This window comes from Carassius auratus, chromosome 19 (genome assembly GCF_003368295.1).
Source record: "Carassius auratus strain Wakin chromosome 19, ASM336829v1, whole genome shotgun sequence".
Lineage (NCBI taxonomy): Eukaryota > Metazoa > Chordata > Actinopteri > Cypriniformes > Cyprinidae > Carassius > Carassius auratus.
Genome location: NC_039261.1, coordinates 25296862 through 25421026, shown reverse-complemented (window position 1 = coordinate 25421026; position 124165 = coordinate 25296862). Strand labels below are relative to the sequence as shown.

Here is a 124165-nt window from a genome sequence, read left to right as displayed (position 1 = left end):
CTGGGTGATGATGTTTATGTTTATGTTTATTCAGTCATCACCCGGGTGCTGATAGCATGCGTGCACAGGTGAGACCTGAACAGAACACGTTGATTTTTGTGTTTAAACTAAACTCATTTGTGCTTTGTCAGTTTAAACATTTAAGAGCCAAAGGATTGAAGTGGTTCAACCTCAGTTTAATGAAGCTACAAGAATACTTTTTGTGCGTAAAGAAAACTAAAACAACTTTATAAACATTTACAATTTATAAATAGTTTCCACTTTAGATTGCATACTGCAAAAACAAATAATTAATAAATTATTTAAGATGTGCAAGTTGAAGTCTACACAACAACCAAAGACCAAATATATAACATATAAAGACTGTGATTATAATTTAATGGATATATAAACATGAATAGAAAGTGCTTAAAGTTCATAATTAAGCTACATTTTCACAGCATTTGTAAATGTAAAAATAAGCATTAGTTAATATGTGAACTGAAGCTTAATGACACTTGTAAGCATTCAACAGTTCATTAACAAATAAACTTGTAATCATTTTGTAATTTAGGCTACTGAACGTTTAAATATTTTGTACATTTTTTAAAAGCATTGAAAGTTTAATGACATTTGTAAACATTAACTCATGATCAGTTAAGCATTATATAATGTTTGTTAATGATTTATTAACGAAGCTTTTAATCATTGTAAACCATCTGTCAAGATCATTTGAAGTTTTGTTTTCTTTTTAACTTTATGATAATTTGATTTGAATGTTGAATGACATTTGTAAGCATTTAAATTTACATTGATGATCTGTTAGTCACTTGGTAATGTTTAATAAATTAATTAATTAACATTAACAAGCACATTATCTTATATTTTCAGATTTCTGAATCTACAGTATATTAAGTAATGGTTAGTTAAACATTATATAGTGTTCACTAATGTTCATGTTTATTAATGTTTTATTGTTAAAGTTTTATTAACGAAAGTTATAAAGTGTTACCATGATTCCTTTGACAAATTGGTTTAGGCTATTGAGAATTTGGTTCAGAGAATGTGGTTTCATGTCTTAGCAAATGTCAAAAACTGTAAAAATTAGGTTAAACTTTATCAACTGAGAGTTGAGCTTGAAGTAGGGAGTGTGTGTAGGAGTTGACTCTGTTGTTGCACTATTTAACTGAGAGCAGAGAGTCCATTTAGAGAGCTTTCTGCATCCACATCAGCTTTTTTGGTTTGCGAGTCGGACCAGCATAGGTGAAGATGCGTTTTCTTTTTGTGTCTATGCTGCTGGTTTTTGGTTTTTCTTCCATCAAGACTGAACTTGTAGATTCATTCAACAAATGCAGCGATTTCTTTTTAAATGAACAGCCTCCAGTGATTCCTGGCATTCTGGAAAATTCAATTTCAAGGGATAACAATCGCTACAAACGAATCTGTCAGAAATATCAAAACGCTTACAGATTCGCAACTCTCTATGACACACAAACAAAGATCCCCGTTTTCTCAGCTTACAGATATACTGGGAGTTATAAAGGGAGACCACATATTCCATGGATGATTGAGCCACAGGTGATTTTTTGTTACATTTTCTATTTTTTTATTCCTGTTGTGTTTGAGAGAAACCATTAGGTAACACTTTACTTAAAGCTTTTATATATAATGCATTATGAAGGGTTATTAAAGGCTTTAATGCATTATAATTCTTCTTAATGTGCCTTGTATTACATCATATCTTGTCGTAAATAATCATAACTGAATTTAAAATGCATAGTGTAACAATGAATTGATAAGTGTTATAATGTATTAACTGTGGTTATAATTATTCAGTGCATTACAAGGCATTAATAAATGCATTTAAACTGTTTTTATAATGCATTATACAAAAAGCTTTAAGTAAAGTGTTACCAACCATATTATTGTGTCTTAAAAATGTATTTTGTCTGTGCTTTATTTATATGGGTTTACTTTTTACATAGAGAAATATGGATAGAATATGATGAAATCAGGAACTAAATTATTTTTGTGTTTATAGCTTGAAACTTATGATGCTGCAATGCGTCAACCATGTGTCAACCAGGCCTTCCCAGGAGACTACTGGGCACAGAAACCAATGAATCAAGATAATTTGACTCGCGGTCACTTTTTTCCCAATTGTCATGCAGCTGATCGTGTCACTGCTGAATCTACATTCACACTGACCAATACTGCACCACATGAAAGCTTTAATAAGGGTAGCTGGAATAAAACGGAGATAACAGTTAGAAGTACCATGAATTCTCACTGCCGTAACAAATCTGATCATATCTGGGCATTTGTGCTGACAGGAGCTGTGCCAAGCAATAAAAACCTCTTGAACAAAAGAGTAAACATTCCCTCATCAATGTGGACAGTGTTCTGCTGCTATAACTCCAAAACCAGCACATGGGAGTCCCAGGCTCACTGGGCTAATAACAAATATGAAAAAAACACGGAAAACACAATCAAACCAAGATCGGTGGAGGAATTACAGAAATTTATGGAGAAAACATATGGTTCAGTATCACTGTTTCATGGTGTTGACTGTTCAAAAATTTGAAAAAGTAATAATTTATAAAGCAAGAATAATATAGGTCCATTATTAAATACATTGCAGTATCAGTTTAGACCTGATTATCCAGCTAAATGATCGCTGAAGTCATGCACATATAAGCTTAAACACTTGCCAAAATTTGAAGGTCTTATAAAAGAATAACAGTAACAGAATTCTGTTAGTCACCCTGACCCTTTTATTTCTTTGACCATTATGTAATGCAAAACAAATAAATGCTTTTAAATCATGCAGATTAATCCAAGCCTCTGTAGTGATTTGACTTGAATTTGAATTTATGTCCCATCATGATCTGTTTATACTATTTTATATCTGGGACACTACTGTCTGAATGTTTGAATGGCAGAATGATTGAGGTCGTCTTTACAATGAATTGAAGATTTTTTACTGCCATGCTTAAAAAAATCAACCCTTTTTTTAAGTGCCATATAAGTGCCATTTAAGCAAATAAACAAACAATTTATTATTTTGTACAGAACAATTAAAACTGTTGTCACTTTTTTTTTTAAGTTGCACAGTTAAACTGAAAATAAAAGACACCTCAGATCCATAGTCCTAGCCAGGGTTTGTGATGTCTGGGGTGGGGTTAAGAATTTTGTTATAATAACCCATACAAATACAACTCATATACATATAGAGGTGCATCTCAATAAATTAAAATGTGATGGAAAATTTCTTTTATTTCAGTAATTCAACTCAAATTGTGAAACTCTTGTATAAATCATTTCAATGCACACAGACTGAAGCAGTTTATGTCTTTGGTTCTTTTAAATGTGATGAATTGTTGGCTTTCTGGAAAGTATGTTCATTTACTGTACATGTGCTCAATACTTGGTAGGGACTCCTTTTGCTTTAATTACTGCCTCAATTCGGCATGGAATGGAGGTGATCAGTTTGTGGCACTGCTGAGGTGCCAAGAGACAGATGATATTTGTGAACGATGTTTTCTCTGAATGATTGAGCATTATATCATATTGCACCATTACTGTAGGTTAAGGGTTTATATTATCAATGCAACAATACACATTACTGTTATAGTTTTCTTTAATTTGTCTGGTCATCGTGATTTGTGAAGTAAGACATGTAAGACATGTTCCTGTTCCTGGATCAACATGTTTTGATCAACATTACTGTCCAAAAATATTGACTTAACCCAATCCCTACCCCTAAACCTAACTCTACTCCGAATGTGCATTCCTGTCAGCAAAAACATGTCCATGCTTTTGATTACTGTCAGTTTAAATGCCGGCTACTCATTGTTGCCAGATATTGCTATGAAAACAATTAAAAACCTAAAAATTAATTTTAAAAATAAACAAAAATTAGTTAAAATTGCAACTTCCCACATTATTAACATTCTATAGTGTCAAATTAGGTAGAAAGGATAAGTCCTAAAATACTTAGAAAAGCTGGATCTGGCTGCGTCCGCGACCTAACTTACATCACTACTCTCTCAAGACTTGTTCACACCGTCTAAACTTAATTATATATGATGCAGACACTCATATCCTGAGTTTAAACAGCAGATTAGTCATTTAGAGGGAAAAAAAAAATACATACATTTTTGAACATGAAGAATTTACTGGTGACATCTTTTTTATTTTATCCCTTTTCACAATTCTTTTTTTATTATTATTATTTTTTAAAGAAAACTATAAACAGATGGAAGCTATGTAGATTTCAACCTTTTTTCTAAAATGCAAATGCACTAAACATGTTGAAGTGCTTGGTGAGTAGATGATGAAAGGAAACTCACACTCAAGCTCTAATTTTAAGGTCTGTGAGTTCACAGGATCTGTGTACGTGTTTGGGTGCATGTGTGTGTTAAATATTAACATCTCTACTACTAAGCCAGTTTCTAAAATTCAGGAAATCATAACAGCAACAAGTAAGGCTGGAGACATCATATCATTATTGATATAATATAAAACAAGTATATATTAAAAGAAATATTCTATGAGCATTACCATAACTGCAATGCTTGTTTAAGGAAAAATTCCTAGACTTATACTTGAATATCTCTCTTGAGCTGCCAGATGAGACCAAACAAGAAGGTAGAGAGACCTTACCAATAGCATACTGGCTCAGTGATTCAGGTAAGTAGAGCTGGTAAGGAGCAGGGATGTGTATTTCATAACATGAAGGAAATACCAACAACAAGACTGGACAATTAGGGAGTGATGGGCAACTGCTTTTATATGGTAGATGATGAGGTGAATGTACTTTTCTCTCTTTCTGTACAATGAGAATCGAGATTTTAATGATATAGTTCATGCGTCTGGAAATGTTTCTAATAAAAATGAAATAAATAATGCTTAATAATTATTTGTCAATATGCTGTTGTGGCTGCTGTGTGTCTCATGACGACCCCATCCTCCCCCCCACACACACATATGTGCCCCCTCTAAAATAATGAGTGCATGATGCCCCTGGTAGAGATTATCACATTTTATAATCTGATGAAACCTTTTAAAAGTGATTTAATCTGAGTAAATCTCTCAAACTAAATATGGAACTAAAAAAAAAGTAAGAAGTTTTAGATGTGGTCTGTGAGGTTTAGTTTTCAATATATATATTTATACAAAATATTATATAATTTATGTAATTATTTATTTGCTGATGGAATGAGTTACTGTGTTCTACTTGATCTCTTATGTGTATCAGATGTATTTGTTGACTGAGTTCAGGCTTGTTTCCTTTGGGTCATTTTGGACATCCTGTGGTCTTCTGGAGCTGTCCATGGTGCTGCTTAGGGGTGCTCCGATCACGATCGGCCGATCGTTAATACGCATCTCCTCAGTAAAGCCGGTTATTTAATCAGCGGTTAATTCCATCAGGTGCGTGATTTCACATAGAGCAGCTGTTACTACACAGAGCCGTTGTTAATAGAGAAGATGCGCAAATCCACTTCATTTTAAGCGTTTATTGGCGCATCTTCTCTATTAACAACGGCTCTGTGTAGTAACAGCTGCTCTATGTGAAATCACGCACCTGATGGAATTAACCGCTGATTAGAAAACCGGCTTTACTGACGAAATGCGCATTAACGATCGGCCGATCGTGATCGGAGCACTCCTAGTGCTGCTGTTTAACTGATGGACTCAAGATCCTGCTTCTGATGGATGAAGAGCCAAAGCAGTGCTCCATGCTAAAAATACCTTTGTATTAAGTAATATATCTCTAATGCTCACCAAAGCTGCATTTATTTGATGAAAAATACAGCACTACTGTGAAATATTGTTTAAATTGAATTGCTTTGTTGTTTAATAAATGCATTTCTGTGATGGCAAAGCTGAATTTTCAGCATCATTAATCCAGTCATCAGAGTCACATGATCCTTAAGAGATCATTCTAATACGTAAATTATCTGCTCAAGCGGCATTATCGTGTTGAAAACAGTACATTGACAATATAATATATTCATTATTTGCAATACTGTAGCAAGCAGCAATAGGCCATAGATCAAGACTTGGTTGCTTAGCATGTGGTCAATTAGATCTGTAGGTAGATGCAGTAACTACACTATTCTACAGTCAAAATGCATCTTTCCTCATTGACAACCTTTCCCTTTCTCATTATATTTACTTCGTAGGCTACAACAGCAAAAAAGCAGTATAGTTTTATGTTATTCTGAACTCTACTGTTTTCCATCATGATTGGAATGTATGCTGCAATGTCGTTGCATGAATAAACACTACAGCAAGTCAGGGTCAAGGTGATGTTTTTTAGGCTAGATGAGTGCTGACCACAACGGACAAAACATGACATCACTCCAGAAAAGACGATCTGAGATGTAGGTTGTCACTAGAGGGCGACAAACGCAAGCACAAAATGAGTCGTGAGCCATGAGATCTCCACATGCTAAGGTAATAAATTAACTCTTAAACGATAGATAGTGTTTTATACTCGTTTTGAAAGGATGATTTAAAAATAAAGCTGATTCATACTTACGTGAATAAACGCAATATGCCATACAACTAGCTTCCCACATTGACATTGGCTTACATTGTGACCAAAGTATGTTTTCAGCATTATAAGTATTAAGATTAAGGCATTTATATTCATATACCACTACAAATATTTTGCTTGTCAGCTACACATTTGGAAATAGTCTATTAGAGATTTGTTTATTTGTTTATTTATTTGTTTATTTAAAAGGATCCCCATTAGCTGACGCCGAGACGACAGCTAGTCTTCCTGGGGTCCAAACAATAGCCTACATACAAAACCCAATAATTACAATCACAATTACTCCCAAATAAATTGTATGTAAATACACATGAGAGAAAAAAAATACAAAAATACAAAAAGTACTAATTAAAATAATAAAATAATGAAAAACAACTTAGCACATAATACAACCTCACTCAACCAATCCAGACAATATGATGATGTTGACAACAAATACAGTTTTAGTCTTTTTTTAAAACCAGTTTTTCCCATGATCTCACTTTCCCCAACTGGAAGATTGTTCCAAAACACAATTGACCTATAAAACACTGTCCTTTTCATAGAGTCAGATTTAGGTAGGGGTAAAGAGATCTGTCGACTATTCGCCCCTCTTGTGTAATGTGAATGCATATCTGTGTTAATGTGATCAGACCATGACAATGTGGAATCAAGCCAAAGTCCAAGAAGCTTCACCTTTTTTACTTGCTGTATATTTTGACCATTTACTTGTATATTCATTTTAGGATTATCAGATAATCTATACTTAGAACCAAATATTATACTCATAGTTTTTGAAATATTTAGAACAAGTTTATTTGTTTTGATCCTGTTATACAATTTGCTAATCTCACAAGACAGAACCTGATTAAGCTCTGAACATGTAGGGGCTGCATAATAAAGAGTAGTATCATCAGCAAACATAGTCAATGTAGCCTTACTGAGTATATACGGCATATAATTTGTAAAAATTGAAAACAACAAAGGTCCGAGGCAACTTCCTTGAGGAACACCACAATCCAGGGACTTGCTACAAGATAATGCACCATTAAAATAAACTCTTTGCGACCTCTCCGACAAATAGCTCTTAGACCACTTGATTGCGGAAGAAGTAAAACCATAACTAATAAGTTTGAAAATCTAAATTTCATGGTCGATCACATCGAAGGCAGCACTGAAGTCCAGTAGTAGTGTTCCCACTAGCATTGAATTATCAATTGATGTTAGCCAGCTATCCGACATTTGTGTCATTGCAGTGCAGGTGGAATGACCATACCTATAAGCATGCTGAAGCATCGTAGTCAAACCATTGTTAGAAAAATAATCTTGCACTTGCTTGAATAAATTTTTTTCCAATAATTTACTTAAAATAGGCAAAATGCTTATAGGCCTACTATTTGGACCACAGAAAGTTGATTTTGTGTCTTTGGGTAAAGGAATTATCTTACCCTCCTTCCAAAGTTTTGGACACTCACCACTAGTCAAACATCTGTTAAAAATGTGACAGATTGGTTTAGAAATATGTCCAGCTGATAACTTCAACAGCCGACTATCCAAGTTGTCTGTCCCAGCAGACCCACCAACAGTCTAAGATCTCAGCAACATTTCCACCTGCACAACATTAACCTGATGAAATTCAAAACTACACAGTTTATCTTTCATAATACACCTTTCAATTAGCTCATTTGAGTTGGAATCAACAGTGTATTTCATTGTCTCTCTAAAGTTAGAAACCTTATTAACAAAATAATCATTAAAATAATTTGCAATCTGTATTGGCTTAGTCAAATAAACTCCATTCAATTCAACAAAAGAAGTACAAGTAGATTTTTTTCCCATGATTTCATTGAGTACATTCCACATTCTCTTACAAGAGATGCTACTGACTACAGTAAGTTTACACGAGTTCAGTTGAAAAACTTTATTTGTCACCAGGGGGCAATTAAAAGGCATGTTGAGCAGCATGTAAAGAAAAACAACACTTTTATAAATAAATATATAAATGTATAAAATAAAATAAATATTCCTAGAGAATGTAAACATGTAACTGGATAAATAAAATGCATGCATGACATTGAAAACAGGAGTTGTGGATTTACAGAAACTTTGTATTTATAGAATCAATGATAGTGGTAAATAATAATAATAACAATAAATAACAGCGGAGGTAGTTTGGTAACTGTGTTTTGTTGAAGGGAGTCCTAAAGGTGCATAACGAAAATTTAAGGGGAACAGTCCTCAGTTAGTACATTTTTACATCACTTTCACCCTATTCAACCCAATTTGTCTCTTGTTTTGCTGTCCTTCGGTTTGGCATGAAAGTGAGTGTGATTATCAGGTACCTACACAGATTCTGATTTTTATCTCCTGAGTTTCACTAAACAGCATGGCAGGAACAGGAGGGATTCATCAGAGGTCAAAGTCATTAACCTTACTGCTGAAACACACACTAGGAGTGTGAGCCAACATGGCATTTTCTACACCAAACACATCATAGGATCACATACCAAAACACTCTGTCAACACTGCACACACACACACACACACACCTTCCCGCTGCTGCTTCAGTCTCTCAGGATCTTGTATTTGCATTAGTCTAAATTCAATCAAAAATTAAATCAAGAAGTTTTCTCTATAACATTTGTAAACACATACATGTTTGTTTATTTTGTCTGCTTTGCTTTCTGTTTCTGAAATGCATACACACTGTAGCCACTTAAGTGTTTGATTTCAGTCTATTTAGTCAGAAAAGGATGACACTATTATATTCTGTACCTATAGAGGCGTGTGAAATGTGATTGAATTTCAGTCTCCAATAGAGTTTAGGGAGAGATCTCAAACATTTCCTATCAAATTCTTTCAAGCTAAAGTCTTCTGAGCTGCTATCAATTGTATAGATTAATAGTACTATTTTACTATTTTTATTTTTATTATGATTAACTAAAAACCCTAAAAATAATAAAATACAATAAACATTAACTGAAACTACTCTGCAATAACTCTGTCTTCTTAATTAACTTAGCAAATTTCCAGGATGCGGTTTAGTAAGTTATTTGGAAGGGATGTGTTTTTTTATTTACTGTTGGGGTCTTTCAGATCAGTTATGTTAATCCAGCAAAAGCCAGTCAAGGCAGGGTTTGTTTTAAGAAGCTTTGAGGCTTTCCATGTCAGCGAGAAGAAAGTGTGTCGCTCAGAATGTCAAAGCCATGTTTTCTGCTAAAGCTTAGCCACCAGGGTTGACCTTTGACCTTACACCCCTGCCCTTCAGCCTGCGGACCTCTGTCCACGCGTTAGAGAGATTGACTGTCAGGCGGAACCTTCCGGAACGCTCCCTTTCCTCGCTCTGATTGGTCAGGGATGTTGCCAGTTAAGCCTGTGGAACTAGAGGAGGAACAAATGAAAGAGAAACTGAGAGATGGAATAAAAATCAGATTAGTCTGGAGGAAAAGAGTAGAATAACTAGATTTTAGTAGCGTTTGCCTATACAGAAGTTGCCACCATGAGGTTAAGGTGTTGTAGATGGTTGTTGCTACTAAAGCATTTTAGTTCATTTCCATGTAGTTTCCTATTTTAGACAAGACTTGAGGTTAAGTTGCATGCAAAGGCTTACTATGCTTTTTTGCAAATAAATTCCTAACTCTAAGTGTGCAAAATAGTAAATTAATTGTGCAAATCAGCAGAAAGCCACTGAAATGCTCTTCCTTTCCTGTTAATGCTGCTGTTAGTAAAAACGTGCTGATGCTGAATTTATACTCTACTCAAACCTTATATAGTCACTATACTCACTTTTTTTATTTTTTTTATTTGACCTTTCCAAGAAACATATTTTTCCTCTAGAAGAATAAAATCATGCAATTTCCTTGGGTTATTTTTAAACACCATGGAATATGTTGCAATCCAGATTTAGAAAAAGCACAGATAATTCTAAGAAGACATATAGTTCCTATTAATGCTAATAATTGGAAATTGGTTCCAGATTCATTGAAGCTCACATAGTTTTTTAAACACCCATTCAACATACAAACATGATAATGCATTTATGCTCTTCTGATTCACTTCTTTATATATATATATATATATATATATATATATATATATATATATATATATATATATATATATATATATACATATATATATACATATATATATATATATATATATACATATAAATATATATATACATATACATATATATATATATACATATATATATATATATATATATATATATATATATATATATATATATATATATATATATATATATATATATATATACATACATATATATATATATATATATATATATATATATATATATATATATATATATATATATATATATATATATATATAAAGAAGTGAATCAGAAGAGCATATATATATATATATTTGTTTTTACAAATTAAGAAGCACTTGAGCTTTGTAAGAAACATAGAGTTCCTGTCTATAAGCAATTTCAGTGAGTTTCTTGGAAAAATACTGTAATATTTGCTTTTCTAAGCGGTTGGATTTCGACCATAATAAAATGGACGCATCCAGTTGCCAGCATTTGTAATTTTAATTTAGCTTAAGTGTTTATCTAATATTTATAGTTAATTATATTTCAGCTTTATTTCAAGTTCTTTATTACAAATAAAATAAACTTCAAGTAACAATTGTGTTTTTAATAGTTTCAGTTTTAGTTAATGACCTGTCTGTGTTGCATGAAGAAGAAATGCCAGCCAGGCCCAGGCCTCTGCCAGCGTTATGCCATATATGCATGAAAAAACAAGCCATATCTTCAAAAGCTGTCGCCTGGTGACTCACAACACAGCCAGGGACCTCACTGCGTTGCAGACATGCTGCATTCCAGTGCTCATTCCACACAGTACAATAACTTCCTGGAATTCTTCGAAGTCTGGCCGACGGAGCCAGGGCACTTCCTGTTGTCCTTGTTGTAGCACTTCCTGAACGGCCAGCGAGATCTGGTTCTGTTGCTATGGTAAGGAGCAAACACCTCCAACCGGTTTATGCCAGAGCTTTTGGTCTTGAAGCAAACATCCAGTGCATGACAAATGTTAGAGCTGTACCAGGTGAAATTAAACAGATGATAAATCCAGTCGCCACTGTCACTGGATGTTTTCTAGAAGAAGACATCTTGTAAAAAGAGAATAAAAAACTATCATCTATCATACTACTAATTGATTTACAATGTATTTTGATTTCATGAGTGACACACTCCAGATTTATATTTAAAATATATTTTAAAATGTTATTTATTCCTGTGATGCGCAGCTGAATTTTCAGCATCATTACTCGTCTTCAGTGTCACATGATCCTTCAGAACTCATTCTGAAACACTGATTTGCATTTCTTATGATAACAGTTATCGACATCAAGGATAGAATGTTAAAAAAAAAAAAAGAATATATATATATATATATATATATATATATATATATATATATATATATATATATATATATATATATATATATATATATAATTTTTTATTATTTTATATTTTTTTACAAATAGTGTGATAACCTTTGATGAAAGGTGTGGGACACTGAGAACCGCCTCAGACAAAGGGGTGTCAGAACTTAATTAACATACAGACTACAGCTGTTACAATAGAAGCAACTTCATACACATGAAGGGTAGTAAACTGAAAATGTATAAAAGGTTTGAGCTTAGGATGTTCTGGGTTCATTCTGACTCCATTGAACCCAAGGTACCCCATGTACAGTACTTTGTCACTGCTATGCTGTAATAAACATTTTCATCAAGATCTTCAACATCCTCATCTCTTTTTCTTACATTGGCATCTTTTTTTTTCTTCTTTCCATAAATCATAAATTATATAAAGGCACCTGGGTCATTTACTTTTTTTGTACTGAATTTCTGCATGAAAAAACAAAACAAAATGCATGCAATTACTTAACACAACAAAATTAAAATGTAGAGAGGTTTCAAAAGAATCTGCAGTGCAGTATCCTCATTTAGTAGTCAATCTGTTGTTGGTAACTGTCCTGTGTTTATAAGTTCTAGTCTGTGCGCTTCTCCTCTGTCGGGTCTGCTCTTTGTGAACGTCATCCTTGTTCTCTGTGTCTCCCTATTGGATCATTCAAAAGACTCTTGTTTTGTGAAATCTCCAAGTCGTTCCCGTGGTTCGTATTGTGACAGAAGATCAGACTGAATACATTTACCTCCGTGTGTCAACCCTCTTTTTTGTTTCCATTTTTTCTCTCAGCGTTTTAGCTTCGCTTGTGTTTCCCCTTACGGATCCCTTCCCCTGCTGGAGCAGGAGGACAGATCTCTCGAGGACCATACGACACTGTTCCAGTTGTTAGCCACCAGCTACCCAGACAATCAGCACATTCATCCAAAGATGGTCATCGAGAGAATTTCAATGCCTTCGTGGAGTGGACACAATCTCCCGGCGGTGCGGAGCATTAGCCCGAGCCCACCAATGATGGAGAGCCATCATCCTCCTGCTGCACCTACATCTCACCAGCTCCATTGGGCTCCTTCCACCTGCCAGCTTCACCTTGGTCCTCAGTCACTCTGGCCCCTCCACGGATCTCTGCCTCTCGGTCGTCAGAGCCCTCAACTCCACCCTGGCCCCCTGGATCCTTGGCATCCTCCTGTCTCGTGATCTCGTGGCATCTCCTCCTGCTCCAAGTTCTTCCTGTTTCCTCCCTGGCTTACAGTTTTTATGTTTTTAGAGTTTTTATTACATTGTGCTATAATGGACTAAATGATCCTGTTGGAAGAGAACATGTGTTACTATGTACATGTGTAAGTGTATTGTGTTAATGCATTCTTGTATTAAGAAAATTAGTGTTGGAGTTTTGTTTACAATGTGTTATTTTGAGCATGAAATGAACTGTTTTGACAATTGTGTGTTATAGGTGTATTGGTGCATTAAGAGTTTAGGAAAGTTGTTAAAAGTATTGAAAAAATTATAGTAATCGTAAAAAAGCTAAATCAAACGTGACTTAAACATCATAAATGAGATAAAATGGTTTAATATTTAATAATTGTCTCTTAAATGATGTCTAAATGCAACAAAGCATGTAATTATCTTTATAAGCTTATCAACTTTTTAAAAGGAGACTACACTTGCATCCATTCAAACTGCCAGTTCATAAGTCACTTGTAGAAACTCAACAGGTTGCATGAAACAGTGTTAACGGTTTTACTTGTAAACAGTGCTTGATCTGTGCATATTTCTCTCCTGATTCAGACAAAATGACTTACTGTTTAATCATTTAAGTTTAATCATGACAACTGTCTGAAGATTTTATCATGGTGATGGGTACGACAATGTTAATGTATTATGATCTTGGCTGCTGCTGGTTATTGCTGTAGTTGTAGATTATTACTGCTGCTGCAAACAAATACAGGAAGTTGATCCTTAATATGCATACAGCGATAGTATGCATGAACCAGTCAGCTTTTGACATTAATTGATGGACTGCAGGCATGAGGATTACTGGTGGATTACTGTAATGTTTTTATCATCTGTTTGGACTCTCATCCTGACGGCACCCATTCACTGCAGAGGATCCATTGGTGAGCAAGTGATGTAATGCTACATTTCTCAAAATCTGTTTCTGAAGAAACAAGCTCATTTCCATCTTGAATGGCCTGAGGGTGAGCACATTTTCAGCAAATTTTCATTTTTAGGTTAACATTTTTGCTTACTTTATATGATCAACAATTCTGAGACAAATCCAGCTCAAAACTACACACACACACACACACACACACACACACACACACACACACACACACACACATATATATATATATATATATATATATATATATATATATATATATATATATATAGTTTTATATACAGGATCATTTCAAACCCTCCCTCAGGCTACGGTTTAAACCATGCGTCCTGGAACAAATCCAGTCGAGAACCAATGATCTATGCAGTTATAGATACATGATCATTTTTAACTTTCCTTCGGCATAAGGTTTAAACACACACACAAATTGATTGATAGCACCGGCTCGAATCAGACAAATCACTGTTAAGTTTGCCTTGGGCCTACATCCTGTATGCCAAACAAATTCACAGGAATGATTAGGGTAAGTATGCATGTTTGATGTGTCTTTACATGTGGTTTGTTAATGCTTGCAAAAGCTACGTACATATGTGCAAGAGGCCGCTTAAATGCATGAGTGTGCATGGTACTTCAGAATGTGCATGTAGATTTCAGAAGTATTTATACAGGTTGATTTTGCATTCCAGCCAAATTATTACATCAAACTGTGCTAGAACATGTTCAGTGATTTGCATTTTGGAACTCAACTGCTAAACTCTCCTAAAATTCTTCCTTAGAGGAGAGAATCAATTCAAACCTCATAATGCCAGATTATATTTAATGAAACTATGAATCGTTTCCACAGATCTCGCATATCTTCTGGCACATTCCTGCAAATATTATGTAATGCTGGAGCTGAACTCATGCCAGAATTATGGAGAGACCCTCTTTTTATGCTGGACTAAAGCCATCTCTCCAAACCATGCTGATGGCCCAGAAGATAACACACTCACGGTTCTCATTTGAGGTGATTTTTTCATTATATTGCAGTTTGTTTTTTCCCCAGAATGCAAATATATATTTAAAAGCAATCATTCATTCATATAATTTTCTGTTATAAAAGACGATGCACTGTGTGTGTGTGTGTGTGTGTGTGTGTTCTGAGTCTCCCATCACTGTTCACTGCTGGCACATTTAGTGGTGTCTTGCTTTTCATAATTGCATACTTGTGGTTGACCTGCCATCTCAGATCCTTCAACAGCAAGAAAAACAGACACAAAAAAGTGCACTAAATACAAAAAGTGTTTGCATGCTTAAATATATCATTCAAAACCATTTATAAACTTACAATATAAAAACTAATATTTAATGTGATTTTGTATTTTTTTTTTTTTAAGTTTGCATTTTGAGATGTCCAGTCAGAGAAGAAAAAACATTATTAACCCATGTAAATAATGTGCATTGTTTATTTTTTGAGGTAGTAGTTGTAGTAGTATCTTTTTGTTTTGCTAGAATCTGTTGTTTTGTAATGTGCAGTGTATTTTAAAAATATATTAATTGCAACAGGGTTATTTACCTTGACAGATGTCTGGAAGGTAATTCAACAACTACTGAGGAAAATATGATGGTGCAAAAGTTACCATTAGAGTCCCAGGTGTCGTGGGCAAATAGCTTGCTATAAATCATCTGTAATCAATCCGAGGTGATTTGTTGGTTTTAGCTGGTCTAATGGACATTATTATTGATAGTGAACTGTAAATTGATGGCAACAAAGCTCACACACAGTTATGGATGCAACTCCAGTTCTGAGAGCTGCTCATAAGTTTAGAAAGCAGAGGGGAAAGGCTTCAAGCCCTCATGAAAAGAAGAGATGAAAAAGTCCCCTGACATCCATGGTGGAGCTAACGTTATAATGAGAGCACTTTTGTAAAAAAAAAAATTGTTATGGTTTTGCCTAGTGTTAGCTATCTGTTCACCAAAACATAAAACATAATTTACCGCGTTTATATCTGCAAGGTGTTCGTTACCAGTGGTGGACAGTAACGGAGTAGGTTTACTTCGTTACTGTACTTAAGTAAATTTTTCAAGTATCTGTACTTTACTGGAGTAGTTTTATTTTGAGTAACTTTTACTTTTACTTCACTACATTCCAAAGCATAAAATCGTACTTTTAACTTCACTACATTTCATAAAATATATCGTTACTCCCTATAATATATCACGTGCTCCGGCACGCAGAAGCGGTGTCTGATTCATCATGAACGAACTGAGTTCATCGCAAATCGTACCAAACGATTTTCAGTTACAATAATTAATCCAAAATTTCGACTTTTATAACTTACTTTTAGGAACATCAGACGCACGCGCGCTCACAAGATCTCCCGGTTCTTACTTCTCGCACTAAACGCTTCATTTGAATCAATGAGTGGTCGACTCCAAAACAGCTGCAATCGGATCATTCTTCTGAATGGTGATATGACAAAATATGATATAAATAAAAAAGTCTAAAATTTCAACATGCCAAGATTCAAACTTGTTTCTTTCTTCTGTACTTTTGCTCTTTTGCATGAATGTGAATGTGAGCAGCATGGCATGCAAGTATTTTTGATGAGCGCATGTTCACCCTGTCTGATTCATTTGCCCTGTCCGATGTGATATGATGGGCAGCTCTCGTACCGTAATCCCATGTGGGTGTTTGTGACTTCATAGCGTCCCGCATACAGGCAAGAGTCATGCATGAGGCTCTCTGTGCAATAACTGTGAACTCTGCTGCATGCCGTCCTTAAAGCAATCCCTTCTCAGTGGCATGAGTCCAGGAATGAAGCGTGCAAAGAGATTGGCTTCTCTAATCCCCTATGCAACCAGACATGGGCTCAGCAAATATTTATACACCCTCGGGGTCTAAGACGCAAAATGTAACCTTTACCTCAGTTTCTGCCAAAAACGCGAAGTGACGTGCTTGACTACGGTGTCACAGGAGAGTGTAAAGTCTGAAGATGTTTCTCTAGGCATCTGGGCTCCCTTTCAAAACCACATTGCTACCCACTTCCAGTCAGTGCCGTTTATTGTGACTCGGAAATGAAGGGCACGTTATTCACATGGATGTGCTGTCATAGGTCGTCCAGACTGACATGGATCTGGTTTTTGGTACTCTTCTCTGTTCAGTTGGTCTTCTGACTGGCACATGTTCAGCATACCGGGCTTGTTTTTATAGAAGCCATTGCCTCTACATGTCTTTTCACAGAATTGAAGTCTTGGAGAACATTATGCAAGATCTCTCTGACCTCCTATTTCGCTCTGATATTATCTACATTGAATATTTACAAAGAGCGTAATTTCATCATTTAAAATACTAACTGGTGAGTTGTCTGAATGAATAGTATGTTTTAGAGATGTTTTTGTATAATTAGAGAAATTTAGGGGCATGTGCATCACACACAGATGCTGGTTGCATCTTAAAAACTGAAGTAGGGCTATTTAAATCTTTCATTTATGGTTGAAAATTAAATGCACAAACATCATTTTTGTGGCTGGTGCCAAAAGGAAATTTGCTAAAAATGTATACCCCCTCAAGCCATTCAAGATGAGTTTGTTTCTTTATGGGAACAGATTTGGAGAAATGTAGCATTACATCACTCTAGCTCACTAGTGGATCCTCTGCAGTGAATGGGTGCCGTGAGAATGAGCGTCAAAACAGCAAATAAAAACATCACAATAATCCACGAGTAATCCACATGACTCCAGTTCATCGGTTAACATCTAGTGAAACAAAAAGTTGCATGTTTGTAAGAAACAAATCCATCATTAAGAAATTTTCAAGCCCTAATATTTGGCCAAAATACCCATAATTCATAATAAAGCTTCCTACAGTTTAAAGGTCCATTCTCTGTTGTCCTAACAAGTCAAAATTTGGAAAAGATTTGGACTGTTTTCTCTTGTAAACAATGCTTGATCTGTGAATATTTCTCTCATGATTCAGACTTTTTTTTCCCCGGAGAAAGGAATTTTATGGATAGAGCACTCGAGTTTTAGCCAGAAGCAACAGTTTGAGGTTAAAAGACTCTTAATAATGGATTTGTTTTTACAAACTTGCAGTTTTCATTCCACAAGACATGAATTGATGGACTGGACCCATGTTGTGAATTAATGTGATGTTTTTATGAGCCATTTAAATTCTGACGGCACCCATTCACTACAGAGGATCCATTGGTGAGCAAGTGATGTAAAGCTAAATTTCTCCAAATCCTCTGCATCTTAGATGACCACAATGAATACATTTTCAGCAAATTTGCAGGATTTGTTCATTTTTCATTTAATTTTGTGTTTTCTTGAAGATTTGACATTTTGGGCTTGATCTGCTTGTTTTTGGCTTAAATCCATGCCTTATACAATGATGATGATCTCCTCAATTTTCAAAGCAATTAAAACAGAAATGGCAGAAATCATAAGAATGTACTTTAGGTCAGAGTATGCATGCAGGTGTCAGACATGCAGCAATCTCTAGCTGTCATGAATAGACTGTAAATGAGCTGCGGTTTGTCTGGGATCAGTCGAGTAGACAGCTGATCCATTTGAACTTGTATCGACCTGTTTGGAAATATACTTAACATGCACAGAACATCACAATCACATTTTGTTCTTTCTCTTGTTACAGGAAAAACTGTCCTCAGCAACATAACATCCCAAAACTACACCCCAGATGTAGCAAACAGAGCTGTCACAAGTTTCAAAGATGGAGTGAGTTGCTTTCCTGGGCAAATATGGATCACACAAACAGCCAAGAGCAGAGAGGCAAACATGGGCGTCATGCAGGGGCATTGTTATTCTGTCGGAGGAGAACACTTTGTTAGTTTACTCCAACCCTTTGGTTTTCCCGCATTTAGACATAAATTCTGAAAGGCCACTAATTTGAAGGGTGATTTCCTGTTATTTGTCATGCAGTGCTCTAGGAAATTTAGAACAGTTCCATGGCCTTGGTGCTTCAGGCTTGACACTACCACAGATTTTTAACCCTAACCCTAACCCAGACAGACAGATAGATAGATGTATATAGTTTATACAATAGATAGTTAGACCAATATTTAAATTAATATTGTAAAAAAGTAAATAATTAATATATATATAGTTAATATATATATATATATATATATATATATATATATATATATATATATATATATATATATATATATATATAGACAAATAGACAGATATGATATGATTACTCGTTTCCGAAAAGATAATTGTGAAATTCTTTTCCCAGCATTGCCTGATGCAAACTCACAGTTCTGACACAATTTTCTTTTCTCAGAATTGTGACATACAAATTCACAGTTCTGACTTTTTTTTTTCTCAGAACTGTTAAATATAAAATCACAATTGTGAGAAATGAAGTTAGAGTCATGAGATCTAAACTTGCAATTCAGAAAAATGGAGTCAAAATTGTGAGATATAAACTTGCAATTCTGAGAACATGTCTTTTTTTTTTTTTTTCATAACTGGACATTATAACTCACAATTCTGACTTTTTTTCTTGTAATTGTGAGTTTATATGTCGCAATTCTTACTTTATTTCTCACAATTGTGAATTTATATCCTGCAATTCTGACTATATATTTTGCAATTCTTACTTTATTTCTCACAATTGTGATTTATATCATGCAATTCTGAAAAAGTCACAATTGCGAGATGTTAACTTTGCAATTGTGAGAAAATTATTATTTTTTTAATTCACTGGCGGAAATCGGCTTTCACTATGGATTATTAATACATAATATATAATAGATACATTTGTATTGTTTATGTGATAGGTAGATTGATTGATCGATTTATGAAAAGTCTAAAAAGGTCTAAAAAGTCTTATTCCAGCAAAACTATCAGTTCAACCACTCCTTAATGTTGTTCTTTTTGCTAACCTGTGAAAAGAAGGGCGGACAGAGACCATAGATACAGAGGTGGACCAGAATTGCCCAAACTCACACAAACAAGCCCTGCCCCGCACCTACAGGCACTGGCTCTCCATTGACCCTAATACCTGGCTTCTGTGCTGGCACGAGCCCAACGCCTGAAGACAGGACCGTTTCTAGTGTGTCTGTATTTGTGGTGATTAATCTATAGTTGTGATGAGGGCTGCGCACTTGGAGAGGCAGGTCTGGGCAATAATGTGGTTGTGTTTACACCAGGCACATTACAGAAGCCCCATTAGCAGGTTAACATCTTGATGATACAGAGTGAGAAAAAACACTGTTCCACATACTTATGTAAGTATGACTCTTGACCCTCTGCTCTCTTTTCCCATTCAGATAATAATAACTGATATTTTGATTTTGCAAATACAATTTCCATAACATTTATTTTTTGTCCCACTAGCATATAAAAAAAATCAATGCATGTTCTAGGAAAACAAGAAAAAATATTGGATTTGATTTTGGAAAATACTGCTCATCATTATGTATAGGGCCTTGAAAACAGGCACACCTGTTTAAATAGACAGTTCTATACCTTTTATATAACCTTTCACTCTGTTGCTCAGGATTGTGACTGTTGCAGTGGATTTGGTTTTGGTAACAGAAGACTTTTATTTACTTATTTATTTTAGCATTTTTTATTCATTTTTCCCAATAGTGATTTAAAAAACAAGTTGCTTGTTGTAACTTCGATTACTGACATTTTCTGTACAGCATTCATGGTTAAAAAAAAAATGAATAAATTCTGCCGTAAAGCACGATTATTTTAAAAATATCTCCAACAAAAGCAGTGCCACTGATTAAAGGAACAGTTCACCCAAATTTGAAAATTTGCTTACAATTTACTCACCCATAGGCCATCCAAATTTTAAATTAGTTTGTTTGTTCATCATGACAGATTTGAAGAAATGTACTGTAGCATTACATCACTTGCTCACCAATGGATCCTCTACAGTGAATGGGTGCCGTCAGAATGAGAGTCCAGACATCTGATAAAGACATCACAATAATCCACAACTAATCCACACAACTCCAATCTTTCAATTAATGTCTTGTGAAGCAAAGAGTTGCGTGCTTGTAAAATAAACAAATCTATCATTAAGGCATTCAACCTTTAAATCATCAATTCTGGCCATAATACAACTCCATAATCCATAATAATGCTTCTTCAAGTGCAAAAGGTCCATCTCTGTTGTCCTTTCACATCAAAATTCACCAACATATTTGTTTAGAGCAGGTTTAGACTTTTTGCACTTCTAAAAGGTGCTTGATCGGTGCATATTTCTCTCTTGATACTGATGAGATTACTTAAAAAAAAATATAATGTATATTATGTATTCAACAGTTTGAAATGAAAAAACATCTTAATGATGGATTGGTTTATTTCAAACATGCAGATTTTTACTTAATACAGTATTTTGATAGACTGGAGTTGTGTGGATTATAATGACGATTTTATCAGCTATTTGTACTTTCATTCTGATGGCACCCATTCACTGCAGAGGTCACAAAAGGTTTAAAGTTTTATGTTATAGTTAAAACATTTTTTATTTTTTATATTTTTTTTCCGACTGTTGCATTCTATATAACTGATGTGCCTTGTGTTGCATGATGACATAATCAAGTAGCGACTTCACACTGTTTTAAAAACCACTTAAATTCCATAACACAATTAGTTTAACGAGCCAGACTATTAATCAACATGCCAGGCTGTATTGATGATAGTAATGCTATCTGACACATCTTGTGTTGTTTTTTTTAGGAATTATGAGTGTTCACATGGTTGAACAGACATAACAGACTCTGAGTAAACCGTAAAGAGTTTCTCAAATGAGTTTTCCATTACACTTGAAACTACCAGCACTCGCCCGGGCTTTTGTGTGGATTCTGGGCTTGTCAAAAGAAACACTTTTCATCTGACACATCCTTATAGTTAATGGCATTCCAGAGTCAGTTAAAGGTGTGCTGGGATGCCTGTTATGGGCTTGTTTGTATCACTTTCCATCAGTTCTCCACCTTTTATTTGAAGTCAGGCTGTGTTTGTTTTATTACCTGCATCTTTGGCATTCCAATCACTATTCTGTTGTTATCATTACATTAACGGTGCGTTCTGGGCTTCATTCAGCACGGCTCTTATCTGCACCACTGCAGAGGGCGGTTAGTGGTTCCTGTTATTGCGGTTTCATGTCACGGAGGCCGATCCGTGCACCCAGTTTGGCTGTGCAATGATCCACCGGCTTTTTCACCATTGAACAATTCAGATTGTGTGCAGCACCACAGCAAAGAACTCAGATTGTTTGTTATTACAATGCCAGCCAATGGTAGGCCCTGCGTGCGTTGTTTTGACGTTCGAGAACAATCAGCGATTGCAATAAAAGGAGACCCTGTCCTGCCTGTTCACACTGCGCTGGTCTTCCCAAATTGCTGGAAAGCTTGAACCGGGCCCAATGTGTTTTTCCTGTAGCTGGAGAGTTTATATTGTGTTGGAAAGCAAGACAATATGGCCCATATGCTGTTGATATTAATAGACGTGTGTTTTATTAGAAACTAATCTGTGCGGTTTAGAAGAATATGTGACATAACAAGTTAATTGTTTTTAAATGGGTAGTTTCCGATGCTGTTGTGATCGAGGAATTTTGTTTTTAACATAGAACTTCACAACAATGCACATGACTTTTTGTGGAAAGAATTGGGTGAACTGAACGGAATGTGTCCTTTATGCTTCATCCCAAAAGAAATACAATCTTGTGTAATGTTTTAATTATTTCCAAAACTCACATTCTATTGTTATGCCATGAATGAAAAACTAAATTAGTAAAAATCCCATTACAATAATGTAAAAAACAATGCAGATATCATGTTTTTTTATCAACTTTTTATAATTTTTTTCATATAACAACAAATAACCTCATAACATCCATTCAAAATAAAACGCAAGAACAACAAGAGACATAAAATAGATTTACATATTCCAATGAGAGAGAGAGAGAAAAAATGCTGATGTAATATTAATGTTATTATAAATTGCACTATTTATACATCATAGTATGCAAAGTATTTAAACATCATGGTTTTATCTGTTTTGATACCTTTATTTATGCTGATTTAAAAGTAAAACAAATTAAAAAATAATAATAATACAATAAAATAAAAGCGAATTAAAATATACAAGAAAAGCTAAATTAAACAGACATATGCTATAGATTTCAGAGGGAAATTTTGCTTAATTGTTATTAAAACGTGTTAGTTATAATAATAATAACAAGAACAAAACCCTAATTGACATATAATAGGCTGCATTTTCTTTATGTAAAATATAAAATTAATTTTGTTATGAAATGTGAACTGGACATATTTTTGAGTGATGCACCCATTATTAATAATGTTTGCTCCAGGTGCAGATAATGATTTGTGCTCCCTGCTTGTAACTTAACATTATGACATCAATTAAATAATGAGATGATGAATGACCTCACTTTAAGGAACTTGCATTGTTTTACTCAATATATATCTACATATATATTTGTAATCCTATATATGGATCAGAGCTATGGTTGAAAGAACAAAACAGGAAGTTGCCCCCCTTGTTTTAGATGGAGGGTCACAAGTGTTGAGAATTTTTCTTTTGTGAATGTATGTTATACTGTGACTCACAGATTTCGGTATTTGGCATTCCTTCATCGGTCGAGACATGATGAAAACTATGCCGCTGATGTTATTTCTGTCAGAGGGCTGAACAGACTAAATAAGGGTCCCTCGGTCGAGCCTGCAGCCTTTGCTAATGTCACCCACATTACTGGGTCAGGTTTCAGGTCAGCTCGGTAAAGCAGGCTTCTTTCCCTCATTTCAGATGAAGTTAATCTGAACAAATTTATCAGCGTGGTTCTGGATCAGGACGTTTCCTTGTTGACTTAAAAATGAAGTGCATTCTTGAGACAAGGATGCATCTTATCGTCTGCGACACGCAAAAACTAGTGATATGCTCACATTTGTTGAAACTTGTGAAATGTTTTCTTTTAGTTGGTATGGAAAACTTTATCACTTACTTTACTGAGTTTGGTCTTCCTGGTCCCCTTCTTGAAAAAAAATTCTTATATATATTTTTTTTTCTTTTTATTCATTTAATATATTTTTTCATAATTTTTATTTTATAATTTTATTTTATTTTATTTTAAATACATTTCAGTGATTGATTATAGTAACAATTTTAGTATCCTGTTCCCATATTTAAAAAGCTGATTTATGAATTGAGTGGACTATTGAATTTTATTTAATGTTGTATTATATAATTATACTTTAGTTTCCTTTATAAAAACAAAAAAACAAAACAGATCTAGTTAAGATTAACTGATTTAAATAACAGTTCTCATCTGGCCTTTTCATGAGGACTCAGCCCCTATAATTAAACCTCGGCTACTAACATTTAATCAGCCCTTTCTTATTTCTGGCTCTTGAACAAATCTTATTGTTGCAGGAGATGCACGGCATGATATTAAAGCATTTTAATGTTTCCTATCATTGTGTGAGGGACTCCATTTATTGAAGCAACTGCAGTAGTTTCAAGGACACATGAAGGAAACATGGCTCATTTGAGTGAATTCACTGTGAACTCATTTGTCTTTGCCGTATGTTGTGGGTTTCGTGATGTGACTTAAGGTCATGTGACTGGCAGCGTGTGGGGTGGGGTTCTTTTTTTTTTGGGGGGGGGGGTGATAATAAAGAATCATTTAATGGTTCTTAAACATTATGTCATCATTTACTAGAGCTGTATCATTGGGGGTGTTAGGGATCTGTGATTAAAAAAATCTGTGATTAAAAATAAAGTACTAAAATATTATATAATTTATATATTTGTAAATATTTAATTTATTTATTGTAATAACACATATTTTTTGTTAAATAAAAAACATCATGATAACTGTTTGCAACTTTACATAAAAAAAAATCATAATATAAAACTTTCGTGCTGCTATGTTTTAAAGTTTTATTTATTTATTTATTTATTTATTTATTTATTTATTTATTTATTTATTATTATTTTATATAAAATGAAACTCTTGAGAGATAGCTTGGATATTTGTGTTGAATAAACTAAACGGAACATTTAATTTTTAAGTTGAAACTTTGTTTAATTATGTTTATCTTTACAATTTGGCTAAATTTTTTATTATATATAATTATATAATATACTATATATAATAGACCATAAACTAGTGAGTAAATTAATGAATGAATAAATATTATTTTATTTACAGTATAACTATAAAATTACACTAGTTTTTATTTTATTTTATTTATTTAAATATTTTCAAACATTAAACCATCCACCAAGATGTATTTGTATTTATCAGGTAGCTTGTTTATAAACAATTATATTTATACTGTATTTGGTAAGATGATTGGTGCAAGTTGTGTTTCCAAATGCACATTATAAGCAGCTCAAACTTTTTGTGTTTGTTTGTTTGTTTATTTATTTATTTTTTGCATTTGCATTTGCTGTGAACCAAGCTGCTGAAAACAGGAGATCATGAGCTGCTGACATATAAAAAAAAAAAGTCACACATGTTGCAATTTTAGCTTTATTTCAGTTAACTGTGCAGTTATATTAACTGCTCACTCTTTATTCTTCTGTGAAGCACAGAAAGCTTTTCATATGGATTTTTCTTCGGAGCTTGACAGCATTCTTCTTCATTTGCTTTTATTATACGGAAAAGCAGCATGAACTTTCTGTGTTCCACAGAAAAAATAAAGGCATACAGGTCTGGTACAAAAATGAGGGCAGATAAATTATGACAGAACTTTAATTTTTGCTTGAAAGATATCTTAAATTAACATCTTTGAGTTGGTATCTGAACAACAGGCTTGAGGCTAAATCTCAGTGTCTCTCTAATCCACGGACTGATGTCAGTATGTTTGTGTGTAGATGTTGTCACTCATGTTCAATAGATTTGACCTCCGACCTCTGAGAACTACTTCCAGGTGGTGGCTCTCCAGCGTGGCTCTTCCTGTCAGGGCATTGTGGTCAGCCGACACATCTCAATCTATAAATATCACATTACACTCCTCACCCAAATATCCTCTGCCATCCTTCATACATCCCAGATTCCTCAGAGGAGTACACACAAACCCCAGATATGAGTGCTTTGAGTGATGCACGCTATCTGTTACTCCAGAACAGAACAAAATGTGTAATGAGAAGATCTACGCATGCTTTCGTTATGTGTTTGAAAAACTAGCAAATTTGAGTCTCTACATGTAATGCAGTGTTTTATATTCTATTATAAAATGATATATATTTTACTGTAAAAATAATAAAATGCATAATTGATTTAAATCAGCATCAATTTAAGTACAACAAAACTAGCACAAAAAAATACTTTTTCATGTGAAAATATAGTTTTGTATGACTGTCTTAGATTCTCCATTTTCAAATGTTAAAGCATTAAGCTTTTATTTGATTTATACGAGAACCACTAATAGACTTACGTTTTACATTTTCTGAAAACAAACTTAAAAATGATATAATATAATATAATTAAAATCAGCATTATATAAGTGAGTACAACAAATCCTAGCACAAACATTTATTTATTTATTAACTGTGCACAATTTATGCCATAATGTATCAGTTTTTTTCCCCCGTTTCATTTGGTTTTCGTTCGTTTTTCATTTGGTTTTCGTTCGTTTTGTCAATATTTTCAACCTCACTGATTTATGCATTTCCTATGTGAATTCATTGTAGATTGCCGCATTATCTTGTGCCACTATTTACCCAACTACAATCCATTTACTCTATAACCCACAAAATCATATTAGATATTTGCACATTGCACTCATGTGAGATCGCACTGCAGCAGTATGATATCAGAAGCTTCACATGAGGTTCTGGAATGTGCTCTGATTCTCCACCTCAGCGCCTCTGGAATGTTCCTGTGTGAACTGTGAGGTCACTGTGCATGAATGCAAAGTTTCTCGCCTGCAATTCTTTGCAGGTGCCTCTTGGCATCCAGACTGTACTTGTAACGCTCCCTGCGGGCTCTGCACTGTCTCATTTTAGCTTGCGTTTGAAGCATTCTTCACTTTGTACAAACATATGCCATTCCTTTCCCCCAAAATTTCCTGCATGCTTAACTTGGTCACACTTCATTTTAAGGTACAATTCTCACTATTAACAAACCATTAACTATGACGTTTTCCTCAATAAACTTCTAATTTGCTGCTTAGTAACAGTTAGTAAGGTATGTATTCAGTTAAGGTACTGGGTAGGATTAGGGATGTAAAATGTAGAAATCATGTGTGGTCATGCTAAATATGTGCTTTATAAGTAATACAGCCAATATGATAATAATAGGCATGCTAATAAGCAACTAGTTAAAAATGAGAATTGGTCTCTATACTAAAGTGTTAGAGTTTTGAACTTAAACTTTTGAGTTTTTGAGTTTTACTTCTGAGTTAATACTAAGAAATAAAGGGTAAATTAATGCTGAAGGCAAGACTGTACATACATTTTTTTTTTCAGGCATAGATCACCTTTGAGATTTTGGGCTTATTTTCCATCTTCTTTGAGATTTGTGAAAAGCAAAATACACAGTGTTTGTTTTATTGCACTTCACCTATTAGCATCTGTAGATTTCAATGACAAATACAGATCTTTAAAGGCCATTTTCTCCTAATGTGTTTTTACACCTGACTTTACACAGACTGCATTTTACCTTAATTTCACAATGCAATATAGTAAATGTTTAATAAATGTTAATAAATAATTTTGAAGTAAAAATATTTAATACACGTGTCCATGTGTTTTGTGTCTGAAACTAAAGTGTTTCCCAGAAGCACTGAGGAACCTTTCTATTTAAGAGTGTTGCATGTTCTCTCCTCATCTCTCATTACTCATGCTGAGTCTGTCTCATCGCTCCATCTTACTCCATCTTTTCTGTCAATATTTTTCACACATGGCTTCCATTTCATCACTGTACATAGATTCCAAACTTAGAACTTTACATTCCGACTCTGAACTTTACATTCCTAATTTCAGGAGAGTCATTCGTCATTCTGTCTTAACGTCATACCGCACACTTAGCAGAGTAAAAATGTGTTAAAAATGTATTTCCATTGCTGTCAATCACCAAGAGCTTTTTCATGCACTTAAACTAGATGTGTGAAATGCCTGTGAGGTCTTGATTATTAATTACTGACAGCACAGATTCATCTTAGATATTCCAGATGGTCATGTGCAATGTTCTTGTTCTATGACAATGTTTTTAGGTATCACAATCTTGACACAAAGATTGTTCTAAACAGCAAAAAAAAAATAAAAAATAAAAAATAAAAAATAAAATTAAAAGATTTATAAAGGTGGATGTGTGCTGGTTCAGGTTAGGGGTCCATAAGATTTTTTTTTTTTTTTATTATATTTTTATTCAGAAAGGACACATTACTGTAAACTAGATGAAAGTGACACTAAAGATATTTGTAATGTTAAAAACGATAAGAATAATTTTAGCAAATAATAGCAAATCAGCATATTAGAATGATTTCTGAAAGCTCGTGTGACACTGAACAGCTTAGAATCACAGGAATAAATTACATTTTGAAATATATATTTAAAGAGAAAACAGATTTTTTTAAATTATTATATAATATTACTGTTTTAACATCATAGCCCCAAGCTCAAAAGTTATTTGAATTTGGATACATGTCTCTTTCCACAAGAAAGAACCACTCATACTTTCTGCAAAACATGTAAAAGTTAACTTTAGTTTGTACTTCTATCTCATCAGTTATGTTCACAAAAAACCCATTAGAAAAACATTTCTCAAAATGTCAAATCTGAGTTGGTACAGTGAGAACTTTTCCTAGCTGTGCAGACCCAGAGTGAGTCCCGTCCCGTCCCTGCGGTGCTGATGGATGTATTCATTAGAGTTTTGGGGTCGGTCAAGCAGAGTGACATCAGCTCACACCCTCTGAGCCCGGGGGTCCCAGACACCTGCCGTGTCTCTCTCTCATCCTCCCATCAGTCTTGCGGATTAGCCGTCTAAAAGAGCCGCATTTCAGAGCGTGCGCGTGTGTGAGAGCAGTTAAGCATGTTTGGGGTTCCTCCCCCATATGTGTTAGCGTGCTCTCCGTGTGTCACAGGAGCCTAGCGTGAGATGAAGCTTGACGCCCTTGCTCAGAACCAACACTGTTTCATTCCAGCAAAAAGAGCAGTTTATTGACATTTACAGCACATGAGTGCTTTGGGGTTTGGTGTGTGACATAACATGCAGGCTGTGCACTGGATCCCAATACTCTCACTCTATCTGATACAAACGAAAAACTTGCCTCTTTTTTATGAAAATGCATGGATTGTAATGTGAAGTGACATACAGCCAACTATGGTGATTGTTGTCTCAGAATTTGTGCTCTGCATTTAACTCATCCAAAGTGCACGCACACATCATGAACACACACCCGGAGCAGTGGGCAGCCATTTATGCTGAATTACCCAGGGAGCAGTTGGGGTTCAGTGCCTTGCTCAAGGGCACCTAAGTCATGGTATTGTCAGCCCAAGACATGAATCCACAACCTTAGGGTTAGGAGTCAAACTCTCTAATCATTAGGCCATGACTTCCCCGTAATATATACACTACAATTCAAAACTTGAGTTATAGTCTTATATCAACAAAGCTGCATATATATATATATATATATATATATATATATATATACATATATATATATATATATATATATATATATATATATATATAGTAATTTATTCCTGTGATTGCGAGGCTGAATTGTTTGAGTTTGAAAAAATAGTGAATTATATAATTTTTATTTTGGCAAAAGCGAAAATGGGTCCCACAGACCCGAACACCATACAAGGGTTATGTAAAACTGGTTGTGATCAGTGTTTCATATTGACAATTTAAAGGAATAGTTCACCCAAAAACTAAAGTATTCTAAATATTTACTCACTTTCAGGGCATACAAGATGTAGATAAGTTTGTTTTTCCATCAGAACTTGGAGAAATATAGTGTGACAGTACTGGCTCACCAGTGGATCCTCTGCAGTGAATGGGTGCCGTCAGAATTGGAGTTGATAAAAACATCACAGTAATCCACAAATAATCCTCATGTATCCGTTCTATTGATTAAAATATTGTGAAATGATAAGCTGTATGTTTGTAAGAATCAAATCCATCATCAAGGCATTTATAATTTAAACCTTTGCTTCTGGCACCACAACTTTTTCACTGGAGAAAGGAATATTATTGGAGGCAACATTTTAAAGTTTAAAATATCTTGATGAATTTATTTATTACAAAAATATATTTATTTTTCTTCAAAATATGTTAATTGATGGAGTGGAGTCTTGTGGATTACTTGTGGATTATTGTGATGTTTTTATCAGCTGTTTGGACTCTCATTCTGACGGCACCCATTCACATTGGTGAGCAAGAGAGGTGATGATAAATTTCTCCAAATCTGTTCTGATCCAGAAACCAACTCATCTACATCCTGGATGGCCTAGGGTCACGAGGGAAATTATTTTATATTTACCCAAGCATGCATTAGTTCCTTGGAAGTGAGCACTAGGTGTCTGGATGGTTGTGCGTAGGTGTTATCCAGGGTTAAGGAAAAGAAAACACCGCAAATAGTTCAGCATCGTAATGGACAAAGATAAACCAGCATATGATTCAGTTGGAAAATGCAGATAAGGTTGTTTTCGACCATGTGGACTTTCACCCTTATTATTATCCAGCCAATGAGCATCATTGGCACAAGATTATAATGTTATGTACAGCTTTTCTGCATGATTCCACAGAATAAACAATCGCTATACTTGGTGCTAAAGAATGTATGAAGGTTTAGTAATAAACACTTCTGAATATGATAGCAATCTGGGTCGTTTACAGTAAGCACTCCTCTGATAATACGCATGATTCATCAGGTATGAAATTATTGCAGCCAGCAGCGAAAGTTTTCTATGGTATCTACAAACAAAGGGTGTCAACACAGCGGTTGGCAACGCATGCCCACAGATGCTGCTCTCTGAAATGGCAGGTGAATTCAATAAAGCCAAGCCACACCTTTGTGAAAAGAAAGAAACTGAATATGCGAGACTCATATATTCATTGTACAGTAGATACACGCCTGAAAATATTTGCTTTTTGGAGGCGGCTAAGAATACCGCACAAGCTGAGTTCATGTCTGTGAGGAAACTTGGTGCAGAAATTTCAACTGCAAAAGCCTGCAGTGGCAAAACAAGTGAGTCAGTGTTTTGGAAATGTTGAATGTGAGACACTATGGTTTCATTTTATATGTTAAGTGTATCACAATGGATTATTAAAATAATAAATAGCTTTTATCGCGTGCCACGCAGAGTTCACCGAGTTCAGTTCATTTGAATTTTTTTAAAAAAAAGGATGTAATATAATATAGAAGAAATTCATCTAAAAACTTTGACACCAATAGAATGTTCTGTGTAAGCATTATTAATTATATTATATTACATATGCAACCATTCAAAAGTTTGGTGCTTCAAAAGATTCTTCAAGCAATGCCATAGAAGATACCATTGTTGGTTCCACAAAGAACCATTCAGTCAAAGGTTCTTTAAAGAACCATATCTTTCTTACCTTTTTAAAATCTGAAGAACCTTCTTTTGCCACAAAGAACCTTTTGTGAAACAGAAAGGTTCTTCAGAAGTTAAAGGTTCTTTATGGAACCATCTAGACAAAAAAGGTTATTCTGTTTGTTTTTAAGGGTGTATCCTGTTCTTTTGAACTCTCTATTCATCGCAGACTTAATAAAAAAAATCACTGTTTCCATATTCCAAATATTCATAAGCAAATCAGCATATTAGAACGATTTCTGAAGGATCATGTGACACTGAAAACTGGAGTAATGGAGTCATTTTCTTTTCTTTTCTTTTTTTTTATCAGATAAATGCAGAATTGGTCATCAAATAATTTTTTCAAAAACTTCAAAAAAATCTTACTCACCGCAAACTTAAAGTAGTGTGCTATCTATCAAAATTAAAAAAAACATTAATTATTAAAAGTTCAAATTGTTATGACAGTACTGAACATATGTCTAAGAAAAAAAAAAGCAGATATAAGGAAATAAATGTTTTGGTTTGACAACCTGATGTCTACTTTCCTCATCCTGTCATTCCAATTCTAATTCAACTTCATATTTTGAAAGGGAGCCAAAAAAGTTGCACAAAAGCTCTGCACTCGCAGTCATTTCTAACGGAAACATGCTGCTAATGCTTAATGAAAGGGAAAGAAAGAGAAGTGAGTGGTAGGAAGTGAAGAACACGGGGCTGATGAAGTGGAACGGCAGGTATAGAGCTGAAGGCCTTTGAAGCCCAGCCGTAACTCAATCCTGAGGTTTTGACTGGGGCATAATGGCCAGTCTATAGTCTATTCAGCGCATGGAGTGAGTCCAGGCCCACCAGCAGATCCTCTTTAAACCACGGCGCCTCCTAAGAGTAACTTATCACCTTTAGCCTCTCATTGAAAGGACCCTCTCTCTCTCTGCACCCTTAGCCTTTGTTGTCTAGTCTTTCTTTCCTCTCAGAATAACACACTTTTTTAAGGTTCATTGCTTTTCAGGGAAGCCGGGGTGAAAACGGCACAGACATGGTCGAGGGACGATGGAAGGCTTTGTTCAGTCAGGTTATTTTTCTTTTTTCTTTAGGCTCATCACCCGGCTGACCTTTGGCCTCATCATAAACTCAATCAAAGCTGGTGAAGGATTTTTCGCTGGCTTCTGTTGAACTTCAGATCCCAGCTGATGACAGTAATTATGGTGAAATATATTACTGAAGGTGGTGAATGTGGCTTTGATGGCTGTAGCGGTGATTAGCGGAGTAGCAGTGTGCTGACAGACTGTCTAAAACCCTCTTGGAGAAACTATGTCTCTGAATTCAACCCCTTTAAAGCTAAGCTGCTAAAAATATTGTGGAATACTTTATTTTAAGGACCAGTTCTCAGTATTAACTAGCTGCTTATTAACATGCATATTACTAGCATATTGGCTGTTTATTAGTACATAGTAGATGCACATATTAATGCCTTGTTCTGCATAACCATATTCTAGATCCCTTAACCTTGCAACATACCTAAACTTAACAACTACCTTACTGACTAAATGACACAGAAATGTAACTAAATATAAGCTGCAGAAGCTGTTAGAAAACTCTTAGTTAATAGTGAATAATAATCTAAAGTGTAACCAATAACAAAGAAAAGGGATCTAGATACATTTATTTGTTCAGCAGATATTGAATTAATAGACAAATAACTAACTAAGTAACTGACTAACAGTAACTAATGATTTAGTTGAAGACAACTAGTCAAAGAATTTAAAGGTGCAAAAGTACCTTTAAGTACCTTTAATAAAAACAAAGTTTTTATTTGTTTTCGTCACTTTTTTGTCTTACTAAACATTCAACAAATATAATTAAGAGGTTCTACATTTTTTTGCATTTCATTAAATTTTTGCTCCTAATAGATGTTTCCTAGACCCCCAGTAAATTAAGAGGGTTTTATATATATATATATATATATATATATATATATATATATATATATATATATATATATATATATATATATATATATATATATATATATATATATATATATGCATGTTTATTTAATATTTTCTCCAGGTATTTTTTATATTTTTTTTCTCTTGTTTGTCATCCTAAATATCCAATGATGTAGATGAATTAAGTTACTTAATTTTTTGATTTTTTTTATTAGTCTTGTAACAAAAATTTAAAAGACTAAAATTTACAAAACTTTTCATTGCCTTTTTGTTTGTTGTTATTTTTGTTGTTGTTATTCCTTTTAGACTCTATGTTTGATGGTAGGCTGTTTTGGACTCTCCTGTCAGGTGGTTGAGACATTTTGATAAAATGAGAGGAATTGATGGCACAATTCAGAAAATAAAGTCAGTTGTAGAGCAAGTTTATAGATATTTTAATTAAAGATAATGAATTATTCTTCAGAATGACATGCACTACTAAATTGTGCATAAGAACTGACATTTTTATGTTGATGTGAAGCTCCGTAGTGTATCTCTGTGCTGATACCTTTGTGGAAATTGTGATACATTTTCTGAAACAAAAAACATTTTCTCTTTTCTCTTATCTTTTAAACTCTCCTGCAGCTGCAATGATTTTGATCAGATGTGATACTCAGAGCAGTTTGTCTGCATGCGTGTGTGTTTTAGTGTTTCTTCATGTGTGAGAGCTCTGGACATGTTTGTGTACGCAGAAACTTGTATGAATGTATGAGTTGACCCTGAACTAACACCAGCAGCCACCCGCTTCCACACCAGTCACCTCTAATGAGAGCGTCCTTCTGCAGCCCAGAGCCCATCGCTCATGAGCGCACAGCCCTGCTCCTCAAAAGAGCCTCTGAAAGCTGTTTGTTTGGATTCTCGTAGAATCTCTGCTCGTGACAAGAGGACACAAGAATTCCGACATGAAACATAGAGGCTAAAATAACAAACAAAGTGCCAAGATAAACTGAGAGGATGAGGGTAGTGTGTTTCATGCATCTATCTTTTCATTCTTCATTCAATGCAATCCATCGTTATCTCAACAATGTGCAAGATAACGAAGAAAAAAAAGAATAGTGAAAATGAAAATTCTGTCATCATATACTCACCTTCTTGTTATTCCAAAACAATCTTTTTTCTTTGAAATGCAAAAGCAAAATTAAAAAAATAAGATTTAAGGATTTTTCTGAGAATTTTGTTTTGTTTTTGTGAACTATCCCTTTAAGTGCATAAACAGTCTGCTAAAGAATGCAAGTTATCTCATGCCAAACTCAGATATACCTTGCTGTATCCAATGCACTCTTCCTCTGAAAGGGAAATTCTGCACTGTCCTGTAGCGTGCAGATGTCTGAATTTCAGCCAGCGTTTGGCATGTTTGAGGCGGGAGATAAGCGTGCGATACGAGCCAGACTGCAGTCTGCTTCGGATGCAGAGGTCTGAAAACGAGAGCGACACTTTTCAGACAGGATGCAGTTGTCACTTGAGCAAACAGCAGTGGACGGCACGATAAATGTGTTCGTACTGCTATGTCCAGGCGGGACCTTTTGGCCCTGTTAGTTTAGCACTGCATTCCAGTTTAATCTGTAAAGTGCTTCTGGCAGGAAAATATATGGAACAGAGATTATGTGTAATTAATTTCATTGCATTTCATTGCATTGCATTGCTGTTGGTGTTTACCCATGCATGCAAAAGTAATTGCAATCAGCATTTATTTGGTGTGCAAGTTTGGCCTACCTAATTTGTAAAATTATTTTACTCAGTAAGGTGCTAAAATGTGGTTTCACCCCCAGTTATTACGGTAGGAGGCTCAGACAGTAGATTAGTATGAAAAGGTGTATTTATTAATATCAACAGATGCAAAGTGGAGAATGGCACTGGAGTTGGTAGATGAATGGGTAGGTTCCCAGAATGATAGCGGTCAGCAGTAATACTCCGTATACTCTTACAGGAGCTTGTGGAATTGTTGGGAGTTGGAAGGCTGATAGCACACACCTCATCGTTTGATGTGACTTGGATTTCAAGGATTTCAAGGCTGGTGTAACATAAAGAGTCCACTTCGTATAAGTGAGACCGGACACTGTGAGTGATGTGAGGTGTGTGCTCATGAAGCAGTCTTGATGAGGGTGATCATGAGGAGCAGGTGTGTGTTTCCGAAAACTCAGGTGAAGGTGTGCGCTGTGATTGGGTGGTGAGTGAGCCTGGCCAATCTGTGACTACTGAAGGTCCTACAGTACATCTTTTATTATGAGCTCTATTTATGGCTATATTAAACCCCACTATGCAAGATTGTAATGCACTAGAAAATCGTCTTGTGGGTATCACTGTATAGTTTTATTTATGTAAAAAGCTAAATCTGCTTGTCTACAGAAGGTGGAAGGTATCTAGTCCTTTACATATGCATAATATCAATGTTTATAAGATAGGAGGACAAAAAAATCATATGGTAACAAAATTAAAATTACAGTTATTATTTAAAAATATATATTAAACATTACATTTTTTATATCTGCTAGTGAATATTTAATGTGCTAATGTGTGTGTGTGTGTGTGTGTGTTTTAATAGGTTGAAACTATGAGAGGACCTTAAAGATTTTTCTGAAGAACACTGCTCAGTTTAACTGTTCAGAACAAACAAGGGACTCATGCACAACCATCACAAAACAGAAAGACAGTCAAGGATCATCAGGTAACAGAACACAGTATTAAGAACCAAGGGTTCCCAAACTTTTGAGTGGGGTTATTTTAATAATTTCAGCAATTTTTTTGTCTTGTGGACTAAATGTTAATATCTTTTATGTACAATATCTTACTGGCATATATATATATGCCACCAGCAAAATAAATAAATACATTGTATTTTATTTTGTCACTGTTGGCATTTTATCCTTAAATTAAATTTTATTATTTTATTTAAATATTAATTTGAAATAATTAATTAACACATTTAGAATCGTAACTTATTTAGCTGAGAAAAGATAATATTGTCATTTACCCTTTCAGTAAACTATTTATCTTGGTCATTATTTAAGTTTAACTACTTAACTAAATCTTCATTGGAAATCAACTAGATAAATTCTTTCTCAAAAGTGAATTGACATTTTTATTTTATTTTATTTTATTTAAGCAGTGGCATTTTACCCTTGAATTTGATTAAATTTGTTTATATTATTATTAATTATTTAACTAAATTATTATCATATATCACCTAGCTGATGAAACTGTAAATAAACACCTGAATGCTAGCGTGTAGGACATATTACAAAGAAAATCCCTCCCACTGCCATAGCTTGCTAGAAATCTAATATAATTTGGCACAGCAATAAATATTTGGCCTTCTTGAGGTATTTCACATTGTTAGTCGCGTGACTGAACTTTTTTTCCCCATATTGAATTTCTTGCAAGTTGCAACAGGGCACTCACATTTTCTTCAAACCTTATTTGTCTTATTCAAACCTTGAATGCACAGTGTGGTCAATGTCTGTGGAGTGAATCATTGCTGTGTGGTGACCTCTGTGGCTCCAGCCACCCAGATTTCCATGGCAGAGCATGGGCATTGGGAATTCCCTGCTGACTGTCTGCATGAGAGACAAAGACACCCACAGCTGCAGAAACCACAAAAACACTCTGGGCGTCCCCTTCTCAGGCCTGATATCAGAGAGACAGAGGCTGTATGGATAGATGGAATAGGTACACTTGAAAACAACCACATCAATTCTATGCATTCAATGTAAAGACGATATTTCTTTTCAACATTATTGAGCGCAGATGTGCTGTTCTTGCAATATACAATAGTAATATTTAAATAGTGAATCACTCTGTTTGTATTTTGCTGCAAGCGTTACTGCAATAATTACTGTTCATATTCATTATATTATCTGGCACTGTTGACCTTGAATAATAACTACTTGTTATCATTTTACTTGTTACAAAATGTTAACAACTAAGGAAATATTCTTAAATGTCTGGAGTCAGTTTTTTTATTCGGCAAGGATGCATTACATGGATGGAAAGTGGCAGTTACTGTAAAACATTAATAATGTTACAAAAGATTTCTATTTCAAATAAATGTTGCTATTTTTTGCTTTTTTATTTGTCAAAGGCTACTAAGAAATTCAAAATAATAAGAACATAATACTGGTCTGGTGTAATGAAACTGAAAATGCAGCTTTACATCACAGGTATAAATAAAATTTTAAATGATATTCATTTTAAATTGTAATATTATTTCACAATTTTGCTGTTTTTGATCAAATAAATGCAGCTTTGGTGAGTACAAGAAAAGTCTTTCAAGAACATACAGTACAATTGTAACAACCCCAAACATGTGAACAGCAGTGCAATTTATAGACCGTTTATTTCATTCGTTTTTTCCAAAGCACTTGGTTTCCTTATCATCTGAACTCATTATGTTTTACATTGTGCTGTAAATGATCAATTTAATGCAATAACAGTTGGGAATGTGAGCTATTTCGCTCTGAAATCGAACTGACAGACAGGTATTTTGTATGTTTTCCATGCTCGTGGCCCCTGCTTTGACCTGTTTCGTGCCTCGAGACACACGTCTGCTGGAGAGATGGATTCAGGGCAGTGACATCAGTATCTGTGTGAAAACATCCCAGTGTGAGTCCAGACAGCCTGCTTTCCTTCACCGAACACTATCACACACACCTCACAGACTCATTTGTTGTTAACTTTAGCTACATATAACTAAAGTTAAACTTAACCTCTCTACTTTTTTATTTTATTGCAATTTAAATGTCGATATATTTTTTTTTTTTGTGCCAAAAATCTCTAAATTTATTTGTGTCACATTATCAGACAAAACACAGATTCTAACTTGCAGTCACACTGACATTATAAAACTTTTTTCTCTCTCTCTTTTCTTCTATGTCATGTCACTCTCTCTCCATCATTGTTTGGGCAAACTGTGAGTGTTTTGAGTAACACTATTTCTGTAAGACTGAAATTAAGATATGGTATTTTGTGTTTGACAGGGAAGATGAAAATACCAGAAAATACAAGAAAATTATTTTTTTTTTAAAAAATAGTATTTTCCCAATGGGAAATTTGCTAATGGGAATTTTTTTTTTTTTTTTTTTTTTTTTTGTTGTTGTTGTTTTTTTGTTTGTTTTTTTGTTTCTTTTGTTTCGTTTCGTTTTATTTTATTTTATTTATTTATTTATTTATTTATTTGTATATAGTTGGCATTTGTCTCCTAAATTATATTCATTTATTTGATTAAAATAATTAAATTAATTTAACTAAATTTGTATTATTTGAAACCAAAATGTATGTATTTATTTATTTGCTGTTGGTGTTTTACCTTTAGATTGGACTATATTGTTCTATTTAAAAATTAATTAAATTGCTTAACAAATATATAATTTTAAAAGACTAATAAAAGATTCTAAATAAGGAACCGCTGAAGGACTGATAAAGGAACTGTTTAGTAAACACTCTTTTTGCAAACCTGAATAGTGGCAGGTGTGTGCTGGACAAATTACAAAGAAAATCCATCACACTGCCATGGCTTGCTAGAAATCTAATCTTCATTGGCACAGCAATATTTATTTTGCTCATGAGGTCTTCTTGAGGCATTTCGTATTGTGCCAGTATCTAAAGAAGTCACGTTTCTTTTTCAATATTGGATTTCTTGCAAGTTGCAACAGTGTGCTAAAACATTTTACAACTGTATTTTCACTATACCTTGTTTGTCTTATTTAAACTGCATAATTAAGTAGGTCTATATTTAGTATAAACAATTTTTATAGAGAAACCTAAAGGTTTTATTGGATGGAGGTCTATCTGAATGACATTCGAGCAGTTCACACATTAACTACAGACTGGATTTCTCAATAGCAGTTGCAAGGTTTCTTACAGAAGAGGCTTCAAATGAATCGTATTTTCACAAGGGCGCTCTGAATAGCTTGGAAACCCTCTGAATTGCCCCAATAAAAGTTGGTGTTTAGTGTTTTGACATAAATCATGTTGAGTGCATGAGAAGCCGAAGGGGAAGAGGTCAAGTCATTAGGCCTTAATGTAAAAAAAAAAGAGCAGGTGGCTATAAGAGTGTTTCCTCAGCTAATCTCTTCTGAAACACTGTAGAAGCATGCACTGATTGATCACCAGTGACTAAATCATTTCCGGAAACATTATGCATCTGTTTGTGTTTTTATTCTGTAACTTCTGCCAGAACAGTCTGTGGTGTGCTGCTGGTGTTTCAGTGTCATAAGATAATAGAAGTAAGATAATAGCTCTGTTCTTCCTGTCTGTCTTCATATGTTGGAAAGTTGAGGATAATAGAAGCAGAGCCAGAGCACTGGCTGTCCATATTGTGTCTGAAATGACATTTTAATGGGTTACACTGAGACTGAAACCCCATTCACAAAAATTGGCACCTCGGGATCAGAGATTGGCTCAGTGCTATGATTTTAAACCCACATGCTCAAAAGTTTGGGTCATGTTTTTGAAAGACTCTTACGCACACCAAGTCTACATTTGTGTGACATAAAAATACAGGAAAAACTATCAGCATTATTGTGCGATATTATTGCAATTCAGAATAACCATTTTCTAACTGAATATATTTTAAAATGTAATCATTCTAAAATTCTGATTTTCTGCTTGAAAAAAAAACATATCTTACTATTTTTAGTGTTGAAATATTGGTCCTACTTGATATTTTTGAATATTAAGTATCATGATGCTACATGTCAGTGTTGTGCTTGAGTAAATCAGGTTGTGCTAGATAACACCTATGGGTACTCAGACTTAAGTACTCTTACCTTGAGGGGAATTTCCTACAGTATATAGAGGATTCAGTGCAATTTTGTTGAAAATGAGGTCAGTGAATTTCAGCATAGAGGAGGAACCCCTTCCCCAGGATAGTGTTTCCTATCTTATTTGTTTTTGTTCAGCCTGTTAGTGTGGTATGTAAAGTCAAGTGGTCTTCAGTTACAGTACATGAGATTGAGGGGAGTACGAAAAAAAAGCTGTTTTTGAACAAAAATCCATGAAAGAATGTGTGTCCTCAGCTTAACAGAGCCCCATTAGTGCTGTCAGGAGCCTCCAACATAAAACAGTGTCTTGTTTTGTGGCATTAATTCCTGGGGGATATCTTTAGATCTTTTTTTCCAACATAGCTTTGTCTGTCTGGATTGTTTCAAATTGTAAATAAGACGACTTATATTAAACTTGCAGCCGTTACATGACTTTTATATGTCAGTTGTACTTAAACATATAAACAAAGACACATATTGACCTAGATGTAAGGTCAAAGGTCATGTACAATTATATAAAAAAAAATCGGGCATCATTATTTTATTTTTTTTCATTTTTCTGAAAGAAGTAAAAAATAATAATAAAATACAGTTAATATATATATATATATATATATATATATATATACACACACACATATATATATATATATATATATATTATTCTTTGATGAATAGAAAGTTTAAAAGAACAGAATTAATTTAAAAATGTAAATGTTTTTTTAATATTATAAATGTCTTCACTGTCACTTCTGATCAGTTTAATGCATCTTTCTTTTTTTTCTTTCTTTCTTTCTTTCTTTCTTTCTTCCTTTCTTCCTTCCTATAAAAGATATTTCATATTACAGCAGGTTTGAGCTCATTAGCACAGCTCTTAAATTTTTGGTGGCATAAAATTATTCTGCATTTTAACAGGAATTTACCAGAATGGTATCCTCCTAAAGAAAGACAAGATTTGGCATAGGCGTTCCTTCTCAAAACCAGACTTCCTAAACAGAGATGGTTCAGCCAATGGAGACATTTCCACTCACCTGGAAAAAAGGTAGAAGGCGTTGTCTGGCATGTGGCAGCAGGGGACCTTAGAGTACCCAGAGGCCTTTGTGTTTGGTGCCAGGATGCTTTGATGATGCTTTGATGATGCAGCATGCTGGAATGCACTCGGAGCACTTTTCTATTTTCAGTATGTTGTTAGCATGTGGGTTTTGCGTGGAGCATCTATATATGGTGTTTTATCTTTTGGGTGTTTAAATGTCAAGTGCAAGGGAATACAGTATCATCTGAAAGACTAGATGAGTTCATGACCACAGCCCATTCGCACGCACTCTTTTTGTATCACAGAATATTACTCGAAACACTTGTGTGACGTATTCTGTTACGAGATGTTTTTAGTAATGAAGTGCTTGAATAATAACTTATCTTCAGGTTTATTCCGGTTTTTGTGAATTGAAAGCTGTAGGTTTGAACCTGTTTTTCTTTAGAAATCATTTTAAATCTGCTGATTTGGTGTCAAAGAAACATGCTTACACTTTATTTTACAGTACATGTACTTCAAGGTCACTACGTGGGTTAAGGTTACCTAGTTAAATTACCTTGTTATATAATTGCTAGCAGGAAATGACTACCAGAAACATTTATTATTACAATGAATGCTAAACATTTAATATTTTTGTGGAAACTGCTTATTCAGGATTCTTTAATTAATTGTTCTAAAAAGAACAGTATTTGTGTGAAATGTTTTCGTTGTTGTTTTGTTTGTTTGTTTTTTATGCCATTTTTTATGAACTGAAAGCTGTAGGTTTGTAATTGTTTTAGATGGCTCTGCAGGTGAAATATGAAACATACACTGTTTTATTCTGTTAAAATAGGCAGTGTAACTTTCAGTTTCTTCTTCTGGGAACACATGATGTTCTCCTGTCTGGCACTTTCAAAAGATGGGATCTGATCTAAAAATAACTGTTGTTATGCATGTTATATCAAGTCTAACTGGCGTTGAACAATTTTACCTCTGTTAGGGATATACTGTAATATACTTACTAGTTAAGTGAATTAGAGTGATGTAAAAATGGCAACTTTACTATTTAGTAACTTGTATAAAACCCAATATTGTGATTATTCTCTGATATGTCTGATGTGACATTGTGTACAAGGAATCAGTCTCTTCATCTCAGTTCCTTTTAGAGTTTTCCAATAACTTCACATGGACAGCATTATTTCAAAGTTTGCAAACACTAGTATTTAATACTATTAATGCTTTTCAAAAATTTTGATGGAGAAAAAGACATTTTGTAGTGTAAATAGTCAATAGTTCAGATTGTGATACCACATCTAATTTATAGACGACTTGAATGTTCCTGCCATCAATTGTGCTACATTTTGATATTAGACAAGCACAGTAATTAAAGTGCGTACATCTGAGCTCATTAGATATTTGCAAATTGCTTTCTGTCAAAAAAGAATTCTGAGAATGTTTTGGGGATCTTCCATAATAGCTTTCAGAGGTTGTTTTGTTGCTGATGGAGATGGCTGGAGGCGTAGAGGGTGTGTGTGTGTGTGTGTGTGTGTATGTCTGAGTTGTGTGTTTACCACAGAGAAAGATGGATTAAGGTGAAAAGACAGTTTGCTGAATGAAGCCTAATACCGATTTTTGTAAATGACCTTGTGAAATGAAAGCTCTGTTTCAAATTCTAAATGCCAAATTCTGAGGCCAGTTAATATATTAAAATTAACACTGTTCTTTTGACCTTTCTATTAAATTTTCAAAATCAAACTTTTTTGATAATTATATATATATTAAAAAAATGTTCTTGAGTAGAAAATCAGCATATTAAAATGATTTCTTAAGGATCATGTGACACTGAAGACTGGAGTAATGATGCTGAAAATTCAGCTTTGCCATTGCAGAAATATATTACATTTTTAAATACATTCATATAGAAAACAGTTCATTTGAATTGTAATTGTGTTTTTGTAATTGTGTTTTACTGTCTTTTTAATCCACCAAATGCAGCCGTGGTAAGCATAAATACGGATTTTCTATAATGTTGTCTCACAATAGATGATGTTAGCTTGTTGCAAAGCTAATGATGTGGCTTCTAATAACTGTAAAAGTACACAAATATTGTGTATAATTATATTTCTGCTCTCTTGAAATAAAAATGTCCTCACATAGTTTATTGCACTTCATTCTGGATATGTCAAATTAATGCAGAATACATGCAAAGCCGTCTTAAAATTTGGCCCAAGCAGTGTAGCGGGGCACAGTTTTCCAAGACAGTGTGCATATGCTGCCAAGTTTTGCAACAGAGCTAATGTGTCATCACTCTCCACCAGGTGGATGGTGGACCGCAGACATATTAGTGAGACAACACACCTGTGGAATTTTCACTCCCGTGACACATTTATTTATCGGGGAGAATCTCTGGCCCATCTATAGCCAAGTATAACTGGAACTTTTATGAGTGTAAAAGACAGCCTAGATAATTTAAAACACTGATCAGCACCCATTCAACAAGTCCTGATCCCATCAATCATCTCTCATAACACTGTCTCGTTCGTAGATGATGAGTGAAGGGTTTCAGCTGAAACAGCCATCAGCCTCAAAATCACAGTCCCGGGATGCCCTTGGAATCTATGTTTGCGTCAATGTGTTGTTATTATATGGCATGGTTGGTGTGTGTAAGGTGGATGCATTGTTTGTATATGTGTGTGTGTGTGTGTGTGTTTGTGTGTGTGTGTGAAGGTAACTGAGGGCGGTGACCCCGGCAGCACGCGGAGACGTCAGAAGCCCGAGGCGTGTCCGCCCCTCCCTAAGTATCTTCCATTGTTTGCTCAATGCCTGTCGGTTCGAGGAGATTCCTTGTGCCATAATGGGCTGTTATTTGTGCTCAAGCTCTATTCAAGCCATAATGACTTAACGCCAGTTTTCCCGGCCCCTGGAGACCCGCATGCGTATAGTGCACAGTTTAGAAGGAGAGATAGCCTTTGTGCTCGACTTTTACAGGCTGATCCAGTAATATTTCTTTTTTTCTCTTTCTTCTCCCCTCTGCACGTATGGACAAAGACGGGCTAAAATTCACCAATCAAAAGGAGCTATTGGAAATTCCCTGCAGGGTGTATTTTATTATGTGTCTTTTCTACAGCTCTTGTAAAGCAGGAATGCAGTGTAGGTGGAGTTTTATTAATTCTTTGATAAAACATTAGGGATATTGAATTTTTTTAATTTTATGCATTATTTCACAGGCTAATAGTCAGAATTGTTCAGACCAAAATATCCAAGACCCAAACCTGCCAAGACCTCACACCTGGAGCCAGACAGACTTTGTGGTTCAGTGATGATGTTTTGCCATGCATATGTTTTTTTACACAAGTCCTGCTTTTTTTGGAGAACATTTTACTAACTATTTCAGCCCATATATTTAACTGAGAGTGAAAATTGTTTCAAAGTAAATCCTAAACCATTACAAATTTAAAAGTCTAATCTTTTTGCTGGGTGAGTTCTACATACTTGGGGATCCTTTTCCATTTGTTTTAGTAAGACTCACTTTCCTCTAAGATGATACCCGTTGTTTTGGTTTATAACTGTATCATGGATGAAAACTAGTTTGCCATATCCAATTTGCTTCACCTTTCATCTCTCATGGGCCCATTTCAGCTCACACATAAACATCCTGACCTATGTTCATTGAAAGCTTGCTTTCTGCACCTGGTTAAACTCTATTGTAGGTGGTAAGGCTTTCAGTGAAGCACATCTCTCTAGAGCTTTAAGACCACATTAAAACGAATGCACTGTTCTTCAACTGAATAATCCCTGTAATGTCTCTGAATGTTACCTGTTCTTTTTGTTTTCCAGTCATGCATGATTGTTTATGTTTTTGAAAAGACTTGTTTATGCTTATGAAGCTTCCTTGGGCCCTAAAAAAAAAAAAAAAAAAAAAAAACTATTAAAAAACCATATTATTGAAAGTGTTTACTCTTTGTCTTTTATCTGTCACATTTGCTCAAGAATGCACAAAATCAGCTCAGAGACTGCTTACTTTTACACAATATATATATATATATATATATATATATATATATATATATATATATATATGTGTATGTATATATATATATTTACATATACTTTAGTTGGCGCACATGATTTTGTACTATTAAATGTTAATGTTGGAATGAATTAAATTATACATTTCAGTAGGATGTAAATAATATAAATATTATTGTATTATTTGTAATAATACAAATGCACAAGCAAATGAAGTTGTTTAAATAAATCTAAATATTTATTATTACCTAACAATGTTTACCACATTAATGTCATTTAAATGTTATCATTTCATGGAAATAACATTAAGAAAAATCTTATTAACCAATATGGCTAAAGATAAATATTTAACATAAATGCAAAAAATAGCAATTCCATTGATGCATTGATGCATTTTCAGAGCTTCATCGGTTTACAGTGAATAAAGTGAATGAGTCCAGTAACAAGATCCAAGAAAGAGTCTTTGGCATGCAGTGGCTGGATGTTCAGTGTCCTCTGATGGGCGTCTCACATCGCTTTAGGTTCCTGGAATCCCTGATTCCACAGTTTCATGTAGTTACAGCATATTCCTCCTGTGCAACAAGTATCTTCAATGCATAGTCTTTATATGCAATCAGTTTAATTTAAATGTCCCACTTGGTTTGTCCAACTAGTTATCCCATGCACCAAAGGTCTAGTTCAGAAACGTTTAGAGTTGATAGAGGTTAGTATTTATAATTTAGGTTTGTTTTAGTCAGCATCTTCCTTGGTTTTTCATCCCATTGAGCTCCACAACTCCACAGTGATGCCGACACACCTGGGTGGAGACCACATGACAAACACCACGATCCAAGACACTTGCATCTGCAGGTATTCCAGCACACCTGACGGCACCCAATGGCATGAATACACAAGACATGTGTGATGAATGAACAGAGAGGAGCCTTTTATTCAGGTCAATCCTGTGGTGGATCAGCAAAGGGCTAAAGCTGGGCCAGATCTCTACGAGGCAGCGTTTTCAGACGTCCACGCTCGTGCCCTGTGGTGCTGTCTCATTCGCCATTTCTCTAGGAGAAGATGGATCCTCTTGATAGCCCTCACCCTGGAGAGGATGTCACCAATCTGTTCTGTGTTTTTCACTCTATAGAAAAACAAAGCAATGAGGTTAATATCACAGCAAACACAGGTGGAACCCTTGATCAGATTTACCTGTCAAGTGCTAGTTGTATTTATGTGTATACAGGATGAAAAACAACACTGGTGACCCCAAATTTGTATTTAAGACTCTTGTTTAAAATGTATATAGCTAAACACATTGAATGGAAAATTACCTTTTTACTGCAGTCTTAAAAAAACTATTTAATGTAATGTGCTTATATCTGCTATGAACATTAATGACAGGTAATTTCTCACAGCCACAATAGACATCAGTCTTACAGAGGCTTGTAATTAAAGCACCCAATTATTTCTTAAATGTAGGTGAGAATGTGAATGTGCTGCTACATTTATATACATGTTTTTTTTTTTTAGTGGATGCGGTTTGTCTTACCGTTTAATCTTTGTCGGTTTGTCTGCCAGCTTGTGTTTGCAATGCTTCTCGGTACAATCTTGGCCCTGGGCGGCATGGATTGCCTTGTCTGATGCTGCTTTATGCCTAAAAAAGAAAGTTCATATGAGGCATGAGCAGTCGATTCCTGAACAAGTTTGATAAAAGTCCACAAATAGAACTAAAACCTGTTTCTGCAAGTTCGTTAAGTCATGCAATGACAGCTATTATGCCTTAGAGCATTACTGAGGTTCCCACACACAGCTAGTGCACGGGAAAACAAGTGTGTCCCAAATATTTTAAAGTTAAAAAGTTTTGTGACCTTGAAACTGGTCTTCGGATTAAAACTATCTGGCTTTGAACTATGATGACACTCATGTTATTAGCATTCAGCGTGTACTTACGCATTGTTCAGCTGACAGAATGAAGAGCATGTTTTGTCTTGGGTATCTGCACATTTGCAGCGTGACTTGGGCACAACAGGTTCTGTTACTGAGCGCTTCTTACGTGGAGCGTTTCCAAGTCCATATGACACTGTTCGCCTGGGGGAAAGAAAAAAGAATTAGAAAACAATGTTAGTCATGCCATCCTTCAATAATGATTTAAATATTTATTTATTTAAGTCATGAACTATAATGACTTACTCTGGTGTGTTGACCCATATTATGTCCAGGTGGCAAAAGTAGACACACTCTTTATCCATAAAACTCGCGCAGGAACATCTCTTAGTCCTGGAGTGTCGCACAGAGATGGACGTGCCTTGTGCTGTGCCATGACCCAAAGATGCTGGAGCAGCTAAAATCATAGAATTATATTAAATTTATAAGGTTTTGTAACAAAGAATTCTACCTACAAGCACGCATTGTGAATTTTACACTTTGTTTGATCGACTGGAAAAGCTAGAATTTGTCACGCTCAATTAAAAATGACATTCATTCTGAAAATATTATAAATTTATCTTGCATGTGTTTATAGGTTGTTTAAGCAAGGTCTTAAAGCACTACTCTTATACATAATTACACCTGCACTTTTTGGTCTATTTTGACACATTAAAGACTGTTTAATACTTAATGTAAACTTTAAAAAACTTTTAACAGTAATTAAGAAAACTATTTAAAAGCACTCAAATAATCTTTAACATAAATATTGGCTGTAGAGTAAATACGTACCCAGGTCAAAAATTCCAGATGACAGCATGGACAACACTGGGAAAATAATCCTCAGATTCATTTTATTTAATATGACGCAAGTCCCTGATTCGACACAAATTGTGATAATCCAATAAATTCGCAAACTGCTCAAAATGTTCTGTTTTGCACTATTAAGCTGCAGTCTTCTCAATGCACTCATGCATCTTTCTGTAGTCCAGAGAACACTCCTATACAGGAGCGCTTATATACGCGCGCTCTCCGCCTCCCGCCCGCTCGCTCACGCGAACACAATCCTGTTTGTTAATAGTCACCGACAAGCAACGTGTGGAGCGAGATAAGAACTTTGTATTCCTGAGATTCCAGCGGGATGGAGACGCCGGGCGGCCAACTGGTGCCAAGTTTTTTTTTTAATGGTAAGTAAGGTGTCTGAACTGAGTACAGTTTTCATACGGGACAGTAGAGGGCGCGCGAATACAGACCCCTCAGACCTGAGACTCCAAAGGAGGTTTCTCTTCAGGAATACTACTGCGAGTAATACATTTAGTGTCATTTGTATTCTACATTTTCTGCCTATTATATGCAGTGTGTTGGGGAGTAACTAGTTACGTGTAACGGAGGTACGTGATTTAATTAAAAAATAAATGAAACCGTAATCAGTTACACTTACCGAGAAGAAAAGTGTAATAAAATTACACTAGTCAACATTCGAAATGGATCAAAACCTAAAACGCGTTTTTGTCTTAGGACAACTTTCATTCACTTTTTTGATCCACTTCAAATGTTAACTACTATAGTTACTTATGAAAATGTTAATTATTACAAAGGGGGTTACATCTGAATGTCATAGCAATGCAAATATTTGACTTCAAAAACAGTATCACAGCTATTAAACTATTCCTTGTAAATTAAAAAAAAAAGTATTTAACATCTGAATGATCTCAGAGTAGCTCATAGTTAGTTTGTGGTGGCAGTTCTTTAAAAATACATTATTATAATCTTAATTCAAATGATGATGGAACTAGAAAATCTGACAGTAATCAATGTAGAGTACTGTAAAGTTAACCCTGCCTGGTTCAAAGGTTTGAAAATGGTTATCAGTTGAAAACTTTTGTTAGAAATTTAGCCTAATCAAATGTAATCAGTTACATTACTTTGATAAAGTAATTGAAATAGTACTAGTAACATTTAAAATAATTATTTGTAATCTGTAACCTATAACATTTCCGAAGTAGCTTTCCCAACAACACTGATTATATATTTACGGTATATAGTGTAGACTGGGGATAATTAAGTTTCATCGTGTAGGTAAATCGAAATATAATTTTATTATTATCATTATTTTACTTAAAAGTTTTGGTGGCGAAAAAACTATTGAACATATTCGTCCATATTGTCAAGTAAAGGTCAACGGGAGAACTCAAAAAGGGGTAAATTGTCACAGATTAACCTGCTATTAAACAGTATAGGCTTTTTAGCACAATGTAATTTGTTAATCAAATAGTTTGTAATTGTAATTGATTTAGATTCAGAGAGTTATTTCGAATCATTTTGTTGTTTATGAATCATTGCAGATGAAGTATATTAAGCAACAATAGCAGGAGTTTAGCCTCTAGCTCTGTCCCTGCCCAATGGAAAACCCTGATAATCGAAACTCAGGCCAGTTTACGCTCACAAATGGCTACCCTCCACCCGCTCCAAAAATGTATTCGATATTACAGCTCAAAGATTCCATACGTGTAGCCTGTTCATGCCTGTTGAATCGAAGACAGAGAATTAGGACAACAATAAAAGCAATCTATTAAGATCAGCTGAATATGGATGCCGTATTAAGGACAATTACGGAAAAATGCAGTTCTGTTTTTAAGGGTTGTTCTCCTCAGGCAAGGGTGGCATGACTGCATTAATATTTTTCAGATATTCTGACATCATACTCCTAGACAAGGCTAAGCTTCGCCTGTACAAACAGGTCCTAATGATGAAACTTTTTTTCCCCCTCTACAGAATACAACTGATGCAGACATGCATTGACATTTGCCGATGACAGAAAAAGTATTTTTATGTATTAGAATGAGGTGGAAAGTTCAAAATTCAGGAAAAAAATCAGGAATGTCGTTCCCATTGCAGAATCGTTTAGTGTTCACTAGTGAGTTTTAATGTTCTACTCTCACTTTAGCTAAATTCATCAGGTTTGGAAGGACCGAATGTTCAGAGCTGTTTCCAGAGAGTCTCACCCACTCTCATACTCTTCTGTGGGCTGGGTAACTAAGCAACATCCTCCACCACCCCACCTTCCTGCATGATGTGCCCTGCACTCCTCTGTATGCAATAAAACAACCCGTCCAGCAGGTGGCGTTATTGAGTCACAGTTTTGGTGGAGTGCAGCGGCAGGCAACAGCAATACTATCAACTGAATGAGTCATTCTGAGGCTGTAATGAGAGCTTTTGCTCCAAGCCTCTTGAGACAAGGACAGTGTCGTAGTCATTAAAAGCTCATGAAGGAACGGATTGGTGACATCATTTGCTGGCCACTCCAAGCTCCGCGTTAGTGATTTGAACTGCTAAAAAAATTCAAGAGTCTTGAAGAGCCCCGGGAACAACCCTTTCTACAGGGTTGATTAAAGGAAGAAAAAAAGATAAATCAAATAGCTAATTAAAACACTTAAAAAAGGAGACTTCAGAGGCATTTCTGCACTTGTAAACAAGGTTTTACTGATACTGTCGATAGTATAGATACAGCAAATGTAAAGCCACCATTTTACTCATACCTATGGACTTATGGAGTTCAAAATGGGCACCAGGTGGAATATAATAAATACTTGACCACAACATCTGTGCACAAGAATACTGCCCCCCAAAAGCCATATAAATGTTTATATATCAGTACAACATTAATTTCCCCATCAATTTATGAGAGACATAAAACTTTTCAAAAAGAAAACATTTAAAAAATAAAAAACATTTCCTCCATTCTTTAACTTCCATATCAACTTAACTTCCAAATAGATAACTACTAGATTTATAAGATATTATATACAGGTTTCTAAACGAGAAACTCCAAAAGGCACAATTGTCTATACAACATGTACAAAAAGAAAAGAAAAAATGTCTCGTGCTGACAAAAAAAGTATAAAATAAAATAATTGGTCATCATTTATGATTGCACATACAATATGACTGTCAGAAAATGTGCTTTTATAGAAAGCTTGCAGTGCTGCAAACTTCCTGAAGTGTTTCAGTTTTACAAAGTGACAAAGTTATACAAAAAAGAAGGAGAAAGAGGTGGAAAGAGAAAGAAATTCATAGGCAGAAAAGAAAGAGCTTTTATTGGGACTCTCAGGTAGCTATGACAAGTCTATCCTCATCATCACTGGAGGCTTCATTGTAGTCATCAGTCACTGGTTGTCTAAAGACAGGCTGCTGTGGTTTCACTTCACTAGCCCCACCTGCTGTTACCTTGAGTGCAACCTCACAGCCTCTCTCATTAGAGGATGAGGGAGAAGATGGTTGTGGTGGTATTTTCGGTTTGTCCATCATGGCTGTGGTCTTTTCAGCACCCCCTGTGTCCTTAGATCCAGCGCTAGGGCTGTTTTGAGAGACCTGTTTTGGCTCTGTGGATGGCTTTGCATTTGTAGGAACATCTCGTAGATTAGCTGTTGGAGGACTGGCTGAAGAAGTAGGTGCTGGTGGCGATTCTGCAACCTGTGCTGGTGGAGGTACAGATGCTACACCCTCAGGGCTGTGTGGCTTGTCCTGGGCTGCAGGAAGTGGACTGAGAGCTGAGAGGGGGCTGAGGGATGGTATAAGAGCTGGCAGGGCAATGTTGAGGATCTGCAGGCCAGGGATTTGTGCTGGGGAAGCAGTGCTGCACTGAGGGGCAGGGCTAGCTGCCAACACTTGTAAGCCTAGGGTAGCATTTAATGGCAGACTCTGTTGAGGCACCAGCTGGGTGGAGTTGGCTAAACCCAACACGCTCAAGGTCTCCAAACCCACAGGCTGCAGGGCAGTTTGGGGAGCACCTAGTGTCTGAAGCCCTGCCACTTGGCCCAGGGGGAAACAAGGCAGTAAACTGCTGACTGGTTCCTGAACTACCAGCGGATGGGTCGGGGAACCCTCTGGCCGGGGCGAGGTGCTGGGGGCTGGGAGAGGGCTTCCAGTCTGCCTGTGGATCACACTGAGTGCAGGGATGGTAAGCTGGACTGGCCCGGCTTGAATGGGTACAAATGTGGAGTAAGCAGCCAAGCCCGCGGGAACAAGCTGGATGCCACCCACAGGTACCATGCTGTATGGGGAACGAGGGGGCTGTTGGGAGTGCAAGGGCAGGTGGCTGAAGAGATGAGTAGTGGCTTCCACTCTGGGCTTGTGGATCAGATCTGCATTTGGAAAGTGCAAGGTTCCCTGAAGAGGGTCAGAAGAGGTCTGAGTACCACGGTCAACGTTGCCATTGCACTCATTTGCAGGCTGGGAAATGGTGCTTGCCACTCCTTCCTGTTAAATAACAACATTATGAATACTTTTATCAACACTGTCAAACAACACAACAATAGCAGACAGTGAATACATTAAAATTCTATTCACCTTTTCATGCATTCAAAGCAGTTTTGCTGACGTGCCAGGCATGCGAGACTCAAGACATTGGAATGCATATGGGGTCGGGTACTGGTATGGGGTGAGGTGTACATGTAGAGAGGGAGGGATGCATGGTGGGAAAGACAATGACTGCGAGGACACGGGTCTCACCTTGCTGAGCTTGCCACCCTTGCCTGGCACTGGGGGACTAGGGGGATCATCAAAGTCAGGGTAGTCGATAGACATCTGCCTGCAAGGTGACACTGGGCTCATCATGTGTACAGAGTCAGTATCAGAGGTGTGGGATTCTGAGGCAGGGGCAGGGTGGGAAGTGAAAAAGGTGGGACAAGGGCCAGGACTTGAGCAGGATGCAGAAATTGACATCTGTCTGACCAACAAAACTGGACTTGTCATAGCCACAGACTCTCTGTCTGAGGTCTGGGAGTCTGAAGCTTGAGGAGGCTGAGTTTGGGGAGCTGGGATAAGATTTGGGCTGATGGACATCTTCGCCAGCAGAGAGCTAGGAACCATGTCAGCCTGGTTAGCAGGAAAATGTTGTGGGCTTGCAGAAACAGAGGGTGTTGCAGAGAGGCCAGACTCTGCCTGACTGTCCTCCTCGTCTTCCTCTTCCCCATCGTTATCTTCGTCATCTGGGCCATCAGAGTCATCACCATCTGAGTCCTGTCTGTCAGCACTTCCTGGTCTTCCTCGATCACCTTTGGGGAAAAAACAACTTAATTAACAAAAAGAGTAGGAATAATCATGTAATATAGCACAGCCAATCCAAGCGGATACATCTATAAAAGAGCAAATTCTCCCAAGGACTTTTCACAATCCTAGTGTGACCTAAATATGACATATTTAAACTGAATCTTTAAAGTAATGTTTGTTTTTTCAACAGCTTTCACTTTTCAGAGATATAGCTTTCATATCTACCGCATAGCAAAAAAGGGATGATAGGTCTAGAAATACCCATCATATTATATAGGGAAGACATTAGTACCTCAGACCACAAATGCAGCCTGTGCTTGACAGCTTGTGTGGAACTGTGTGAGAGGAAAACAAATATGCTCTCTGTAACTGAAACCAGAGAAAGCTCACAGCCTCTCTCTCTCTCTTTCCTGCTAAAATTAGATGCAGCAATTTCCTCGCAGTAAACGCTGTGTATACCGCCCACATACACCAAGAGTTAACAAGGAAAAAGACTGCGTTTAGAATCTCTAATTGGACCATGGCATTGCCACTGATCATCACTGCAACAGAGCATAGCCAGGGACAATCCACATTTAGCAGATGGTGCTATTATTAGTAAGCCTATTAATGGTCCGGTTGATTCTGTTGTTAAAAATGAATAGCCTATGTAATGGTCTAAACAAATAGTTTCTGCTTTCTCAAGTTAGTTGGTTTGGTGTTGGTCCTTATGAAATAAACTCCCCTATTCAATGGTCTGGTTAAGATTACTGTGACTTTTATTTCCAAAAGCACGTAAGAGACTTCTACCTGAGTCTTCGGTGTCCTGGTCCTCAATAATACCCACAGCAACTCCCATTTCCATGCACTTCTTGCTGTGGGCTTTGGACTTCATGTGCTTGGTTAGGTTCCCTGTGTAGTTAAAGGGAACAAAGAGGTCACTAAAGTGGGAGGCAGATATAGGGCATGGGAGTGGTTTACATAAGCATGTCATGTTCCTAAGCACTAGCTCTATGTAATGGGTGAGTATCTGATAAAGAAGTTCTTTAAGGAACGTGGGCTGGTATGACACTGTGTGCTGTTCTGCAGTGCCATGTGGGAAGTTCAACTGTGATGAATCATACTGGCTTTTTTAAGAGAACAGGCACAGTCTTCAAAAGAGCAGGTAAGAAAAAAAAAGAACAGAACAGAAATAATATCCACCCATCCCTAAAACTTATCTAAATTACCTGACTGTTCTTAAATCCTGACACATTTTATATAAAAAAAGAAACCATTCAAGTTAACATGTTTAGATTTTTCTTTATGAAAGTGTATAAGTTGGCCATTTTTGTTGGAAGACAAGAACCAGAGGTACTTTTATATATATATATATATATATATATATATATATATATATATATATATATATATATATATATATATATATATATATATATTTTTTTTTTTTTTTTTAACAATCTTTTTATCCCATTTATTATTTGAAACAATTTGTATAAGTTCTGTTTATTATTTGTAATAAATTAATATTACCATTTGAGGGAAAAAACTATTTTTATTATAACTTAGCTTTCAAATAAGTGTTTGGGACAGAACTCACCTTTGGTTTTGAAAGAGAAGTTGCAGTGCGTGCAGTGAAATGGACGGATGTCCGAATGAGTACGGATGTGTTTCCGCAGCATGCTAGGTTTCTTGCAACGTATTCCACATTCCTCACAGATGTACTTTCCTCTTCCACGCCCTCTAACGTACACATACTCCTCATTCGACTTGTAACTGAAAACATACCACAGATAGCACACTTCAGAACACAATGTTCTGTTAAATATTGGTGAAGTAGGGTAAAACAAATGAGATTTACAAACCCTCCATCAAAGATCTTCACTCGTTGGGGTTCAGATTTGGAAGAATCTCTGTCTGACTCTGTCTGATTAATTGGTTGAGTCTCTGGTTTTGTTTTTCCACTATTATCAGTTGGCATAGATCTTTGCTGAATCAAAACCTGAAGCAATACAAAATACAAGAATATGTTAATCATGCATGTACCAATGCATTACAAATGCATTCAAATGTAAAATATCAAACTATATGTTCAAAATGTTCTTACTTTTGGCAAGATGTCCTTCAGCTTCCCAGAGTAGGTCAAGATGTCAGATTTCAAAGTTGTTGTTTTTGCTTGGGTGTAGTATATTTTCTTGGATGTCTGTTTGGAGTCAAACAAAGACATGACCACTTTTGTGGGAAGACCCAATGGATTGGGATTGTTGGGGTTTACTACCCATGCAGAGTAGGCAGAAATCCTCTGGTCTGCCTGTTGAATATGGAGGGGTTTCCTTTTCATGAGAAAACACCAGGTGAAGGTTGTAGCTGTTTTCAGACTAGGGAAAGACAGGCGATGACTGTCTCTGGTGTTGACAACAGACACAGAAGAAGCTAACTTCACCTGTCCCTGAAATGTTGGTGGCCTCAGAGGAGATTTGGATGGAGACCAACGGTGCTCCTCAGGTTTTTCTTGTGGCTTCAGAGTGGAATTCTCTTGCATGGTATAGCTTTGAACTGTGGGTGAAGAACATGTTGCAAGTGTTGTGGTAGGTATCCTGCTCTCCATTTGCTGTTCACTGACCTCAGTTGTTGTCTGAGATACTGGTGTCTGGGTGTTCTTGTCAGCTTCTGAAGTCTCTGGCAATTGTTCTGGGGCATCAGTCTCAATTGGGCTATCCACTGGCTCTGTGGTGCAAACCTGTCTAACCAGCATTAACTTCCTCTGCCTGGTCATTTCTGACATCTTTGAGTTCAAATAGTTTAGAGATCTACCATCAGTGAGACATGCAGCTCCATGCTCATCTTTAGCTCGTTTCTGTGTTTTTTCCATAGCAATGTCCAGGCTGTTCGCAGGAGAGAGCATACGCTTACTTGAGGCAGGAGACTCTTGGGGGCATAAATTTGCAGATATCAGTTTTTGTGTACAATGCAGTGAACTGAGGGACAAGATGCTTTGCTCAGTGGTTTTGTTTTGTTCAGTAGATTTAATATTGTTGTTTTTCATCTGTATATCAACAGACCCTGGTTGCCTGTGAGCTTGAATTTCTGGTCTAGTCTTTGAATCACAGTTTGCAACATGGACCGTAGGGAAGTTAACCTTAGAAGCCACAGAAGCAGGTGCTAGGGTGTGCTCATGGGTGATCAGAATCTGTGGTAAAGGCGTAGATACTGGTGTTATATGAGACGCTGTATCCACTTGCAGACCAGCAGGCATTACAATTGGGGGCTTTTTGATTACAGCCTGATAACCTGGTTGTGCTACATAGACATTTTGCATTCCATCATTTGACTGAGGGACTTTAATTTCATTAGCCAATGGTACAGTTATCACTGGCAAAGTGATCTGCGTGCCTTGTACACCTGCTAAAGAATATGTCTGGACTGTTTTTAGAACAGGGCAATTCATTTGGTATTTAGGTACAAAGCTCTTATTTTTTTCATCAGAGCTCTTCTGAACATCTGTCTGACCAGCCACCATCTGGACCAGAGGTTGCACATGGCATGCCACAACCCTTGAGGTCTGATGCCATGGATGTGGAAGACCATGAACTTGGGGTTGTTGGGTTTGGCTTCCAAGGTTGATGCTTTGAACCACTTGCTCATTTTTCGGTAGAGGGGCCTCTCCAGAATGTAGATCAACAGACTGAACAAGTGTAGATGTGTTTATATTTACTGATCTAGGTTGGGACCCAGAGCATTCATTAGTGAAGGGGACTCTTTGAATAGGGGGAGTCTGTTTCACTGGAAACTGAGGTTCTGGTGCAATCTTCAAGGACATCTGACGTACCAGAGGACCCCTTCTTCTTTCAATGAGAGGCACCTGGGTAGTTGGAGGACAATGTGTCATTTTTGGCAGGGCAGTCTGCATTGGTGACAAAGGCCTGCTGGGTGACATGCTGCTGCAGTCAAAGGATTTGCTACGGTAGTCACAAGAAATCTCCAATGATGACTGAGTGCAGCTGATTTGTTCTGAGGTAGCACGTCTCATCATGCCTGGCACTCCAAGAGTGTTGTTTGCTACAGGGATCCCTTGAGCTTCTGGTGGCTTCCCAACACTATCAGCCCTTGATGGACTGTCAGATCTTGGTGGATCATCTCTGTCAAAAGATGCTGAAATACTAGAGCACCTTGACAAGCTACTGTCTCTACTGAGGCTACGAGATAGACTTGACTCAAAGCTAGATTCACCAGAAGAGTGTTCCATTTGCGCAAGTCTTATGCGCTTTTTCTTTGGGGGGAGTTTTTCTGTTGGCAGTTTAGATAAGCTCTCACTCCTCTGAGGCCAGTTGAATGTTTCTGCAGGTTTCTCTGTGGATTCTACAACTGGAGTTTCATGATCTCTGTCTGGTTCCTCTGTTACTAAGATTTCAGGAACCTGAATGTTGTTCTGCCGTACAAGTCGTGATTGCTGTACAGGTGTGCCATCACTAGTAATGGCAAAGCTTTGCTTTCCATGAGATTCCATTCCTTGACTGGCACATTTGGGTGTAGACATTCTGTCATGGTAACTTTGTGAAGATAAATTCACTGCGGTCTCTTTATGACCTTTTACAGAGCTCTTTACTTCCTTTTCCACAGGATCAACTGGAGATGACCTGTCAATGGAGTCAGATGTTTCAAAAGAATTTGGTCGGCTGAGGGAGTTGGTATGTCGAATGACTGAAGTTCCACTTCCTTGTCTCTGGAGGTCTCCTCTTTCTTTATTTGGTGTGCTGATCTGAGCCTCTCTTATTGGAGATAGTCTTGACTCCTGTGATTCTGTAGCTCTGCCAATGATCTGTATTTGTCCTAAAACAGCAGTGTTACCTAAGGACTGCGTATGTTGAGAATAAGGTTGTCCTATCGAACCTGTGGAGGTCTGGCAGGAGTCAAAACTTCTTGAACATGGAGGAGTGGTCTCAGTTGGAGACTGGTCATCATCATCTCCAACACTTTTAATTTTCCTTCTTTTTCTTACCATGAGTGGTTGCTCTACAATGCCGGTAATTACAGCATTTCTGTTTAAAAGGGGCTGCTGAATTCCACGTCTGAAAACTTCTGGCTCAATTTCTCTGGCATGCATAGGCTTGTTTTTTGGACCATGCAGTTCAGAACAATAAAACTTCTTATGATTTTCAAAATTTTCCAGTTTTCTGTAACGGTTACGGCAAGTCTCACATTCGTACATTGTCCCTTTGTTTTGCTGGGGTTTTCGGATTCTCTCTGTTGCATGCTCAAAAGACTTACTTCGCAGTTCATGTGTAATACTTGGTCCATGATGACTCTCATCCATGGAATGAACAGAGATAAGAACATGACCATCATTTGTGGACAAATCCTCAACTGCTATCTGTCTCACTAGTGTACGAGGATGTACAGCAGGGTTTGGAGTAGAAGGAGCTGAAGAGAACACATCATCATTTAGTGAACTAATCTTGTCATCAAATGAATGACAGATCCTTAGTGGGTGAGGCTGAGGTGTTACACTGGGGAAGAGAGCTGACTGACCAGGTGATGTAGGCATCGAATTGCTTCTTGTAATTGGTAAACAGTCCATAGCCGGATACTGAGGTGGTACAGAAAGAAGAAAAACTGGCTTGGATTTGTCTGTGGGAGTGAATGGAGATTTTGGTATGTCGGAGTTGGAACTAGATCTTCTTACCGGTGGTTTTAGATCAAACTGAAAAGAGTCTTTAAATATGTAAGATTTAGGGGAGTCAATGCTACCCCTTCGTGAAAGGGAAGTCCTCCTGGGTTTGACACTGTCTAGTTGTTTGTCATCCACAACAGCCTCATTGTCTGAGATCAGCTTTGAGATACGCTCCTCGAGAGATAGAGCTTTGGTTTCTAATGGAGGACGCATTTGTCCTGAAGGAACCCGAGGCTTCTCAACAGGTGCTACATGCATGACAGTTGCCACAACTGGGGAAGGGTGAATTTGTGGGGCTTTTGTAATGTCAGTTTCTGCTGGCGGAGTTATCTTAACAAAAGGACTTGGGGGACTCATAGCTTGATCTGCACTCTCAGAACGTGAAAAGTAGCCTGAGTCAGTGCTTCCAAGACTCCGAGGACTAAGAAGACACTTGCCTTGTGGTTGTTGTGAGTAATCAGTTGCTTGTTGCCTTTGTAGCTGGGCATGGCTGCCTCCTAGTGGTGATTTACAATGCTGATCTTCATCTTCACTGACTGAATCTTGTAGAGGACATGTGCAATCCACTTCTTTCAGTGAGGACAGAACCATTACATTTGACCTTATGTTTGCTGTCTGGAAATCCCGTTGCCTCTGGGCTGTGGCATGTTCAGGTGCCAAATCTGTAACTCTTGGGCTGTCTGCACGCAAAGGCGAAACATTTACAGGGTGTACAACAACTTTAGGGAGAGCAGCAGTGACCTTTGGCTCACATCCTTTCTGAGAAACCTGTGGTTTCAGAGTTTCAAACACCAGCAAAGGCTCCGATTCTCCTTGGCTTCCTGGTACCATGCCTGCACTCTGCAGACTGCTCTCAGACAATGCCGTCAGGCTGCTTTGTGAAGAGTCTGGGTCTAAGTCTGCTGCACTACCTTCCTCATCACTGTCCCCACTTTCCTCCACATCAGAATGTGTGGCAAGGCCTTTGTCTGACTCTTGAGAGAGGGATCCACTTCCGGAGTCTTTTACCAGACCCAGTTTGATAGCATGCGCATGAGACTTCTTATGCTTGTACAAGTTACTCTTTGTCTTAAATGAAAAACCACATGTCACACATGGGTAAGGTCTCTCTCCTGTGTGGGACCGTATGTGTTTTAGAAGCACACTTGGCTTGGCACAAGCTCTTTTACAATATTCACAGACATACTTCCCTTGCTTTTTTGGTTTTTGATCTTTTGCAGAGATATCATATACTTGGCTTGCACCGAAGTTGACTACAGCTGTCATCTGAACAGGGTTGAAACCTGGTGTTACAGGGACTTGAACTGAGTTTGGTACTGTGGCTGACAAAGACTGGCATGTTTGAACAACAGGAGGCTGGCTCTGAGGGAAGCCACCTGATCCAGATGGAACAGGTGCGTGTGTCAAGGTATGTGAAGGACCCACACTATAGCTTTTCTGGAATCCTGGTTTGTCCTGCTGACGATTTCCTGACATGTTCACATACTGCTGTGTTGTGTGTTGCCCTGTAGATGCCACACTGCTGTAGAACTGTTTGGCTGCATTGAATGCTGGCACAAAGGAGGGTTGTGACTGGACATTGAAATTTACAGGACGCATAGTCATAGCATAGTCTGAATAAGTGACAGGAATGGAAACTGATTTTCCAAGATGCCCTATTGGACTGCTGTTCTTCCTTTCTGTCAGTTTATTGAAATCTGGCTCCATAGCCTTGAGCAGTACCTCAAGGGGAGCACTTGTGTGAGAAGGAGATGCGATTTTGTTGCTGGCGTTGCCACACCAGCTTTCTGTTTGCACAGGCCTTGAAGCACAAGGTTCCTCTGCAGCACTTTTGCAGCTCAGAGCCTGTGGCTCTAAAGTTAATAAATCCTTGTGCTCCACTTTTACTGCTTTTGATCCAGATGCATCCTGTGATGCATCTTCAGTATCTTGAGGTTCAGGCAATCCATGCGATGGACTGCTTGAAAAAGAATAGGAGGGTGTGGCTTCCTCGGAAGATATAGTTGGAGAAATGGGTTTCTTGTTCTGTGATTGCTTTTTGACAGGAGATTTGGGTATTTTCTTAAGCTGGTTTTGTGCCCCAACTTTTTTCCTCTTCAGTCCTTTGATGCTTTCAGAGCTTTTGCCAGTACTTTCATTTATGTCTATAGGAAAAACAAAAAACAAAAATTATAATAAAAATAATCCCCCCAAAAATTCTTCATTATGCCCAATACCTTTTGTGATTTAAAAAAAATAAAAAAACAAAAAAATATTTAAATACATACATTTTTATGAACAACCACAAATGTTACTTAAAAAATACTTATACCTTAAAGAAAAAAATCAATAGGGTTAGACAATTCATCAAAGAGGTTTGTAAAGGTTAAATAATACATATTTTCAAATATATAATTTTTTATTTCTCAAAATAAAATAAATCATGTCCTTTGATTACCTCATCCTTCGAATTTTTATTATAACAAGAATGTTAGCTGAAACAACTGGCATCTACACAATTCATTTTTGATATATTACAATAATATAAAATTATTTTAATAAAAAATTATGTTTTATTTTTGACAGTGCAATTCAGTGTAGTGCACAATAACATAGAATGTGTATCTTATGACTTAGTCACAGAAAAAGACCTAAAAATTATACAAATCTTTGTATTGATTGATATATGATTGTAGACAACATTTATATCATCTTTCAACACACAAATTGCCCATGCATTTTCCTAACAATCTTCAAAACAAACACGTCTGTTATTTTCTGCTTTCATTTCCTCCTCATCTAGCAGAATACCTTTCATCATGCAAAGTACGTAAGCAAAACCAAATCATAGACTGCACTTTCTACAACACTGAAACATCAAGATAAACTCTATATTTAACAGAACAAATTACCCAAAATGAAATACAGACAAGTCAACAACAGCAAAAATCTTGCGATTATCAGACAAACCAAAACATACCTAAGCAACGGGTTTTGATGAATTGTAAGGTGGATGAAGCTCTTCAATTTACAATGAAATAAAGTAATCCTTTTTTTTTTTTTAGCAAACCCAGGTCTCTATAAGCTGCACCAGTGCATCTGACAGCTAGCACATAGACAAGACTGTTTTGGAATCTAGAAGATCTCCTGAGCTGCTACTGAGGCCCACGCACCATTATGTACAAAACCCACTCTCCGTTTCTCAGCCCTCAGTCACCATCCCTCTCTTGCTCTCCCTCTCCCAACCCTCCCTAACTTGCTCTCCTACACCTCATTCAATACTGTAATTGTGTTAGTTAGGATGAGCCTTACCTTGTTCTATTTTTTCTATTCTCTTTCGGTCAATTGGCAGAGAAAGACAATACAAAATAAGTTGCATGTAGGTATTTATGTGGATGAAAAACCTTGTGTAAATTAATTAAATCTGTCCCTGGATTGAACATGATCCAGATACTCTGGGCAGTAAGACCTGAGCACCTAAGTCAACATCTGGCAGAAAACAAATCACTCTTAATTTGGAAATGGAAACATGGCGAAGTACATACACAACTGAATATTGTCCACATTTACTCATTGATGGGCAGAGTTCACCTGTGTTTTGCTGTGTTTTGACTCCCTGTGGTCTTAAAGTTATACTGAAGGCTCTTTGTGTGCATGATGCCAAGTAGTTACAAAACACATAACCAAGCCTGAACATCTGTGGCAACCCTGCACTTATTAGGGTTTCCCTTCTTTACTTTGCTTGGCATGGTCGGTGGAGAGAAGTGGTTAGGTGTTAGAACTACAAAGTCATCATTTCCTGGATGCCCCAGGAAGTCTCCAGAAATTCAAAAGGCCTGTTAGGATTTCACCAATAGTTCAATCTAATTTTATTTTGTTTGTAACCTTAGTAAGTCAGTAATCAACAGACAAACTTCCTTACATGTTTCTAGAGAATGTAGAAAGAGGATGTGAGGACATCCTTGAGCTCTGAGCTAATTAACTGCCTTTAACGGATTCAGGATTAACGTGGAGATGACTTCTGACATCACTGCCTGCTGTATTTTTAAAAGTGGTTTAAACCAGTTGCATTATGATGTAACCTGTCCCAACATGACCAGTAAGAAAAATAGGGCCAGAGTAAACTGAACATACAACGCATACATTGACGCATACATTGCTTTGATTTCCGCGAAGCAGAAAACATGGACGGAATCTCAAAATCCAGTCATGATAATGAACCTTACATTTTAATATGGACAGTCACGGAATTTGTCAAAGTTAACATAAATTAATCAAATCAAATCTCCATATCGACCAGTATCTGTAAATGTTAAGCCGCAAAAGTTGGTTGAAATATGAATCCTGCATGTACTGCAGACATAAAGGTATTCACGTCAACCGGTCAAAATAAAAGTTCATTTTTCTATAAAGGCATTGTGCTAGAAATATTACTATTTTTTTGTAGAATGTATGTGATACTGCTACTACTGTTGAAAAAATTAATAAAACTTTTTTTTTAAAGAAATAAATCGCACAATATTTCTTCCATGTTTTAATTTTAATAGCATATAATAAAATGTGTTAAAATTGTATTAATTAAAAGACAAATTAAATTTGGGTGAAACTGGTTTACTGTTTTTTTATAATTATATTACTTGTAGAAAAACTTTAAACACAATTGTAAATAAGTATAAAAAATGGCATTTGTTTTAGTTTTTCTTTTAATTACCATATTTTTGAGTTTTGCTTTGTTACCGAAATTGGTACCGAGAACCGTGGATTTTCACTGGTATCGGTAACGAATACTGAAATTTCGCTACCGTGATAACACTATTACATTGTGTTAGGTGCTGCTTCATAGTGCCATATTCTCATATAAACAGACTGTAACAGCTTATTCACTTCAGAGTTTTCATTTTTGCTTTTACATAATCCATAACACGTTTCAATTCCAGCTTATTATGTAACATCTATGCTGTTTTTCCATGCATGCTGGTGAAACGTGACTTTTAAATATCTGCTACTACATTTTTCTTATGATCAAGCTAATGATGTACAGTGTGGCAGGTTTATTCACAGAGTGCAAGTGCAGCAGAGTTAAATGCTGTGACCAACAGAGGTCCTGGAACTTCTGGAAACCCCGCAGGACATCCAGTACACATTTGAAAGCAGCATGCTGGCAGACCAGAGAACATGGTCACAGATGCAGTCCAGTACAAGCAAATGGGTGTTTGCTTTGGGAAGCCCAATCAAGGTATGTTTGAAACAATATTCTGGAATTTGCACTGGATTCAACGCAGACAGCCTTGAAACGTGATAGCTGTAATGAACAGATCAATTCAACCGCTGCACAAAGAAACCCAGCCATTCCCCTTTAAACCCAAATGAGCTTGTACATCCTTGATATAAAGGAGGGGAAGAGAGAAGCTTCCTGTTGATGTTGCATTTGAAAGGAATGTTGTTTTATATGATGAACCTACCTTTGTGCACAACTTTGGGGTCTTTGAGCTCCTTCTGTGCCTCCTCTATTTTATCTGAAAAATACAGAGAGTTTTATTTTAGCCAAATCCAATATTGAATAATAATGGCTCAATGATGTGGCATTTCAAAATTCAGCTTTTAAAACCGAACATTAAAGTGTGTCAAATATGGAAGAAGAAATGTATCTCTTTATATATACAGTACACAGTATCATCAATACTAGAAATATTGTATAATAATATAATATAATTACAGACAGTAATGGCCATAAAAAGACACTTGACCTTTCTTCCCTATATTTCACATGTACAGCAGACATTTCAAATTTCTTATCATCTGCTCTGTATGTGTGGGAGGGATATGCATACTAAGAATATACCCAATATTAGAATGCAATTACTGATTATTATATAAGAGCAGCCAGGAGTGTGTGTGTGTGTGTGTGTGTGTGTGTTTGTATCTACTGTATGCATGTACATGTGCTCTAAGATGTGGGGAATGAGAAGCAATCATCTTCTTTCAATACCTTAAGTCACACACTCATACACACCCACCCACTGCATACCCAAATACAAAAAAAGCATTGAAAAGCAGAAGAGATTGGTGTGGTGTGTTTCAACCACAAAACCCTATTACAATGCATGAGCAAACTCTAGTCTGCTTTGAAAACAACGCCTCACTGTGAAGCAAGAACCAAAGCAGTTTCGGAAAATATCCTCACTTGCTGTTTGGAAAAATACCGTGGCCACTAAGAGACTCCCGGACACTGTAATGGGAAAGACTCTCTTCACTGCAAGCAAAACAGGGTGGAGTGGTAAGGGGGTGCCCAGTGACCGAGGTCACGGCATTTTTTGTCACGATGAGTGGCCTAAAGGCACACCCTTGATTAACCCTCCTACCCCTCTCTTTCTTTCTCAGCAACTCAATTTGTTATAAAACCCAATGTATTTATATACATAACCCAATCGTAGCAAATCTTTCCCTTCAACTAATATCCAGCATCACTCACCACACAAACCCTGGTGAAAACAAATTGACTTTTGTCCATGTAATGCACAACAGTTAACTGTTACTGTATGAAAACATGCAAAAAAACCTCTAAATTTCCAAGGTCATCACGATTGGTGTGTCCGTGAGAGCCTGAACTTCCTCCATATCTCCGGAGGTCTCATCTAAACCCTGATTCCCACGCTAGTCTTTTCTATCGCATCGCATCAATCCTTGCTTGTTTGCTTACTACTTAACTACCTCAAGCATCACAACATCTAATTCATCACCAATTATAACAGCATCACATTGTGCACCATCATTTGGGGGATTTCTCGATGCTGAGTCACCACAGCTGTTGAAGGGCTAGAACTGCTTGGTCTAACCACACATCCAGATGTACTGGTCCTACCCTAAATCGTTTAGAGCAATCAATGGCTCATATGGATACCAGTATATGAGGGATCAGATAACAATAATACTCAATGAACCCCCAAGAGAATCTCCTCCGTTAACCCTATCCCAGAATTCCTAAATAATGTTTGTGAACTCCACCAGGGATGGAAGAACTGAAATCCTGTGAATCAGAAATAAAAATATTCCTGTTGACCCAAAAGAGAGTGGTTGAGAATGTTGCTTCCTTAAATGTGCACCAACCGAATCCATAGGGGCTTCAAACACAAGAGCGTTGTTGAGCTTCTTTGCATACAGTATCGTATAGGAAAATCATTACCAAAGATAATTACGCTTGGTTTCAACGTGATTTAACCAGGAAAACCTTCCAGTGACGAGCAATTTATCGGTTTACACTAAAAAAGCAAATGCTGCATGACACATCACAATCACAGCCAATAAGAACAGTTTGTTTAATACAAAGCAAAGTGGAGTGAGATTTTGGACCAATGAGATTCCACTGTGACTGAGGTTACTCAACACAATACCAAAATTGATACCAAGCAATGAAAATAATGTCAAACACATTGCAGTCTGATGACCTGACAGGAAAGGAACCTCATGACAAAATTAAGAGTGAAAGAAGAACTGAAACACTTCAGAAAGTTGCTAGTCATGAACCCAATGCAAAGAATCTCCTCTAGAGATTTTCCCTTCCTCTTTTCAACCCTGATAGTGTTCTCAAATCATAGCAGATCTGCAGATGTGGTGGATCTCTTGTAGTGTTTTGTGAGGAACTCCCTGGACTGTGGACCAATTGCTTCCAATCAAATGAAATGACGACCAACTACCATTGAATGGCAGTAGATGGGCAACAATTGGTCCACTTTTAGTTCTTCTTGTTCTATTCATCCATCATTCTCTCCGACACACACCTTCTTTCCTCCAGCACACAAGATTTTCCTTCCAAACCAGCAACCACACCAAATCCAAACCTCAGATTCAGTGGAACACTTAGCGAGGAGAGTTGGAAAACAGAGATGCTGCACAGGGGTGGCAAATGAGGACGATAAAACAGGCTGAAATTTCCCCTGGTTAATGCTGCCATGACAACAAGGAATTCTGAAACTGCTTTCTTCCTCGAAGGAACACCCATTGGTCATCTCGATTGGTCCGGGAGACTTCATTAGATGTTAGCGAATGCGCTAATGACATAGAAGCTAATGGAAATTTAATATGATCAGAGCTCTAGTTTTAATGGCCGTGGCAGCATGAGCAGCGTGTGGGTATAAATATCAGTACATGAGTGGGTAGCGCTTATTCACATAAACAAATTTAAAATAGGAGCTGGACTGCGTGTACCTGTCCTAAAGAGGAAGGTCATTAGAAAATAGTCTCAGCCTCAGACTGTTCATTTGCCTTCTGATGCATAATGCAACAGAAATGGCAAGACCTGTCAAAATCCACTACTGCAATACACAGTTTGAATTGAATTTAAATTAAAAACACATGTACATAAAAAAAAGAGTAATAAGATATATTTAATATTCATTTTTAAAATATATATAGGCTACAAATATGTTATAAACAGAATGCACAGGCTATTTTATATATAGATACAATTATATTTTATCTAATCTACAGTGACAAAACAGACTTACAAAACAGTTTACAACATCCTGCTCATCAGTATGAAGCATGCAAATCATCAGAGGCAGTGTTGCAGTGTAAAACTACTGTTAGTTTTCCACACCATGTGTTTTGACAACTAACAGAGTAGGTGTCAAAAGGTTAAAGTAATTTGCCTGATAGCTTAGGACTTGTTATGGCATATAGAGGTTGAACGCCTGTAAACCAGCCAGTCTTTCACACACACTCAAATACACGCTTAAAAAAAAAAAAACAGCGTACAATCTAATTCTATGGCATCTAATTTAGGGAACGGTAGATTACTAAATCAGAGTGAAATGTCCAAACATTCAACAGAGCATTCGTACTTCCATCCCAGATCTGATTAAAGCATACAGCATCTCTGGTTTTATGTCAATCTGTGGGAATCACATGTCTAAAGCATCTTATGCAACCTATATGCCTCCTGTCATGCATGCAGTAACACACCAACACATCCACAAAAACACAGAAAGAACAAAAGAACCATGCCGTTCAGGAGGAAATATCTGCAAGAATGTATAGTGAACTTAGCACTTCCTTTGCATGTCTTTTATGTTGCCTCTTGCAGGCACATGAATACTTCTTCTTTAGAAACTAATATCTGAGCATGCAAGTACTCAACACACACACTTCCTTGGAATTCACTCCAGGATTCCCTCAAATCCAGCAATCCCACGCTGTTCTGCTGGGAGAAATGGAGCCAAAAACCTCAGTTGATTTCTCAAGGATTTCCATACAAAACCACACTGGATCAGTTTTGAGATTGAAACCCCTGAATTTTGCAGTGGGACTGAAATAACATCCGCCTAGAACATTTGTGCTATTTCTCATGTCAAATTTGCACTTGAGAAAGCCTTCGGATTACATGTACAGTAACCTCGCATTTAAAAAGGGTCATATCACATTTTTAGATTTTTTTTTTTTTTTAGGAAGGAGATATTACTTTGATCGAAAGTGACAGTAAGCAAATCTTTGACAGTAATCTATTCTTCATATTAAGCAGCACAATTGTTTTCAACATTGATGGTAATAAAAAAAAAAAAAAAAACTCCCATCAGCATATTAGTTTGATTTCTGAAGGATCATGCGACAGTGAAGACTGGAATAGTAGTTGCTGAAAATACATTACATTTTAAAATAGAAAACAGGGATTTTAAATAGCAATAATATTTCATTATAATACTGTTTTTACTTTATTTTGATACAAATAAATGTATCTGTGCTGTGTAAAAGTCTTCTTTCGAAGGCATTAAAAAAGTCTTACTGACCACAAACTGTTAAACAGTGATATATAAATGTTAGACTATTTTTTTTCATTAAAGTTCTCACATTTTTGTGTATTATTTTAACATTACTGGATCGGCCAAGTTGATGTTCAATCAATTTTGGACTGTTTTGTATTCTTAAAGTTTTAATTTCAGATCAAATTCTGATATTTAAAAAAAAAAAAAAAAAAATTAAGAAAATTTGATTTCTTAAAATTTGACCCTGTTAAATCACGACCTGAAGGTAAAACATTGCAAAGTTTAGTTTCAGCCCAATGACCAGAGAGCACAAGGAAACCTGGAAGACAATACACAACACTGTTCATACAGTGGAAAATGGTATATTTACCATCATCTGCTAGAGAAAAGACCATCTTCAAGAGTATACAGGGTTCTCAAGGTTTCCTTACAGGAAGCTCGGATGAGCCTGAAGCTACCAATCAGCACGCAGGAGACAAACAAGGGAGCTGCTTACCAGAAGCGGAGTCAGTAACCTTCCCCTCCTCATTACTGTCAGAGCCCACACACACACACCCCAACACAAACAAATACACACACACACACACATACTTCACTGCAGGACTACAGCATCTCAGACTGCATTACACAACACTCTGTCTTCATTAGCTGCATCATCACTTGCTGTCCAAACTTCCTCTTATCTTTCTCCTGAAATGAGAAATCTCTCTTTTTCTAATTCCCTGACTCCCCTGTTGAGAGTCGAGATAAGATGACATACATCAGGTTCTGCAGTGCTCCGAATGGTTTCATTTACACAAAAGCAAAGATCCTGAAAACTGGAAGTGTTCTCAATAACCCTTTTCAGGATCTGTCTTTCAGGGTGTTTCTCGTCTGAGAACAGCAGCACTTTTAGGAACATCTGGAGAGTTTGTGTTAGATGTTTCTAGAGTCAGCGGCAAAGAATGGCACATTTTTGATAAGGCGCATTACTGTGAGCCCATGGCCGCTCTTAATAATGCATAACAATAAAGAGACGGCTGGAATCACGAAGAATGAGAGCGAAGTGAAGAGAAACTTTCAAATGCAGAGCCGTACTTGAGCTTCCTACATTTTCCTCAATAAATACTTAAAAAAAATAACATTATAAATCAATAAACATTCACAAGTGGTGGAGCTGGAAAGGGCTGAATAGAAGTTGTGTTTACCACAGAAAATTTATCAGCAAAGACATTTATAATGTTACAAAAGATTCCTATTTCAAATAACTTTTTTCAACTTTTTATTCATCAAAAAAATTCTGACAAAAAAATAAATATATCACAGATTCCACAGAATTTAGCAACAATTGTTGCAACACTGATAATAATAATTGTTTCTTGAGCAGAAAACCATCATATTAAAATGATTTCTGAAGAATCATGACACTGAAGACTGGAGTATAATGATGCTGAAAATTCAGCTTCATATCACATAACAAAAAAATAAATAATAATATATAGATTATATTTAACATTTAATATATAAGTTTATTTCAGTACAATACATGGATTTCTATTATAAGTGCATTACTGTAAACACAATTTTTGCCAAATTTACAACATAACAAGGATTTTCTTTGATAATCTACATTATGTCACAGATGCTGCACAGTTTAAAATGCATTTAGCTTCCAACAGAGTTCAGAAATAAGAAGCGCTGTTTGCAATGTTTGACAGCACCTCTACAGATGCAAAATAAGATTAATCTGCTTTCCTGAGATTTAACACCACACTCCTAGATCAGGACCTCTACGTCCCACCCACACACGCATCTGTCAGTGATATCCTGTGCACTAGCATCTCTGTGTGCATCGAATCACACGTCTTCGCTTCACCCACCGAGAATGCTTACAAATCAGTACCATTTGTTGTCAGCTCTTCTCAAACACACACACACACACACACACATACACACACATGTGCGGCGAGACTGCCCCCGCAGGAAGTGGTGGGTGGATGCAGCAGTAGACGGAGCTGATAGTGAAGTCTGCGTGGGCACGCTGGTGAAAAATTGATCCAGTGCAGTACAAACATACACCTCCTAGACTACGCTTATATTTATATCCCATAATGCAAACACGCAGAGAGAGCGTGAGACGACTGAGTGCATCCTATTCATCTACATTCATCATATTCTATATATTTCTTTCTTGGTTTTGGAAACCAAGGGTGTTCTAGATGGGTTGATGGTTGTCGCAGTGTGCTATGCAGTTGCTAGGGTGTTCAGGGTAGTTGTCATGGAGTTGTTATGTGATGCTAGGTTGTTCTGAATTGTTGTCAGTGTGTTTTTATATCTAGGGTGTTCCAGGTGGTTGTCAGGGTGTTGCTATGCAGTTGGCTAGTGTGTTCGGGATTGTTAATAATTGATTAATCTCTGTTTTGTTAAAAAGAAAGTCAAGTTACTCCTGTGGTTCATGCTGAGATTTTTCACACCGACTCCCTTCATAAATTACCCTGCGTCTCTCAATGAGGTTCCCGCTGGATCCAGCTACGGGGATGATTCATCGGCTCGCTCTTGTTCTCGCAAACACACACACACACACACACACACACACACACCTCATTCACAGCTTTAATTATTCATCAATGGTTGATCTACCTGAGACTACCACTTGTTGTGTTAAATAATTAATGAACACTAATGCTAAACAGACTAACAAAGAGAATCCGCAGGGTAGATGTGTTTCCCGTCGCTGTTCACCTGCACTCGGAAGTGGGAGTCACTTTTACGCATTGCGCATCTTTACACACACACACACACACACACGCTCTAATGATTAAACTCGCTCTGTTGCTCTGTGGATTCGCTCAAGAGCGAATGAGGATAAACAAAAATGTGCTGCATGTCTCATATTGATGCTGCAATGTTCACGGCTGTTATTGCTAAAGACATCGCGCCACTGGAAACGGGAAGAATCGGCGGTCGAATATGAGCCTTTGAACAAAATAGCATGCTCCTGTTTGTACCTCCTATAAAGAGGAAATGAAACCAACCCAGTGCATTACAGTCTGACACCACAGCTCCCAGCCAGAGCAATGGATTAAAATAAAGAGTACACAAACAACAATGAACTTCGAGAAATGAAATGGGGGACACAAACAGAATTTTAAAAAACAGTATTGGCCACTCCATAATATAATCCATTTGCTGAATTCAAACATTACCAACAAGCATATCTGAAATTTAGAAAAATTAAAATGGATTGAATGAATTTCAATTATTATAGTGTACAAGTTTTCTAATTTGACTCAAAATATTTCATGATTTAACCAAAAACAAAAAAGCAACACTGACAGAGGTTCATATGTTAAAAGCCGTGCCATATGACATCAAAGTTATTAACGCAAACTTACTGAAATTACCATGTCTAGAAAGAAAATATAAGAAGAAAATATACTATAAAAATGCTGCTAATAAATTTACTTTTTTTTACATTTCAGATGGGGGAAACATTTCACAATTCACAAACAGGGAAACACAAGTGTGAACTGACTATGACACAAAGCTTCCCTAATTCAAAAATTAGCCAATTTACCTTTAAGTCAATATTTCAATGTTTTTCAAACATACATCCGCAACCAGATGTGAAAGCAACCGGTTACAAGTTTTGTTTTTTAGAATGATTTTTTCAAATGATTGACTATTTTCAGATTCCGGTGTTTATGTTTTAATTAGTTGTTATTTTGAATTACATAAATGTATTTATTATATGAATCAAAACAAATTGAATAATTAGTTGTAAAAATGACATTCACCCAAATACACACACCAAAAGTAAAACCAACTTAAGTTTAGAATTACAAAATTTTGTAACATTTACCTTTTCACCCTTTTAACAGTATTCAAGAGAAATAAGAGATCCATTAAACAAAAGGGATCCCCCCCCTCCCAAAAAGAAAATTGTTTGCAATAACAATATCAACTGAAACAGAACCCTAAATACAGAATCAGTATATTTTCAGAATTAAGAATTTAAGACTGGCAAACCTGTTTTCTTTAGGCAGAGCTGACATGTTTAAATCTGTGACACTCCTCTGAAGTGAGTTTTCATTTCCTCATTGTGTCGGGATAATAAATCGCATCCAGAGTGATCTGGAACAGAGTGCAGCAGCATTGTGTGTGTATATGTGTGTGTGTATATGTGTGTGAGGCTGTCCGTTTACAGCCGTCTGCCTGACTGACAGCAGAATAGCTGCTCCCTGTCGCCTCCCATAACATCAGTTTCTCTTATTGCACTCTGGCATTTAACAGTGGACAGCACATGCAAATACACACACACACACACACAGCCATGTGTTCATTCAGTAAAGACACGATACTCACTCAGAATCTTCTGACCAGGGTTATTATTATATAGTTAACTAAAACTAAAAGATTTTAGCTACTCAAAATAACAAACTTTAACTGAAACTAAATAAAACATAAAACCCTAAACTTATTTTATTTCAGCTGGTTTCGAAGGCAGGATTTTTCATTTTCATTTAATACATGAAAAATCTAAAAAACGAAAACTGGAACAAAAATGTATAACTATAAACGAACAACCAAATAATAATAAACATGGCAAATAAACAACCAAATTACTCAACTTTAACTAAAATGAAAAAAGAAAATTAAAACAAGAACAAAATATGATCAAAAATGTAATAGTATCACAATGAGACTAACATAACACTGCTCCTTATTGAGTTTTTGTACATTTTTATAAATATAAGAATCATAAAAACAGCCATCAATCTTCTGACAAAACTGTTATATTATTATAAGGCAGTAATAGAAAATATAATGATTAATAAATAAATGTAATTTTAATAAATCATAATTTTTACATCACAGTAAGTCAAATTTGAAAGGGAGATGAGCCAGTTTGTCACTGGGAAATTATTTTTTGCAAAAATAATATAAAATGTTTTATTTTTTTATGCAAAATACAATCTCTGAAAGTTCTGGTTGAACTATGACCTAGACGTAATTCTGGGATCAGCAACAAAAGTGTGTGTGTGTGTTCTTTCCTCTAAGAAGTCCTGCTTGCCCAGTTAAAGCAACCACACCCTTTACTCCACAAAATAGGAGGCACTTGTATAAATGTGACTGTGCACTGCAGGCATTCAACCACACACACACACACACAAGCGGAGTCACACGGTGTCCCTGTGAAGTGGACGGGGAATCCCTGTCAGGGCAGGCCGAGCCGTTCCTGACCAAACAAACAGATGATGTCATCATTAGCTGGGGCTCAGCGTGGGTGATCCTGTTCTATCCTGCCTCACACAATCCCACACAATCCCTCCTTTATGTGCAAGACTCTCTCTTGGACTTCTCTTTTACTTTCTCTTTCTCTCGGGCAGGGTTAACCCTCTAAACACTGGGCTGAACCCACTCTGGACATCACAATAAACATGATTACACAGGATAAACTTAAAGAGTGAACCTCACAAAAACAAGTCCAGGTCACATTTCAAACCAAAATCCAAAATAAAAACAATATAGTCAAAAAAAACAAATGGTCAAACATTCTATGGTTTCGATTCTATCAGGTTACAGATAGCAGTCATTTCAAAACATTTCAGCCAATTTATATATGTTGTGTATATATATTGTATTAATATATATTATATATTATAGATGTTGAAATAGAAGCTGATCTCCAAAGCTCAAACCATAAAGCAATGGATAGTTTTCCAAATCTGCAATGAAATGACATTATCACAGCATTAACTGAGGGTGCTATTGATTTCGTTTGAGGGTGCTTACACTGTAAAATGTAACTGATGATCTTTGTACAAAAATGAAGTGAATCAGTCAACTTGTCACATTTTACAATGCAGCACCCTCTAGCACCCCCTGTAGAACCGGGCCTGTACAAACAACAATGCAGAATATTAACAACTATGACTGGGACTGTCATATACATTTACACTTTTTTAAACTATTATAATAAAACACTGTGCATTTTTATAGTTTAGTTGCCGTGTTTCTGCATGTTGTCTTCTTTAGCGTGTGGCGCTAAAAACAGAAATGCAGAATTATGGCTGTCAAATGTCTGACTTTTTGTCCCCTGCCCCCAAACACATGATTCAACTATCAGTCGACTATCGGCAAGATTCAACAACTGTGATTCGACTATCTAAATCTTTAGTCAGGGACACCCCTAGTTATTTGCATGAAATTATGCATAATTATAGTAAGCATTATAATGTATAATTAGATATACTGTAAAATAAACCATTACCAAAAAAGTATTATTATTTTTGTTTTGTTTTTTATTTTATGACAATTGAGCTCATAATTCAGATGCATCTTATCATAAGGTCTCATCAGTTACAACTAACATTACCTTACAATGAGCAACACATTTGTAACAGTATCCACCAATCTTTTTTAATGTTAGTTAATAAAAATAAAAACTGTTCATTTTTAGCTAAAGTCAGCTGAGGTCCATTAAATAATGTTGTAATAAAATGTTGAACTTGAAACCACTTTGGTCCTCTTCACAAAGTCCTTCCTGACCGCTTTTCCAATATTCGGCACTGGACAGAACAGCAAAAACTCCATGACGCTTGGCAAAGGAAATTAGTGTCACTTCCAATCAGCGCTCGGTTTAGAAACAGACACAGCCTAATCCGAGATCTAAATAGTCAGGATAACAAGATTGCACTTTGTAATTTGTTTTTGGAAAAAAAGAAGAAGCTCTCAGCCCTGATTGTTCTGGAAACATTTCTGTGTGTGCATTTGTGTGAACACCCTAAAAAAATAGCTCAAAAAACAGCGTGTAGAATACTGCACAAAGAATGTTTTATTCTGTAATTTCATCAAAGTTCTAGTGATTAAAAGATCCCAGAACCCAGAAATATTTCACACATGTATTACACACACACTCAAACCTTATCAGCTCACAGTTACATAAACACATTCTTGTTTAGGCTACATATGAATAAAAGGTCAAAGTAAGTGCAAAAACAAACAATCACGTAGGAAATCCCCATATTCTTATTTTATAATATTCATATTGGGGACACTTTGGCAGGTTAGCCAAAGCCCCTCACTGGTTAGTTAAAAATAAATGGTTAAACGGTCATAGAGGGGACTGTTACAGACATGGTAAACCAACACACTTTAAAGTGTGTTCACACACTTCACACGTTTAAAGATGTACAGAGAAAAATGAGACTCTGTGGAATTATTTGCCAGTTTTAACATCTATTGAAAATCATGCATCCACTACCTTAGAAAAGTAGCAGCAAACAAACTACTGTAGCAAAGTCCTTAGAACCTAATGAGGCTAGAAATGAATGTACCTGTGCTTAAACGTACCTGTTTTACACATATTTGAAAGGAAATCACTCTCTCTCTCTCTCTCTCTCTCTCTCTCACTCCCTCAAACTGAATCCAGCTTTGCAATAAGAGTCTCTTTGCATATGAATCTGAAACTGATCTGAATGTGACAAAAGGACAGTTTGAATAATAAGAAAGAGAAAAGGCCTCACAGTGGAGGCAGAAATCTCTCTTCCATCACCGTTTCCTTTCAGAGGAGAATTGCGGAGTTCGTGTAGAATGCAGCTGTCATCGCGACTGTATCGCACCAACACAAAAGCACATTCACTCCCGCCCTTTATGCCACTGAGGTTTTTTTATCCCTACTTCCAGCGAAGCAAAGGAATCCAGCTCTCATCAAAAATTAATATTACCGTATGAAAAGAAGAAAAGGGCAATGCATTCTTTTGAATGCTGGCATGCCATTTACGGTAATTACACAACGTGTTGTAGATGGACTGTTTAACGCAGTAAAGACTGGCTTTCCTCTCTAGATTATATTTTTATTTATTTTCTGGGATTTTGCTTCTTTATACTGGCAAAAACAGCCCATGTTTGATGCCCACATAAGCACCACAGACATGCAATATTTTTCACAAAGGATAATTTCAGACTACAAAATAAAATAAATAAAAAATACCAAAATATATAAATAAATAAATAATTTTATGCAGAAATTGTTTAAAGTAATTTATGATGTTACAAAATAATTTCATTCAAAGTAAATGCTGTACTTTCGAATTTTCTATTCATTAAAGAATTGTAAGAAAAATATCAGGATTTTCATAAAAATATTGAACAGAACAAACAGCACAACTTCATAATAATAATAATAGTAATAATAATAATGTTTCTTAAGTACCAATTTAGCATATTAGAATGATTTCTGAAAGATCATGTGACATTGAAAACAGACATAGAGGCTGCTGAGAATGTATCTTTGCATCACAGAAATAAAGTATACTTTAAAATATTTTAAAATGGAAAACAGGTTTTTTTAAAGTGTAAAAATATTACAAACCAACAACAAACCAACAAATGCAGCCTTGGTGAGCACAAGACACTTTAAAAAAAAAAACATTTAAAAACTGTATATTATTTATTTTATATTAAAACATAATACTGCATAATTAACTCCATTTTGTAAGAACTTAATACAAAACAGCTTACATTATGAAAACTGTTCCAATACTAGATTGTTCTCACATGACATCATTACTTTAACAAGAACCAAAAAAAAAAAAAAAAAATCTCAAGCAGTTCTTTGATAGAATCGAGGGCAGGATTTTTCGGGCTTTATGCAAACGCATTAAATTAGCGTAACCTCTCATGTCACTCTCCACCTCCTCCCTCTCAGAACATTAATCTCTCTAGGCAGCGTCCGCCGACAACTATAGCCCACACTTGCTACCGCCTATGTGGAAGAGAATTTGTGAGTTCCCCGCTAAATGGATTTAGCCAAGTCAACAGCGCTGTAATTATGACGAGGGCTAAAACGGCAGGAAACGCCATGTGTTACGGGGCAGCCGAGGAGATTCGTATGGGTCATGTTTAGAGGGAACATGCTAATCCCTCCGAGCTCATTAAGACAGTGATGTTTAGCATTCATTCATGGAATTCTCTCACTGAATTAGTGCTGCTGGGTAACCTGGATTATATATGTTACGAAATTCCAAAGTGTCACTGTGAAAGAAAGAGAACGGAAGAAATTAAATTGGTACAATTTCCTACAATGCTTTAATTAACAATAACACTATGTAGATGCTATTAGGCCTTAATTTACTGATTGGCTAAAGAGCTGTACTTTCAACAAAATTAAAATGAATCCATTTAGCAGTTAAATCCAAATGAGGTGTTTTTGTAAACATGCATCATGTTAACCATTTTACTGGTCAAAGCAGTATAGCTAGCATCGAATTGTAGACTGGTTTTCAAACTAGATTTTTATTTCCTAAACAAATATGAGTGCAGAAAGAAAAAAGAGCTACCTGTGAACTTTTCTGTTTGCGAGAAATTTACTAGCAGTTTAAACCAGCTACATCCTTAAACCAGATGAGACCTTCTAACCAGAATAGGCTGGTTTTAGTTTTTTTTTTTTTTGCCAAGCAGGGGAATTTATTATAAAACCATAGACTGTATAAAAACATGGAATAGTGTCCGTGACGTCACCCGTAAACTCCTTAAGAGCGTTTTTGAAGCTTAAAGTGTGCAGAGCGTGCCGTCACCATCTTGGTAGTGCGTCACCGCGCGACTCTCCTGGCCGATCGAAAATAGGCAAAAAGGAGGGAGTTGGTTGCTGAAGCCACGCCCACCTAGTACGACAGCGATGATAGCAGCGGCGAAACACCTGTCACCCAAGTGACCACGCCCTTAATTATGCAGAACTTTAAGTCTTAATATGATTTAAACAGATGAGTTATGAAAAAATTCATCCCCCTCACAGTTGTCATGAAGGCCAAAATTAGCTATTTAGACCAAAATCTTTTTTTTGCACCAGGCTGTAAACATGTTTTTTTTTTTCTGCTATAAAGTTGGGCATTTTAACATGGGAAGTCTATGGGACTGACTCCATTTTGCAGCCAGCCTCAAGCGGCCAGTCGATGAATTACAGTTTTAGTCACTTCCTTATTGGCTTCACTAGTAGAGAATATAGAGTATAGAGAGAGCGGGAGGTTGCCGCTCATATAAAACCCCAAAAAAGGCAAAGCTAAAAACATCTTATGATGGTTTGCTGGTCTTAATTGGTTTACGCTGGTCTCATAATCTGACCAATCTTGTTTCAGAGTCTGACAATCTGAAAAAGGGGCCAAAACCTCTCTCAAACCAGCTGAAAGACCAGCTAAGACTAGAAAACAGCCTGAGACAGTTTAAGCTGAGAGAGAGAGAGAGAGAGAGAGAGAAATAGATAGTAAGACAAAAATGTGAAATAACTAAGATGTTAATTTATGTTCTTGAAGGAGTTTTCTTATGGAAATTGTATATTGTGAAGTATTATTATATCAAAATAACCGTTTCCTATTTGAAAATATTTTAAACATAATTCACAAGGTGATGCGAATCTAATTTTTTTAAGCAGCCGTTACTACAGTCTTCAGTGTCACATGATCTACATGATGAAATAACGAACATGTTTTAGCATGACCAGTGGTTTTTATGGCATTGCTGTGCTGTTGCTAAGATGCTCTGGTTGGTTAATGTCTCAGTGATATTCCAGATTGTGGCCTCTAGTTATTACTCAGGTTCCTCCTGTAATGTAAGTCTATTGGGGTTTTTTGGTTTTATTGTCTGCCAGATGAATAATGTACATTCATCTGCCTCGTAAAGTAACATCACACCTCTCCCCAACAAAACACAAGCATTGAGAGACATTCATGTCTGGAGCACAAATGCAGCAGAGCTACATAGCAAAGTTTATTAAAGGATGAGTAATAGTACTAGTCATGTTATGGTGTCAATAGAACAGCACACTAATCATCTGACTTCCTGCAAACATGTGTGTGTGTGTGTGTGTGTGTGTGTGAGAAAGAGAGTCTCAGGAGACAGGTGACAGGTGTTTCTCTGCCCCTCTGGGCTCTTTCTGTCTGTTTGGGAATAACTGAGAGTCCCTCCGGCTGGTTCATCTGAAGTTTACACTTCCTGTCTTCATACAGACTGACTCAGAATGCCATAAAAAATCCCAAGCCTTCGATACCTTCATACCTGGCCTTGGATCTGTATCCTGTAGTGCTCACCTGATAAAAACACACCAACATCTGTTCTCTTCAGTCACAATCATTTGGATTCTGAAGTATGAACATGTTTTGTGTGGCTGGACTGTTTTGTAAACCACATAACACACTGGCCATGTACACACAGCAGCTAAATTTGGATGTCAATTCACCCTTTTCCACAATTCAGGAATTTTTAGGAAATGACTGTTCCCTAGACACATAAAATTGATAACTTAGGAGGTTCAGTCTAATTTAAATGTGGTTGTCACTTTACAGTGTGTATACAGCAATTAGATTTTGTTCTTCTTAGGTGACACAAGGATGATTCCATAATTTCCAACATGGAATTCTGGAGAACAAAAAGATATATGACAACCTTTCCACTGAATTGAATTGCAAAATGTAAATTAGAAGTTGCAATACGTATTTTTCTTTCTTATGGTAAAATGAGATCATCTTGACACTTGCATCATCAAAGAGAAGACTACATTTTGTACAATTCAACCTGAAACCAATCTAATGCTGAAACTCTAAGGTCATAAGTAAACTAACATTTTACACACTTTACTAAACAAATCCCATTCGTACTCTTATATGACACGTGTTCATTTTAGACAGTGGTTATAGCGAACTGTCAAAACTCCTCCTTCAAATCGCAAGGGAATGTGGATAATATATTCACCAGTGCATATTTTTTTTTAAATCCACTGAAAACATTGCACTAATCCTAGTCTACACAGGACCTATTTGAATTAGGATGCAGCCAATACACAAAATCTGTGGCACCAGATTACGGGAAATATTGTGAGAATAAGATTTGATTTCTGTTGGCTCTTTTGAAGCAGCATGTGTGTGAGCGTGTGTATGTCAGGCTGCCCGGTGCTTCAGAGTCAGCCAAAGCAACATGACGAGTTACAGACCATCAGAACAGTGTGTGTGTGTTTGTGAGTTGTTTTCTGTGTTTTCCCACTCCGATTAGAGCCTGGCTGGAGGCAGCATTATGTAATCTAACACAGTGAGACGAGCAAAGCGGAGAATCTACAAATAACAATTATCCATTTCTCCCTTCATCTTTACATTTTAAGCCATACACCTTAATTTCATCAAATTTTTTTCTCCTCTATTCCCCCACACCTCCTTTTTCACCTTTTTTTATGTAATAACAAATATATACACACACACACACACACACACACATCTTTACCGTTGAGCCCTGCTTAAACAAACATTACTTTGCTAACTTGATTCATGCTTAGAGCTCCCTGTCTTTCTCTCTGTCTGATTCATCCATATGATGAAGGTCTCACATCAAATGACAATTTCAAACTCCCAGTCCATAAACAAACTCTCTTCCTCCAACAAACACACGTGGTTGCATGAAACATCCTGTGACTCTGTTAACAGTACTCTTGGTAATGCTAATGGGGGTCATTTGTCTTTCTGGTGTTAATGTAAACCAGAACTCTCGAGCCAGGTCTGTACTGTGTGTTTATAGCACTGCGCCCATCTCTGACTGAGTTACGTAACTGCTGTGGGCTCATCCATTCTGGGCTGATCCTCTCCACCCAACCCATCAGTCACTCAGTCCTCGGGGTGGAGGAGGGGAAATATCCCCCGTGACCCCACCGAACCTCAATCACGACTCCCAAATGTTAGCAGGAATCTCTGGTAGCAAAATAGTCACACAGGGAAAAAAAAAAAATTGAAGAAGAGCATGTATAATTTTGTTCTGGCAATGGTCAGTGATAAAGTAGGCCGCCTTATTAATAGTATTAACCCTAGGACCAGACAGAGAGTTTCATGACCTTGCTGCACTAATCAACCATAAGATTACCTAGGGTAATCTGACATGCACAAGAAAAAAATTTGAGTATCAATACAAAAATGCAAATTTAAGTTGACCTATCAAACAACAAATAAATTAACAGAAAAACTGCAAGGCTGACCAAATGTACAACATGCTCATAAAATAAAAATATTAAGCTTACCAATCATGCAACCCTCCAAAATCTCAAGCGTTAGACTGGCCAATCATTCTGCAGTTTATAAAAAATGGATGAACACAAATCTGGCCAGTTTCACACTTTCACACGTACAACTGTAAAGCTGACTAGTTTTTAAAAAACATTAACTGGCCTATTCCTGCAACAGTTAAAAAGGGCAACAATCAGACGATACAAACACCATGCTAAATAAATTAATAAATACATACATACAAAAAAAACATTAAAAAATTATAATAATTCATAACTAACCAATAATGCAACACTCCAAAAAAGCTGGCAAAACTTGCAGCAGTTATTTAAAAACAAACAAACAATAACATCTAGCAGAATAATCTTTCCATTTGCACACTTTCAACATTACAACCACAAAACTGAACAAAATATTATTGAAAAAAATATATATAATAAACTCAATAATAAAATAATAATAATCAAACTGTCCAAATCATTCAACCATTCTTTTAAAAATGTAACAATTAGAAATAATTTAGCAACAATTAGAAAATAGTATACCATTTTTAAACTGACCTATTAAGCTAAATTTTAAACAAACAAAAAATGTATACAAATTCAAAGCTGCAATTTCCCAAAGCATATATATATATATATATATATATATATATATATATATATATATATATATACATATACATATATATATATATATATATATATATATATATATATATATATATATATATATATATATATATAATGCAAACATCAACCAGGCAGTCGTGCAACACCAATCTGACCAATCATACAAGACATAAACAGTCAATCATACAATATTTAAAACAGAACTAGTCAACAAGACTATAAAAAGAAGAAGTCAGCATACATATGATTGCACACCTCCACATCGAGTACCTGAGCATGCAGTGCTGATATACGGCAGGGCTGCTTCAGTATTTTGTCTCCCAGTGAAAGTGTGTCTGTATCAGGACAAGCTGGATTTCCCTGATTCGCAGAGGAACGCCGCTGGGGAACGCCTGGACCTCCCCTCAGAGTGTGTCCTCTCTCTCAAACACACACACACACACACCGCATAACCACCTCCGACCACAACACAGCGGACAGACCTCGCCTAGAAACTCTCTCTTTCTGTTTCTTTCGCTTTCGTCTGAAAAGCCGGCTGGGTATTGATAGCTCACTCACTCACTCACTCTATAGCTACCGTTTACCAACCCTCCCTTGTTCCCTCCTTCCCTGTATCTGTGTCTCCTCCTCCTGAACTCTTTTTTTTTTGCCAGCTACTTTTTTCAGTGTTTTTAATCCCTGCGCTAAATCAGGGAAAGCCCTGACTACCACCACACTGACTTCCTCTCTCAGCGAATGAAAAAGAGAGGGAGAGACACAAAGCAGGACGGAAGGTCTATAAGAATCTGGCTGCCTGATTCCTTCGGCTGAACGCTTCGAGCCACGCACACAGCGGTGGAAGCCGAGAGTTTGTCAGCATCAGATTAGCTTCTAACCCACTTGCAGAGAGTCGCCGCCCACGTTACCGCCACACACTCCTATTAATACACGACTCGGGCCCACACACTCCACACAGCATGGCCGCCCACTCAAAAACAACAACAAAAAAAACATAAACGTGCTTAGAAACATGCACAGATGCACACACAAAAACATCTGAATCTACCAGGCCAGTTACAGCAATTAAGCCAGTATTCTGAGATTTACAGTCAACTACATTTTTATACTACCAACAGTCATTCAAAATTTGGATATTATTTGGAGGCTGATTACCCAGTTGTCATTTGATGCCGGTAATCAATACAATGATCGACTGTGTCAATATTATCAACAAATATTTTGAAATGTACATAAACATTCATATAATAGTATAACGTCTTTAGATTGTCAAAAATGGAGAATTACCAAAACGTCAGGTGGTTTTCTGAGAACTGTATCAAGATTTATGCTACATTACAATATTAAAATGTCAATATTTTGAGACATTGGTAAAGAACACATTAAATCAGTTGATATTTCAAAGTGGACAACAAAACGTAGATATATTATTAGGGCTGGTTATTCCATTGTCAACTGATGTCAATAAATCACAACAGATTAAGGTTACACTACAATATTGAGTTGCAACTTGCAATATTAAAATGTTACAGGCTTTTAACCAATCAATCAAACAATATTCTCGGATAACTCAACAGATAACTAATAATTTAAATGATCAATGGCCTTTAAACAACTAACAATATACAAAATAAATGTTCATATTTAAATAATGTACATTTTTGATGATCAATTTCCACCAATAACCAAATGAAAATCTGGAATTTATATAAACATTTTTGGTATATTATGATAACAAATATAGTAACAGGCTGTTAAACCACTAAATGAACAATATTTTGAGATTACTAACAAACTGGCCAATTATTTGTTATCCAGCCAAAACCAGTAACCACAAAACACTGAGATATACATTCAGATTTACAGTACATATTTTTTTATGTTTAGCATAAGCCGTTTGATGAACAATTTTCCAATTACCAATCATATTTATATAACATTATCTTTTAGATCATGAACCAATAACCACATAATTAGGCTGTACAGAGATGTTACATCGAAACATTTTAAGATTATCACCATAAACTGATACTGATACTTACCAATTTCATTCAAATCTGTTGAGATCTACATTGTAATATAATCATACTGACTTTGCCCATTAACAGAAGTGCTAATTTCTTTGTCTTTCAAAATCTACAGACAGCCTCAATGACAACGCTAATTAATTTTTGTATATATATTTTATAAAATAAGCATAAGGGCACTGTGTACATCTCACTTCCTAAGATCACATGGCATGTGAGTTATATATCAGTGTTGGGCAATGAGAAACTCATATTGTAAACCACATTTAGGGATCACAACACACAAATGACTATTTACAGGCTATGTAAAATGACTAAAAGTGCTAAAAAACAAACTAAAAAAAAACATGGCCAGTAATAATCATGACATGTTTCTGTCATCTGCTGTGGTAAACTACACCCACACACACATATAGAAATAGAGGACCACGGTCCCACAGCTGTGTACTAGATACTAACACACTGGAAAGCTTGCAAACACACACAAGCTCATGCATACCTACACAGCTGTCTGTGAATCTCTGGTTAAAACCTGCTAGAGCTGCGTGTTATGGGTGGATGAGCTCTGTTCTCACACTCATACAGACACACACATGGACACAGAGTTAGTCATCGTACACCTAGACTTACACACACAGGCGCAGTTAGTCAGAGCCCAGCGGTTCTCACGCTCAAAGCACACAAAAATCACACACACTTTCACAACCTATATCCTATAAACAAGCCCTCACACATTCACAAACAGACTCATACTTTAAATGCTAAAAATCCTAAAATACTAACTACAAGCTAGAAATAAAAACAAAGACTAGGCTGTGAATAACATCCTACCACACAGCTTGGCTGGTTTTTGTAGAATGCATTATGCAAATCACTGAACCCACAATGCAACGCACTAGATCTGACCGTCAATCTCCAGGTGTTTCAATTCGACGTAAACAATATTAACCAATTTTTATTCATGTGATCAGACATTTTTACACAAAATAGTTTATTTGTAAGATGATAACTCAAGGGCTAAATTAAACACGCTAAATAAAGAGGTCATGTGACTTGTTTAAAATTTTATCTTTGCATAATGCTTCATTCAAATTTGTTGTTTCAAAACAAGGCTTTTATGCTCACCGAGGCTACATTTAATTAAAAAAAATACAGCAAAAACAGGCATATTGTAAAATTGTACATTTAAAATGTAATTTATTCCTACTGAATTTCCAGCATCATTAATGAAAACATTCTAATATGCCGATTTGCTGCTCAAGAAAAAGTTATTATTATCAATGTTGAAAACAAATGCAGAGCAACCCATGAAACATTTCTTTTAGTATTCTCTATTTGAAAAAAAGGCTTTTTTAAATGGCAGTACTTCAAAAGTGTACAACATAAATTGCACAACAGTCAAGCATTCCATTGCAAACACTGATGAAATCTTCATTCTGACAGTTGCCGCCCGTTTGTTCCCCAAACAGGAAATGCGCGTTTTCCAACTAATTTGTTTCTGTTTTGTGAATCTATGAAAGAAGAGGGAAGACTCGGAGGAGATTCACAGGAATGCTCGAACACCCCCATTTGCAGAATTCCCATAGCAACGGCTGCTGAAGGAACGGCCCCTGATATGCATCAATATGAGCTCTGCCGGAGGGCAAATGAGCACACGCATGAACCACAACCATCTCCTGCCATAGGTGGAGCTTCACTTTTATGCTTGGGGGGGCACCCACGGGCAGACGAGCCACAAACACTTTTTATATATTTATATAACATATATCCAACATAAAAAAAAAAAATAAAAAAAAATAATTAAACAGAAAATGCCACACTGTTCGGGAAAATAACAAAAAGAGAGTCCTCTTACATTTGCTCAAGTTGAGAATCATGATTCGCGACACTTAAGGATATGGTGCTTAAATTAATTTAGCCTAAAATTTACTTATTCCAGACACTAAAATAACAATATTGTACCAATAAAATGAGAAGATGTGAATTCTTAAATTTTGATATTTCTTCATAGCTCAGACAAAATCCTTATTGGCTCTCGTCTGGAGACAGCCCCTTCTAAACTCCGCCTACGTCTCCTGCTCAACATCAATCCACCTCTTCCCCATTCATCCTTTTCTGCCAATCATTTCTTTCATCTAACTTTCAATTTTTTTCATACATCCATTCATTCCAGCTCACTCTCTCAGTATGTTCACGGCAGACTGGTTTAACCCCTTCCTGCTCATAATCTCTCCAAATTCATCTGGTTGTTGCACTCACGTTTTCACGTGCCTCTTTAGCTCTCGTTCAGCAATCAATCTCGACTCCTTCTGTGAGCGTGACTTATTCCCAAGCACGCCCTGACGGTCATTTCTCTGCAGAAATCAATACTGAGCATTATTATATTTCACAACCTCTTCGATTTAAATCATCTGTGCCTCTCAAATCATTTAGTTCACTCCCTTTATCATAATAAACCAGAAATATAATTATGATGTCATCACATATTCATCTTCGGGATTTAAATGGATTTTTCTCTCTATTCTGGGTTCAAAGGAAGGAATATCTAAGTTCCTAAATCCTTTTGAACTACACATTTTCTGGATAAAAAAAATTATACAAATCTATAGATATAATCAAATCCCACGCTACAGTCTTTTCCTCTGTATATCTGAAGTCAGTCAGTTAGTTGGGAATGACAATTTACATTGACTTTAATGCAGAGTTGTTATTATTATTACGAAGAAACTAAAAGTAAAAATATACTTTTAAAGTGAAATTAAGCTGAAATAAAATATACAATTGTTAAATATGAGGATAAAGATATTAAGATATTATAAACATTAACATCATGATTTTCTTTAAAGTTGCTTTAAAACAAAGTGTATTTTGAAAAGCGATATACAAATAAATTTGTATGTATTCATTGTATTCATGAACAGGGCCAAATGCGGGTCATTGTTAGGGCCTGAGCACAAAAGTTACACAAACTGAAATGTGTTCTTTATTATGAGAGGAACGTTCACCTCAAATTTTAATGAAGATAAAAGCAACTTTGTCCGAACTATGGCATGCATTTTTCGTGAGGTTTTAAGACTGACCTACTTTCCATTTCAACTTGTAACAAAGAATTTCCCAGTGTGATTCAATAAAGTAATCCTGAGTCTGATTCGGATATTTAAACAGACAGCGTTTCTAATCCTAAATGGGTTTTTTTTTTTTCAGTTTAGTTTTTTATCTTTTTTATTAATCTTCTACATCCATGGATCTCTTTTATTATGCAATAAGAAGCTACTTTTTTATGTCTTTGTCTTAATACATGGTTTAATTTAAAAAAAGGAGCTTTACACACAACCTCATCAGCGCTAATGATAATGACCTGTATTGTTATACATTTATGTAGTCTTGATTTAGGTGTGTACAGTGGTTTTACATTTAAAAGGGTTGTTAATCTAGTTCAAGTAAATATTAGCACGGCATAGTCAACTTTTATCAGGTAATTTCACAATAACAAAAATGTGGCTAGTAAAAATGCTGTGTGGCTAGTAACTTTGCAAAAAAGTTAATGTCAAGCCCTGTTCATGAATGTGATATTATGTGACTTTTCCATCTGAGTTGAAAATAACAAAATTCACTTAGCTCTGAAGGACAAGGACAAAGCCAAGGCTGAAATCAGAGAGAGAGAGAGAGAGAGAGAGAGAGAGAGAGGGAAGTGTCCTGCTGGTGGACAGATTGTGGTGAGGGTCAAAACTCACTCTGGCTCTCTTCCACTGAGGGTGTGAATCAGTTTTAAAGGGGAAGAGTCGTATTTTACACACTTACACCTGTACAGAAACACAAACATTGCCTTTAAGGGACAGACTTCAACATTCAAAGGGCAAGAGAAAGCCTGTGATGGCAACACTTGTGATGAACAGAAGGTAATCTCTAAAACCATTCCTGACCGTCTTAGAGATTTTCTCAAAATGTTTGGCAGATGGTAATGTACTATATCTATTTTAAAAGTCTCAAAATCAAGCAGGAGTATCGCAAATTAAATTTTCAAAAGCTGGTCACATTTGTATGAAATTCTCATTGGTTTATAGGACTATGAATGTTTAGAATGCACAGTTTTTGACCACATGATAGAGTCATTTCACCTGGATGTTTGAAACACATCACAACCTTGTTTTTTTTTTTTTTACTTATTTATCTTATTACAATGCTACATTATGTATTGTATTATTCTGACAGCATCTACCATCGAAAGTTTGGGATCAGTAAGATTTGTTTAATCTATATGAAAGAAGTGTCTTACGCTCACCAAAGGCTGCATGTTTTTGACCAAACACATTATTACATAATTATTACAATTTAAGTTTTGATTTAAATATATTTCAAAGTCTACTTTGGATGTAATGGTGTTAGGGAGAAACATTTATTTTTCTCATCATTATTATTATTATTATTATCAGTGTTAAAAACAGTTGTGTTGCTAAATATTTTTGTGGAAACTGATACATTTTATTCAGGATTCTCTGATGAATATAAAGTAAAAAAAAAAAAAAAAAAAAAGCTTTTGTTTGAGAGAAAAATCTTTTCTAACATTGTAAATATCTGTTTTGATAAATTGAATGCATTCTTGCTGAATAAAACTGATTAGAAAAAAAATAGCTTACTGACAGTGTGTATTTAAATAAGTGCACACAAAATTGCTAAAATTATTTACATCTCATTTGCTATCATTCCAGTCATATACAGCATCAGCTGGGCTTAAAACCAGATATCTGCCACAAACACTTGCCCTCATTGTTTTTAGTCTCATGATACAGAGTCTCTGTACTGTCTGTTATGCTTGTGACCTCAGAAAAGACACAAGGGATTGGAGATGTGAGAATGGAGGAGGAAAGCGGTCGGCACAGCTGCTGGAGAAGCCCAGATTCCCCGTCAGAACTGGAGGAATTTCCAAAATGGACCGGGTGAATCTGGCATTGTGCTGGGGAAATCTGCTTTTGTGCGCCTCTGAAAACACACACAACACACAAGAGAGAACGCAGCGCAGGCAGCAGATTTTCCTGGCTGTGAGATCTAAGTACACACGCACACATAGGCTAAATAAATCCTTAAAGGAATAGTTCACCCAAAATATAAAAACCTCCCAAAAACACTATCGTACAGTGTTGGCCAGCGAATAGACCCGAAATAGAGTCTTTCATAGTGTTTTTTTTTTTGCACTTTTGGAGCTCGACATAATCAATTTATTAGTTGCTATGTCTGAATTTACTGCATTATTACATCCTTTCCTCTCTGTATGAAAGTCACTCGGGTTACCGGACTCCCGCTGGGTCCTTGGGCTCCCGTTCAGGGCTGTCTCTCTATCAAACTACCTTTCCTTCTCTCTTAATCCTTTCTTCTCCTCTTTCATCATCCTCCCATTCCCATTGGGGTCTCTCCCACAGATAATCAATCGTTCAGCCAGTCAATCCTCCTTCCTTAAAAAAGAAAAGACCCTCTCTTTCTCGCCGTGCTTCCTCCCGCAGTCAGATGCAGGAACGGCACCTGCACACACAGACTCATGCTGCTCCTGTTGCCCTAGCAACAGCTAGATCGAGCTTCGCTTGTGTAAACCGCTAGGCTTTGCCAGTGTTGTCTCGCGCGCACACACACACACACACACACATATACACATACTCGCACACACTCTTAGGCAAGCCCTACACAACACCCTTATAAGGGTTTCCGGTGGTCTGCAGTCAAGGTTTGACATCTTTAGAGCAATTCTGCTTTCAAACAAAGCCGCATTCACAAAAAATGAAGTGTGTAACGTTAGATGACGTCTTTGCTTTAAAGTTGAGATGAAATCAAAATTGTGCCTATTTGCTTTCCTATTGCTATAGGCTTATTGTGCACAATCCATCAATGTATGATACTCAATGTTTGCAATATTTTATCAACTTGAACAATGACTTTCCATTTTGACTGATGTCACCTGTTAGGAAATGCAACGCTAATCCAACAGATACTCAGAATGTTCGGTATCGGATCAGATCGGATCTGAAAAAATGGTATTTTGCATCCCTAATATTTTTAACTGGTAAGGTACCACAGCTGCCTTTTTTTACCATACATTTCAAAGGTTTATTTATCTTCTTTATAATGTGTATACTAAAACTACAATTAAAATAATGTTAAATACAATTTAAAAAAATAATAATATTAATACAAAAATACCAATACTCGGAATTAAAATGCTTCAAAATTGATCAAAAGATACTATTAAAGAATATAAATAAAACTAATTTAACACTGTTGAGTGAATCCCCCAGTGCACAGCAAACACACATTAAGATATCAGATTTTAGTATTTTATGAGACACACACACACACACACACACACACACACACATTATGAATGTGAATACATTATGAATAAGTTTTACTTTTTTTTCTTGTTGAACATTATTTCACATTTCAAATAAAATCCTATGAAAACAAAACGGGTCACAAATGCAGTTTTATGACTTTTAGAACAGAAGCCCTCAAGACTCAAACGCACCCAAAACCGCTCATCAGCTTAAAAAGAACAATCGCTGCAGGGTTACACATTTAAGACCAGCAGGAATGTTCACTGGATCTGGGATACATTTCTGGGATTTAATTCATCTGTGCCGTTCTATGAACTTGAAAGCCGCATAGTAAAATTTAACAAGTTTGGAGTTATTTTTTTTTATTCACAAGCAGCGGTTTTTGTAACCGCAAGAAACAAAACACACTGGAATATTCTGTCCACTAGTGTGCCGTAGTGTTTGAACTGCAATGCGTTTAAACAGACACAAGAAAAGAGCATTACAGCATGCTGACAGACACGGCGGCAATGAGCATGTGGTGCACTGACTGTGTGAAAACACAGAGAGAGAAACAAAACACACTGTTTCCACACGGTTTCTTAATCTGTCATGCCAAACAAAGCTGTTTTCAACACAAAACCCGAAGGCCTAAACTCCTGTATACAGGCGTATGTGGGCGTATCCCCTGAAAATGTGCATGTAAACACACAATCTCTTCGAAATATTAAACTTGCAGCGCTCACACCGAAATACCTCTGTGAATCAGCTCGGAGGAGAAAATAAGGCAACACGCAAGCCTGAAGTATGAGAACTCACACACACGCACAACCCTTTCAGCTTATAGCAGGTGGGTGGCGTCTGTCCAGCATTAGTCACTTCGGTCCGATACACAGTCAGAGCTTGACAGACATTCAGAACGAAAGTCTGAATGGTGTTCAGGCACGATGTGGGGGTGGAATGAACGAGAAAAAAAAAAAAATGCTAGAACGAACAATAGCCAAAAAAGACCTTGTATGCAGTAAGAGGGAAGCAGTGAGCTGCAATTTTACTCCGGCAGTATTGTAAACCATATGAGAGGAAGCAATTTGAGGGTTTACAGAACATCTAAAAGCCTCACAGAAGAATACAAGGGTCATTTTTACCATGGTAACCGTAGTTTCCACCAAAACACTGATACTACACTTACTTATGCTACTGTAAAAGCCAAAAGCGAAGACAATGGAGGCTGATATCGAGTTACCGCAGTATATTTTGTTGTAGCTTTTAGCAAAAACTACTGGTACCATAGTACTTTTTTTTTTTTTTTGTAAGGAATTCTTTTATAACAGGAACAAATCAAAGAACTTTGTGTAAATATATATCGACACAACCTTGGCGTGTAGCACAAAAGCTATCACAAACTGAAACGTGACACCTTGCTTTTGTAACAGATCTGAACCAGTTTGTCAGTCATTTATGTTGTCATAGATTTCAAATACTTTTTATATGAGCAAACAAACGTCACATCACATAGCAGAAAGAGAAAGACAGCATCCCGATTAACACACTGCCCCCTAAGTAGTATGTGAGAATCAGAATTAGTGCATACAAATCATAGTCTCACTCATAAAGCACAAGTTTTTTTATTTTTATTTGATACAGATATAGGAGAATCATGACAAAAAAAAATTCCACCCTAAGTAGGCAAGAATCAGGATTAATAAATTGTACATTTCGAATGTAATAACTGACATAATGCACTAATATTACACATACATTCCTCATTATTCATAAACGAGACACATAGTGTGTTAAAAATACACCCATGTATAATTTACCCATCAACTGTGAAATACGTTTTAAGCGCAACATCTCACTGATTAGAATGGAAGACATATTGTCGCACTACAGTAGACAAGTGTAACTAGTTTCTGACCAATGACCCTAAAATAATGGCCTGCATTTCTCCACCTATGCCAGGAAAAGCCCATGCTGAGCAAACAAAGAAACATGGTGCATGACTGCAAAACCGAAAAATGCTGGACCCAGTTTCTTTTCGGGCAGTAAAAATATACTTTTTAAGAGCTAAGCTGTTAAATTTATAGCTTAATTACTGGAAAGAGTCAGTGTTTCCGTGGATGGGGGAAAAGTAATTATTCCTTCAAGGAATAAAAAGCAGAATTATATCTTTTCACCTCATTATACAAACATGTCCTGAAGCGGTTTTAAAAATCTTAGCTGACCAGAGCAAAACTGGTTTTGATAACACAGACATGCAAAATTGTCTCATTCAGTTTTTGTTCTCTCACACACTCTTAAATTTCTCTGAAAAAAAACAGACATGGCCAAACCTGTTGCTGCGCATCTGTTTTAGTTACTGTTGCTAAAACGGAGGGTGATCCCAGCCGCAGGGAACAAGGAGCGCGAGAAAGAGAGAGAGAACAGCATGGGTTTCACTTACTCAAACTGTACAGTAAAGTGCGGAAATAATGCTTTGCCCTCATAAGCATGACACAACAGGTACAAATCCAGCCATCTGAAGCCTCATCAAAACACCATCATAGGATCTCCATTGAGATGATCTGAAACGGTTACCAGAGTTCATCTACATCGTCAGGGTCTGAACTTAACTGAATTTACATCTTCACAAATCTGAGTCAACTCTTGAACCTCTTGTGTAACAGTTTCGTTCATAAAATCACATTTAACTCTAAAACTCAATGTAGTACAGTAATACAAATAATTCAAATAAATATTTAAATGCATAATATTGTGTATACTTACAATGTATACATACAATTGCTTTTTTTGAAATTTAAGAACATTTTTAAAGAAGCACATAAAAAATATTCATATGAAAATCTGTTTCTGCTACAGAATAAAGAAATTGTAAAAGGTAAATCACACAATTCTTTTTTTCTCACTTGAAATTCCAAGGTTATTTCACAATTATCACTTTTTTCTTGCAATTGCGAGTTATAACTCAGAATTGCGATTCTTAGGGGGGAAAAAGTCAGAAATGTGAGATTTTTTTATTTCATGGCAAACAAAAAACATGCTAAAAAAAGTAATTTGTAAGAGTTGTGAATAAAAGTCAGAAATGAATGATAAAAACTCAAAATGACCTTTTTATTATTTTACGATCTTTTATTTTGTGGCGAAAATTGTCTTCCACTGATTCATAATAAAACATACAATTAAAAAAAAAAAATTATATATATATAAATATATATTATAAACAACAAACTCTTCTAATACTGTCATTGCTAATAATTACCATATTTTAACAAGTCCTGTTCACTCCAAAACCAAAACTAATATTTCTCGGAGTGAATGGTTTTTATTTTATTTTATTTTTTTACCTTGGTGAGAACATAAAAACAAAGACTAGTCAAAAGTTAGCAAACGATCATAAAACTAAAGGATTTACAATGAGCACAACAGCTCTGCTACCAAATGGTTAGCAAAACACTTAAAAACAAAAAGGAGGAAGCAGAAGAAAAAAAGGGAAACCCTAGTTCTGTCATCTGATAAATGGCGATGTCAACACATCTATATGCACTGCTTTAATTTCGATATCATGTTTTTTTCAGAAATATTCATTTTCTTTGTTTGAGACCAGGCCTTCAAACATGAACCTTATTCTCATGAAATAACTGACTGATTTATATTTCAGTGTGAAAGGACAGCTTCTGCTGATTTCACATCAGCTGCCACTGTAGCCTTATGTTTGAAATGTTATAAAAAGAACAGAAATGCCAGAACCATTCAACTTTAGACAGAAACAACTCCGGGATATTCATGGGGTCTGTCTCTGGGATTAGACAGACTAGAATTCAGGACCTACATTAGGTTCAAGACCCTTTCTTAACCCCAAGCCTGACCTCTTGACCTCTGATGCTTAGGGTCAGACCGCTGCAGCACTGAAACAAATGTGCGCCCTGGGGTAACGCATCAGAAAAACAGACTGCCTCTCGATCGCTTCATCTTCTCTTCTAAACCAAAATGTACAACTAATGTGAATTACAGGGCAAATATTCATCAAACTGACGAAGCTCATTCAACCGGTCATGAATTTATGTTTTTGATCTTTTGAAATAAAACAGTTTGTTGTACATTCAGAACTTAAAATTTACTCCAAAAGGTCTCAAAAGCTAATCATTTTCAGTAAGGAAGTGCTGAATTGATTAAAGATAAGACGGTAACGACATCTATAATCTTACAAAATATTTCCATATCAAAATAAAAACTGATCTTTTTATCATTCACTTCATCAAAGAATCCTGAGAATCAGATGTATCATGGTTTACACACACACACACACACACACACACAAACTGTTTTCAACAAAGAAAAAATAAATGTTTCTGGAGGAAATCAAAATATCAGAATAAAATTTAACTTTGCATCACAGGAATAGTCGATAAAATATTTTTATACTATGTCTGTTTTTAATGTACTTTTGATCAAATAAATGCAGCCTTGGCGTTCATAAGAGACTTCTTTTAAAAACATGGAAACATCTTAAAGACCCTTAAACAAATGTCGAGATACAAAAAAAAAATGTTAAAAAGTCATGTGACTTTGCCTCAACAAGTCATGTTGCTTAATTTTCCCAGAGAAGAAAACCTCATTCGATTATAGCAATATCATCAACCGACATTACATCTTATATCCCACAATAGCTACAATAGCTTCTGTTTCAATTTTGTGGCAACAAAGGGACTATTTTATTCCTTTGAACAGAGAATGGGAATGTTCATTTACTGACAAATTTTATCCTAGAACAAATAATTAATAATAAATTACAACCGAAATATAATTCTGCGAACTACAATTAGGATAAACCTCACAGCGAACTAGCAAACCGCACATGGGTGTAACAATGGCTGTTGATCATTTCATATGTAAAGAGGGTGTTTAAATGCATCAGCAAAAGCAGCCTGTATAGGTGGATCTAAGAGGCTCTTTTTTTAGCTTGAGCCCACCTGAAATGTCAAACCCAAAATCGTATACTGTGTGTCTATAGATATACAGACTCCTACACAGAGGTTGTTGTTTTTTTTTTTGACGTCAAACTTGGCTCAGCCATGCAGGAGGACATCGAATCAACCTCCCACACCTCATAAACCTTGAGAAACACTCGACAGCGCTACTATGCGTGTGTCTCCTCCGTATTTTTCCTAAAGGAGGTTAGTCTCATCCTGTGCCAACGGAGAAGTCAGACTGAATTGAGACAGAAACAGTGGCATCTGCCAGAAAAACTTTTTAAAGTGACCCATCCATCACGGCCGTGAGAAGCCCAATGCACGTGACACCTGAGATTATCAGCGCCCACGTGGACTCCACAGAGGTCAGCAAACTAACCCGAGAGTCAATTATTAACAGCTTCTCTGGGGGAGACGTTCCAGCGTCTGTCTCGTACGACTACTGAGCAAGTGCTGCACTAAAAGGGCTTTTCCATTTCTGTGTTCTGCGGTCATCTACCACCAACACAAGCTGCAACAGTCTGCGAGCCGCACCACCTGTGCGTGGGTGAAGTGTGTTAGACCGAGAGCAAGTTGATTCAATGTCTCAGAGAACGTTTTAATGGGCGCTTTAGAAATGGGAAGTAAAGGAAGGCCCGCAGGAGAAACTTCCTGCATTGGCATGCCACAATTTTCCCACCTACGGTCACTGCGCCAACAATACAACTCTAAAATGTTATGAGGACGGTTAAAGGCAACGTGGTCTGACATTCAACATACTCCCACATTTCTAAAGAGCATGCTTTACGGTCTTTCTGCATGCAAATAAACAACTAATGCATTCTGCAGAAAAGCAGAACAGGTTTAAAGGAAGCAGACACCAGGACGCGACTAATTTACATTGTTTTGGTAACCACAGTTTAGTTTTTTCCTAGGCAATCCCAACAGAATGATTTGCACGCATACAAATTGGACTTCTACGAACTGTTAAAAAAAACAAGGATGAGGACAGTAAATTCATAATATTCAGCAGACTTGTTTTTCAAACAGCTTTATACCACTGAAATATCATGTTTTCAGCATTATTAATATTAGGATATTAGCAAATTAGAATGATTTGTGAAGGATCATGTGACACTGAAAACTGGAGTAATGATGCTGAAACTTCAGCTTTGCATCACAGGAAAATAGCTGTTAAATTGCAATAATATTTCACATTTTTACGGCTTTTACTGTATTTATGTACCCTGAAATAGTTTTAAACAGTATATTTATATAAAGTCATGCAGTCAGAAAAACCCCTTAACAGCTAAATTAACAATAAACTGACTTTGGAATTTCATGACTTCAAGTCTTTCCACCAGAAACGCTTTTTCCAGCTTTTCAACACCTTGTGCTCCTTTCACGGTACGTTTACAAGCGGAAAACTCACTACTGTACGGATTTTCAAGAGCTCTGACCCCCTTCCATTATATTTAACAAAACACTCATGAAAAGGAACAACATTCTAACAAAAAAGAAGGTTGCTTTAAACATTTTTTAAAAGCACTTTTTAAAGCAATCATTCACACAAAAAGGAAAACTCAGTGATTATTTATTCACCCTCACGCCAATCAAAATTGTGAAGAATATTTCACACAGCTTTACACTACATAACAACAGCACTAGCAGCTACACCTGATAAGCTTCAAATAAACTCAATAAAGCAGTCTAAACGACTACTATTCCACATTTCACATCTTCTGCAGTAAGATATCGTTCTGTGAGGAAATAATTGACTAATACCGAGTCAAAAATTTAACTTAAAAGCCTGTTGTGGAGCTAAAAACGATGGTTAACGTGAAGTGTCATTTAAAAAAGACCTTTGTGAAGTTTTGTTCTACTGTAAAAAGAAAGTCATATGGGTTTTGAACAACTTGAGGGTAACTAAACAAATACATTAAATACCCCTTTAGCTAGTAATGGTAAAATACTATTAAAAAGGTTTAAAGGCATAAAAAAAAATATGTGTGACAGATTAGTATCTTATCTTTGGCTCCAACACTGTCCCTCAATGGTTAACAATTTTTTATATAGAAAACAGGTGAATTAAAGGTTGACAACTATGTGATGCCAGCAATGTGTGCTTGGAGACCAGCTGTTTCTGAAGAGTAAACATACTGAGTCCAAACGGGGGGAAGAGGTTCCTTACTTCCTGCCCGTTTACCCGCAAACTGCGTCACTGAAGCATTCCTGCTCTGCTCTGAAGTCACGAGACGCACATGCACGAAACAAAACACAGACTGACATGTTGGCGGAGTCTGCACCTAGCAATGATTTCAACATGCTACCTAACAGTAAACACAGCAACTTCAAAGAACAATGAAAGCGTTATGCTTTTAAGCTTTGACCGTCTGACTCGATTATGACATGCTTTAGAATGGGTGTGTTCTGCTGATAGACAGAGGTCACCTCTGTATCCATGACACCAATAACACAGCCACCTAACACAAAGGAGGGAATCCTCTAGTTCCTTGTTCGGCTATTTTTCTTTCTCTTTCATACTTTACGTTCTTTCAAACCATTACTGCAAAGCCATTTTCATTCACACACCCAAAGCCATTTTTATTGCATTTCATTATTGCATTTCAACATTCAAACTGCACTTAGATTCTTTATAAAATATTGAGTTTCGATTTCATAAATGACAAGGAACTTCGCTTTTGAACATGAAATGGCATGAATTGTGGCCGGACTTTGAGGTGGGGGCTTTCTTGGTAAAAAGGAAATGTCTAGGATTCCACAGAAACGTCACGCATGGGAGCACAATTTCTGTGTGTAAGGACATGATTTGTGCATTTCCTTCCCGCGATTACAGAAACATTTAAAGGAACCTTAGATTTGAGTAATAGGCCCTACGTCACTAAAACATTATTTGTTCTGGAGAGGATTAAAGTTAAATAAAGTATTTGATATATTTTATATTTGATATAGTATACTGTATCTTCAAAACTGCTTGGTACCTTTTTATTAATGCATTGTAAAAATGTTTTGCATTGTAAAAAAAAAAAAGATTTATAGAAAAAAAAGTGACAAGTAAAGCTTGTTAATTAGCTCAGTTCACTGTTTAAATAAAAAATAAAAATAAATAAATACCGGATTATTTTAGTCCATTTTACAGTTTTCATTATTTCATGTTTAATTTAATCTGTTACTTGTCACTACATTGTAACTATTTGTGAAATTTACAATCAATTTATGTGTGAAAAATGCTTATGCCATTAAAAAAAACAATTCTGGTGTGTAATCTGCGGTTAACCAATATTGCATTATATACCATTTTCTGTAAAATAGTCTCACATTTATGTTTTTTGTAAGCTTAGAATTTCTGAATAATTTACAGTGGAAAACAGTACATTCTCTCAAAACTTTAATGTTTATTATAATTTAGTTTTTTCTAATTTTTGTTATTAGTTTTCTGCATTAGTTTTATGTGTGTTTCCCTGATGGTTCTCATTGTGTGTATAGGGCACTATTTAAAATCTGCTTGTCATTTAAGAAATTAAAGATCAATAATTTTTACAAGACCAAAGTGTTACTAATAAAATCTAGAACTTTCATGTCAATATGTGACAACACCTTCATAACCTTCTAAAATCATAAAATTGCTTTTAATCAAGAAACAATTATCATTTTAATTTCTGTGGTCTTCTCTACATGCTAGTGTACTCTTAAACATTGACTACAAGTCACAGTTAGCATACATCTCTTCCGGAAAATGTCAATAAATATTGATCCACAAAATCACTTTATAGAAAAAGGATGTCCCTCCCTCAAACGCCACTTGCCAGTAACTACTTCCTGTTTTAATAGGAAATACACCAACACAGAAAACTGTGCCAGTCAATTGACTTCACAGAATCATCAAAATAGGATTATTAGAAACACTTTCTGAAACACATAGAACTGAAACCATACAGTTTTCACTCACACAAGTCTCCCAATGACTAACTAATTTGTGGTAAATAAATGTGTGATTTCACACAGAACAAAAATATACAAAAATAGCCCAAGTCACACATAAAAGCACCAGTTTGACTGGGAAACCTACGCTTTTCTATTTACTAAACAAATATTTCCCTTCTATGAAGAAACTTCACAGACACTTCAACCACACAGAGACAGGAAAAGGCATGACCCAACAAAAACAACCTTAAGCAAACAGAAATCTGGTCAAACGGAAGACCACACTTACCTTTCAGGTTTTTAGGGTTGTTTTGCTTTGTACGTGGCATTTTCAGGGTTTTTCCGCTGGCTCAGTGACACATCCTAGGAAAGATGCTGGATGGAATGCAGCTGGACACAGGGAGGAAAGACGATCTCCTATTCCGCACAGGAAAGACACCCTCTGCACATCTGGGACAGATGAGAGACAAGTAAACTCAAGCAGAAACAAAACAGACCACAAACACATACTCTTGCTTCTGGTAACAACCGTGGCTTTGTCTTTCTCTCGCTCCAGCTACTGTGACAGATCACTAGTGTTGTCAGTAAGAAGCAATGTTTTAGCTGGACTGACACAGATATAGAAGTGTGAGCAGTAATCAGATTTCTGATCTTAATAGTCTGTTCTGCCATCGATGCATTGACTAACTGCACTTGCACACACTTGCATTTATCAGACATCAAACACAGAAAAATTACACTGTTATTTCTGCTGCGCTGCAAACTCTCCAGGGAATTTTCAAAGTGCAAATATAAATATATTAAACATATTAAATATTGTCAGGACAATTTACAGCAATTTAACATATATATCCAAACGGCACAATAAAAAAGGGCCCACAAATATGTTTTAAAGGGGTCATATGATGCGATTTAAGTTTTCCTTTCTCTTTGTAGCATTACAAGATGTTTGTGAATAGATACGATTCCTAAAGTTGCAAAGACTAAAGTCTCAAACCCAAAGAGATATTATTAATAAAAGTTTAGACTCGTCCACGCCCTCCTAATACGCCTCGTTTAGACACGCCCCTATATGTCTATGTCACGATTAGGGCTGTAACGATACACCAAACCCACGATTCGGTTGGTATTACGATTTTTGACCCACGGTACGATACAAACCTCGATATGGGGGGGGGGGGGGCGTTGACAAAACAATCCAAAGATATTTTGAGGAGAAAATATATATTTTTATAAAAAATGTGGTAGCATTGGATCTGAACAGGAAGGATAACTCTAGGAGGGGTGTGTCGCAATTCTGCCTTCTCACATCGCGATACAGGTTCGTGGACCTACGTATGGCGATTTTGATTTCATATCGCATATCGTTAAAGCCCTTGTCACAATGTAGGAAGATTTGTATAATGCCGCTCAAATGTTCACACAAAGAAAGAGGCCGTGACTTTGATTCTCAATGTTGCCACCGGTGCCATGTTGTGGAGATGCTGTGTTTCACTGTGAAAGCAAAACTAACAGAACTAGAAATCAGTGGATAAGTTGTATTTATAACACTGTTCCAGAACAGCTCAACCCAAATATTCAGATGTGTGCTGCACATTTTAGGGAGGACTGTTTCCTGATCCTGGGAGAGAAGACTACAATGCCGACTGTTCTGACTCACAGTCTGTAAGTATGTTTTCATATGTAAAGAATTTGCCACTGATGATTCAAACACGAGTTTTGAGCAGTGTAAAGTAGAGCTTGTTGTTTGTCGTTTCTCTGATCACTAATACAGACACGGTTTTATGTTTACGCGGCGCGATGCAACACAACACATAAAAAAAAAACAGTATAAGTCATTATAATCCATAATTATTTACCCACTGGACGCAACAAATGTTAGTAATGGGTTTTATTATATTTGTTTTGTTGCGCAGGGACATGCATCACAGTATGTTAAGGGGCATAAAATTTCTGTCACATGCTTGAGGCATTCGGCCAATCACAATCCACTGGATAGTTGGCCAATCAGAGCACACCTTGCTATTCAGAATAATGACCTTTGTAAAAAACTATGTTTTTCTATAAACTATATTTAAGAAAGGTGGGGAACAGAGGAGAAACAATAATGTACAGTATGTGGAAAATAATGTGTTTTTGAACCTTAAACCACATAAACACATTTCATTACACCAAATACACAAAATAATGTTCTTTTTAGCAACATCATACGAACCCTTTAAATAACTATGAAAAATACATTTATTTGTTAAATAGAATATACAATCATATTTATTATTTAAAAAATACATTTTATTCATTTAAAAAGAAAAAAATATATACCTCCTAAACTTTAAAACACACAGTTTTAAAATGAACCCAAACCATAAATGCAATGTAAACACCAGAGAACATCAACTTGTTGTCAACTGATAGAGATGGAGAGATATATTATTCAACTACATTAAAAATAGGAAATGTGCATTATCTACAGACCGTATCAGTGCTGATAAATATCCAATTAATCAGCCTGGTTTATATATATCCTCCACAATAATGTTGACAGGTTGTTTATGACGAAAATCACCAGTCTTTAAAACATTTTAAAACTGCAGCTCTCAAAATGGCCAAGGCATTATTTTGGCTCTGCAGGAATAGATGCAAATAAGCCCCACATTCTGCACAAGATCCTCTTTGTTTCAATGTTTAGGAAGTTTTTGTTTCTGTATGTTCCTCGGCTCCATTGTAGCATAATCTAACATGCCTCGCCCATGCATTCCCGCATGCATCCCGTCACGGCGTGTGCCAGATTCCACGCGAATGTTACGTCTCACCACATTATATAACGCTTACTACGAGTGTGCATGATTTTCCTCTGTGTGCAGCTCTACAGCAATGACATCACCTCCCTGAGGATTTCAGCATACACACAAACACTCACACACACAGCACATACACCAGGTTTCACGCACATCTAGAATAGTGTTTCTCACTCCAGGTCCAGGAAGCACGCCTGCACTGCACATTTTGGAATATTTGAGGCATCCATTTCAGGGCATGGAGTTAGGTGCGTTTGATTAGAGAGATATTTTTTTTCCAGGACAAGGATTGAGAAATACTGTCAAAGGACAGTCAGTGTGTGTTGAAATAACATTCCCCAACTAAGCTATTTATTTATTTTTTATTATTATTACTATAATTATTATTATATATTATTATGTTTTTTTTTACTTAGTTTAGTTTTTTTTTTCTCCTTTTCCTTTGAGGTTTGTTTGTTTTATTACTTGCTGTCTGTCTTATGGTTGTTTTGAAAATTCAATAAATAAATCATAAATAATAGAAACAAATCCCCCCTTATAAATATGTTGATGCATAATGTGCAATTACTTTGTTTCTTTTTTTTATCAACAAATACTAATATATATATTGTTACAGTGTAAACTTGTACCTTTGGTCTTGTAACTGGTTGTCTTTCGAACACTTTTTTCCACACTTATTTTAAACTTTCTGTAATGTGACGAGTGTAATTTAAAAGCAGAAATATAACATGTAGTTCCTGAATTATAGGTATAAAACAATCCACAAAATGATGTAGCCTATGTTACACTGCATCTCTACTTTTCAAAATGATTTCATCTACCCATAGCAGAACTGGAAAAATACATTTATGCATAAACGATAATACATACTGAAGAATTTAAATATGACACTGCAAAATTGAAATGTTGCATTTTTTTCTGCAGAATCTAAATATTTAGCTATTTCAGAATTGGAATGCTACAGAATTTGAATATTGACACTGCAGAACTGAAAGGTTGCAATGCTACTGCAGAATTGTATCAATTAAGAATTTGAAAGTTACTGCAGAATTAGATTTTTTTTTTTCAAAGCTAAAATGTTACTGTAGAATTTGAATATGACTTTGTTTCAGAACTGGAATGTTACAATGTTACTGAATAATTTGAATATTACATCATTTCAGAATTGGAATGTTACAATGTTAGTAAAGAATTAATGTCAATTCGTAACATTGTAACATTCCAACATTCATAATTTCAAAAATTGAATTATGCAGTGTTACTGCAGAAGTGGAATATTACATAATTTTGAAATTGGAATGGTACAATGTTACTGGAGAATTTAAATATTTAGTCATTTCAAAATTGCAAATGTACAGTGTTACTGAATAATTTAAATATTTTGTTGTTTCAACATGTTGCTGCAGAATTTGAACAGGACGTTGCAGAACTGAGATTTTACTATGTTACAGAATAATTGTAATGTTGCTACATCAGAATTAGAATGTTTCAGTATTACTGCAGAATTTCAATACTAAGTTATATCACAATGTATGTACCCAGACAAGCAACACCAAGGTCAGGGGGGTTGATTCCCAGAGAGTACACATACTAATAAAATTCGACATGCATCTGCAAAATGCATGAATGCAAAATGTTAAAAGAATCTATCAATCAAGATATAAGGGAACACACTGAAACAACAGAGCCAACAGAAACTGCTGCACATAGGACACATAAATAGCCTACTTGGCGTGCGTGCAATGGCAAATAAGATGGCACTAAACGGGGGTTGCTCCTGTAAGGCAGACCGTGCCAGTGACAAACTGACATGCTTACACCCTATAAGAACCGCATGCGATGAGCCAACCAAGCCTGACACAAAACCACCACGTTTTTCAATAAAAGCCACTAAGCTTACATGCCACAGTCCAGTGCCAAATCCAGGTGCGCACTGGATGAATGGCGCATTACTGCCTTTAAGAAACACATGAAGAGGGCGGAGCCGGGGAAAACCCCTCTGCAACAGGACATGAACAAGAAACACTTCCCTAATTCGACAACAAAATGCCCTTTAAACCAGCCGAAGACGTGCAAAGCGCATTCGGAATGCTTTCATTTGCATCCCATTGTCAAGGGAAGGTGTTTTGGCGCTTACCTGCCGTCGCGGTCGGTGCTTCGGAGACTCTCTCCAGCAGCGTTGCGGGCTTGATAAACATTTACACCCCGCGTATTAGGATTCTGGAGACGTGCGCTCTCGGCGAGATACAAAACACGGGCCGGCTCGGTACAGACAGATCGACCGACGCCAGGCAAAATCAGCGTAAAACTCACACAAACATGCTCACTAGTTTAAACAACCCATAAATGTTTTTGGAAACATTGTGTTTCAAAACAACAGCTCTTGGAGGTGCGTTTACGCACCGCATGCGTTCGCTACACACTGGGCTATGCGTCTAAACGCTTATTAAGTCGCGTGTATTTCTTAACTTTCGGTACTTACAGGTGCAGTCTGAACTGTTGTCAAGGGTTTCAACGGTCAGAGGTCTGTTTTTCCCCTCTCTCGCTCTATCTTCCCTCACTTTCTATTGCAGGAAACCGACAGGCCCACTGACGTCAACGGGGGTCCCGTCTCCGCCTCCCAAGCGAAGCAAACGCGCTCAGGGAGTGTCCTGACGGCCGATGGAGCACATGAATAAAACGCGTTAAGCACCACCTGAGTGACTAATATTGTACATTTTCCTCATAAACATAGCACAAATGCGAAATGAATGCGGTTTACCGAGAGGCATTTGCAAAAGCTCATTTTAAGAGTCATTTGTAAAGCGTCGCTTCTCGCGGGATCCCTCAGATAGGCCCCATGTGCGCATAGTTCAGGACTGACGGTGTTCCCGGAGGTTCCTTGTTTGTTAGGTCACGTTGTGCCCCTCAACCAGCGCTGGGCTTTCCCGCACAGATTCAGGCAAACAATGGAGAATACAGCACAGAGTGTGATTGCGGTGTAATTATACGCAAAATCATATCGGAATTGTAAACGCTTCGACTGTAATGTTTCACAGTCATGCAAAACTGAAAGCAGCGAGTGGGCTCGTTTTAGGACTCATGTTTCAAAGAAAAATATGCACGTTACAGCCACTGATAAGTTTTTGCATTTATGTGCATATAAAATGCATAAAACTATAGTTATCCACTTTTAGGTTTTCTATTATCCCTTTAATAATTCCGTTGCGGTTAGTTGCAGTATGCGAACTAGGTACCGAGAAAGGAGGAGCTTAGGGGGAAATCAACTTTATTTTGACTGTCTACACAGACAACCAGTGTAAGAGATATAAAAAGCGTTTTATAAAACCATAGAGTTATGTTATTTTAATGCATTTTAAAGAATTAATTGTATTTTCTTTCAGATTTTTTTTTATTTGAATGTGGTACATTTAATGGTAAGTTGAAAGCAAGTTAGGTAATAAGTCATCTAAAAGTAATCTACAAAGCAGTCAGAATACATAACTACATATACATAATACATAACTACAGAATTACATAAACCTAGATTACGTAACTACACTTTTCGTCATGTAATCTGTAATTAGTAACAAACTACATATTGTAATCTACCCAGCAGTTTACACAACCGCCAATGACAAATCAGTACATGATGAAAGGAAACATATTATAAAACTATTAATGTAATGTTATATTCATGGTGGTTTATGCTTTAAATATATATTATATATTTATAGGCTAGCTCTTTTCACAATACATATCATTGCAAAGCAGCTTTACAGAATCCATGAAGACCTACAGTGGTGATATCTAAACATAAAAATCATATTTCAAAGAAGAAAAAAAAAACACTGATTTTCAGAAGATAGACCCAAATGCAAGAAGAAATGTTTGCTTTGTCATTTATATTTGGAGTTAAGCCTGTCCTGACCATCTGGTTGTTGGCAATGAACCTTGCTCAGAGAGACAATCACAGCCCATGGTAAACCAACTAATCAATGCATTACCAAAACATTAAAATAGCAATAAGAGGTTTTTACAGTTATGGTGCTTAAAACTAAAACTGATTTATTGATGGATGTTTTGCTTGTTCTCTCAATGATGTCATTAGTTTCTTTGAATATGTAAACAATTGCCTCATGTTACAGTAAGGAAAATTAATGTTGACCTCGAGAGTCATATGTGTGTGTACAGAACCACAGGACACCACATATCGGCCAAAAAACCATACTAAGCCACCCTGAGCATCACCAGATAGGCTAGCACAAATAATGCTCTCAGCTATTTTTAGCCCACATCCAAAACGTCTCACAGTATGTCCATGGGTGTTTGTGTTCAAAAATGACACATCGTTTAATGAGAAAGGTCAGAGTATTTCAGCCCTGAGAATATAAATAGCTCTTTAATGAAGGTGGATGAGGTGACTTCTGTTCTATCCTTCCTCCAGCAACAAGCCCACAGGGACTCATACATACGTGTGCTGGTGACGAAGAATAGGGGGCGAACAGCGTCACGCTAGATATATGTGTTCTCCCCCTCTCTGCCTCTCTCTCTATGTTCTATATTTAAATGCCCAAACAAGCACACACATACAGTGGGATCACTGGTACACTGAAAATCTGGGATTCTTCATCTAAGCCTGAAAATACACAGAAAGTTAGGATTCTGCACTATTTCTTGTTCCTTAATCTGGGCTGCTTTTCCTTAACATCATAGACCCACTGAAAGCAATGGAGATACGATCAAACGCAGCCCAGATTTGTAACTGATCAGATTTTCCAGCTTCCATTTAAATGTAAGATATTGATCTTGGAGATCTTGATCATCCACTTGTGTTTTAATATTTGACAATTAGTCCACACATCTGTTAATGCAACAACTGACATTAACAATAAGCAATACATTTGTTAAAGTATTTATTCATTTTTGTTGATAATAGTTCATTTTTGGTTCATGTTAACTCAGGTCCATTGAATACTGTTTTCAGTTGTTAAAATGTTGTCATTGTTAGTCCTCGATAACTAATGTAATTAGGTAAGATTAATGTTATATTATTAAATGTTATACAAAGATTAAAGTGGACTAATATTAACAAATGAAAATGCATTTTATACTAAAATATAATAGCATTTTTGACTTGTTTTCCATTACAAAGATCTAAACATTATTAAATCAAGATATAAGCAACATTGGATATTAAGTCTTGTTTCAGAAATAAATATATACAAATTAAGTGAGTTTTAGCTGAGAACTCTGCCAGTGGGGTCAGAAAAATAAACATAACTGAAAGAAAGAAAGAAATTCTTACCCCAATTTTTAATAGAAATGATTTGGATTGTTTTAGGAGTATACATTTAATTTTGATACATTTTACAGAAAAGAAGACTTAATACCTCAAGTCATTCTGAGTTGCATATTAATTTATCTTGATTTCAGAGAGTTTAGATAGCAGTTTTGTTCATGTCAGGCTCCATTGCTGTGTTCATACAAGTCTAATATAAGTATATTCATTTAATTTTTCACTTAAATTGCCATTATTACAAATTAAAAGTTGTATTAAATCAGAAATACAAACTGCATTTTCTGCATGTTTTTAATTTCAGTTGGTGCATACAGTATAACAAACCCCCCCACGAACTGTTGTCGCAGAGCAGGAGCACGTCATATCACACGTAGTCTTGAGGTCCCTGTGCAGAGCACCCGTCTGAGTATGAGGGGGTGATGATGTTCCATTCAGAGATGCCTCGGTGACAACCAGCCACCCGCACACTCTCCATATTCTGACACGGTGACTCACTCGCTTTTAACCACCACCGATTACAAAATGGCATCCTGCATTTTATGCCTCTCTGTCTTTCTTAAGTTTGCTTAAAAATATTTACAAAACTTTTGATAACTTATTCAAGCGATATTAGTTAGCTAAGCTGGTTAGTATTTGTTGTTTTAGTCTATAGCGTTTGCATAAATCCTTAAAGGGTTCATTTACCCAAAAATTAAAATTGTACTCACCCCTGAGGCATCATAGGTGTAAATGACTTTCTTCTTTCGGATGAATCCAATCTGAGTTATATTAAAAATTTTCTATTGTCTTTGATCTTTCAAGCTGTTTCATTGCAGTCAGCAGGTGTTGCATTGCTTCAGTCCAAAGGAAGTGAAATAAAAAGCGGCCTTCCATAAAAAAAAAAAAAAAAAAAAGTGTCTCACATGGAGGGTGAACAAAGGCCTCCTGTAGCAACCTGATGTGTGTAAGAAATATCCTTATTCAAAACGTAATGATGTAATGTAATATTAACAAATGTACACAGAAGCAGTTCCGGGATCATGACATATGAGGTCTGCGTTGCGCATGTGACTGTGAGTCTCGTGAAAACTGACGTTTGTTTACAGAATCAAAAGAAGCAAAGTTTCCTTACTTCAGTCTCCTCTTGGCTTATATCGAAATCCTCCAATGTTTTTCTTGCCGGCTAAAACTCTATAGGTCAAAAAAGAAGCCATATCTAAACATGATCCAGAAGTGCAGGTGTTTTCTCTGGGCCAAGGCTCATTTAAAATGGACTGTGCTAAAGTGGAAAACTGTTCTGTTCTCAGACGAATCAAAATTTGAAGTTCTTTTTGGAAAACTGGGACTCCATGTCATCTGGACTAAAGAGGACAAGGACAACCCAAGTTGTTCTCAGCACTCAGTTCAGAAGCCTGCATCGCTGATGAGTGCGTGTGGCATGGGCAGCTTACACATCTGGAAAGGCGCCATCAATGCTGAAAGGTATATCCAAGTTCTAGAACAGCATATGCTCCCATCCAGACATCGTCTCTTTCAGGGAAGACCTTGCATTTTCCAACATGACAATGCCAGACCACATACTGCATCAATTACAACATTATGGCTGTGTAGAAGAAGGATCAAGGTACTGAAATGGCCAGCCTGCAGTCCAGATCTTTCACCCATAGAAAACATTTGGCGCATCATAAAGAGGAAGATGCGACAAAGAAGACCTAAGACAGTTGAGCAGCTAGAAGCCTGTATTAGACAAGAATGGGACAACATTCCTACTCCTAAACTTGAGCAACTTGTTTCCTCAGTCCCCATATTTTGTCCATACTATGAACGTCAAAGGGATCATTTGATTACCAACGTTCTTCAAAATATATATTTTTTATACCAATATGGCTTCTTTTCCTCTGTGGAACCTAAAAATACATATTTTGAAAAATGCTGGTAACCAAATGGGTTTGACCTCCTGTCACATCAACATATGGATGTCTGTAATTGCATGTAATTCTAGCTATAGTTTGTCAACATTCAATGAATAAGGCGTGTTGCATCATCCCTTGAACAACGCGAGAGACGTGTGCGCCGCCGCTTTCGTGACATGCAGTCTGATCCTAAGTGCATTCTGGAGTCTGAACAGACGTCCTTTGGGAGCAATCGTGTTTCAGCCGCACCACATCAAAAATAATAAGCTATTTGCATACCCTATAAGCACTTCATCCAGGGCAGATAGAAATCAGTGTCATTTTACACTCCCTTGAAGTCTTCGAATGCTCACTGAACATGCTATTCTATGTCAGCTTTGGACCTCATTTACATTTACTCTCTAATTAGAGGCTATTTCAGGATAAACAAATTAAATGTTAGCATAAGAGGCTAGCAGGGCTACATTTTGATACACTGCTGTATATCCTTTGTGTAGTTGAATCGTCTATTAACTACAAGGTGCTGAAACTGATATTTTTTATTTACAATTCCCAAATCACTGAAATGTAGATTCATGCATGCAATACTAATTTTTTGTGCCTTTTTTGTACATTAACAGGACAAGCCCTCCTAAACCTATAACATAAACACATCTAAATCCCCAAAATACCAGAACATTGAACACTAACAAGTCTTCTTTGCTTCTAAACCTTCTCCAAAAACACATAAAATAACACTTTATTTCTACATTTAGGCTACTCTCCCAATCCACTCCCATGCCGGGAAATAGAAATGCTTTGCCCAGTTTCAGCTAATGCTCAAAAAAGTATTAATTCAGGAATTGTTGCGCATAAGCTGCTGAATTAAACAAGATGATGACATAAAAGAATAGATTTGGAAGAATGCTGGTAACTTAACAGTTCCTGGTCCCATTGACTTCCATTTTTTTGTCAAAACAATAGAAAAAAGGGAACCAAACCTGACTGTTTTGCAACATTCATCTTCTCTTCTCCCTGTTAAATAATAATAATAACAATTGTGTTTTGAAGCATGACTGCTAGTTTGAGCTGGTATGAGCTGGTCCTTAGCTGGTCAAGTGCTGGTCTTAAACTACCAGCTCCTGCTCAGGACCAGCTTAGGACCAGCACATGACCAGAAAGTAAAAATATCTTCTGCAGAGTAAAGTAAATAAAATTAGTTTTCAAACAAAATCAATGTAGGAAATTATGAATTTCCATTTTTAAATACCCCTTTAACCAGGGGTACCATGACCTTAACCTAATAGGCATAATAGTTATCACACAATACCAGTAAACAGAGTAGTCTGCTCTTCCACACTGGAAGCAAAGGGAATTCTGAGCTATTAATATCTTGGAAGGAAGATCTGCTACTGTTAGGAACAATGAGCCACTAGTACAGAGTTCATCTTCCTCAAATCACATGGATCATCTATCTATCTATCCATCCATCCATCCATCCATCCATCACTTTATTTTACTTTTTTTTACATTCACTTTTTATTTTTGCATATATATTCCTTTTATCTTTTTATGCTTCTAAATCTTCCTTTTGAAATCTTCCTTCTTTTAAACTTTTCCTGCTATACTCGTTTTTTTTTTTTACTTTTCTCAGTGCCACTCTTTTCATTCCTTCAGGTTTACTTTCAATTATTTTCAAATTTGTCTTTTGCCTTGCTTTCTCATATTCTTTCCTTCTGAAACTGGCAAAAATATATGTAAAAAGTGGCAGGCAGCCAAAAAACCTGAAGCAAAAAAAAAAAAAAGGCTGATTATGTTTTTTCCTGTCAAATCAGAATCAATTATATCTGAATCATTTATCATTCTGTTATCAGCATTGAAACCATGGCAGTTTTTATATGCAGATTATTTTTAAATCTCTGTTTTGAAATGGTCAATCAGCGCGGATAACGCAATCTGTAGTCAAGTGTTTAACTGTCCGGTGGGCTCTGCGGAGCAGCTTTATGTAATGTGGATATGATGTGATGTGTTGTAATGGTTTTAAGTAGTCTAGGGCGGGGGAAGCGCAGTCTCTCATCACTGCACTCACTTCTTTGTTTATACACTACCATATGATGTTACATAACCGAGGCTGTTGCCAAGGCAACTGCCTGACTCCCATGCCCCGCCCCCCCTTCTCCCGCTTCAGATGTCCCTCTGCCCCACGCCACGTTCAAACAAAAGGGTTGACACTCAATTGACCTGCATCTAAGAGAACTGAGCTCAATTTCAGGCCCTGGATATTGGTGATCTGTACTTTTAGAATGTGTTTTTCTTACATGATGGTAGAGTGATTGAACACCGTGATAGTGTACACCGTTCGACAGTTCTCAATTATTGGAGTACAGTTTACAAGAGAACACAATTTAATTTGTTCTTCTCGAAAATGTATTTAAAATCAGTGTGTTGCTTGCCATTTAGTTGAATTTACTAGCATTTTTTTAAGTGAAAATTGTACACAATTTATTTCAGTGTAAGATTATATTCATGTTACCGTGTCATTTACGCCAATGTACTTCAAAGCAAACTTATTTATAAATTTCTTCTTAATATTGTTTATATTATAAAGAATGTATTATTTAATTTGCATTTGTTTATGCAACATGCACTACTTGATTATTATTTAATTTAATTTAAATGCATTTAATTATCAAAAGTTGCTGCTGTTTTTTATGCTGTTGCACATTCAAAAAAGGCTGATTTCTGTATTAAAACATGATGATACTATGGCAGACTGTCCAAAATAAATAAAAATACTGTGATACTTTATTTGTAAGGAATGTAAATTCAAAAACAATTCACAAACTGGCTTCTTTTCTCTTAACTTTCTTTCTCAAGTTATTTACAGCAAAAGAAAGGTCAAAAAATGAATAAAAGCCCTCTATTGGCAAGCATGACCACAATATTGCCCTTATATTCCTGCTGTTAAAATCTGCTTACATTTCAGTGCCGTGAAATCAATTCATGCAAACATGCCTGTGGGATCAACAAACAACACTTCCGTATTTTGGAAAACCTCGGAGTATCCCAAACAGTCCTAATGAGAAAAGCATGGCCATTCTCGGTACACACACACACACACACACACACACACACACACACACACACACACACACGACACGAGTGATATCAATAGCAACATTGTGAATCTTTTTACGAGCTCGTGGCTGTATGATCCTCGTTTTATCACTGCACCAAGGTCATTTACTTTCTGGTTCCCTTCACTTTTCTGTCTTGTCCTCTCTGGGGTCCTTCCTCATCTGTCTTCGCTCTGTGATCTGACCTAAAGCAACAGTGCTAAGTGCTTTTTCAGACAGCAGTATTTCCTCCGTACTTCATTCATCTGGCATTTGACCTCTGTTCCCAGCCATCTGCTAGACTGCTGCATTACATGTTATTTCACTCCGGACATCAGCGCAGGTGTTCCTAATGCATGCTGCTTCCCGTATGGACTCAATCTATTAAACTCCATTTAATCTGCCTCTCTTGATTTATTTCTTTGCCTTTTTTTAAATGGTCTTGGCTCCTCTCGCTTCACCTTTACGGAAACCATTCTGTGGTTATTCGTGTCTTTTGAGCGGACTTGTTTTATAGTGTGTTTGCAGCTGGCTCTGCTGATATGATTCAGGCAATGACTCATGGCCCACTGGTATGAGATGTTTGCAGTTAATAAGTGTTCAGGTTGGAGATATATAAAATATAGGCCAAAATATATTTCCTGTATGTCTGTGATGAGAGAGTATTTAAAATGTACTCACATTTGCCTTCAAAATAAAGGCCTTAAAAACACTAGTATTTTGACACATTTGTTTGAAATCCTAAAATGATGTAAACCATATTCTGTTTTCATGAAGAAGCTCAAATCGTGACGGCGCCCCTCTTTCACAAAACTTATCAACTAGCACAGTTTTGTCACTGCTTCCAATATGAAATGGGTAAAATATTTCAGTACAAGCACTTCAGTCAAATGCAATATGTACAATATATCAAGCCTTTAACCAGCAAGGAAAAATCAACCCACAGAACCAGTTTAAAAGTAGCTCAATTACACAGGAAAACCACAGACTTGGCAACCCAGAGAGGCTTCATAAGTGACTTCATGATCTCCAAATCAGATGAATGTGACTGTGGCCACATTTTATTATGGTAGCTCACTTATATCATATTACGTTTACATTTTTCTATTCAGCAGACACCTTTACCCAAAGATAATTACAAACGAGGAATATATCACCTATTTATTGTAGCACTTTGGAAATTAAGGCTACAGTGCGCAGTGCTGAAGGATAGCACTTGATTGAGTTTCAAATGAACAAAACGTACCCTCTATACTAAACCTAACAGATAATGGTCATTATGTAAATGGAGTGGGGGGGGGGGGTAAATTTAGGTCAAGGAACGATGTCCAAAATTCTTCATTCATTCATATTCTGCCCATGAAAGCCTAATCATTATGTCTGTAAAGGTAATAAAAGATGTTCTAGAGTTGAAAGTGGAAGTGGAGTGGAAGAACAATTTAATATGATTTAAAGTTTAAACACAAATCTGCTGTCACTGTTGAAGTACTTAGGATTTGCGTTCCTATGGATACTAATGGAAATGTTCATCCAGAATGGCAGACTGAAAAATCTTTAGCCTAAATGTCCTGGCAAAAAAAAAAAAGATTCTCACCAACCCAATCGGAGGACACAAATTATATATTCTTTTCCATCTGTATGTGACTAGAATGTTATGAGAAGAAATCTTATTTAAGATCAGAAAGTATTGAGAATGTGTTTTATTTTTCAGCCAATGAACCAACCTAGAGAGGACTTCTTCAGCCCTGAATTTCAGTGGAGACCAGGACAACTGAGCCCCAGAGACAGAACCGCAGTGAAGACCTTGTCTCCTAGACGGCCAGCAGGACAAGACCACAGAAAACAGATGAGTCCTCTGCACAATCAGGTTTTTCTCCATTCGGTCACTGATCGAGTTTTGGTTTTTGGTTTTGCTCAGTTGGGGACACTTAATATCCAGCGATATCGTCAACCTGATTGCACAGATACTATTTAAACTGAACTGAGCTGGATGATGACATCACTGAATTCAATGATGAACTGCCTTTAAAGGTGCTGTATGTAAGATTTTGGCTCTACTAAAGCATAAAAATTCCATAATGTGTTTGCAGATATTTAAGAAACTTGCTTAGTTAACATACTTGTTTATTTGAAAACTAATGCTACAGTCCCCTTTGAAAATGTGCGATCCGGGCCGGAATGTAGATCTTTGTTTTGGTTTGTATACCCAATTGTATTTCGGGACCCGGATTGCCAGTTTGTGGAAAACACAGCGTATTTCATTTCATTCATCATCAAGTAAGCTTGTTCCATCAATGTGGCAACCTGCGTGTTTGTCAAGTCTGAGGAGGAGGGGCTGGGTGAAAAAAAACAGTCTCTAATATTTTGAATTTGGACTACAATCCTGCATACCGCACCTTTAACTAAAAACTGAATGTTCACTATTGTCATTTTGCATTATTGATAAATAATAAACAAAGCTGACTAGACTTGACTTGACAATGAAGAATTAAAGTATTTCTTTATGGTTCCAAATCATGGCCATGACTTTTTTCCATAAGTCCATTTTAAACAATGTTGTCCTTAACAAATACAGAACAGTGTCAAATTTTCCAGAAGAACCAGCAGGATGATTGTTGCTCGGGGTTATGTCTCAATGGAACGTGCTAAATAAAGACCTGTACAGATAACTCAGAGAGTGAGGAAAATATCAGCCTGGGCTTTTCCAGTCCCTCCCAAATGAAAATAAATCAAATCACTCCACATTTCAGTTTGATTCAGGTTGGTGGCTTGCAAAATTCCAACCACAATCAAATGAATTGTTCCAAAACAATTTGAACTCTGTGGACAGCATTCGTGGCGTAAGTTTGTGAAAACATGCAAAAGCATGTTTACAGTATTGCGCTTATAATTTTCTGAAAATGTACACACCCCAGAGTCATCCAAGATGTAGATATGATTGTTTTGTCATCGGAACAGATTTTGAAAAATTTAGCATTACATGACTAACTCACCACTGGATCTTCTGCAGTGAATGGGTGCCATCAGAATAAGAGTTCAAAACATTGCAATAATCCACAAGTCTAAATTTAGCATTAATACATCGGACTAATGCATTCTGGCAGTGTTAAAAAACAGAAGTGTTAAGATCATATATTTGCTAAAATTATCTTAAATGTGTTACACTATGTCAGTTTGAACATTTATTCCTGTGAAATGTCTTGCCCTAAGGTAAACTTCTACTGCAGTTGCATTACTGTAAATGAGGTTGTTGTTTTGCAAACTGAAGAAGGAGTTGACATGATTGTCTGTGGTAACTGGCAGCATGCCTTTGATGCTGATGATAAAACCCACAGCATGTCTTTAAATGTAATCCAAGTCTCTCTTAAGCAAAACATCCTTAATATTGCTTCAGTTAAAAGCAAGCCATGAATCAGTTTAGCTATTATTCATTTTGTTCTCTCAAATGATCTGAACAGATCTGGATTTGTGTCGAAACCCTGGCAACAGAACATCACCCATCCTCGTCTTTAGTGGGTGAATCCCATTGCTCGGGGGAGACTTCTGCTGGATCAAACATCAGCTGATTTATGGTCCACACACCATGTCTAATAATCCTCCACTAGCTCCTCAGCTCAAGGGTCCACAGCACTGCCAAATACCTGAAGAAAGGGCATCATCTCTGGGTAACTGGCAGTGAAACGCCCCATGGAAGCACAACACCAATCAATAAGAGTGCTTGACCAATGAGCAGGAAAGTTCTGGAGTCTCAAAAGCTGATGGGAGAGAGAAGAACAGAGATTGCATATTACTGACATTACACATACATTCATGCTTTTTAGATTTGGCCCTAACCTGCACACATCTGCCCAGTGATTTTGGATTTAAAGCACTGGATTATCTTCACATCATTTCCAAGCATCCTGAAAGCATCACCATTAGGCTAGATAATAAAATCTGGGTCAGTATTGGTTAAAATATCTGTGTAAAGTGTTATGTACATATATTATGTGTATCTTAACTGCATACTATAAATCAAAGTCAAAAAGTTATGTTACATCTCGTAAACTGATATCTTGATTTCTTGATAAAACCTTCATCTTCTCATAATAAGAAAGAGAAACCAAAGTCATCAGATGGTTGTAAAATCGAAACTCCAAAACAGAAACCATCTCAGACTGTCATAAAATTGAAACTATATGATAATCTGGTCTTGATCTAACGTGAACGAGTGAACAAGTTCACTTCAGATCAAAACCAAATGACCAAATTGGCTAATCAAACTTTCGATTATTTTTTTTTTCATCTCCATCATAGTCTGAAATGGTGACTGTCATACATTTTTAAATATGATTATTTGGTCATTTGGTTTTGAACCAGAGTGAACAAGTAAATTTTTTCTGTGGAACTCAAAGCATCTTCTCCACATTTGATATTTTCAAAAGGACCACGACCATATGAATTGTGTTCTTCTTTTCAAGACATGTGAATGTTTTGTGTGAGAAACAAACCCAAATATAAGTTGCCACAATCGTATTTTTTCGCTCCTAGATTTAACTGTTGTTGTTCAGAAAAGTTGTGAGGATAGCCTATGTTTAATAAAATAAATATATATATATATATATATATATATATATATATATATATATATATGTATATATATATGTATATATATATATGTATATACATTTGTATATATATATGTATATACATATGTATATACATATATACATATACATATATACATACACATATACACATACATATACACATATATACACATACACACACACACACACACACATATATATGTGTATATATATAACTGCATTTATGTTGGAAACAAAATGAGAGCGAGTGAATTGTGAGTATGACAGATCTGTCCTGACTCCTGACTCACTTCTTTACTTCAGCTTCTTTATCTCCAGTCTGTGCTCTGGCGCCTCCTGTGGGCTGTAGACAGAACACGTTTGTTTTTATCGCACAAACCTGAAGGGTCTGCTTGTGTAACATGAGATTACAGCCCTGTTTTAGATACTTGCATCATGTAGCTTCTACATGAATGGTCTCTAAGGTCTGTCTTTAAAGCAAAACAGCACAATAGTGAATAGCTTGAGCCATTTTTGCTTTTAATCCAAAGCACAAGGACAATTCCTAATTACTCATTCCTTACAATCCAATATTTATGCTAGCAGGTTTTGCATATTTAAACTGTTTAATATTTCAATTCTATTTTTATGTCAGCTTTATGCAGCTGTTTAATTGTTATTTGTATTAAATTAACCTGCAACTGGTAGGTCACCATTCCAATTTTTTGTTTTTTAAATGCAATGCAATTAACGATATAATTGTGCAGAAAAATTGGACAGAAAAAAAATTGCATGCTTATATGTTGCAGCATAAGGGAAAAAACTACAATAGCCTATTTTTTTTTTTTTTGTTGAGGTCTAAGGCTGTGCATTCAATCCATCAGTATTTTGGTGCAAATTTATCACAGTTGTAAATTTGTATCTTGTCAATTAATTATTAGCTACCACTGAAATGTAATACTTTAAGACGACCAATTTTGGCCACCATTTGATCCTCAACATAAAATGTGCATCTTGAAGTAAAGCCAGTTGAGAACCACTGATTTAATGCCGTGCATGACTGTTGTAGCTGAAATAAATTCATTTTGGAAAGTTTGCTCGCAGACAGTGTCCCCGAACTCGATTCTCTTTTGTTGATAACTGATGAGATGCATGATTCATTCTTTATTGAGAACCTGTACAGCAGACAAAACCTGGCAAAGAAATGAGATGAAAGTGCATAGAAGAGAAGCTGTAATAACGGTTTTCAAAGTTTTTCGCTTGATTTAATTCAGTGTTGATGAATGAAACATGGCGATGGCTGCCGCCCACATGGAGTTAGGTAATACCAGTGGCGTGTAGAGACCATATGCTCCTGAGAGCGTCTGTATGTGTGTATTTTTACTCAGACTAGGGAGGGTATGCGGTGGTGACTCATTCCCTTTCACTTTGTTTTTACCCCTCACACATTGAAGAATTCAGCCTGGAAGAAATGTTTGATTAGGCATCTTATTTTTAGTCCGTTTAGTGATTCCTTTTAGATCCACGTCGCAGTGTGACATGCAGTGATCTTATAGGATTGCTAAAATCATGCAGTGTGTTTTGGGGTTTAGAAATTGCTCAAAGATTTTACAACTAATTACATATAAACATCAAGTAATGTTATGCAGTATATACTGCAGTCTCAACATCGCCTCAGGGGGCGCTATGGTGAGTGTAAGTGCAAAATGTTAATTTTTTTCTTACAGCTCAACTACACAGTAAAAAAATATATACTTTTGCTGAAGTTGTAATTAAAATAAAGATTATTGGAATACATTTTACAAGAAAATCTGCTTTAAAATCTTCTATTTGAAATTGTAATGCTTGGTTCAATGTGTTCTTGCCATTTCTTTGTAATTATTTTTGAAATTTACTTGCAATTTTTGAGTGAAAATTGGAAATCCTATACCAAATTTTGTTTAGTATACTGTTAGTTTAAGAAAATCTAGAGCAAGTTAGTACAATTTTGGCAAAGTCACTTGCCTTATGTAATCTCAGTTATCCTTACCATTTTTCTTTAAGAAACCCCAGCTAATCATGGCTTTCCAAGGGCTTGGTATGGAAAAGGTTAGTGGAACTGATTGGAATGTCTTGGATAAAAACAGCACCGAGCGAAGGGTGGCAGGGAGAGGCCAAATCTGCAGAGAAACATTGCTGACGGCTCATTAGCACTGCCTGAATGCCTCTTCAAAATGTCAGGCCCTGGTCAGACCGGAAGGTGAGATCCACGAGCTGATGTCTGGGGAGGTCTGATAGAGCTGAAGCCATTGTGAAGGATTGGGGACCTGCACCTTGTGCACCACTGCTGAGGCCGACACGCTTTGGCATTTCACATGCTCACAGAGAACTAGAAAGGTTGCATAACTGATGGAGAAAATCTGGGAAAAGTCAGGGCTGATTACTGTTCAAAGAAGTGATGAGGATGTGGAGACCAAGCACTGCTAATGTGCTCACAACTAGTTTTTAAAGATATAATATATACACACACATAGAAGGGTTTTACGTTTATCTGACGCTTTTATCCAAAGCGACTTACAATTGCTACATATGTCAGAGGTCAAACACCTCTGGAGCAATTTGGGATTAAGTGTCTTTCTCAGGGACACATTGGTGTCTCAAAGTGGATTCGAACCTGGATATCTCACACCAAAGGCATGTGTCTTATCCACTGCCCCAACACCACCCCCAAGATGAGTACAGCTTTTTAGTGATTATGCAGACACTTTTATCCAAAGAGACTTACAGGGCATTCAGGCTTTTTTTTTTTTTTTTTTTTTTACATATCATGTGTTCCCGTGGGGAATCGAACCCCCAACCTTGCGCTTGATAATGCAGTGCTCTACCAATTGAGCTACAGGAACACAGTAATGATGTCAGAATGTTAAAATATCACACCACCAGAAACGTGAAAAATATAACTGAAAAAAAAAAATCTCATTATCATTTAGTTTAATTCTTAATTAAAAATAATTATGAGTTAAAATAACTTACATAAGAACTTATATAAAAAAATGACAAAATATATATAAAGAAAATAGTGTAAATATTTAAATACATAAACAATAAAAAATGACAATACAAAAATGTAGAAAAAAAAATATTACAAAAGGACTGTTTAAAAAAATGTATAAAACACATTAGTACATTAGCTACACTTAAAATAAACATGGAAAATATAAAAATAAAAAATATCTACTTGACCACATCTGCAAAAAATGTTTGGTAGCCAGCAATATCACACGGTAATATTTTCTTAAAGTTAAAATGCATTATCATTTTACATTTGACAATATCTGATTAAACGCATTAGCTGGAGACATGGCACACTGGTAAGCAGCATGCATGCAGGCTCAAGGCTGGCTTGCATCAAACATTTATGCATTTAGCAAACGCTTTTATCCAAAGCAACAACACTGCACTGAAGGCACACAGCTTATCAGTTCATGCATTCCCTGGGAACCAAACCCATGACCTTGGCATTTCTACACCATGATCTATTGTGTTAGCTACAGGAATCCAGAATAGAAACATATCCCAAGTAATTAAATATTCAAATAATAAATTTCAAAGCCCAAGCAGCAACTTTATGCTACCTAGTAAGACATCTAGTTCTGGCCAAATTTACAAGTATCTACCTGAAGTCATTGCAATCAGTCAATCAAAATTTGTCTTGGCCTACTAGAAGCCCTATACACTCTTCGTATCCAAATGGTTATCCAACATCTTACTTTTTATTAAACAACACAGTCTCAATAACTGAGGGATCCAAACAAAAAGAGTCTGGTAATGGTGTCTTTCTTCAGATCAGCTAATGCTTGGCCGTAAACACGTGTTCCTGCACAGAAAGTGAGAGCCACAGACGCCACCGTGTGGTTATGGTTAGACAATTAAACCAGGTTTATTACCTACACAAAAAAAAAAAAAAAAAAAAAAAAAAAAACATTATTTGAATTAAAATTAACTTTAACTAAAATTAAAACCAAAAATTGTTAAAAAAATAATTATAATATAATAATAATAAAAAGGGAGCACATCAAAAAAAGTAAAAAAAAAAAATAGAGGTGTAAAAAACACAAAATGTATAAAACTTAGACAAACAAACAAAACTGTAATAATATCAGTTGCATTAAAATAACACTGAGCCACACTTTGTGATTAATGTCTGAACTTCATTTAGTCACATCTGAAAATAAAAACCAGCATCTTTTTGTTCTTTTTTTTTTCTTTTTTTTAGAAAGAAACTGATTATGCAACTGACATATCTGAGCCTAATACAAGTCTTAATGTTCTTGGATTTTCTGGAACAAAGAACAAATAAGCAGGTAAAAGACAAAGGCAGTGATTCTTCTTTTAGTCAGTGACACGTGTCCACGGCTCTCCTCTAAAGAGTCGGTGGCTGGCGCCGGGACAGCAGGTGACAGCTGGCCTGTCCTTGCACGCGACCGCCCGCTGTTGTCCCGACAAAGCCCTCCACCGTTCACTCCCCCGAGGAATGGAACAAAGGACAGGCACCTTGTTCGGCGCCTGCAGAGGGGCGAGGATACGCCATTGTTTGTGTTTGGCTGCAATGGCCAGCGAGATCACGCTATGAAACAATGGAGCAGAAGATCAAGTCCATTTTCTAGGCCCTGCTAAAAATAGTGTGATTCACTGACTATCATAAATCCCCAGAGCATGGGATCGGGAGGGGCTGAGCTCTGGAGGTCCTGCTGGAGCACGTCATGGAGCTCAAAGCTTCCAGGGAGGAATTCATCATTGAAGATCACTTTATGGGGTCAGGTTTTCTTGCAAACATTGTTACTTCATTGCCACCCTCCCTCTCCAAGTTCAAGAATGCAGGGAGTTCTATAGTCTGGATGTCTTCTAGACACGAGAGCATGTCTTACCAATAAAACAAGTCAATCTGAGAGCTCATACATCAGATTTACAGAGTAGAACAACAGTATTTGGAAGTCAGAAATTCAATCCATGGCTTAATTTACAATCACATAAATCAGTTTCTAGTTTAGGATTTCAGATGTGAAAGCATTTGAAGAATTTCAGAAACAGTGGCAGTCAAACCATTAAAGACAAATCTAAAAGGTCTAATTGTTCTCGATTAAATTGCCATCTAAATTAGTTAAGAAATTATTAAACTGACTTTGAAATTAAGAATAAAACTAATAAATAAAAATGTAGTATCATCAGATTTATTTCACTGTGGTATTTAACTCAGCACAACTCTGTTGAATTAAATTAAAAAAAAAAAAAAGTAATTTATCTAAATGTAATAGAAATAAAAGTTTATTTGATTTTATATAAAAACAAATAAATAACCAAATAATAAATAAATGGATTGACGGACAGACGGATGGATAAACAAAAACAAAAACAAACAAATTAATAGACAAAGGCGTCCAGATCTGGAAAGCAAGCTTTCTGTTTTTCTTTCTTTTTTTTACATTCTTAAAAATAAATAAATAAATAAAATGAATAGAAGTAAAAATAAAATAAAATAATCAAATATATGTAAAACTAATAATAAAATATCAAATAAATTAATTTATAAAAAAATGGATACACTGTAAAATATATGTCATGGAAACTTGCATTTTTGCATTAACTCATCAATTATGTAAATCAATTAAAAAAAATGTTTAATACTTTTTTTAATGTAATTTAAGTGGAAATGACTTGGTACAATGGTACAACCAAGTTGATTATACTTAAAAGTTTAAAATAGCAACTGAACCTTGGTTCAGGATGTCTTTTTTTTTTTTTTTTTTTTTTTTACAAATTGTACATGCATAACAACTTGCCTTTTATGCAGTGCACACATCATGAAGTCTTGGATCTGACCAATGCCTGTGTGCTATATAAATATCGAGAACTAATTATTTCAGAAACAATTACTGGCCGTCCTTCAAAGTGTTTGAGTAATGTTCCTAATAATATCTAGCAGGCTTTAATCAGAACAAATGCTGTTTTTGGAGACAGTTGACTTTATCTTACTTAGTCAGCTGTCTCCAAAACTCAGCTTTATATTCATTACATTGAAAGAATTTCAAATAAATCGCTTGTTTATTATCTATTTCCATAGCTGAAATAAGTGGATGTTTTCTTTTTAAAGTGAAATGCTATCACTTGCAAACAAAAATGCTGAACTGGTTTAAACTGGACAAACTGAGATGTCCTCTGTGCCCCATCACTTGACCACACTGTATGTGTGACTGGTTCAGCAGTCCAGAGAAAGTCACTTCTTGTTTTTGTTTTGATATGAAATCATTCACTGTACTGTTGGCCCTTGATAATGGATCTGTTTTTCTGACCCACTGTTCAATTCTTTAAATTCCAGAAGGGCTGACGGAAACGGCTTTTCTTAAGTGGATCACATTACAGCAGTTTCCTGCTGTGTTCCCAACATTTCCAGGTCAAACGCATTCACAATAAAGACTGGTTCGGTCGAGGGGATGGGAATTCGATCACAAACCAAAGGGACAAAACAGAATATCAATGACAAGATGCTGTTCTATGTCACTGAATAATAATATGTCTGACACTTAACACACTGAAACACATAAACACATTCAGAAGAAAGAGACATCACAAAAGTGCTCTCAATTGTTTCTCTTAAACATAAATTAGACTTGCGTTTACTAGTATAGTACTTCACAATGTTTTAAAACTAGCTTTTATTTTCAGTTTTCTTTTTTCATTTTTAGCTCTACTAAGGGTCCATTTCAAAAAAAAGGAAAAGGGTTTAAACTGTATGTCTTCTGAAATCGGAATAAATAAGCTTTCCATTGATGTATGGTTTGTTAAGATATGACAATATTTGGCTGTGAGGGTGCAAAAAAGTCTAAATGTTGAGAAAATCACCTGTAAAGTTGTGTAAAAT

General features: G+C 36.3%; 3 protein-coding genes across 5 annotated transcripts; 1 reads left to right on the top strand and 2 right to left on the bottom strand.

Moving 5' to 3' along the window:
- Positions 1 to 1188: 1188 nt before the first annotated feature.
- LOC113120292 (endonuclease domain-containing 1 protein-like) lies at positions 1189 to 2834 on the top strand. The gene is made up of 2 exons (XM_026290200.1): positions 1189 to 1557; positions 2021 to 2834. The coding sequence occupies exons 1-2, from the start codon at positions 1249 to 1251 to the stop codon at positions 2561 to 2563; spliced, it is 852 nt and encodes a 283-aa protein (XP_026145985.1). The 5' UTR covers positions 1189 to 1248; the 3' UTR covers positions 2564 to 2834.
- A 42799-nt stretch (positions 2835 to 45633) lies between these two features.
- LOC113119941 (endothelin-1-like) lies at positions 45634 to 50013 on the bottom strand. The gene is made up of 5 exons (XM_026289694.1): positions 48117 to 50013; positions 47592 to 47742; positions 47352 to 47489; positions 46951 to 47055; positions 45634 to 46542 (listed from the first exon to the last, which is right to left on the bottom strand). The coding sequence occupies exons 1-5, from the start codon at positions 48295 to 48297 to the stop codon at positions 46404 to 46406; spliced, it is 714 nt and encodes a 237-aa protein (XP_026145479.1). The 5' UTR covers positions 48298 to 50013; the 3' UTR covers positions 45634 to 46403.
- A 772-nt stretch (positions 50014 to 50785) lies between these two features.
- LOC113119940 (zinc finger protein 40-like) lies at positions 50786 to 105107 on the bottom strand. 3 transcript variants are annotated; one of them, XM_026289692.1, is made up of 9 exons: positions 104569 to 105101; positions 99923 to 100083; positions 64467 to 64520; positions 55462 to 61169; positions 55220 to 55356; positions 54955 to 55130; positions 54165 to 54266; positions 52836 to 53380; positions 50786 to 52583 (listed from the first exon to the last, which is right to left on the bottom strand). In XM_026289692.1, the coding sequence occupies exons 2-9, from the start codon at positions 99960 to 99962 to the stop codon at positions 51432 to 51434; spliced, it is 7914 nt and encodes a 2637-aa protein (XP_026145477.1). In that variant the 5' UTR covers positions 99963 to 100083; positions 104569 to 105101; the 3' UTR covers positions 50786 to 51431. The 3 variants fall into 3 exon arrangements, with proteins under 3 accessions (XP_026145477.1, XP_026145476.1, XP_026145478.1); XM_026289691.1 differs by having other exon boundaries at positions 104914 to 105101; XM_026289693.1 differs by having other exon boundaries at positions 52445 to 52583; positions 52674 to 53380; positions 104914 to 105107.
- Between the last annotated feature and the right edge of the window lie 19058 nt (positions 105108 to 124165).

Bases quoted from the DNA above. Each gene is read 5' to 3' on its own strand.
- LOC113119940 (XM_026289692.1), bottom strand. From the start codon at position 99,962: ATGCCACGTACAAAGCAAAACAACCCTAAAAACCTGAAAG. The intron at 55,131-55,219 runs GTTTGTAAATCT...GTATGTTTTCAG, and splicing joins GTGAAGATCTTTGATGGAGG to TTACAAGTCGAATGAGGAGT. The intron at 52,584-52,835 runs GTGAGACCCGTG...GTTATTTAACAG, and splicing joins AGGGTGGCAAGCTCAGCAAG to GAAGGAGTGGCAAGCACCAT.
- LOC113120292 (XM_026290200.1), top strand. From the start codon at position 1,249: ATGCGTTTTCTTTTTGTGTCTATGCTGCTGGTTTTTGGTTTTTCTTCC. The intron at 1,558-2,020 runs GTGATTTTTTGT...TTGTGTTTATAG, and splicing joins CATGGATGATTGAGCCACAG to CTTGAAACTTATGATGCTGC.
- LOC113119941 (XM_026289694.1), bottom strand. From the start codon at position 48,297: ATGAGTGCATTGAGAAGACTGCAGCTTAATAGTGCAAAACAGAACATT. The intron at 47,743-48,116 runs GTACGTATTTAC...CTATGATTTTAG, and splicing joins ATCTGGAATTTTTGACCTGG to CTGCTCCAGCATCTTTGGGT. The intron at 47,056-47,351 runs GTAAGTACACGC...TTTCTTTTTTAG, and splicing joins TTCTGTCAGCTGAACAATGC to GCATAAAGCAGCATCAGACA.